We start from the raw sequence: 144179 nt of genomic DNA, 5'->3' as shown, positions 1-144179 counted from the left end.
CAAAGTATGTCTGACAAGTCTAAGAGATAAAGAAGGGGAATGTTCCAGGATGAGAAGGGCTGTACCTATCTTCCATTGTTTAGAAAAAAACACCCATTGAGTGCTCTGTATTAAGAATGTGAGCAAAAAAGATTTAAAGGAAGGTTATACATTATTTTAGCAATCTGAGGGAAAGCCATTGACTCCTAGTTTCCCATACCTAGGCATAAATACATGCATACATATTCTTTTCAACAGATCAAATGTCAGTGATATCTGCCACTTTGTGCAGCTATCACTGTGCACTGCAGCTGCTCCCCCTTTTCACTGCTTTTTGTTTTACTTGCCTTTTGCCTGATTAAGTATCTAAGTCATCTCAAATCTGTAGCTTGTTACATGCATCTACCATCTTTTCTGTGAAACAGATGTGTAGTAAGTCCAAGTTGAGATTTTAACCCTCTGATGGTCATTGGTGTTCCCTTCTTCCTTATCTATTCTTCTTCACACACTCCAGTCCTCCTTAGCCCCATTTTAATCATTTGCCTTAATCCCTCTGTGATGCCCTTGCCCTGGCCCAGCAATCAAGGATCCTCAACCCTCACCACTAACACCAGAGAGGGAGTCTCATATAGGAGAAAGGATAACAAATACACACAGTAAAGTGCAATTTCCCTTAAGAGCACACAGAAATCACAGTCAGTCTGGGGCTGGTTGCTCCCTTGCTCTCCAGGTCCCCAATAAGACTCCCCACTGGCACAGCTATAGGGTCCAGATCTCAACCTAGCTGGCAAGCTAACCTCTAGTACCCTCCTTTCTGTCCAACCAGTGCTTTGTGTCCCTGCCCAAGTAGCTGACACACACACACACACACACACACACACACACACACACACACACACACACACACACACACACACACACACACACACACACTTTGAGATAAGTATTTATACAACTTCACAGACACTCCTGAGAAAAGCTGACACAGATTATCCAGCTGTGTCCCTATACCCAGACTATTCGGTAGTAATTCCTGCCACAACCAAATAAAAATTATCAGCTACCCAAAGGCCCTTAAAAGGGTGTCCAATTATTACTGTGCAATATTATTATCCAATAGTAGTGTAACTTAAGCAATCAAGGCTTATTGGAAGGGCTCAGTACAGGATCTCTTATAAGCATGCAATGTACTCTAGAGCTTAAATTATCTCTACATAAACCAGCCACAGTTGAAAAGGGTTTAAAATGTAATAATAAATACTAAAAACACAAGACAATACTACTACACCACAGTGCTATTCAAGAGTTCAGAGATCACATAGAAACATAAAATAATTCAGTAGTACAGTTCTGACATAACAGAAAAACACTTAGTTTAATATTTTCTAATTTCCTAGCTATTGCTACAAGAAAACATACTTCTAACATAATACTTACATAAACAGAGCATAAGGCAGTGCTGAGTTGAATGTCCAAGATCAAAATGCTTAATAATTTTTGGTTCTCACTGTTTAAATTGAAACTGCAGTTCTGCTAAACATTACATCATCTTTTACACCTTCCTGGTTCCCAGGCCACACAGAAACTGCATTTACATTCTTTTACACTTAGAGCAATAAAGGACATTCCACATGTAAATTCTGGTCATTAACTTTAGCCTTAAAACAATAGGCAGGAAGTCTTCATCTAGCTGGACTGGAGCCGACTTGTAAAACATCAAAGGCAGTGATGAAATAATTTTAATTTCAAAGGACCAACAAGAAATGCTTGACGTAGCTTTCTTTACAGCAGATGGCAATGTTGCCATATTGTTTTAAGTTCAACAGTCACAGTATTTACAAATAATAGAATTATGCACCAAATTCTATTTGAATAGGCAGGCAGCCTTCACCATCTCTATCAGTCTTCACATTTCTACCCCTGGAGAACTCAAGCTAGTTTTTCAAGTGACCCTTGAGTATCACCACAGTATACCTACCCCATTCCCTGTCTTGAGAGACCATCTACATTGGCATTGCTACTCCCACTGCAGTGTTGCACTGACATATTATATGCTTGCAACCCCAGGCTCCATCTTAGCAACTTGGCATTTTGCTGACTGGCTCAGTTTAACCATATTAGAGGGTTGTGGTCTGTCATAACAGTGAATCTTCTTCCATACAGATAAGTCTGAAGTTTTTGCAATGCCCACACTATGGCTAGACATTCCTTTTCTGCAGTTGCATAGCATTCCTCCCTGGGTTGGAGCCTATGACTGAGATAAACCACCGGGTGCTCTTCCCCCTCTGAAGAAATCTGGCTAAGTACAGCCCCCACCCCATAGTTTGAAGCATCCACCAGCACAGCAAATTCTTTGCTGTAATCTGGACTGGCTAACACAGGGTGTCCTTCCAAAGCTTCTTTAAGCTTCTGGAATGCCTGCTCACATGATGGGGTCCACACTACCTTATCTGGCCTGTTCTTCCTTGTCAGTTCTGTGAGGGGAGCAGCTATGGTACTATAACTAGGGACAGACTTTCTGTAGTACCCTGCTGTCCCTAAGATTGCCCTCACCTGTTTTTTAGTAACAGGTGCAGGCCATGCCTGAATGGCTTCCACTTTGGCAGGTTCTGGCCTTATCTTACCACTCCCCACTCTATGTCCTAGGTAGGAGACCTCCGCCATACCCACCTGAAATTTGCTCGGCTTAATGGTCAACCCTGCCCTCTGTAGTCTGCCCAGCACCTCCCTGACATGCTGAAGGTGCTCTGGCCAGGAATGGCTGTAGATGGCAATATCATCCAGGTAAGAAAGGGCAAACCCTCCTGCTCCTGCTAGGATATTATCTACCAGCCTCTGGAAAGTTGCTGGGGCATTCTTCATCCCAAAGGGCATCTTTGTGCACTCATACAAGCCAACAGGAGTCACAAAGGTTGACTTCTCTCTAGCACTGGGAGTCAAGGGCACCTGCCAGTAACCCTTGGTAAGATCAATGGTTGTAACATACTTAGCCCCACCCAGCTGCTCCAGGGCATCATCTGTCCTAGGCATGAGGTAAGCATCAGACTCGTTGTGACTATTTAATTTCCTGTAGTTCACACAGAACCTGGTGTTGCCATCCTTCTTTGGCACCAGCACCACTGGGGAGGCCCAGGGACTGTTGGACTCTTGAATCACCCCTAGTTCCAACATCTTCTGTACCTCTTCCCTCAGAGTCTGTTTGACTCTTTCAGGCACCCTATAAGGGGCCTGCCTAATAGGTCTTTGGGGTCCTGTATTCACCTGGTGCTGCACCAGGTGGGTGCACCCTGGTTTCCCAGTGAACATGTCCCCAAATTCCTGCAACACTGCTCGGATTACTCGAACCTGGGTAGGAGATTGCTGCTGGGACATTGCTACCCCTTCCACTGAGATGTCAGCCCGAGCCTCACTGAAGAGGACAGTCCCCAGATCTCCCTCAGACTCCTCCTGCAATCCACTGCAAATGCTCAGCACAAGGGCCTCCCTATCATGGTAAGGTTTCATCATGTTAACATGGTAAATTTGTGCCCCTGCCATCTGCTTAGCAGTTCCACCATGTAGTTAACATTACTTACCTTTCTTACCACCTTGTAGGGTCCCTCCCAAACTGCTTGCAATTTGTTGTGTTTGACAGGAATGAGAACCATTACCTGCTACCCCACAGCATACTCTCTAGCTCGAGCATTCCTGTCATATGACACCTTTTTCTGTTGTTGGGCTTCTGCCAGGTTCTCATGGGCCAAGCCATTGAGTTCCCTGGGCCTCATCCTGAGGTTTAGGACATATGCCACAACAAACTCCTTGGGAGACACACACTCACCTTCCCACTCATCCCAAATTAAATCTAGAGGTCCCTGCACCCTATGCCCATACAGCAACTCAAAGGGTGAAAAACCTGTGAATTCCTGGGGAACCTTTCTATACGCAAACAACAGACGGGGCAAATATTTGTTCCACTCCCTGTTAAACTGATCTGCAAATGCCCGTAGCCTGGACTTGATTGTAGAGTTTAACTTCTCAACAAGAACATTAGTCTGGGGGTGGTAGGGGGTGATCTTCATGTGCTTCACCCCACAGGACTTCTACAGACAAGCCAGCAGGTCTGACATGAAATTGGCACCTCGGTTAGTCGGTATTTCTTTTGGGAAACTTACCCTGCTGAAAATCTCTAACAAAGCATTTGCCACCTTCTCTGCCTCAATGGATGACAAAGCCACTGCCTCAGGGTATCATGTAGCATAATCCACAACCACTAGGATATAATTATCCCTGTGGAACTTGGGGTACTCAGAGGACCCACAATATACATAGCTACCCTTTGAAATGTCTTCTTAAACACAGGCAAAGGCATCAAAGGAGCTCTCACCTTGTCTCCTGCCTTGCCTATCTTTTGGCAATGCTCACAGGTCCTGCAGTACCCTGTTATATCTCTGAAAATTCCAGGCCAGTAGAAGTTTTGCATAATACGCCTCTTTGTATGTTTTATGCCCATATGACCTGCAAAGGAAATATCATGGGCTATGTCTAGAAGTGCCAGATGGTAAGCTCTAGGCACTACCAACTGCTGTACTCTCTCACCTTCTAGCCCTCCCTCAGGGGTCCACTCTATGTATAGTAACCCTTTGTCACAGTATACAGATTCCCCCTTCACTTGAGAATCAGGTGCCTCCATAGCTACCTGCCTCAGGCCTTGCAATGTAGGGTCTGACAGCTGAGCCTGTCTCAACTCTCTCCTTGTAACCCTTCCCAGCTCCCCTTCCACAGGAAGTCTGGCATCCTCTGACAGTGGTGCATCACTGTCAGCCTGGGTACTACTACTCATCTCTACCTTTGCAGTTACCCTTTCCAAGGGAACATCAGTACCCACAAGCAACTGTGGCTCACTTTCAGTCTCACTGATACAGCATAGCTCACTCCCTGAAGTAATCACCTCACCAGTCCTGGCTGCAAGTATGCAGTCTGTCTGGGTCTCCCCCAGGCTACCAGACCAACATGCTTGTCTCCCAGCCTGACCGCGTGTAACTACATAAGCACATGGTACTGCCTCATCCAAATACTTCCCTCTCAGGACATCTGCAGGATGGTAGTTTAGTACCCCTGTTTTCTCAATAAAACCTACTATTGGCATTTTGTCTTTCCCACTTACTGGCTCCCTCACCTTTGGTTCCCTACCTTGCCTCTATGGACACCTGTATGCCACATGACCCCTCTGGTTGCATTCAAAACATTTAACCCTAGCTCCTGGATGTATACCTGGACTAGTGGCTTCCCCTGCTATTGGCAGATTCTGTTGGGGCAGTCTGTGCTGCCCACCATTGGTTCCTTTAGACACATGAGCAGTACTGGGGGTCCCCTTCCTGTGCAGGCCTGCCCTGCTTGCCAGGTATTGGTCTCCCTTCTTCCCCAACTCATCTGAAGTAGCACATTGTCCATCAGCTAACCAGATCCTCATGTCCTCAGGCAAAGTGCTAAGGGCTTGTTCCCACACCAAAAGGTCTGCCAGCCCTTCAAAAGTGGTGACCTTACATCCACTCATGCAGCTATAAGAATAAGTGCTCAGTTCAGCAACATATTTCTACACACTTTCATCTGTCTTGCATCTATGCACACAAAGCTTTTTCCTCTACATTTCAGGTGTTAGCTTAAAACATTCTAAAAGACATTTTTTACAGCAGTATAATCAAAACAGACAGTGTCAGGCTTTTTTGACAAAAAAAGTTACAGCTTTCCCATGGAGTAAGGGGGTCAGGAACCATGCCTAGAGCCTTTGGTCAACTCTATACTGTTTGCATACCCTCTCAAACATATGACTGAAACTATCAAAATTATCCCCCTCTTTAAATTGTGTAATAAATTTACTGACCTGTTGTGCTTCTGGGGTCCAGTTACTCACTTCCCCATTACCTCCATGACTCTGGAGAAGAGTCAGCATTTCCCTCTCATGCCTCCTCTGATGCTCCTTTTCTTTGGCTTCTATCTCCAAATGCCTGGCCTCCAACTCAAGTCTCTTTAGCTCCAGCTGTTTTTTTTAAATCCACTGCAGAAAGGTGTAGCTGTCCATTCTCCAAGGATATTGTATCTCCACTGCAGGTCTGATTGTCCTCCTGGATGCTGTTTTCTGATGCAGCTGTAATCAAGGCTGCAATCAGGTCTGCCTTAGTCAGGTTTCCATGCACCAGTCCCCTAGCCTGACACATCTCCACCAGCTGGCTCCTTGTCAGCTTTCCATATTCCTCTGCTGACATGCTGCCTGCTCACCCTGACTAACTAAGCTAACAAAAGAAATGAAACAATTGTGATCTGAACTCTGAGTATTCACTGCGTGGCTCTTTTAGAGTACAAAACACCTTCAGAGATCACTGTACATAAGCTACAGGACTCACTCTAACCACATCACTACGAGCCAATCAGTATTTGACAACCAATTAATATGTGATGTGGATATTCCACTAATGCCCACCAATTAGTATGTGTAGTGGATCCCTCCACTGCCACCAATTAATATGTGAGCTCGTGCCCTAGTTCAGCAATCAAGGAGCCTCAATTCTCACCACTAACACAACATATAACAGAAAGGATAACAAATACACACAGTAAAGTGCAATTTCCTTAAGAGCACACAGAGACCACAGTCAGTCTGGGGCTGGTTTCTCTTTCCTTCTCCAGATCCCCAGTAAGACTCCATACTGGCACAGCTATAGAGTTGAGATCTCAGCTGAGTGACCAAACCAAGGCCTCCAGTACCCTTTCTGTCTGCCCAGTGCTTCATGTCCCTGTCCCAGTAGCTGACACACACATTGCCTGAGGTTTGATTTGCACACACACACACAGCCACATGCACACACACACACACACACACACACACACACACACACACACACACACACACACACACACACACACACACACACACACACACCTGGGAAAGGCCAGCACAGGATTACTAGCTATGCCCACTTCTGCCCAGACTAAAAGTTAGTTATTACTACCATCAGTCACCCCTTATCAGCTACTTTAAGGCCCTTAACAAAGGATGTCCAATCTTACTGTGTAATGTTCCTATCAATACAAATGGTAGTTTGACCAAGAGTAAGACTATTATGAGTGGCCCACAGTGTTAACAAATAAATATGCAAGTACTCTCAGAACTTAAATATGTCACACAAATATCAGCCATAATGATAGGTTTAAATATATTTAATAATAAATAAGAAAAGAGCAAGAAAATACCCAGTAAATAATCACAGTTACATCAGAGTTTTAAATCACAGGAAATATTTAAAACAATATTACAGGACAGTGTCAAATAAAGAAAAACATCTAAAAATGTTCAGCTATATTCCTGTATATATCTAAAAGAAATATACTGTTGTCTAGTACACATACTCATAGCAAGTCAGATGTGTGGTGAATGGATTTTGTCAGGTCAAAGACAAATACAGAATGCTCTGTCTCTCTCAGAGAATTCCTAAATTAATATATCAAATATTACTGTTGGGTTAGCTTGCAGGATGACATCACTTCTTGTCATCTGACTTTATTTCCAAAGATAAACCTCCATTGCTAGAAACTGCCAGCTTTTAGCATCTATTTGTGAAAAATACATAGCCCTCAGATCTTTGCAGCTGCTGGAAGATGTAAAACAATAACGCACTTACAAGACAATACAGAAGGCTCCCTAGTTTTAGACATGCTGTCTCCTTGCAGCATTGAAACCATCTTTTATGGCACATGTAAGAATTGATTAGACTGTACTTTATTGGAATTAACTGGAAACAACTGAAATGAGACTGGAATAAAAGTCTTTATCTCTTAATTATCCAAACTTATGCTGAACAGTCCCAGTCTCTCCTTTATAGGCCAAGTCTTGTGTACTTTCCAGAATGGATTTTCCAAACACTGTTGTTCATTTAATAAGGCTTTATTAGATGTTAATAATATCTGAATACTGTCTTTGCTAAGCTGGCTGTAATCTGATCTGATGCGCTTGGTAAACTGACATTTCTGTATAAAATATATACATTCTTAAACTGATTGCATAAATACATTTATTACCAGATTTAAACTGATCTGATTTTATACAATGTAGCATTGACTTTTACATTCTGCAATATATGTGAATACTGTCTCTGTGTGTATTAAGATATTGTTTATGCATTGCAACACTTTAATACAAATCTCTTAACTAATGACTGCTTAACAAAACAATAACACGAAAAAATTAATTTGCCAAATCTGTAACTGTAAACCCTTTATTCTGCGAATTAACTTGACCGTCATTTCTGATATGCCCTACACAACATACCCTTTTTTCTTTTTAACTGACCATACACGATATGTCTTTCTGAGCACATTAGCTGTGTCATCTGAACCTGAATTTATTTTATTTTTAACCCATAAATCTGCATTTTTCTGTTGTAACCAATTCTTTAAAATCTGTACATTTGCACAAACTACTGCATGCAAATTCTTACGTATCATATGTGTGCACTACTGTACATTCTGTAGCATTTTTATTTTTCCATAAAATCTTGTTACTGAGGTTTGAAACAACATGTAACTATGATGATATGTTAATACCTAGTACAGAGTTGTTACACATTGAACTGTTAGGTGCTGTAATATTTGACCCATAAATCCTGACAAGACTGCATTTGTATCCTCTAATAAAGGTCTATTTGTAACTGACATTGACTTGTTTGTATTAATTAATACATTATTTCTGAATTTTCTTGTAAACACTGAACTATTGTCATTTTTTTTAACATTAAACAATGACAGATACATACTCTGGTTTGGTGCTGGACTGTCACACCCTTTATAGACAGTTATGGAATGCATTCTTTCTTTATTTTGCTCTGAAGCAGTAGCAATTTCTCTTTGCTGTTTTTTTTTATTTATGCTGGAATTTACTTTACCAAAATCTGCACTCTGATTCCTCTTATCCCCTCAAAGTGCAATGTTTGCACTTGCTTCTGAAAATAAGAAACTAGATGAAGTAATGTGAACTTGAGACATTGTCTGCATGTTATGTATATTGACTTTGTTGACATTTTATGTTTAATACTGCAACATAATTCTGTATTTTGAATTACATGTAAACAAAAATTTATTACATTCTAAACATTTGTATTTGAAACTGTACTACAACTTAACTCTGTATGCTGAATTTTATGTGCTGAAGCATTTTCACAAGAATTTGTGTTTAAGTCTGAAACCGTGCTGAAAGAAACTGACTCATTATGTGAATGCTTTCCTGTGGCCTGCTTCTGTGAGTTAATCCTTTTGCGTTTAGATATATTTAACATTCTTGAACTAATAACCTTTAACTTTAAAATAAAATTTCTGGAACTTAGCTTTTTAGACTGCTTCAGTCAGGTTTTAAATATAAACCAAAGATTTACTGATGTCCTAACTGTAGAAGCATTACTTTATGTGTTTATACAACAGGCATGCAAATGACTTTTACTGATGAATTTAAACTTTTTTGAGCTGTTAACTAAAAAGTGCATATAAAGTCTTACATAACTTTATGATCCTGGAAGAATGTGTGGTATTGTCTGTAGCTTTTTAACCTTTTTGTTGATTCTTGGCTGTGTGATGTCACACTGGAAACTTGAAAGTTTGTACGTAGCTGTTAACTGGCTAATGGCTTTTATGTTTGGATGGAACACCGCTGAAGTTTGTTGATTTAGTACTGGTCTGCTGAAGTTCTTTGAGGCTTTTTTTGAAGTAAACACTGGTGCTGTGCAATTTGTTTAACAGCTGCAATTACTGTATGTAGAGGTTGTCTGCCCCATCCATTTTCTGCATGAGCTTTACATCTGGAATATTAGTGTTGTCTTACTGAAAGGTCTGCTCTGTAATGAGAAACTGTAGTGCCATCATTTCTGGATTATTCTGTGTAGAGTTTACAGTCTTCAGTTATAGAAAACACTGGTGTGCTGCTGAAAAGTCTGTAATGAAAAAATTGCTGTCACTGTAAACTGCTAATGAAAGCTTGAAGTTAAGCTGGCTGCTGCACTAAAAACTGTACTTGAAAAGGTTACTTACTACAGCTGTGTATGCTGAAGTTCTGAATAAATGTTTTATATGTAGTGCTGGTAAGATTGCTTGGACTGGAAATGCTGCTGTTTCATAGTCCTTAGAACACATGTAGCTGAACAAAAGACTGTTATTCTGTAGATTTTTTGTAGAACACACATAGTCTGACTGCTGATGCAATGTTACTATGGGGTTTTGGAACTCACTTTAACTGTTTTACCCCATTCATAGTGGCTCGTGGATCAGAAGATTCAAGGTTCGACTCCTGGCTGATTCGCCATTGTAAGAACTGATTAGACTGTACTTTATTGGAATTGACTGGAAACAACTGAAGTGAGACTGGAATAAAAGTCTTTATGTGTTAATTTCCCAAACTCGTGCTGAACAGATGCCAGTCTCTCCTTTATGGGCCAAGTCTTGTGTACTTTCCAGAATAGATTCTACAAACACTGTAGTTCATTTAATAAGGCTTTATTAGATGTTCACAATATCCAGATATTGTCTTCATTAACAGTGCTGATAAACAATAACAGTCTGTAGAACTGCTGGAATGCTGGTTAGTAATAACAGTGCTGCTAAATATATCCAATGTTTCTGCATGTTATTCTGATTGTCCGGAATAATGTAAACTGAAACAGTCTTTATTTGACCTGTCTTCTGTACTCAGGCTTGAGTGTCTGTATTGTAGCTTAATCTTTTCTGTATATCAGGTTTCAAACTAACTGACTGACTTCCCTAACTGTATCTCAAGTATATTTTCAAAACCCTGTAATGCTTTACATGCCTCCTTAGCCTTAGTAACATTGGTTTTCAGGCCTGGTCTGACATGTGCTTAATCTAACATTCCATTAAGTAACATTCTGTAGCTGGCAAAATTGTATGTTTCACCTTGAGAAAAGAACATTCTGTATTTTTGTGTTTTCTGCACATTTTATGCTTATTTTTCCTTTCTAATGAACTGTTGTTCTCTAAAATGTCTGACACTATATATTTTACCTTTTAGTCTGCATAATGCCTAATAACTACTTTAAAATGGAGGTCCCTAATCTAACAGCGCAGTTTTAAAATAATTTATTTTCAAATATTTTTATGAAGTTTTGCAATTTAACCTTCTATGTTCCAGTTTCCACTGTTAAAAAATATTCATTTACACAGTTACAATAGTGTATATACATTTCTGTTCTTTTCCAGTAGGGTAAACTGTGGATACATCTTTAAGCTCAGTACTGTACAAACCCTTTCAACACATACTTCTGTACTAGTAATTTCATATACAGACATTTGTAACACAAACATATGAATCATGCTGATATTCACAAATGATATATGATTATTTACAAAATTCCAGCTAGCTGTGCTGGCAGTATGTTCTTTTGTCACAGAGCTATTACATTTTCCTGCATTTCATATCTGTACATTTCTCTGTCTTCTTGACTTTGAATCCTTACCACGCACTTCTGTTTTCATTTTCTTCTGCCTTCTTTTCTGCTACTCCACTTTTGCCATTTTTTACTTTCTCTGCATGTTTTATTTTCCATCTCACTACTATTCTTAAGATTGTCTCTGCATCCTCCTTTTGTATTTTCTCCATAATGTCTCCATTGGAAATATCTCCTTCATTTTCTGGCTCATGTATCACCATTTCTTTAAGTAAATCATCCCAAAACCCTCCTGACTGGAGGGTTTTAATTATACATCCATCATTTGCTGACTCATCTCCATCAAGCACCTTTCTTTGAAACATTTCCTCATAATCCTGTACACATTCTCTGGTCTCGATATTTACTTTCTCCTCCATTTCTTTCATTACATTATCTCCATCTCTTTCCATCTGCCTCACTGGTTCTCGGGGCCACCTCTATGCCTGGAATGAAAAGAGGATGTGCTTCTCCAAAATGGTTCCCACTCACAACCGGGAAAAGTAGAGGAAGTTCCTTGATACTCTGACCAGCTTTTCCCTAGAAGTATGAACAACAGCTGGACTAATCCAGTTAAAAAAGGCTAAATTAAAAAAAAAATAGAATGCATGTTGATGCAAAATGTGTTACTCTGTTAACTTTTTAAGTGATTTGGACTAGTCTTCTCCTATCTATTTTCAGTTTTGCAGAACTTCTCTGATTTCTGCCTTGTATATATGCCCTGTTCTTGAGCAAGTCACTTAACCAGACAGTACTTTGGGGCAACTGGAAATATGGGCTAGTCTCTTCAATGAACCCCTGGACTGCAAGCCTAGTAATTACCTATGAACCAGATTACTTATGGTGTAAAGTAAGGAATGTGATTGTATTAAATAGGAGCATCGTCATATGAGCTATGTTCTTTGGATGTGATCCTGGGCTTCCTTGTTCTGTTGAATGTTGACAGTGTGGTTATTATTTTTTGTAAATAAAATGGACAGCATAAAGTCTGTGTGTTTAATGTTAATACTATGATTTTGAATACATTTTTTTCGTTTAGGTATGATATGGAATGAGTTTGGGCTACAACAGCTTGTCTATCACTTAATGCAGATGAGTAAGGCAATGAGCTGTTAAACAGCTACTTCATGTAGTACATTATTGATTCCCTCAGCCTTCATTTGTCTTCTATGTGACTCTGCCAAGTTACTTTACCAGACAGCACTGCTAGGCTGATCTTGAAAAGGGACACTTAAGTCCAGTGGAATGTCCCAGAGTGTTAGCAAATGATGTGACTTCTGATTACCTGCACCCTTAACACAGAGACTAATTAGTACATCACCATATGCTATTTCAGTATGATTCTGTTGTAGTTTAATGGGTTAGCAGATGAATTTTCGCTAGAGTTTCAAGGGAAAGATAATTACTGTTTCTCATGCTGTCTGATTTCAACATGAGTGTTTGCTTTGTTTAGAAAATAGTTCTCACTGCATTTTTTCTGTAACATTTGAAATAAAAGTTTTCGGTGCAATCCAAATCTATGTGATAATTACAACATTAAAAAAGAAAATAGTATATACACTGAAAGGTTTGAACAGAGTTTATGGTAAAAATATATGTATATTTATATGAATATGATTATAGTCAATTTTACATGATACATGGGATCTTGATCAAAAGTCACCAAAACTACTAAATGAGTTTTAACATGATAACTCTTTGCTTTTTTGTGTTTGGTAAGTAGAGTTTCATCTGATCATGGTGAAGACTTTCATGCTTAGATCAGAATCCATTTGAGAATATTGACTGTTATATATATATCTACTATGAATGATCAAAGTTGCAGAACATTGAACCAGACATCATCGAGGATGAGATGATTGATGTTCTACAACATTGAACATTAAAGTAGAACAAATTAAAAAAGATAAAGTCTTCTTGTAGGTTTTTGCAGGCACCTCTACCCCACCCCACCCCCACTACTTAAGTATACTAACTCTGAGATCACAATACAGTGAAGAAAATGGTAAATTTCCCATTCCATGCTGTACAGTACCATTCACTTTACTGCAGTGTGATCTTGGTGTTGTTATATTTAACTAGAAGGGGGTGTGGGGGTGCAGGAGGGCTTGCCCCCCTGCAAAAATGGGAAATAAAAAGTTTTACGTTTTATTTATTTATTTATTTTTGAGTTTGATATTTCAGAACTTCAGTCCTCTGGTCCTCAATGATTAGAGGTTCGATGTTCTGCAATTTCGATACTCTGAAAGGGACCTATATATATATATATATATATATATATATATATATATATATATATATATATATATATATATATATATATATATATATATATATATATATATATATACATATATATATATATATATATATATATATATATATGTGTGTGTGTGTATGTGTGTGTATAAATTTGGCTCATATAGATCAAACTTCATTTGTTATGTCTCATAAAAAAAAAAAAAAAAAAAAAAAAACAGTTTCATCAAGCTGGCCACTTCAGCACTTGAATAATATACTCACAAACCCTTAAACACCACATGACCAAACTTCTAGCGAGTATGTATAAATCAAAAATATGAACTCACAAAACTTTATAAAAACCAAAAAGTGTGGAAACTAATTTAAGAACAAAAGTTCTACCATCATGCATATCTTATCATATTACTGAATAAGGCTCCCTTACAATAACAACTTCATGAAATCTACTGTGAATAAAGTCATCTGGCATTTAAAAGTAAGGCAATGAATTCCTTCTTGTAACAAGGGCACAGGGTTTCATTCCTTTCACATCCATTTGCCTTCTTTGTGAATCAGAAGAAGTCACTTAACTAGACAGTACTTTCTTTTGCCATCCCTGAACAGACTGTGTCCAGTGGCTTATCCAGTTAACAAATGTGAACTCAATAAATTACAACTAAAAATGGAATAGTGTTAATATTGCAAAATACTATTAGTAATACAAGGCTGCCTTCTGGTGGCTAATCAGAAACAATACAAGCTGTGATATGTATACATACAGATAATCAGAAATACTGCAAGATGCAATATCCATAGCCTCTATATATATATATATATATATATATATATATATATATATATATATATATATATATATATATTCAGGAGGACAACTTCTCTTTGTGATTTAGCTGCCACAAGAATCAGGAGCACATGCAAACATGCTATATTTTCACATTCAGAGTAACTGAAGAAATGAAAGTTCACCTATGGCACATTTGGGGTGCACATGGATAAACTCATACATAGACAGGGAAGGCATGCAGAATTCAGAAAAAGCAAATCTAAAGCCAGAAACTCAGCCAGACCAAAGCACTGTGAAAAAGCAAAGCATCTCACAGTGCCACTGCGACGAGTAGTTGTTTCATACACGTCTTGCTTCTGCCAAACCACAATAGATAGCATCTAGCAAGTGCAAGTTGTATGTTTGTGATGCTAAGTGAAAGAAATTATGGCCAACTCACTACTCTTTAAAACGGTGCAAACCTCCACCCCCCCTCCCCATACACACAAGCATAATAACAGTGCTGATGACGATGTTTGTGATAGAAAGTGAAAGAAATTATGGGCAGCGTGTTGTTGTTACAATGCAACCCCCCCCCACACACACATATATATATATATATATATATATATATATATATATATATATGCATAAGCAATAGCAGTATTACTTTTTCACTACTGATTCCAGCAAATAGCAATACATTGTGTGACAGTAGTACTGCCACACCAGATCAATGATTGCTATTTGCAGTCAATCAAACAACAGCAAAGAGTCACTATTATTCACCTCATTCAGGAGTAATGTATACCTGTCCCTGTCCCTGATTTCATAGAATGTCCTTGATTTTGTCTCATACATTTGCCTTATCCCTCATAAAATTTTTGATTTACTGGTAAATCATTCAGGATTACAGACAATCAATAATGCCTGAAATTAAATTTTTATATTTATTGTTCAGAAAATGCATGCTGATGCAAAAGGTGCTCTTCTTTTAGCTTTTTAAGTGAATTAGAGTTGTTGTATCTTTCAGCTTTTCCTGGTTAGGGGTCGCCACAGCAGAACTCCGGTCCACAAATGATTGGCAGTAGATTTTTACGTGCCTAGTTGCTGGCCCTGATGCACAACCTTCAATGAAGGTACGCCCATTCATGCATGTCTCCACACAAAAGAAGATCTAGCTGAGAATCGAACAGGACGACGTCTTACTGTGAGCTGACAATGCTACCGCAGCACCACCACCGCAGTTTTTAAGTGAATTAGAGTAATATTTGATTTTGAGCCTTTATTCCCCCATTATTTTTGGCTTTGCCAAGAATTCTTGAGCAAAGAAATTGAGAGTTATAGAATCTGGTGTCCTGCCATTATTTATATTTATAAAACTCCCTAAAAGAGAAACCATCCCTAAAGATCAGGAACATCTGCTTAGCTTAAAATCTAAAATAAGAAATGAAATCACTTGTTCTGGTGTGATGATCTCTAGCACTTATCTTGTTGGTTCACTGCTTACTGGCTTTATCCTAACAAGGAAATGTCATAACCGTGGATGCTTTTGTGGAGCATTCACACATCAGGGATGACAGGGGGCTAGCCATGGGTATTGTGGGTGCTTAATGCTATCTATGTGTCTCATGACCCAGGTCATGGCTGAAAAAGGGTATATGAAACTGCCCACCCATCTGGATAGTTAGTTAAAGTAATTAATGCATAATTAGAGCAAACTAATAATTCAGAGTATCAAAGATTGATTTAATTCTACTATGGTAAGTTCAGTGAGAAGGAGTAATTCAGAAACCTAATCTAGCACCTGCACCATCTTCCATTCTCCTACTGATAGTGTTTGTAAAAGAAGGGCAGTGGTGGTACAATGGTCTTTACTAAAGTAATGAAAGACATCAGATACGAAACTATGGGTAGCTTTTGCTTTGATATGACCCCACTGCTTCCTGAATGCTTCATAGGTGCAAAGTATGTCTGAAAAGTCTAAGAGATAAAGAAGGTGAATGTTCCAAGATGAGAAGGGCTGTACCTATCTTCCATTGTTTAGAAAAAACACCCATTGAGTGCTCTGTATTAAGAATGGGAGCAAAAAAGATTTAAAGGAAGGTTAAACATTATTTTAGCAATCTGAGTGAAAGCCATTGACTCATAGTTTCCCATACATAGGCATAAATACATGCATACATATTCTTTTAACAGATCAAATGTCAGTGATATCTGCCACTTTGAGCAGCTATCACCCTGCACTGCAGCTGCTCCCCCTTTTCACTGCTTTTTGTTTTACTTGCCTCTTGCCTGATTAAGTATCTAAGTCATCTCAAATCTGTAGCTTGTTACATGCATCTACCATCTTTTCTGTGAAACAGATGTTTAGTAAGTCCAAGTTGAGATTTTAACCCTCTGATGGTCATTGGTGTTCCCTTCTTCCTTATCTATTCTTCTTCACAAACTCCAGTCCTCCTTAGCCCCCTTTTTAATCATTTGCCTTAATCCCTCTGTGATGCCCGTGCCCTGGCCCAGCAATCAAGGAGCCTCAATCCTCAGCACTAACACCAGAGAGGGCATCTCATATAGGAGAAAGGATAACAAATACACACAGTAAAGTGCAATTTCCCTTAATAGCACACAGAAATCACAGTCAGTCTGGGGCAGGTTGGTCCCTTGCTCTCCAGGTTATCTCTATATAAACCAGCCACAGTTGAAAAGGGTTTAAAAATATTTAATAATAAATACTAAAAACACAAGACAATACTACTATACCACAGTGCTATTCAAGAGTTCAGAGATCACACAGAAACTTAAAATAATTCAGTACAGTTCTGACATAACAGAAAAACACTTAGTCTAATCTATTCTAATTTCCTAGCTATTGCTACCAGAAAACATACTTCTAAGATACTACTGACATGAAGAGAGCATAAGGCAGTGCTGAGTTGAATGTCCAATATCAAATTGCTTAATAATATCTGATTCTCACTGTTTAAATTGAAACTTTAATTCTGCTAAACATTACATAATCTTTTACACTTTCCTGGTTCCCAGGCCACACAAAAACTGCATTTACATTATTTTACACTTAGAGCAATAAAGGACATTCCACATGTAAATTCTGGTCATTAGCTTTAGCCTTAAAACAATAGGCAGGAAGCCTTCATCTTGCCGGACTGGAGCTGACTTGTAAAACATCAAAGGCAGTGATGAAATAATTTTAATTTCAAAGTACCAACAAGAAATGCTTAATTTAGCTTTCTTTACAGCAGATGGCAATGTTGCCACATTGTTTTAAGTTCAACATTCACAGTATTTACAAATAATAGAATTATGTACCAAATTCTATTTGACTAGGCTGGCAGCCTTCACCCATTTCTACCAGTCTTCACACCCTCCTTGTTTACAGAGCAAAATGTCATTGTTTACTTAGTCTTTTCTTTAAGTTCAGTAAACCTATTTTCTCCTCTCCCTTGACACTTATTATCCTATTCTAGTCTTGCAAGGACACTGCATGTGGGTTTTGACACCTGAAGCTGGCACTGCAGTTGCCCAAATTTGTTAACAATAGCTGGAGTCTGTCCTCTACAGTCTCTTTTTGGTCAGATGTGCCTGTAATAGGGTGTGGAGTTTGACAAAATATTTAAACTTTAGAGATATCAATTAGTTCAACATTAAGCTACTTCTTTTGACTTCTGCAGTTTTTAATTAATGTAATGGTAAATACATATCATTTACTTGTTTCATGTATAATTAATATCAGCAAAAAAGGGGGGTTGAATAGTTTATTTTGTGAAGACATTTGCTCCCTTATGGGGTAAGTGACAATCACATAGGCTATCATCCATGCAGTCATCAAAGCTTTTGATTATTATGACCTCAACATTCTTCTTTAACTGCTTTGATTATTATGGCCTTAACATTCCTCTTTAACTGTTTTGATTATTATGGCCTTAACATTCCTCTTTAACTGTTTTGATTATTATGGCCTTAACACTCCTCTGCAACTGATATGCATGTGTACAGATACAAAGGTCTGCTATTCCTTCCCTGTGGATGTACACACTCCTATATATGTCCTGTGATGGAACACCTGAATGCTGTGTGACATTATGGTTTACATTTTTAGGTTAGTGGTGAATACAAATGTTTGATGTTGGGATTTTAAATTGTGATCAAAAAGAGGCAAAAAGAAACAGAACCAAAGGAAGCTTATTTGGAATAGCTGAAGAAAGCTTATAGCTTAAGGTAATTTGTTAGAACTTGAAGGCATGGATGTGTTCTTAAGGAAACAAAAAGTGTGGTTTATAAGTGATTTCTGCTAATGTATGGAGTTTAGTATACCTAGTTTTCTGGTTGGCATAACAATGTCAGGCTGCTAAAGAAAATATTACTTTAACAAGGAATTTTGCTAACATTGTCTACTTATATGCAATTATTCTTTATTTTGTGAAAGTGATATGAACTGGCTAGTCTTATTATGACATATCATTCTCGGCATTACTTCTTCTTCTTGTCACATTTAACGTGCAGATATTTCATTGTTAGACATCACTTTTTTCTGTCAGATTTACTGTGCATCTAGGAGCTGCTGTACATCAGCAAACAATTGTTTCCATGGCTTTAGCAAGTAAACAGATACCCCATCAGTAGTTACTTTCTGTCAGATTTCATGTGCAGATGTTTGTGACTGGCAGAATCTGGGATTTTGAAACTGAAGGTTGTGTGTGTGCATGTCTACATATATGTATGCACATGTTCACATGGAACACTGAACAGTCCACAAGGAACTATACAACAAATAAAAATGAAGAAAGAAGCCCGGACCACCGCTATAATATGCTAAAACATTTATCGTACCAAATAACTGAGCTCTTTCGCCAGAATCAGTCTGGCTTCTTCAGAGTCATCTGATACAGCATCCAACAAAGTTTAAATACCATCACATATTATCTGCACCAATTAGCTGTAGTTACTTACATGACATTATTCAAGCAGTTTAACCCATACCCTTACAAAAAACAGTGAGAGTAAAACATCTATACATTACATATACTATAACTTCATAAACATTACAAAACTTTGAAATTCAAATATAATTATTTTACAACCTTGACAAAATGCTATAGAAAGCACCAATATAAAATATACCAACTTATATTAACTAGTCCTACTATTAATTAATTAATTTTATTAGCCCTCATTTTTAAAATTGGCATCAAGGTAGTACTGTCATTTAATCCTGGTGAATTGCATGCATTTAATCTTAGTTGCCATTGCAATTCCTTAGTTTCTACCTCAACATTAAAATCCCCCCATCATAATTACATATTCTATCTTCAACAAAAAAACACAAACTTTTTAAAATTAGCACAGTCTTTGGGCTATTATTGAGTGTACTTTCTGATGAGTCTATGCAAGAAAAGTCTTACGTATCATGTTACGTATCAACTATGAGTGACACTTTAAACGACTGTGATAATGAGACTGTAAAGTCTTTCAATAATGTTGTTGATTTTTACTATGACACTCTAAAAGATGATGACCAGTTGATGGAGGCTATGGTCTCTTTGAACTGAGGAAGGTTGAGTATGAGCGTGACAATGAACAGATGATTTGCAATGTTGTTACTAAGCATGGATTCACGATATATAACTACACTGAGATTAATTTATGTTATGTGCATTTTAAACTGTTGAGTAAAGGGACTATGTTTGTGCCACACTTTCAATTGGATATAGCCAACTTGCTTATTAATTTAAAATTGTTTACTAGACAACTGAATTTGAAGATGTTCCTTTTCATCTATGGGTCAAAACAAACAGATGGTCTGTAATAATTTGACTTTAAAAAGAAGAAGCACCTTCATTCCACCATCGCACCCTGAGGTATTGACTTTTGAGAGAAATGTGGAAGGTGATTTTAGAAGGATTCTTAAACAAAATAGGCAAAGTAGTGATAATCTTACACAAGAAGAGAGAATTTTTCTTAAGGATCTGGTTAGTAATAGTGGGTGTAGATTTATGAAACCAGATAAAGGTGGTGGAATGGTGATTATGGCTGCTAGTGACTACAGCCTTAAGATGAATGACATTCTTAATAGGGAAGAGACATATTACAGGGCATCTAAAAATGAGGTTAATAGGGCTTACCTTAAGACTGATTTATATTTGCAAGATGCACTTTATCAAGGAATGATAGATGAGAGTGAATACAACTACTTGACAGTAAAACATCCGACATTGCCTGTTATTTTTGGTATACCAAAAGTCCACAAGGACACCTGCAACCCACCAATTAGGCCAATTGTGTCAGCAGGAGGTTCTAAAACTGAACCGTTAGCAGCCTACATCGACAAATGGTCAAAGGTGGTAGTCGAGGAAGCTGAACAAATTGTAAGAGATTCTTGGCATTATTTACAAAGATTAGGTGTAACTAAAAATGAAAACAACTATGTTTTTTTTAACAGTAGATGTCATCAATTTGTTTACAGTTATTCCCCATGATGAAGGCTTAAACATGCTCCATGAAAGTTTGTTGAATAGTAAAAAGATCGATAAAACTAAAATAAATTTACTAGTTGAGCTTATGGAACTTGTGTTGAAAAATAATTTTCTAAGTTTTGAAGGGGAGCTATGCCAACAACTGACGGGGGTGGCAATGGAAGCAAGATGTGCTCAAGTGTTTTCAAATTTGGTGTTACTTTCTTGGGAGAATACATTCATATTTTCATCCAAATATAAAGAAAATATTCTTTTATATAATAGATTCTTGGATGATATACTCATTTTATGGAGAGGCGAGGAAACCAAAATTGATGAGTTTATTGAATATTTGAATGATACGACCAATTTCTTCAAATTTACTTATAGTTGGCATCAAAATGAGATAAATTTCCTTGACATTAACTTGAAAAAATCAATGGAGGGGTTGAGCAGCAACATCTACAGGAAGGAGACCTATTCCAATTCAATACTATATTTTGATAGCTGCCATCCTTACCATCAAAGAAAAGGTATAGTTAAGGGACAGATGGTGAGGACCTCTAGACTGGTAAGTGGCAATTCAGTCTTTGGTGAGGAACTATTTAAATTGATTGGCATGTTTTTGGATAGGGGCTACCCATTGAAATTGCTGCTTAATGTTAAAAGAGAAGTTTTGAGAAAAAGGGACAAAGTATATACCCCCATATTAAGGAACACAGTTTCTTTAACTCACGGTGAAGGGGACAATGAAAAGCGAAGTGATGTATTTGTTTTGAGTTATAACACACTTGCCTCCCCCCCCCAAATTGTTTCAAGTTTAAAAAATGGATGGAGATTTTGCTTTAACAATGCTAGTAAACAGCTTTTAGGTATGTAACCACAAATAGTGTATGGTAGGGGTAAAAACTTGAAAAATATACTTGAAAGTAAAGTGGATGAGAAAAAATATAATGTCTCCGTAATGACTAAGTGTGGGACATGCAGTTATTGTTGATTTAAAAATGATGGTACTTATTTATGTGTTAAAGACTATAAATTCTCAATTTCCTGTCCGGGCAGATGCAATTGTGATAGTACCAAATTGGTATATGTGGCAACATGCACAGCCTGCGATGGTTTCTATGTAGGCAAAACCATTTGCAGGCTGCGTGATAGAATCTCTGAGCATTTAAGATGTACTAAAAACAAAAAGGAACACAATGTACTTTATTTACACAGTAAAGACTGTGCTAATTTTAAAAAGTTTTTGTTTTTTTGTTGTAGATAGAATATGTAATTATGATAGAGGGGAGATTTTAATGTTGGGGTAGAAACTGAGGAATTGCAATGGCAACAAGATTAAATGCATGCAATTCACCAGGATTAAATGACAGTACTACCTTGATGCCAATTTTAAAAATGAGGGCTAATAAAATTAATTAATAGTAGGACTAGTTAATATAAGTTGGTATATTTTATATTGGTGCTTTCTATAGCATTTTTTCAAGGTTGTAAGATAATTATATTTATATTTCAAAGTTTTGTAATGTTTATGAAGTTATAGTATATGCAATGTATAGATTTTTTACTTTCACTGGTTTTTGTAAGGGTATGGGTTAAACTGCTTGAATGATGTCATGTAAGTAACTACAGCTGATTGGTGTAGATAATATGTGATGGTATTTAAACTTTGTTGGATGCTGTATCAGATGACACTGAAAAAGCCAGACTTTGATTCTGGCGAAAGTGCTCAGTTATTTGGTACAATAAAAGTTTTAGCATATTACAGCGGTGGTCCAGGCTTTTTTCTTCATGTTCACATGGAGGTCACAATTCCTTTGTGGTGAGAAAAGTATAGTAGATGAATGTACAAAAAAGGTTATATATTACATAAACATCAGAGGTGGTTCACACATACATTCTACTTCACATCCTTGTATATTAGTCACCCAGTTCTCTTTCTTTTAAAAGAAAGAATGGAAGCCCAGGATGCAAGCACTTTTGTTAAAGCAGTTGTAAAATGCCACAATGGAAAGCAATCATACCTCTCTACTGTACAGAGTTTCACAGAATGTCCAGGTTTTTGCCTCATGTTCTTGGTCCGTTTTTCATAAAAATGTGGTTTTCTGTCAAATCATTGGCAATTCATTAAGTACTGAAGTCAGAAAATAATAGCAGACATTTAAGTGGCAGACTTCATACCCTTCAGAAAATTCATGCTAACACAAAACTTGTTATTTTATCAACTTTCTAAGTTTGTAAGAGAACTATTTAAAATTTGTCCCTATGTTTGGGTGTTTGACCCTTGTTATTTATAGCTTTGACCAGATTTCTTGCTCTAAGAGTTTAAGAGGTATGAGGGCATTGCCTGCATTCATTTGTAATTTACATGAGTTTCTTCACCACATTATAGATACCTTACCATGTAGCTCTAGGCTAATTTATTTGTACCTGATATTTTTTTTTATTTTCTTGATTAAGTATAGTAACCTATGGAAGGATTCAACTACATTCATTCATACTACTAGGAGCTGCTGTGAATCAGCTGACAACTGTAAGCATGGATTTAACAAGTAAACATGTATTTTTATTTTTACCATTTGTTCACCAGGTAAGTGGACTGGTCTGTTGACCCTTTTCAGTCATGACCCAGGCTCAAAAAGCAGAAAATACATCACAGTCTTTCAGTAATCAATATTATATACCAAATGGGTATACAGTAAACTTCAGAACGTAGTAATATTGAATGCTTAAAGGGTAACATTAAAAGATGCATTAAGAGCACATTGAGAAACAAATATATTCAAAATGCAAGCTAAGATGTGCATAAAATACAGTGACATCACACATAAAATGCATAAACTCCTATATACACAAGAAATATTTGTGCATAAGATATCAAATTAAGCTGAGAAAAGTTTATTAAATGTATTCTAGCATTTATGACATGGGATGGTAAATTACCTAACCATTGTCATGGCAGCAGTTACAGATACATTTAATAAAAAGAATCTCTTTAAGTGCATATTTGAAGCTTTGAAAGGTTTCTGTATTTTTGATGTCTGTAGGCGGTGGTTCCAGATAGAAAGTCCTAGTTTAGAGAAGGTTGTCTCTCCTACAGCAGTTTTAAATGGAGGACGTACTACAATGAAACTGTTGTCCTATGTACTTCTGACTATATAAAGTTTGTCTTGTAAAGGTAGGTTTGCTCTTAAAAAGAGCCAGAGACTGTGTTTTAATACTTTCTAAATTAGAGTACTTACAAGAAAAGTGGCCATATGAGGCACCGAAAGCCATTTGGAATTTTTTAGCAAATTGCAATGGTGTGTCTGGAGATCTGCTAATGGAATGAATCTACAAATGTCATTATCAGCAGTCTATATTATATGCGTATTGTGGGCTGAATGCATAATGAGAAAAGGAAGGCCATATTCAAATTTGGGTATTAAAATTTATTTATTTATAAGTCCACTGGGCCTAGGAAGAGCCCATTTTCAGTGGAGGCTCGGGGAGAAAAGCTCCACAGTATTGCATACATAAACTCCATAGTAATACACACATAAGTAATAGAACAATGTTGATACATACAACAGTAAAAAATGCAATTGAAATCTAGGACAATGTCATTCCATTAATTACATAGAAAAACTATATGCAAGAGTAAAACTGTTAATGTGTAGGATCAAGTGTTATGGGCAGTAGTGTGACATAGGAGGAAAAGTAGTGGCAGAAGTGGCAATAACGTATTACAGTCAGCTATAGATGTGAAAGTTGAGTTCTAAGGTGAGCAGAGCTGACTTCAGGGTAAAAAACTGGTGATAAGTCAGAGTTAGTCGAGGTGACAGAAATGAGTCAGAAAGGTACAGAGGAGAAGAGGGGAGTGAAAAGGAAATCAAGTGCTGGGGTTATTTGGTGAGGTACAGGAGCATAGCCAGTGAGAGGAAAATGTAATTTGAGGGATTTTTTGAAGGAAGCAGGATTACAGATTGTCCTGAGTAAAGGAGGAAGATTATTCCATAACTTGGCGACAGATTGAGAGTACAGCATTTGGCCAGCTGAGAGTTTAGGTTTCTCAATGGATAATAACTTTTTGTTTTCAGACCTGAGATGGCGATTGGGTGGTATATGGTCAGTATGGATGTGAGGGAAGGGCAGCTTTCAGGTTGAAAGATTATCTTGTGGGCTGTAGTTAATTGTAGGTAAGTAAGGTGGTGGGGGGATTCTAGCCACTTTAGTTGATGCAGGGATAAGCGGTGGTGGGTAGAATATTTTGCATTTGTAGCAGATTTAGCGACTTTGTTGTAACAAGAGTCCAGCTTAGTTTTTAAGGAGGATTGTAGGTTGGTGAAGATGCGGGCTCCATATAGAAGGCTTGGAAGTAGGAAGGATGAGGCCAAGGCCTTTTTTGCAGAGAGACTGAGGAAATTGTTGTGCCTATATAAAGCACACAGCTTTTGATTTTTTTTAATGTTGTTATGTATGTGAAGGTCAAAGGTTATTTGTCATCAGTGATGACACCTAGCAATTTGGTACTAGGGTCAACTTCAGTGATAGTGTTATTATGGGAACTAACAGTAAATAGAGTCTTGTCAACAGGGCTAGATTTTGTGGGAGTAAATAATAATAGTTTTGTCTTATTGGGGTTAACGACGAGGTGATTCTGGGACATCCAGTGCTCAGTAGAGGTAAATGCTTCTTGGGTAAGATGCTGTAATTCAGTGACAGATTTTTGAGGAGCAGATGATGGCTGAGCCATCTACATATTGGATGACAGTACTGTGTGTTAGAGTATTATGAAAGTTATTGACAAATATACTGAAAAGGAAGGGACCCAGAATTGAGCCGTGAGGAACACCTGTGTTAGTAGTAATGAAAGGGGAGGAGGAGTGCTGCCATCTGGTAGATTGCTGCCTATTGCTGAGATAGTTGGTAAACCACTGTAGGGTGGAGGGAGATAGGTTAGGGCTAGAGAGTTTAGTAAGCAGTAGAGAGTGGGAAATGGTGTCAAATGCCTTTGATAAACCAAGAAAGAGTACAGAAACTAAGCAGCCAGCATTGTGAGCTCTGTTTACTGTGTCTAAGAAGGAAATGAGGGCTGTATTGGTGCTATGTCCAGGCCTGAAGCCATGTTGAGTGGGGGAAATCAATTGGTGTTTTACTAGATGACATATGAGCTGTGTATGGATGCAGTTCTCCAATATTATAGAGATGGGGGAAAGAATGGCGATGGGGTGGAAATTAGGGATGTCAGAGTTGTTACAACCTTTATGAAGAGGGATGAGAAATGCTTTCTTCCAGATATCTGGTATACAGGATTCTTGAATGGACCTGTTAAGGAGAATGCTGATTGGATAAGCAATGGAGGGGGCTGCTAGTTGTAGATATCCTGCAGGTAGATTATCTGGGGCATTTGTGCATGGTTTTAGTTTATAAAGAATTTTTTGAATGGTGGATGTGGGAATGGGTGATAGTGAAAAGGTGGATAGGGGATTTGAAGGGTTACGTGTTGGTGGTGCTCCTAATGGGTCTGTGCTGATGGGTGGGAAGGTAGTTGTAAGTTTGGTAATGGTGTCAATAAAGTATGCATTGAAGAGTGAAGCTTGTTCAGGGGGAGTTTTGTCTGGGTTTGGGCATGGAGCACTGTTTGTTCCTGGGTGGAGCAGGGAGTTATTTGCTCCCCAGAATTTTTTGTGATTTTGTTTATGCTGGTCTTGAATAGTTTGGATATATTAATTTTTGTTTTTAACAACTAAGTGTTTAGCCTGATTGCGAAGTTGTTTATATTCCATGAGATTGGCAGGAGTTTTGTTTTTTTCTGCCAGGTTTTCCAGGCTTTGTCCCTAGAGGACATGACTTGCTTTGTGGACTTTGCAAGCCAGCAGGCATGTTTTGCTTTGACTCTCTTTAAGTTGAGAGGGTCAAGACTATTTAGAGTCCTGAGGAAAGTGGAAGTAAAGAATTCCACAGCTTCATTAAGTGTAAGAAATGTCAGTGGCTCCAGTTTGTTTTCTGCAGGATGTCATTGAGGGTATTTTGGGAGACATGGGATAGATCTCTGGTATTTCTAAAATGGTGATTGTTAGGTATAAAGGTGGGCTTACGGGCTATGAAGGCTGGAGAGTGGTCACTAATACTGGCAGGGGGAGTGCCAAAGGAAGAGATTTTATCAGGATCAGAAACCAGGATCCAGTCCAAGGTGGAGCCTTTGTTTCTGTTATTGCCAGGTCTGGTAATATCAGAGATTAGTTGGGAGTAAATGTGAAGGTTGATATTTGCAGAGGGGTTTTTATTGGAGATGTCTAGCCAGTTGATATTAACATCGCCTAGAATGATAGTTTCATATTTTATGTTATTGCTTGTCCAGGCTAGAATGTCTTTAAGAATTAGAGGATTGTCAACTGGGGGGATGCATATGACCATGATGCAAGGATTTTTACAGTTATTGAGTTTGAGAAAGGTAACTAGTAGGTCTACGGAGGGAAAGGAGGGAATTGGTTTAGAATATGGAATAACAGTGTAGGTGCTTGGGAATAGTAAGGCGACACCTCCACCTTTTTCGTTGAGTCTGTTAGTTCTGAGGTAGAAGTAGTTTGGGGTAGAAATTCAGAATCTTTGATGTATGGTTTTAGCCATGTTTCTGTGATGGTAGTAAAATCTGGTTTATGTTGACTTAGCCATGCATGCAGCTGGGGAATTTTGTTCCTAATGCTTTGAATATTAATAGTGGTGAAGTTTAGGCATTTTGTGGAGTAGGGAGAATTATGAGAAGGGGGGCTGGGTTAGGATGTATATCACAGCAAAGTAATAGGTTACAGAGAGTAGAGAAATTGCTAGGGAGGGGGTTTTGGTGTTGCTGGAGTATTTATGTACATGGTAGCATGGAAGGTTATGTTGTGTGGAGAGCAGGGACTATTTCTTTTGTAGGATTATATCAGTTTGATACAGACTAGAACAGATTGTAGTATAACTGGGGAGGGTGTGAAAGTTGGGTGATATAGTGGGAGAAGGTCGGGGAGGTAGGTGGGTTGTATGAAATGAGGATAGTCTTAGTAGGATAGAGAGGTAGAAAGTAAATGTGAAGAGAAAGATTTTGAAAAAAGAGACATAGCTGTGTAGTATTAAATATGCGTGGTCAAGGTGAATGTTGAGCAAAAGTGTGAGTGGGGTGTATTGGTAATGTTGCAGGAGTTTAAGGCAGTGCAAGATGTATGAGGGTATAATGGTGTATTTGAATTCCTGAAAGGTGAGTTCAGTTATGTGTTGTGAGAGGTGGGTAAAATGGAAAGGTGTGGAGTCAGGAAGTGAGAAGAGGTAGCTAGAAAGAAGAGAGTGAGGGGTGAAGTTAGTGGTGGTAATGAGGATGGCTGTGAGTGGGATTGGTTTTTCAGAAGTGTGGGCACTGCTTGGAGTAGGAGGTGTGTGATTGGTAGTTGGGTGTGTAGGTGTGGCAAGGTTTGCTATAAAGGTAATTGATGTGGGGGTGGGTGGGAATGGGGGTGGGGTAGGGTAGAGGAGTGAACCTGAGCGTAGTGAGGGCAAACAAAGCGGGGCTTCCTGGCTGGAAGAGGCAGGAGTGCTGAAAGATAATCAGCCAGCAAGGTTTCAGCAATTGGGATACTTGTTATCAGGTAGGTGGGCTGTGTTCATCAGAGAGAAACACATTAAATATGATAGGATGGAGAGACTATATTCCCCTAATTATAAGGTTTACATGCATATGATTTTTCTTTGGATGTTTTATCAGCTTTCTTACAATTTACCACTTAATTATGAGGGATCGTATGTAGTTATCCCCTATTCTGTAATATGTAAGGGGAAGGCAGTATACAAGGACTAAGATTTGCTTATGCTGCCATCTAGTGGTGTAAGTGGGAAACAACAGGAATGGGTTCAGCTAAAGGCATATGATGCAAGGGGAAAGCAAAGAGCAAACACTACAGGGAAGGAGACGTCTTCGGGGGGGTCAGTCTGCAAGTGTGCTAGCCCTTAGTATTTAAAAAGCATAAATAGCACTAACAAAGTAGCTAAAAGCTGCAGGAAGTCACCTTCACTGAAGGCAAATGAGTGGCAGGTCTTTACAAACAGACAGTGGGACATCAGGAGAGTTTTGCAGTCCAAGTAGTAGGTATGTTGCTGTAAAGTGGGAGGGCAGCCCAAGTAGGAGCAATGCTCAATTCAAGCTGTAAAACAAAGACAAAAAGCTGAAGCAAAATGAAAGGATAGAGAAAAAATATATATTACTTCTACTGAAAGACTGGCAGACACATATATACACAGTGCGAGGGGGGGCAGGGCAAGTTATAATGGCGGTGATAGCCAGAAAGTGTCTAATGGTGATGATAGCCAGAAAGTAAAAGGATAATTGGTAGGAGACATAGTCTCAGTGGAGGCTCTACCATATAGCCATGTATAATATAATGGAAAGGGACCATGACTGGAGGCAGGGGAGTAGACACAAGGTGTCACAATTTAGAGGTTAGAAAGAAGTTGAAAGTAAGTCAGCAATATTAGAAAGGTCCAGAGGAGCTAAGTATGGGTAGTTACTTAAAGTTAAATAGGACAGGATGGGTAAAGTAACTGGTTTAAAAGGAGTTTCAAGGGCAGTGCAATGATAGGGACAGTAATAGCACTAGGCAGTAAGGGAATAACAAACAATATGAATCCAACTGCCAGAGGGAAGTAGAAGAAGCTAGCACTGTAAGACTAGTACAGGCAGTGAAGAATGCATAATACAGTAACCCTTAGCGACTACTGCACACAGAGAAATCCACTTAACATGAATACTACTATTAAGCCTAGTTCAAGTAGAGAGATACAGATAATATAGATATTTCCATGCATAGATCACTTTTAGCAATGGCCCTGCAAGCAGCAGGTGAAAGGAGGTGACCAATCTTGTAACACAGTTTTAATTAAGCAAGGACTATACCTCTTAACTCTCCAGATTTTCACAGAATGTCCAGATTTTTGACACATATTTTTGGTCAGTTCCTCATAGAATTTGTGGTTTTCTGGCAAATTACTGGGATAATCTGTGGACTGAAGTTACTAAAAAATGACATAAATGTGAGTTTCAGACTTGATATTCTTCAGAAAAATACATGCCAACACAAGTTATTCTAACAAGTAAGAGCAATAATTAAAATCTGCCCCTATTTTTGGGTCTTTGTTCCTCCATTATGTTAGGCTTTGTCCAGATTTATTGTGCTAAGAGGTTGAGATGTATGGCAAGGACATTATTAGTTACAAAATGTGTGTGTGGTAAAAGAAAGGGTAGGGTCAAGTATTAGGCTTAGGTATCTCTGTTCAGTGAAATTAGGTATTATGTTCCCATGTGTTAAGAGAATAGGAAGAATAGTGGGAAATTTCTTGGCTAAGACAAAGACCATGACACTGATTTTCTTAGGATTAGTTAATAGTTATTTAGTAGTAGACTAGGAACATAAATTGGAGCTCAGAGTGGTTAGTACTGGATTGTATTTATTAATTAATTATTAATTTAAGATTTGGTAATTTCAGGGGGAGGTCAACAAAGAGAGAGAGAGAATAGGACATATCACAAACCCTTGAGGTTCACCTGTATTACATTTACCAGCAGTGTAAGATGATACATTGCTATGGACTTGAAATGTTCTACCTTTTAGATAGCTGTGAAACCAGCAGTATTATCACCAAAGTTGAGTCATTTGAGCTTGTTGAGATGAAGAGTATGGTTGATTATTTGAAAAGGCATTGTCATGTCAATAAAGAGACCTGCAGTAATAAGTCTGTCATTCAGGTTGAAATAAACGGTAACAACAGCCATTACCAAGGCAATAAAAGTACTTAAGGCATTGTGAAAACCATGCTGTGCATCACATAATAGGCCATAGCTGTTAATGTGCTTAAGTAGTTGCTTGTATAGGTTTTTCAAATATTTTGGTAATAGAGCACAGTGTAGAAATGGCATATCATCTGTAGTTACTTTTCAAGTTTTTTACAAAGAAAACTGGAAAAAAAGCTGGCATTCCAAAGTTGACAAAAGGCCACATGTTAAGCACTTCCATCTAAAAGACTTCTTCAGACTGTGTGAAAAAATATATGAACAAGCTATTCATGTTCTTATTCATATGTATTATTTACTTTTAACTGATAAAATGTTATTGTTTGAAATGTTTCAAAAATGTTGGTTTATTTTTTTTAAAATAGTATATAGTCTTGGGATTCAATAAACTCACATGAAGCCTACACAGAGTTTGTGTTACCATGATGAGCAGCAGGGCATATTCATGCTGCTCATTGCACTCACACAAATACAAGTATGGGATCATGTACAAGCACAGAAAAAATATGCATTCAAGTTTGCTTACGAGCACACTTGCTCGGCAAAATTGTGAGGACAGCCACAATGACTACCAGGTGTAAAAATACTGCAATACCAGCATAAAGAGCAGTGTACTCAGTGCAATGTACAATAAAAAAAATTACTTGAATAATGAAATATTGGAGGAGAGGTGGGTTAAACAGGAAGGGCAAGTACAAGGAAACGTACACTGGGCAAGGAAAGTGTGCTGATTAAAATGGGCCCAAACATAAATGACAGGAATGAATAAAGAGTAAGAGGGCATGGTAAACATGTCAGTGTCCTCAAAATAGGATATGTCAATGTATGTAGACTTCCAGCACAAGTCAGTAACATAACATTAAGTACATAGCTAGATAGCACAGTACGCTCTGCTGTTTTACCTCCTGAACAAGTGTACTACAATATAAACAAACATTATAGTATATATGTCATGGTCACACAAGACTCCATGTCAATGGAGGTGAATGGTTGTGATATAAACATCAACGACATACTCACTGTACTGGACATTTAGCAAGGATTGCATATAAATTATGGGTATGTGTATACTCTGAAGATCTGCAAAATTACTTGCTTGAATAAGACTGACATGTCACCATAACTCTAAACCAATCAGGGGCACATAGCAACAGATGCAGACAGAAACAGGCACAACCATTCACAGTTTTATAATATTTACCACCATTAATCTGCTGCATTGACAGAATATGCAAATGTAACCTATTAGATGTTCTTCAGGAACAGATGTGTACAACTGTATTGATTGTCAATATTCCATAGGTGGAATTCACCTCCCCGTTACTAAAAATAACCAATTTTCTGATGGTTTAAGAAGGACATTGCTACAATTCCATTTGAAATCAGGGACAATTATGGCCAGTTGATAAGTTTGTATGCCACATATGCCACAATCACCACCTGTAAGAATCAAATTCATGCCATCACTGTTGTCACTGAGCTGTGTATTTACCAGGTGCAAACTGAAAGATGTATTACATGAGCATCTAGTAGAACAACTCAAAGGGAAGTTTGCACTGTCAAATCCTAATGGTTAGAGTATACATCCCAGAGAATAGTTCCATATGCCTTCCAGATGTGTGGGAGCTCACTGTACCAAATGTGATACACTTGACTAAAGCATCCCTGATGTAGGTATTGGCCATACAGATAACAACACATACAAACCACATTATTATGAGTGGATTCCCTATGGACAGCTGGGTATTGCATGCATCTGCCACATGTAATAGTAATGGATGTTGTCTGAAGCATCTGCAACTGATGTGTGAATTAAGAAGTGATCTGTTATAATGAATGGTGCTACAGTATGTGAGATTAATGGTAATGCCTCAACGATGCCCATGTGTACAGAAAATATAGCAGCGCAAGGTCAAGTGTCAACAATCAAGGGAGCTATCACTGTAATATTCTCACATAACAGACAATAAATGGAGCACCCTCTATAAGCACATGTCAAACCTCAACACATGTTTCACACGATCACTGTCCCCCTTGACATTACCAGTCAAAATGTTATACTGCCACAAAATCCTAACATACATCCATATGTGGTCATGGAGACTATCAAGTGGTAATACTGATGTGATATACTGGTACATCCATGATGCAATACAGTCAAATTATAACTGTACCAAGACTACAATAGCACTTCATAGGTTCAGAACAGAGTACTAGGCTAAAGGCCCAAGAGTCCATACAAGATTAGACAGATTTAACATGAGTGTAACAATTTTCAGTAGGTATGTAAACAAAGTCCACAGAGGTATGAGCCTATGCTATGTTATGTAATACCGACTGCCTCTGTCCATAAGGGATATGAGCATCACCCCAGGAGTAAATTTATGATTACACAGTTGTGCTTGAAGGTCAGGGAAGGGCTTTATTTTATGTGAATGGACAGTTTGTTCCAGAGAAGAGATAGTCTCTGAGAGATGCAGCTATCTCTCCAACATGATTTATTTATGTCAGAGCTAAATTAAGATCCTTGGAATGAGTGACCCTCATGCAGTTTGTTTTGCAAGTGTGTAACATTTCCAGCAGGGCCTGATCAGACACTGCCCTGTAGGCCAAACACAGAGCACCCCTTAGTAATCTGTAGGAGACAGAATACAGTAATAGGGAGTTCATTATTTCCATGTAGGACTTGATTTTTATAATCTGTATCTTCCTGGTGAGAAAACTCTGGGTTCGCTCCAGTTGCTGCAGATGTCTGGTGATATACATGCAAAACAGTGCATTGTACTCAATTACTGCTGTGATGAAGGCTGAGTACAATGGAATTATAACATCCTTTTATCTGGATGCCATGGCCTTACTCATGAGTTGTACCACTTAGAAATAATTTCTCACCACTATGAACACAGGGTTGTTGAAGTTTAGATTAATCTCAACATAAGTAACCATATCCCGTACCATTAGGTCTACTCTTAGGAGTTGTTGTATATGTTGCAATTAGGTGGGGTGTTTGCTTTAAAAAGGGAATAATTATGATTATTTTCACTTATTTTCTCTCCATGCCTCTGGCAACAATCATTTGTGTGTGTTAATCCTTTCTGCAGTATATTAGTATTGTTTGTGGATTCCATAATTGACCACAATTTGCAGTTAGCCATAAACTTGGTCAGACAAAGACCATCTACATTTGCACTGACTTCTGAGAAATAAATACTGAACAGGAAGGGGCCTAGTACAGAAACCTGTGGTGTGTCCCTTGCTAGAGGTGAATTAACCCACTTTGACAGTATGTGTCCTGTCAGTGTCCATTTGACTACCTACCTAGTGATGTAGGGATTTATGCCCAGTTGAGAGAGTTTCTCTATAATAACTGAGTGGGGAATTGTGTCAAATGCCTTGCCCAGGTCAAGTTAGACAGGATGCACAGTCTTTCTTTCATCCATGGTCTTGGTGACTTTCTCAAAGAAGTCAACAAGATTTAACAGACATGACTACAACATGGGAACTACAACATAGGCGGTAGTATACTTAACACTGAAAGTGTGATAAGAGACCTTGGGACACAGGTGGAAAGTAGTCTCTCCTTTGATAATCACATTGCCACAGTAGTCAGGAAATCCTTCTGCATGGCGCACCTCATCACAAAAGGTTTCTCATCCAGAAAAAAAAGGTCATTGTTCCCCTCTACTCATCACTCATTAGACCCATTATAGAGGACAATGCCCCTTTTGGTATGTACCTCACAAGACATCTACAACAACTGGAAAGGCCGCAGAAATACCTCACAAAGAGGATTGCTGGTCTCAAACAGATGCCCTACGCAGACCGTCTCAAAAAACTCCAACTTTACTCCGTAGCATATCGCCTACTCAGAGGTGATCTCTGCCTAACATACAAAGCTATGTCAAACCCAGAGCTGTTGGACATGCTCCACTTAAAGAAATCCCAATCCCTCTGAGCTACACGCTCTAGGGACCTAAACCTTGTCACCACAATAAACAGAACATGCCAGAGGGATAGATTCCTGTCCAAAAGACTTCCCATACTCTGGAATAAACTACCTATCTATATCAAACAAAGCTCCTCATTAGCACTCTTCAAGAAAAATCTTGATGATTGGATTGGAAATAGGAAATTCACCCTGGAGATCACTTCTGTGGCTCTGCTCGACAGTGGCACAGGAAAATAATTTTCTTGGATGGCAAAAGCCAGGGTACCTTTTTGGCTGGGCTTGTATAGGCCCTAGGGCTGATAGCCTAGTACCTACCTATGAACCTATAAACCTATGAACCTATGATCCTTAACAAATCTGAACTGGGTTTGTTTCAGAGTCGGGGAATTAACTATGTCCTTGTTAATAAGGTCCATGATGATTATTTCCATGGCCTTACTGATGAGGCTATTCAGGCTTATGTGTCTATAATTCCCTGGTTATGTTGAAGGTCCACCCTTGTGCATACGGATGACTGTTGTTGTCCACCATTCTGCTGGAACATAGTCTGTTTGGAGGCTGTCATTAAATAGGGATCCAAGTGGTTCTGCTAAGTCATATTTTCAGTTATTTTTAAGGCAAACTGGGCTGTTGTCAGGGCCCATTGATGCCATGTTTTTAGCCTTGGAGAGGTCAGAAATTACCTGCTCTCTTGAGATAATAGGCTGAGGAATGCTGACAGTCATACTTTCGGTGACGACCACTGGGGACAGGGGGTTGAAGTTTAATCCAAATATGTCAGCTAGTAGGTTGTCTACTTCCTATGGTTGAGCATGGGTGGTGCCATCCACAACAAGCTCTATGCATAGCTGGGCATTCCCATTAAGATTTTAGACATAGTTACAAAATGCTTTGTGACACCCCCTCCAAATAAAACATTGTGTAGGAATCACATGCAACACAGTGGAACTGTTAACATGGTCATACATCTCAACCTATTTCATGTCATTACTTCATTTGTATATTATATGCCTATATGTTTATCAGTGAAAAGGTGTGGGAGACAGCCTTTACACCATATATTGACATATTACCACTGTTGTGGATGCAGTTCATGCAGAACAGTTAATGAAACAAATGCTGACAGTCTCAAAGTGCTTCTGTGGAACATTTGAACAATCCTTGTGACTAGCAGTACAATTGTGCATACAATGAATTCCCCAAGGTGGAAGGTGAATCTGAGCATGTTATATGTTTCTGTATATAACAGCATTACAACATGTGGATGAACCTAGATGTATGTGCTTATGTAATCAGTATGACATAATATTGCTATATGCCAGATAACATTTCCAGATGCTAGGTATACACATGCACACCTGTGCCATACTGCAGCTGTCAGTGTGATAGTTGAATGAGAACTGTGTAGAATGTTGATATGCTTCACTACAAGAGCACATGCCTTAGGAAGGCAGTAACATACATAGCATCATCCCATGTCAACAGTCCTCAAGAGCCATATTACTATAACTGTTATGGAAGGAACATGTAATCACATGGCAGCAGTGGACATCAATACAATACCTCACATCACAGATTGGAATGCACTGTTGTAGGGCTACAATACATTCACACCTCAACTTAACACATGGATAACAACAACATTGATATGTGCAATCTTCAGAGGGCCATGTAAAATCCTATAACCATTATACCCATTTAAAACAATATCACTAAATCTATGAGAGGGAAGATAGAAATTGTATGTCTGTATGTGTTTATGTGTTTGAATTCATTACAGACTGCCTATGTCCACATGTAACATCTGCACCACCCATGGCAGAATTAGCAATCACACATCCAGTGGTCTGCAGATGGCTTGCACAGAGTAATGTAGTGGCTTCTTCACGATGTGTGTGCATGCATCATTGAGATGATGACATCCTCAGTGTTCTGCAGAAAGGATGATATGTGGACAAAAGAACAGGGGAAGTTAGATACATGGGGCTATGTAAAATGTTCTCCTGAGAGGGAGTCAAATGAAAAGAGATTCAAAACATCGTACGACTGTATTATATAACCAACCACACCAGCTGATTGAGGTCAGATTCAAACACAACACCTGTGTAGGTATACAAGCTGGATTCCATACAGTGTAACACTAGCACCATTATAGATGGATGACTTTAACAATTTCTGAGTGTACTTTATAGAGGATTACATCATCAATGTATGCTGAGAAGAAGATGTTGGGGGAGTGTGTGACATAGTTATTGACTCAACTTAAAAGGAAAAACACCACCAAAGTTAGATGTTTTATTAGAAAGAAGAAAACACATAAAAAGCATGCACTACTGCATGCTTCTGCGAATCTAATACACATAACACATAAGCAGCTACAATGGCTATACCAAAAAGCTATACAAAAAAAAAACAAAATCAAAATTAAAATTAAAACAATTAAACAATAATCATTAAAAATTCCTCCTTACAATACAACTACATCTATATATTATTCATCAAAAGTAGTATATATATATATATAGTTATATACCAATTTAAACCACTTAAACAAAAAAACACTTAAAACTTAGGAGCTAGCTATCTAGCTAGCAAAAATTAAAAAAAAAGAAAAAAAAAAAGCTCAAAACACAAATAACTCCACAGCCCCTAACTAAACCGTTAAAAAATCTTTCAAACATAGTGGATGAGCAATGGGATAGCAATATTAAACAGCAATGCTGGTGGTGTTAATATATTATAATATAATATAACCATCAGCAGAAACTGTGACTAAATGCATAAAAACTAAAATACATACAAACATCTTCTAATAAATATATATATATATATATGCTATATATATTATATATAGTATATATATATAGAATGAAGATAGAAATAAAACAAAAACAAAAACTTAGAATACTTAAATGCTTAAAAAAATAAGTATATTTATGTCCAACCAAAAAAAAGCTGAAACACAAATGTGTGGACATATTCCTGCATATACATAAATATAAATATGTATAGAGGTACATATGCATCACTGAAAGTAGTGGTGTTGCTATCATAACTTGTAAAAAAAATCATGGGTTAAATACACAACAAAAAGTGTATATAATGACTCTTGATGAAATGCCCTCAAAAGAGGGGCACAAAGCCTCACTGATCAACGTAAAGTTTGATATCATGTAGAGATGAATGTGAAAAAGACACCTCCTATAGATGGCCACTGATGCTAGAAAGTGCATGGAATCATGTAAATGTAGTGTTATCTCCTCATCTTCAATGCTGATCTGATACTAACATATGGGGAGGCCTGGGGATGATGTGGGATGATTCAAAGAATGACTCAAACTCAAGTTCTCTAATTTTAAAGTTGTCTCCTTGTCCTTTTTTAACATGTCAGGACATTTTTTTTTAGGACTTTAAAAAAAAAAGTAATGTCTGGAAATTCCAGGATATGTTTCATAGATCCTCCCTGAGACAAGCGTGGTCGGTCATACATAGAAGGCTTTTACATGACCTACATTTGGCCATGTAAATAATATTCATATCATACAGCTGGCCGTATGTTTAGGTTCAAATATTTCAGAGAGGTAGGTGTAAAAGATTGTGGGAGAAACCACATAGTTATTGACTCACATCCTCATGTAAAACTGTCTCCAGACTGATAGTTGAAAGAACACACACACACACACACACACACACACACACACACACACACACACACACACACACACACACACACACACACAAACACACACTCACTTTGATTACTGTGAGATTAGAACCCCTACCTGTTTAGTTGCACAAGCTAGAAAACACAGTACTTAACACAGCACCAACACAGATGTCTGAATTTAAATACTGTCAGAGTGTACGTTATAGGGGGTGACATCATAAGTGTATGGTGAGAAGATGCTGTGAGGATTGTGTAACAGAGATGTGGACTCACATCTTGGTGGAAAACTCTCCCCAGACTGATAGTTGAATGAGTGCAAACACACTCACGTTGACTGCTGTGAGATTAGAACCCCTACCTAAGTAGTTACACAAGCTAGAGAATATAGTACTTAACACTAGCACCATAGCACAAGTCTGACTTTAAGATTATCAGAGCACACTTTATAGAGGATTATATCATTATTGTATGGTGAAAAGATGATTTTGGGAGGTCTGTATGAAATTGCTGTGGAGTCATGTACAAGTGAAAAAGTATTTTCTGAATGATACTTGAGTGAGGGCAGCAGGACCTGGAGTTAAGCTCTTATGACTATGCGCACACAGACACACACGCTCACATTAACTAGTTACAAAAACTGGAGAACACAGTACTTAACACTCATACCATTGAAGATTTCTGATTTAATCATATTCACAGTGTTCTTTACAAAGGATGACATCATCATAGTGTCACAAGTAATGTATACTGTTATGAGACTTGTGTGCAAAGGCAGGACTTGAGATATGAATGTGTGATTGCAATTTGCAAAAATACATTTCAATACATTTTGGTGACCTATTTGAAGGAAGCTGTCATGAATGCATCTTGCAGAACTGAGCTATACATGTACATTTTACTCAAGATGTTGTTTAGTTAACGCACTCAGAGACACACACACACACACACACACACACACACACACACACACACACACACACACACACACACACACACACACACACTTTAGAAACACTAGTGGATGTATGTGTCTTCATATTCATTGGTTCATAAGTTCATAGGTGTTTACTAGGCTAACAACCACAAGGGCCTTTTTAAGCCTAGCCATGCATCCCAAATCTCTAAAAAGTTCTGATACTCTTGATTAAGTGTAAGCAGGTGCTTGGGCGATGAAATATTTTACAAGCAGATGCCTGGGAGATGAACCATTTACAGGTTGCTTGTGTCCATTAGAGGCATAGGTGCCGAACCAGGGATGAATTTCTTGTTCCCCATCCAATTGCCCAAGATACGCTTGAATTGGGTTATTGATGAACTCTGCTTCACATGGATGGGGACCCTGTTCCAGAGATGGGGTAGTCTCTGGGATACATGCCTCTCTCTCTACAGCAGGTCCTATTTATATCACAGGCAATGTTTAAGTCTTTAGAATGGGTAATTCTGGTGTTGTTTGTTTTGTGTATATGCAGGAAGTCCATCTGACAATGCCCTGTATTCCAGGTATAGATCTTCCCTCAAAAGCCTGTAGGAGGCACAATACAGGGATAGGGCCTTGAGGTGGTCTACACAGGACATTTTGTTTACACCCTGTATTCTTTTAGTGAGAAACCTCTGTGGACGTTCCAATTGTTAGATATGCCTAGTTAGATACATACCAAAGCTGCCACACCCAGCAATCTTTGGTTGTAGACCATGTGGTGTGTCAAGTGGGTTATTTAAACTCTTGCTTCTAAGGAAGTGTGTATCTGATGAAGTTAAACTATTGTGGATTAATGAAAAGTGCCTTATTATTTCTGAGCTTAATAAATACTGCTTTTTGGATCTAGTTGGACTCAACTGGTGTGTGATACAGGTCCACTCAACATACTGATTAGGCAGTTGGAATGAGAATATAAAGCAATGTCAGGAGTATCCAGTTTGCAACTCTGGGGACAGGGCTTGTTACTGCAAGCTAGTTGTCCTGTGTGCAACTAGGTATTGGTGAAATTTCAGTTGTGCTTTTACAGGTAAAATGTCGCTCAAGGTGTCTTTGTCTGTACAGGGCAGTGCTAAACACTTGAGGTGAAAACTAATATGTAGACCCTGAAAATTTAAGGATGAAGTATTTAGGCAGATATTCTGAAGTCAGCAACAAATCAAGCAGTACTTACTGAAAACAAAGAATTAGATTGTCAAGAATGATGAAAGTTCTGGTCTCACCACAGCTTCACTCTAATGAGATACAATGCTCTTTTGTTTCTTCTCTCACCAGAATCAAAACATTAGCACCAATCCCAAGATGAGAAGCAGGCCACAGCCTGTTTGGTGATCCACAGTCTTGTCCCAGATGATGCAGCCTTTTCCTGGTAGATGAACCAGAAACAGTCAGGAATCAATGGATTCTGCTCCTTCCCTCACCAGGAGTAGAATATGAGCACACATTTCACATTGTCACATATGAAGCAGTTATTAGGCTTTCTGGTGATCTGCAGTCTCCAGGAAATAATGTCCATGTGCTCCTCTCACCAGGAGTAAACAGAAGCACTAATCCCAAGATGACTACTGAGAGGCAGAATGTGGGCTGTCCAATAAGTGGTGGCCTTCCAGTAGATGTTTAAAGGTAAGATGAAAAAAAAAATGGGTTAATATCCTAAGCTCTGCAGTGTGCACTAAGCAGTTAGATATGAAAAAGGGGGTAACTTAAGTTTTAGCTGTCTAAGTGGAGAGCCACTACTAATTTTAAAAGAGCAAAATGGATTGAAAGGAGGTGGGAATTTTATATTCTGGTTCTATGGAATATAGTGGGATGGCCAGTAGATTTAAATAGTTGAAGGGGAGTGATTTCTCAAAATGATAATTTTGTGCTTACTCACAACAGCCAGTGAAAGGGGAGAGGAAAGGAGATATGTGGTCAAATTAACACAAGGGGCAGGCAACTAGAAAGCCAGTTGAGTTTAAGAACACAGTACCAGGGTACGAGGGTGGGAAAAATTTCTGTGTGACTTTACCAGAGATATAACTGTGGACTCTTTCTAAGTTTTAATATACAATTAAAAGCAGAATACAAGTAAAATACAGTGTAAAGAAAACAAATCACAGTATACAAAATAGAAGGCAATAAAGTTGTACAAAAAACAAGAAAGCAAAAGCAAACTAATATTTCCCTCACAGCAAGTTGTAGCAGAGTCTGGGTGAGCTGTTTAGATAAAGTGATGTCCACATTAATAGAATTTACTGACAATATCATTGTGATATAATCATGGATGAACAATGTCCAGTGTCAGTATGAACTCATACTACATTTAATAATGCAGTTATGCTCTGTATTTCTGTAGTCTCCTTGACAGTAGCCCAAGTACTGCTATATCATTTGCAAGTGTATTGCTGCAGTTCACACATAAATGTCAGAAAGTATGTATTCAGTCGAGAACACATCTGTGCCCTTCTCTTGTGTTTATGAATGTCTTTCCATGTAATGGAAAATAACAGCCCATTAACCACAGTAAGGCATGGGAAACACCTCTTTACTTACCGCATTGCTGAGAAACTGATTTGTGTGGATGATGGCACTTGATTCGCATTTCATGAATTAAACCAACCCCTTCAAATTTTACTCAAGATAACCCCAGCTCTCTTTATTCACACACTTGTGAAACATCTACCTATGCCCCTTCTACTCCTTTATTCTCTATGCAACCACTATCAACCTCTCTAGCACTTAAACTTCTAAACAAACTAAGCCCTTGCACCCTCTCCACAGACAATCTACCATCTGAATATCTACAACTTGGAGCCAAAGCTATTGTCTATGCTGTCAATATACTTACTAACCATTCCATCTCAGTCATATGTCCCCCAGCTCTGGAAAAAAATCCATCATTACTGCACTACATAAAGGCGGAAATACCTAGGATCTCTTCAACTATCAACCAATGTCTATACTCTCACCACAATCCAAACTCTTAGAAAAGTGCATACATGCTCAACTTCTAAAGCATCTCTCTGAAAATGACCTCCTTGCATCTACCCAACATGGAGTTTCTTGTGCACATAGGACTATTACAGCTCTACTCTCATTTAAAGATACTGTGAATATAACCCTGGATGCTGGCCTATTTACCTCAGTCATCCTATTAGACCTATTTAAGGCTTTCGACACAGTATCATACTCTAAACTGTTGCAACAAATAGAAAAACTAGGATGCTCCCCAAATTGCCTAACATGGTTCTCTATCTACCTAAAAAGCAGAAAACAGTCTGCCATTTGGCAAAATAAACAATCAGAATACCTGCTCAATAATACAGGAGTCCCCCAATTATTTATTTTAGGACCACTGCTTTTCAATATTTTCATTAATAACATTCACAAAGCATCCTAACAAAGTACACTCGTCCAATATACTGATGATTCCACTATCATCTCCTCTTCCAACAAGCTCTCCGATCTCCAAAAGATTACACAAAATACCTTAACATCCATTGACATCTGGCTAAATGATTCACAGCTATTGCTGAATCCCAAAATATTTAAGCTCCTGCTATTCTCAACAAAACCTCCAATTTCAGACTTCAAAATGTTGTCATAAAACAACACAGAAACTGAACTAGTGAAGACAGCAAAATTATTAGGAATAACAATTGATGACAAACTCACCTTCAAGCAGCATATTCTCAATTAAATAAAATAACAAAAAAAAAACATTTCAAGTTTGGGGAAACTTTACCATCATAAACTCTATATGGACAAGCCAACTAAAATAAAACTTGCAAACACTCTACTTATCCCTTCACTCCTCTATGGATGCCCCATTTTCACCAACCTTTACACATGCCTCTGGAATGACAAACCACTCACACCACTGTCAAGCCATTTCTGAATTGAATTGGCTTGAATTCCCTCACTACCTACATTACACCCAACCAACTCTTGCCCATAAACTAATACTCAAACCCAATAGCTACCCAGCACTCCATTCTATCCTACAATCATACACTCCAACATGTAATATTTGGTCTACTAACAAACACCAATTAAGAATAACCAAACCCAACAAGAGAGCAGAGCAAAGCCTATATTATCACAACATTGCTAAATTTTCAAACAGTCTCCCTTCCTACATCACTCAGCCAGACTCTTAAAAATCTTTCAAACCCATGCTAAAATGCCACTACCTCAATAATCCTGTCTGCTCCTGTTTAACTAAATCTAAACCACCATAAGCAATATAATATACTTATCCAGTCTCTACCATCTTCTTCCATTGTATAACTCCTCCGTATTTCAGTCTACACCTAGACAGTGACTATAATTTCTTAAAAAATATCTACATCAGATGTTTTTTATTTTATATTTCACAGTATTGTAGTGTTATAGTATTTCATGTTTTTCTATCTTTATTGTACTGGATGTTTTGTACTTTCATTGTTTGTCTTATAGCAGTAGCTAAGTAGCTATTGTAATTTTGTCAGTACCCATTTTCATTGTCTAGGTTATCTTTAAACACTTTCTTTTCTTTCTTTTTCTTTTGTCTGTTCCCATTAGGGGTCACCACAGCAGATCATCTACTTCCACTTCTTCCTGTCCTCTGCATCTTGCTCAATCACACCAACCACCTGCATGTCCTCTCTCACCACATCCATAAACCTTATCTTAGGCCTTCCTCTTTTCCTCTTACCTGGCAGCTTCATCCTTAGCATCCTTTTCCCAATATACCCAGCATCCCTCCTCAGCACATGTCCAAACCAATACAATCTTGCCTCTCTGGCTTTGTCTCCAAACCGTCCAACCTGGGCTGACCCTCTAATATACTTATTCCTAATACTGTCTAACCTCATCACACCCAGTGCAAATCTTAACATCTTTAACTCTGCCACATCCAGCTCTGACTCCTGCCTTTTTGTCAATGCCATTGTCTCCATCCCATATAACATAGCTGGTCTCACTACCCTCTTGTAGACCTTCCCTTTCACTCTTACTGGTACTCATCTGTCACAAATCATTCCTGACACTCTTCTCCACCCACTCCATCCTGCCTATACTCTCTTCTTCATCTCTCTTCCACACTCGCCATTACTCTGAACTGTTGATCCCAAGTATTTTAACTCATCTACCTTCATCAACTCTACTTCCTACATCCTCACCATTCCTCTATCCTCCCTCTCATTCACACACATATATTCTGCCTTAGTTCTGATGACCTTCATTCCTGTCTTCTCTAGAGCATATCTCCACCTCTCCAGGGTCTCCTCAACCTGTTCCCTACTCTCACTACATATCACAATGTCATCTGCAAACATCATAGTAAACGGGGACTCCTGTCTGATCTTGTCTGTCAACCTGTCCATCACCAGTGCAAATAAGAAAGGGCTCAGAGCTGATCCTTGATGTAATCCCACCTCCACTTTAAACACATCTGTCACTCCCACTGCAAATCTCACCACTGTCACACTACCCTTGTACATATCCTGTACTACTCTTACATGCTTCTCTGCCACTCCCGACTTCCTCATACAATACCACAACTCCTGTCTAGGCAACCTGTCATATGCTTTCTCTAAGTCCACAAAGACACAATGCAACTCCTTCTGACCCTCTCTGTACTTCTCCATCAACACTCTCAGAGCAAACATCGCATCTGTAGTGCACTTTCCTGGCATGAAACCATACTGCTGATCACTAATCATCACCTCCCTTCTTAACCTAGCTTCTACTACACTTTCCCATAACTTCACGCTGTGACTGATCAGTTTTATCCCTCTGTAGTTATTACAGCTCTGCACATTACCCTTATTCTTAAAAATCAGTACCAAAACACTTTTTCTCCAATCCTCAGGCATACTGTCACTTTCCAAGATTTCATTAAATAATCTGGTTAAAATTTCTACTGCCATTTCTCCTAAACACCTCCAAGCTTCCACAGGTATGTCATCTGGACCAACAGCCTTTCCATTCTTCATTCTCTTCATAGCTATCCTTACTTCTGCCTTGCTAATCCATTGTGCTTCCTGATTCACTATCCCTACATCATCCAGCCTTCTCTCTCTCTCTCTCTCTCTCTTTCTCTCATTCTCTTCATTCATCACCCCCTCAAAGTACTCTTTCCATCTGTTCAACACACTCGCCTCACTTGTGAGTATGTTTCCCTCATTATCCTTTGTCACCTTTACCTGCTGCACATGCTTCCTTGCTTGGTCCCTCTGTCTAGCCAATCAGTACAGGTCCTTTCCTCCCTCCTTAGTGCCCATCTTTTCATACAACTCTTCATACGCCTTATCCTTAGGCTTTGCCACCTCTCTTTGCCATGCACCTCATCTCCTTATACTGCTGTCTGCTTTCTTCATCTCTCTGACAATCCCACTTCTTCTTTGCCAACCTCTTTATCTGTATACTCTCCTGTACTTCTATATTCCACCACAATGTCTCCTTGTCCTCCTTCCTCCGTCCAGATGTCACACCAAGCATCTTTCTAGCAGTCTCCCTTACTAGCTCTGCTATAGTTACCCAGCTGTTTGGTAACTCTTCACTGTCACCCAATGCCCATCTTAACTCTTCTCTGAACTCCACCTCATAATCACCCTTTTTCAATTTCCACCATTTGATCCTTGGTGCTGCCCTCCCACTCGTCCTCCTCTTCTGATCACCAACGTCATTCTGCAGACCACCATTCTATGTTGCCTAACTACACTTTCCCTCTTCACCACTTTGCAGTCTCCAATCTCCTTCAAACTGGCCCCCCCTGCATAGGATATAAACCACCTGTGCACCTCCCCTCCACTTTTGTATGTCACCCTATGCTCCTCCCTCTTGTTAAAATATGTATTCACCACAGCCATGTCCATCATTTTTGCAAAATCCACTACCATCTGACCTTCTGCATTCCTTTCCTTAACAACATACCTATCCATCACTTCCTCATCCCCTCTGCTCCCTTCACCAACATGCCCATTGAAATCTGTTCCAATCACCACTCTCTCACCCTTGGGTACAATTATCACCACTTTATCCAACTCACTCCAAAATTTTTCTTTCTCATCCATCGCACACTCAACTTGCGGAGCATATGCACTAACAACATTCATCATTACGCCATCAATTTCCAGCTTCATAAACATTACTCTATCTGACACTCTTTTCACCTCCAAAACACTCTTGGCATACTGTTCCTTCAGGATAACCCCTACCCCATTTCTCCTCCCATCCACACCATGATAGAACAATTTGAACCCACCTCCAATACACCTGGCCTTATTTCCCTTCCACCTGGTCTCTTGCACACACAATATATCAACCTTCCTTCTGTCCATCATATCAGCTAGCTCTCTCCTTATACCAGTTATACTGCCAACATTCAAAGTTCCTACCCTCACTACCAGACTCCTAACCTTTCTCCTCTCTTCCTGCATTCGGGCATGCATTTCCCCTCTTCTTCTCCTTCTCCCCTTTCGGCCAAAAGTAGCCCAATTTCCGCCAGCACCCTGCTGGCTAACAGTACTGGTGGTGGTCATTGTTAACCTGGGCATAGACTGATCCGGTATATAAATCTGTATTGTTTTCCGCATATCTCATTTGGCAAATGTTTTACGCCAGATGTCCTTCCTGACGTAGCCTTCCCCATTTATCCAGGCTTGGGACCGGCACGAAGAAATGCACTGGCTTGTGCATCCCCAGTGGCTGGATTATTATTATAAAATTTTTGTGGAGCTTTTCTCCCTGGCCCTCCACTGAAAATGGGTCTCTGACCCAGTGGACTATTCTGGTCAAAAATGTTAATAAATAAATAAATAAATCAATAAATAAATAAATGTGAACTTGTACAGTAGGTTGCAAAATATGTTATGGGAGAAATTGCTGACAGATACTGTGATTTTCATGCTGTAGTCTATATTTGAAATGTTGTGGCCAAAGTTTTATTACATTAATAACTGTTGCCATTGTCTTCCCCATTTGTGCAACATTACATGTTAAGCAAACGCAGCTCTGGGCTTAAAGAAAAAAGTGTAAGATTTAATGTGGTTCTCCTTCCTTTATGCAAACAGGCTCAGTGGCGAGGTCTGGTCGTCATCACTCTGGACAATACTGAATGTGGAAAATACACCTGCTGCCTAGCTTTCTCTGTGGCACAGGGTGTAATAGCAGTGAGCTCCTGACCAGAGCACAGGTGAGCCAGGATGGCACTAGCTTAGTAAATATGATCAGGACTGAAAATGTGACTATCAATGACGGCACTAAACTATAGATCTTCCCCTAATTTTATCAGTGATGCCTACCTCAGTACAGTTGTACAACTAGTAGCTGTTTGCAATCTCACTGGAAATCACAACATCACATTAGATGAACATTTCAACCATCATCACCTAAACATGATGCAAAGTAAATCCTACAGCAGATTTTTAAACCTTGTATACTACAGGAGCACTTAGAAGCTATTGAATCAAGGTAACATGTTTGTATTACCTATCAGCAGTCATGTCAGTAAGCAGAAATCATGAGATGACCTGTACATCTATCAGCCTAATAGATACACACACATACAGAAGGGTGGGAGTGAAGGGGTGAATACAAGGTGAGATGAACATACACATAATGATGTTTGGTGTAATAGAACATTCATGGACATGTTTTTGGTCTGCTGTCATTATTAAGCTGCCATATTGTGTAGCATGAAGTGACTGATAGAAAGGTAAAGAAGGGTTAGAAGAGGGACAGCAAGCTTATGACAAACAGAACAAGGTTGGATAAATATGTGATAGCTGTGGTGATGGATGTCACTTCAAATACTCATTTTTGGCTAGTATTCAGTAAAGCTCATTGAGAACTCATAACAGTGGCAAATATTAAGATTGGGTGATTAAATATATCATGCACATATAACATCACAATAAGAAATGATGGAAGATGCATCTGGAATCGAACCCTTGATGCTATTGGCAAAAAAAAATCTTCTTTCAAGGGATTAATGTCAACACTCCACACAGGAAGTTGCATTTTGTCATATTTAGCAATCTAAACAAATGTCAGTGTGACTGTTTCAAAGTAGTGTCTTTTCTGTGTTTCTTTAACACAGTGAGTTTAAGCAGCATTGCATGGAGATAACTGGACTATTGTGGCCGATGGCAAAAACTCACCAGGTTTTGCCATAGGATGAATAGAGTCATTCACCGCCACTTGGCATTGGTGCAAAATGCCAAACTCTGTTCAAATGCAAAGGACAAACAGTGAAGTCTTTTTTATGGCCATTCTGGCCATGTGTGTAGTGTATGATTCTATTTTTTTGCAAAATTAAAGGTGCGAAAATGGGTGGTGAAATGGGGGTGGGGAAAACAAAAGAAAGAACAAAGAGGAAGTGCTAAAGGGATGCGTAGGAGGGAATTAAGAAAGAACCATAGATATCCACTTCTTCAACATTGTAACTTGAACTTGGATGAATTTAGTCTGTCACCGCAACATAGATAGATGACAACAATGCATAATATTGAATAGCCTATCAGACCAAATCATGTGTGTTGAGAAGGGGTCTACTTCAGTTCAGTAAATGTTTGATTGGACTGAATGGAGATCTCCGTACAGTGCGGAACGGGAAGATTTCCCTTTTCCACAATGTAGTGCGATCTCGGAGTTGGTATATTAAAGTAAGTGGGGTGTGGGGGGGCAACATTTAATTTTGTTTTTTGATGTTTTTTTTTTTTACTTCAGTGTTCAAACTATTACAAGTTCGAACATAAAGTCTGGGCCATATGTGGTTCAAACTTGTAATATGTTCGATCTACTGAAGTAGATCCATTGAGAAGACACATATGACAAGTGGAGAGCTATGTATGGGACAATTTCTTTTTCTGTGGGACAGATGCCCTTTTTTTGATTTTTGGAAAAGATGAATGTTAGGGAAAGGACATACAAATGTGAGGGTATGATAGGTAGGGTAGATGAAGAAGCAGGTGCAGACAAACAGAACAAACAAGACAGACACAGGGATGGTGATAGACACAAAATGTTGGTAGACACCATGACTGGGGACAGGTAGGGGACATCAGAATCACATGCCCATCAAGCTTGGGAACAGTGGAAAATCTAGCGCTCACCCTCAGAACTGTAATCATTGTTCCCTTCCACAGTTCCCTGTGAGACTGCTTGACATGGGAGTATCATTTGTATTTTAATGAGCAATCTCTGCAGGTAACTGATGCGGGCACCAAGGGCAGTTTTTGTGACATCACATACCATCCATGCCATATCCTGGTGGGTGTCATAATCACTGCCTCTACAAATATTCCCTTAGGGTACCAGTGCACCAGCAGCCAGGGCAGTAATACCTGATGTGGATAGGCCAGGTAGTGCAAGGGCTGCAGAGGTAGTGCTGTCAGGTTGCATCCCAGGGGTGCTGGGTGTTTGTGAAGTAGTCACTGGAGGGTTGACAGGCTGAGCTATAGCAGTTGGCCTACCTCACTGTGCTGAAAAACATTTGGTTTGTTGGCAGAAAGGTATGACATCAGAACTGTGTGTTTCCCTTAAATAAATGGAGATAAGGGGTGGGATGAGACAAAAAAAGAGATGATTAGATGCATTATATGTCATATTCATGCTTTATTACAATACATATATTTTTATTATTATATTAGCTATCCAGCTTTCCCAGTCCCAAAAATAATTGTAAATTGTTACAAGTAATCCTTGGAATATGCAGATATTCCATATATGCTTTTAAAGATACTACTGATTAACTTAACAACATTGCATTAAAGCCAATATTTCTGAAATTAAAATTTAAAAATTATATTTGTTGAATGTGAATGTATAGGTTACTTGTGGGAACTGAATCCACTTAATCTGAATACATTATTATACTTGACTAATGCAATTACCGACAGCAACAGAAGTAAGCATGCATGTTTGCTGTTAAAGTTAGTATCTGTATGCTTAATTTGCTACTGAGCTATAGAATCCCAGTATATTTAAAACAATCATTTTCATTTTTGCCGGATACATACCCCTTGCCTCTCTGAGTCTCGCCAATCTCTCAGCATGTGCCTCCCTGTTCACTGAGACTTCCTGTGCAGCTGTAAAATAAAGAATGAGAGAAAAAGAGACATGAAAGCATTATGCATACCAGTCTTACCTACTTACAACAGTCCATATCATTTTGGGTTGCTTTATTTGTATACTTACACAACTGTGGGATGTCAGCAGTTCTAAACTCATCCAGCCACTGATCAAGTTGTGACGTCTTGCACTGTTTTAGGTCACTGTAAGGGTACCAGCACTGCTCTCTAGTACATGGTATGTCAGCCACTCTGGAGACAGCCTTGGTGTGGCTGTTCCAAGCCTTAGCCTTAAACTGAGACATAGTATAGTCTCCCTGCAGCAGCCTATGGCTGTAGCACTTCACAAGGAGTGCAACAAATATTTTGACTCCTCCACACCCCACTTCTGTACCCTGAATTTAGCAGCATCCTTCTCAGCTCCTGCTATGTCTGCAAAGGTCTTCCAAATGTTTTGCAACTAATTTATGATATTGTGTTTTATGACCAGTGCACAAACAAGCACAACCATGCCAACTGCATTTGCAAGATGTTTAGGTGAAGAGAAACATTGACAAACAAGGAGGAAGGGAGTTTATGAAACAGCAATGATGATATAACATTTGTCATTGATTTATGTCCTGTATGCTGCTATACCTGCTCGCACTTTGTCCAATGGTCTACACTGAAATACTAAATGACTTGGCTTTTAAGCCATGACTTTGGAGGAATCAGTTGGATTACTTGACACTACTTTGTGGGTGCTTACAGATTGTTAAAAGTAATTTGTATGATGTGGAATTCAAACCTATGTAAAAAAAAGAGAAAGCATATATTTCTACGTAGGTGTTTTTTCCTCACTGCCACAAAGACATGTTTAGCAATTATGGTCATCACAGATGTACACTTTAAAGACTGACTGGTGCTATAGTTTCATTAAGACTGTGTGTGTGTGTGACATTACTAGGTCCTGGCTTATGCACTCACATTTGTGGTGCAGGACTAATGTCTGACAATATACTGGAAATGGTTAGAATTTCATTGCTTTAGTAATAGATTTGTGTTTTATGGGTGGCCACGGTGGTGCAGTGGTTAGCATTGCCGCCTCACAGCAAGAGGTTCTCTGGTTCGATCCTCGGCTCGGGTGCCTTCTGTGTGGAGTCTGCATGTCCTCCCTGTGGTTGCGTGGGTTTCCTCTGGGTGCTCCAGTTTCCTCCCACATCCCAAAGACATGCTGCAGGTGGATTGGACACTCTAAATTGGCCCTCGGTGTGCGTGTGAGTGTGCCTTCTGTGGAAGGTTGGGCACCAGGCTGGCAACTTGACAATGTAAAACTCCACTGCCATTCAATGTGCAGACAAGGTTATCTGCTGTGGCGACCCCTAACCGGGAAAAAGCCGCAAAAAGAAGTAATAGATTTGTGTTTTGTGGTACATACCTCACATAATATTCTGTTCCACACTAATACCTGTGCTATGGGAGAGTTTTAGATATGCTTCAGTAAACTATTGTGTCCATCACATGTATGCAACGGCATTTTTTTTGCATAATCATCATTGCCATGATAAACCAGTTACCGACATAATACATAAGATACCTACAAAAGCATGTCTATACTCAATCACCCTGCAGTACATGGCTATTAGTATGTAGTATTACCTTTGTAATTACATTTTTTTGAAAAAAATACAGTGGGACAAGCTAACTAAAAAGTGGATTGTGCTGGATTAGAACCCTGGTTCACCTCTGTTCTGACAATGAACTTATTGTGCACTTACGTTTGTGCCACAGGGAAAGCTAGGCAGCAGGTGTATTTTCTACACTCAGTACTGTCTAGAATGCTGAAGGCCATACCTTACCACTGAGTCTGTTTGCGCAAATGAAGGAGAACCAAATGAAATCTTACACTTTTTCCTTAAGTAGCGAACCATGTTTGCTCATAGGTTGCCAACACGCAAATATAAAAGCAATATCAAACATATTTTATTTGTGTAAATAATCATTATGACCATCCCAGAGCAAAAATAAGTGCTGTAGGACTCTAACCCTGCTTTACATATCCTCCCTCTTGTTTAGCTCAGTGTATTTACACCTTGTGTTACACAGACAATCAGTAACAGGTAGAATTTCTGCAATCATTACCATCCATGTTGCTGACCGCTGTGCAATGCTGCTGAGAGTGCTTGCAATTCATAAGGCAACTGACATTAAATTTTCATTTTTTAGGTAGTCAGCCATGTTTGTGCTAACCCATATGCCACACAAACAGTAAAGCCAACCCCCCCGAAAAGATAAAAAAAGTGAAACAAAGGTTAAACAATTAGATAGCCCTGGATTTGAGCCATCAAATTATTGCACTTACAAATTACAGTTATAGTGGGTTATCTCTCTTTGCCACAGACGCAGCTTTGCAACAATATCATGCGTATACATATAATTCACATTTCATATCCAGTATTAGCAGTTCATACACTTGGACATTTACAGTTGGTTGTACATGTGTGGCTAACATATTTAGTGCATGACAAAAACATTTATGAATATGTTTGTAGAAACGCAGCTCTGTCATCTGTTTGCATTCTAGTCATTCTTCCCTTAGCTCTGCTTTAATATCAGACATGCAGTCTATCGTGCATTTTCTATCATTTTGCTTTCAAGTTGTGATAAAAATACATAGTGAACAGCAGTTATCAACAAGTGCAGGAGACTTGTGCCAGTATTTACAAAAAAATATATATGTGGTGTTTTGCTTCATTTAAAAGCTCACTGAAATTATCACTTACAATCTTCCCATTCTTTTTCAATCAGACATTACGTAACTCATTTATGTCCTGCTGCATTTTAAACCTCATTCCTCCCTTGTATGTATTGTTCCCACAATTCTAATATTTCCTATGTAGTTTGCTACTACCCTTTTCTAAAGATCTCAATTCCAGTTGTTTTATCTCTTTTAGTATATTCACTGCTTCCAGTATAGTTGGCTTACATTTTTATTTATATTTTCCAGTAATTGCTTGTTTGGCAGCCACCATTATTAGACACAGCAAGGCCTTACCATGTCTAGACAGTTCCAATTCTGTATCATAGCTCAGAAAAATTATCTCCGTTGTCAGACCAATCTGCACACCCAGCATCTTCAACAGTGCATCTCACAGAGAATCCTTAAAGTCCGCCAGTTCACTGCACCCCCAGAAATATGTTCCAGGTTAGCTCTTTCTCTCCTGTCACACCTCCAACATTTGCTGTCTGCCTGAGGAAAAATCCTGTGGAGTCTACATGGGGTATAGAAGTATCTATGTAAATATTTCCAGGCAAAACTCTTCTAGATTTGATTGCATATTTGGGAGGCATACATGTATTCTCCCATTGTTTCTTTGTGAATTGCTCATCCAATCTCTCTTCCCAACCTTTCTAACCTCCTCTGACTGATTCTTATAGTTATCATGCAATATTTTATATGCTCTACTAATTCGTCTTTTTTAATAGCAGCTTCTATTCTAGATTCTACTAAAAATTCTTCCTTGCTGGTTTTTCATGTAGGACCCCCCTATTTCTCTCTCTATGTCTATACTCTGATATCAATCCCTGATAGGGAGGCAGTCTCTAACCTGCAGTCCAAATACATTCTTGGTATCTTCCCATTCTATCATTTTCCCTCTCCAGATATTTGCTTCTACTTCAACTGCTTTGTCAGTGGTTGAGGTGCCCACACCCAGACGTGGTAGGCCATGGGGTCATGGACCTGGACGTATTTGTGAGAGCTTATCCAGCAGACAACACAAACGTTCAGGTAACACTGCCACATCTGATCATGGGCATGGACATCCCAGTGCAACTCCTAGCAGAACAGTTCTCAAGGTTAGGGGCAACAGTGATGAACTGACACCTATATCATGTATGGCTCACACATGTCCAACATGCCAGGACTTAACGCTAACACAGAGCTTGGCTGTGTTCATGCAGACACTCGCACACACATTTCACATAGAGTATCCATACAGACACCCAAACATACCAGCTACATGAGGCATTAATGAGGGTTGCAGGTCATTCTGTCTCAGTAGCCCTTTGATATTACCTACATTTATGCCTGCCTGTGTTCCTTACTTACACATACAGTACTCACTACTTTGGTGTCAGCCTTGGATTCCTGCCCCTCCCAACCCCCACCCTGTGCAAATGATGATAACTGTGTCATCACTCTGTTTCTATCTATTTGATTCAGAGTTACATATGAATGTGTCTGATGTACAGGATGGATAGCTAAATGAGTGCTTAGGATATATATTGGTGATGTTATTCTGATTTTTTTCTGATTTATTACAGCATTTAGTGTTGTGATTCCTACCTTGAAATCGTTGATATGGCAGTCATGCTTATTGTTCCACTTGTGAGAATGTAGGGATAAGTAGAGTTTGGACTGATTGTTCTATACTGGGTATTTTAGTTGCATGAATCATGCTAACTGATAAACTGCATAAATATATATATTACATAAGTCATTTTGGTCACATATTGATGTCATTGCTGGACAACTCACACACATTCTACTTAGATACATTTTTAAGTAAAAGTTTACAGGTATTTGCTATTTATTCATGTCCTTACACATTTATTTTTCATTTACAGGTACAACACATACCTTGGCAGTCCTGGAGTTACAAATGTTGTCATTCAGGGCTGACTCTGTCTGATGCTAGCAGTACACAACCATTATATGGGTAAGTAAAGGTTGTGAGCATTGCCTGGCATCACTTTTACTGTATGTATGTGTATAGTATGAAAGTTGTATCCCTTAGGTTGTCAGCATGTGTGCAATCCATTGCCTATTGGTGAGGGCATATTGTGCATGCCTATGTCTACCAACATGCACAGCAGTTGGTGGTTCCCCCCTTTGACTCATCACCTGCATGTGGATGTGGTGGCCTTACCAGTAGTGGTGGAATGTTTGCTCCTATCCTCTGGTGTTTTTTGGAGCTGTTTTCACAGGATGATATTGTGTAGGATAGCACAGACTATGTTCATTTCTGCACAAGTACTGGGGTCATACTGCAGAGCACCCCCTGATGTATCTTTGCAATAGAACCATTACTTCAGTAGCCCAAACACATGCTGTATGATATTTTTTCTTTGAGTGTGTGTTTCGTTATAGCTTTCCTCTGTGTTTCTGTGTGTGTGTGTGTGTGTGTGTGTGTGTGTGTGTGTGCACATTTCTGATGGGCGTCATCAACCATGCTATGAGTGTATACCCTGCATCCCCCCAGAAAATGGGCTTGTACCGTATCACCCCTGGAAAACCTGTGGTAAGCTGTGAGTTGTATCAGACATGGGAGTCGTTATAATGGCCATGTTGCCAGCACACATGTACCGGATGATTCCCTTAGCATTACACATGACCTGACAGTTACTTGAGTGGAACCTCTTTCTGTTGATGTATACCCTTAAATACAACCAGCAACAAACCAAAGAGAAACACCCATAAAACGACAGCAGGAATCAGATCCACATTTAGTGTTATTACACTGACTTAGTGCCTCGGCCATAATAGCCTTCAAAGAGGACAAAATTACAAAAAACACATTCCCTTATATATACACATCATCAGCTGTCAATTAATAAAACAATCAATCAATTAAATAAACACTTTAATAAAATTTAAAGCAGACCTCCAATTTACTTCTCTATTCAAGCCTCTTGGTATTAAAGTGTCAAACTTCAGTATGAAAACAGTTTCTTTATACATTAAAGTGTTTTTAATTAGTCTTTCATCCCCCTTCCTGATAAACACTTCTTCAAAATTGTAGCTTGTAATAAACTAATGTCATTAGGATGTTTTTCCAAAAAATGAAATGCTGCAGGACTTTGTAGTCTCTGTTTCTTAATGTCTCTTATATGTTCCTGCAACCTAATTCTAAATTTTCTTTTGGTTTCACCAGTATAGAAAAGGTTGCTTTATACCCTTCCCTGTTAAGGTGGTTCTTTGATCTCAATGTGTGTGCAGTCTATGGCACCCAAGACTTCAGGAAAGTGTGCTGTGGGGTAGAAACCCTGCATAGTTCTAGCTGTGTCATCTGGGGTAGGGGGAAAAATGTCTAATCACTGTTGTGATGTAGCACTGCATTCAGGAATTGGTGAGGGATTCTGGATGCTGATGACTGTGACATCCCCAGCATGGCCCCTGTGAGTCTCTGAAAGGTTCCTGTAGCTAACATTGTAAGTACTACATATACAGGTATTGGTTCCTCTCAGTATGCCCTTGTTCTTAAGTGAGGACAAGAAAGGTTGCAGAGTTCCTGAAGTGTGTCTCTATCCACCCTGTAGCACTTTGCAATTTCCACCTCATGCAGACCATGAAAAGTTAAATGGGGTTAAAATACCCTTCTCCTCTTTGCCTGAGGTCTATCATCATCATCAGCTGCAGCATAGACTTGAGCCTGTTGCACATGCACATACGGAAGAGTAGCAGCAGCCCCTAACATTCTTTCCCTCCAGTGTAGTTTCCATGGCTGTACTCCAATAGGTTTTAGAATACAAGGCAAAAGGCTATAAGTGTACACGATTGCTTTATAGCTTGTTGAATGGCTCCTCCATTTTGGATTGTTTGATTAGCATACAATTCAGCTGCTTATGCAGTAATTAACATGTCACAATGTTTACCATGTTTGCAGAGCTCTACACATCAAATAGAATGGCCTATTGAATACAAATTAGCACACACAGTAGGGCTTATTGAATCCTGATATATATGTGGAATTTGTTAGTCATGTGACTTTTCTCTTTTTATTGCCAGGTTTTTCACAAAGACACCAAAAGCTAGAGGATGGTACAAATTTTATGGATGAGTCATTCAGGATGAGAGCAACAACATAACAGAAAAAGAAGTTATGTTCTTACCATAACATTCAATCTGTGTTGTAGATCTTCATTCATTCCTTACTGATGGGTTTTGTTTCCATCCTCAGAACTGACTTGGCCAATACACAAGCTTGCGCCAGGCAAAAAACTCTCAAGCTAAGTCATACCCATAGTGCCCCTCTCCTTCTTTTTTCAGATTGAATTTGCCTGCAAGGAATAGAGACAATGGAGGCCCTATCTGAGCAAATGCCCTATCAGGTAGTCAGGACCAAAAACGATCCTCAGGAGTCTTTGGGCAGGGGGTAGGAGGGTGGGATATAAGGAATGAATGGAGATCTATAACACAGATCAAACATTATGGTAAGAACATAACTTCTTTATTTGATGTTGTAAATCTTCATTCATTCCTTACTGATGGGATAGAGTCCCCAGCTACTTTATGTCCTGGAAGACCCTATGGAAGGATATTCCTGAGCACCATTGAATCAAAGGAAGCCCTCCCCCTGGAGACCATATCCAATTTGTAATGTGTGATAAAGGTATGGGGGATTGCCCAAGTAGCTGCTGCACAGATGTCATCCATAGAGGCTCTGAAATGAAATGCCAACCGAAGTGGGCACTGACCTGGTGGAGTGAGCCTTGACTCTAGTAGGTAATGTTAATTTGTTCTGTTGATAGACAAAGGCAATGCAATCTCTTAACCATTTTGACAAGGTGACTTTGGAAACAGTGTTGTCCAATTGTGGGCCAGAAAAGGATAGGAACAGCTTGTCTGACTTTCTGAAAGATTTAGTTCAGTCTAAGTAAAAATGTAGTTGTCTATGTACATCCAACAGGTGTAAACGGTATTCACCTTTGTTAGAAAATTTTGTGAACAAGACTGGTAAATCAATGGACTGGTATAGATTTGAATTTGAGATAACCCTGGACAAGAAGGAAGGGTTAGTTTGAGGTGATACTCTCTCATTATGGAAAATTAAATAAGGGCAATTAGCACACAAAACATGCAACTCTGATATTCTCTTGGCTGAGGTGATGGCTACCAGGAATAAGGTTTTTCAGGATAAAAACTTTATGTCACATGTGGCAGAAAATTTGAAGAGTGAACAAGTCAGAGTTTGTAAGACCAGAGTAAAATTCCAAGGCTCAGTAGGATTTTTAATAGATGGTCTGAGGTGCAGAACTCCCTTCATGAAGGTTTTGCAAGGACGGTGGGACATTAATGAAGAATCATTAAAACCATCATGAAAATTGGTGATAGCTGCTCAGTGAACTGTGAACTGAGCCTCCTGACCGGAGTAGAGTCGACAGGTATTCTAAGACCTTATGGACTGGGATTGAGAATGGGTCTTGTCCTTGTTCTTTAGCCCAGATTACAAACCTGAGCCATTTGCTATGATAAAGTTTTCTGGTGGAGGGTTTATGATAAGCCAGAAGTATGTTTCACACTGGGGAAGATAGGTTCATCTACCTGGCAATCAGCAGAAGTGGAGATACCAAGCGGTCAGCTTGAGACTTTGAATGTTGCGATGGACCAGCCCCTGTGGGTGAGAAAGGAGTCCCGGGGATGGATCCAGGGTCCACGGATGGAGAACCAAGTGAGGCCATAGAAAAGGGAACCAAACTTGATGGGGCCAATAGGATACAATGAGGATTACCTTGCTTCTCAACCATTATGCTTTCTTCAAGAACTGTGGAATAAGGGTAATGGGGGAAAGGCATACAGTAGACCCGGGGGTAATAATGTATCAGAGCATCTCTCAGGGAAAAGAAGCTGCTGCATTTGTGGTTCAAGGGAGAAGCAAAGAGATCAGAGCAAGGCCGGTCCCAATGACAAAAAATTTGTGTCACTACTACAGGATTGAGAGATGACTCATGAGGCATCAGAATGTTTCTGTTCAGTTTGTCTGCAATCAGATTGCAGTTCCAGGGAATGTGCATTGCTAAGAGAAAGCAGTTGGAAGCTATCACCCATTGCCACACTCTTAGAGCTTCCCAGCATAATGGATAGGATCTGACTCCTCCTTGCTTGTTGATGTACCCAGACTACTGGCATATTGTCTGATTGGATAGCAATTGTCCCCGACGGAAGGGTTGTTTGGAATGCTTGCAATGCTAGGAGCACCACCCTCAGTTTTAGGACATTGATATGCAGCCTGGCCTATAAGGGGGACCAAGTGCCTTGGATGGTCTTTCCCTGAGAATGCCTCCCACCCCATCAGGGAAGCATTCATGGTCACTGTAGCTTTGGGTTGAGGGGTGGAAGGGATGACACTACAACTCCTCCTCTGGCTTCATCCACCAATTCAGATCTTGTTTGCATTGGTTTGTTATGTGGATTGGGTAAGATATCGGGTGTGTTAAAAAAGACCATTGAGTTGCTAGGAGCCATTGAAGCAGCCTCATATGGAATCTTGCTAATGGAACCAGTGTAATTGCAGCCACTATAGAGCCCAGGAGTTGTAGGACTAGTCAAGCTGGGACAAGACTTTGAGAGAGTATTATTTGAAGTTGAGATCTCAATCTAAGTAGCCTGTAATGAGGTAAAGCAACTCGGCAGGATATTGTGTCGAATGTTACCCCAATGAACTCTAAGCTTTGAGTCAGTACCAGCTTTGACTTTTCTGTGTTTATTGAGATCCCTAGCTTTTCTGCTAGATTTTGTGTCTGATATGGCTTGAAGCAGTAGATTCCTGGTTGGAGCGGTAAGGAGCCAATCATCTAGATAAGGAAACACGTGGAATCCTTGTAGTCTCAGGTGAGCTATTACTACTGCCATGCATTTGGTGAACACTCTGGGGGCTGTGGAGAGACCAAAGGGCAGTACTCAAAATTGGTAATGACTGGCTCCCAGCTGGAAGCGGAGGTATCGTCTGCATCGTTTATCAATTTTTATATGGTAATGCACATCCTGAAGATCTATGGAGCACATTCAGTCATCCTTCTCCAGAAATGGAAGAATGGACTGAACCGTGATCATCTGGAATTTTGCTTGTTTGACAAACCTGTTCAGTACACTGAGAGCCAAAATTGGTCTACAGTCCCCTGTCTTTTTTGGCACTAAAAAGAATCTTGTGTAAAATCCGAATCCTATTTGGTTAGTCAGGACTGGTTGGATGACTCTTTTTCTTAGCAGTTGTAGGACTTCTAGTGCTGCTGCATCCCTCTGACTGGGTGGAAAGTCAGGGATTCACCTTAGGGGCCTGGGGTAAAGATTGAAGGGGATATGGTAACCTCTGGTCATTATCCTCTGCACCCAGGAGTCTAATGTTATCAATTGCCAGGATAAGTGGTGCAGAGAAAAACATCCCCCACTTGCTTCCAGAGGTAAGCAATTGGGCCTCTCTTCAGGAGAAGTGATGGGGTTGACCAGAGAAGGAATCTCTGGAGGCCTGGTTTTGTGGGAACCCTCTACCATGGGAGGGGCATCTTCCCGATGAGTCCCCCCCCCTGCTCTGAGGGAGACTGCTCACCAAGTGTGTCACAGAAAGGCCCTTAGGATTTTTTGAACCACACCTTTCTACCTCTCTGATTCCTGGTGTAGGATGGAAAAGTGTATGCCCACAACAGATAGGGTCTTTCTATCCTTCTCACATCTGGCTAACATGTCTTTAACTTTTGGGCCAAACAAGGAAGACTCATCAACAGGAGGATTGACAAAGGAAGATTTGAAGGGGTCCGCAAAGTCACATAAGCGCATCCAGGCGTGACATCTCATAACAACACCTGAACCAGCTGCTCTGGCTGCCCCCTTGGTTGTATGGGCGATCAACCACATGGAGGAGTTAGAAATGGACTCTTGGGTGGGCAAGCTAAGAGGTGACTTTATGCTGCACCTCTTCAGGCAATACCCCTGCCAAAGTACCTGAAAGGTCTGTAACCAGGTCCCTTTGGAGAAGTGTAAAATGTGCCAGGTAGTTCAGTGACTATAAAGCGAAGGTTTCTGAAGCATAAATCTACTTCCCTAGTTTGTCTATCATCTGAGACTCCCTGTTTGGAGGATAGACAGTCGAACTTTCTTCTGCAAGTTCTTTCTTAGTGGCTGCTGCCACAACCATGGAATCTAGTGCGAAACCTCTGGACCAGTGAAGACGGTCTTCTGGTGGAGAGAGGAATTTATTAGGCCTTCAGGGAATCAGCTCAATGGTGTCAGGGCCATACCTCTCAACCTGGAAACATCAAAAATCTAGACAAGGCCCATGAAAAATAGGTACAAATCTGTACGCTGATTAACGTCTACTTTGCATATATAATTATGTAACCCCACCCACTCCAATGGAATTGTGGGATACCAACTTTCAAATGCAAACTGAAGAACAGACAACTAAAATACGGCACCAGAGTCCCCCTGCAGCCATTCCAATGTTTCATTATCTGGCTATTTCACCCTATTTACCATAAACATTAATGTGCGCATACTGCTTTACTTCTACAATAATTATTTGGATTTTATTTTTACATTTTACAGCACAACAATGCACAAACACTAATAGACATTTGGCAAACAAAGCAATACTGCCTCACAATGAAAATAGACTTAGCATTAAAACTTATCTGCCCTTGAAACTCACATTCATTGAAACAGCTATGAAACCCACATCACATCCAAAGAAAATGCATCTGGCCAGTGGTGGATAAAGATTACCTTTGACCTGTTTTCAAATCATTGGCCCCTTGCACACAAAACAAGAAACATACATGGGTTCTTTTCTTTGATACACCTTCCTGACTTTATTAAATTATATTCCTTGTATAATACAGCACACTTGTTAGACAGATCACATTTTAAATTTATTGTTTGAACATTTTTCCAATAGGCTGTACTGTAGGCAATTAAACAAAATGCATGAACCAATAATGACAAAACTGCCCAGTTCAGAACATTTCCATCATAAAAGTGTACTTCCACACCCACACTATAAATAGAATGACAGTAGTGTAAGCCATAGGCATCTTGCACAGCTTATTGCACTTATTTTCAATTTCATTTTTTTGGGGGGGTGGACAAAAGGTCAAAACCAAGGGACACATTTTATTGCTTGTATAATTTTGTAAAGTTGCTAAAATAAAATGTGTTATCACCATGCATTTCACTGGCAAGTCTTAAATTCAGGACCCTATGCACTACAGTCAGAGCAACATACCATTATGCCAAATCAGCAGCTTCCTGAAAAATAGGAAGACTGAAACTTAATGGCTATCATTTAGTGAATTCATTTCTCACTTCTCACCATAGCTCTCAACCTCTTAGCACAAAAAACCTGGACAAAGCTCACAAGTGGTGGTGGCTAGGGACTTACCAGGGACACATTTTAAACATTGCTTGTATAATTTTGTAAAGTTGCTAGAATAAAATGTTGTGTTACCACCATGCATTTCACTAGCAAGTCTTAAACCCAGGACCCTATGCACTACATTGAGTTAGGAAAGACTCCTGGTCAAACATGTTGATACTCCAGAAGGAGAGTCAGGTCTCACGAGAAATGGACTATATTGTTGCCCAAAAAAGGGGTGAGTTGTAGGAGAATATTTGCTCCTGGGCAAAATTTCAGTTCTCAGCACCAAGGACAAAGGAGCCATGAGAGAAATCACTGTAGGTGTTGAAATTGTGTCTGGTACTGAAGTAACTATCGGTACCAAAGCAGGTATCATTGTTGTTGGTTCCATGGAAGGCATTAATGACTTCAGCACCATAGAGAGAGCTATAGGCTCTGGTGCCAGAATAGTCAGAGCAGACATTTTCTGTAATTTTGGTGTCAGTTCAGGTAATGTCTGAAGATTTTGGTTCCTTGGAACTTGGAGAAGTTGGAACTGAATGGCTTCTCTTTTTTCTTTCTTTTCTGGGAGGTATTGAGACCTCCGCCTCAGAAAGGGCCTCCAAAAAGGGAGTTTTTAGTAATCCCTTTAGGATTAATTTATTTTTCCATTCTGCCAAAGTGTGTGAGCTAAAATTTTTACAAATGTCACATGGCGATTGTAAGTAATTGTAATTGGAGGTGAGGAACTCTGAGGCAGTAGACACACAAAAGATGTCCATCAGAGTTGGGCATCTTTTGCCCCCATTTGTCACATTGCTTGAACCCGGTCATTCCTTTCTTGTCAGACATTGTATAAAGTAGTGTCACAATCCTGAATAAACCAGACAGACGTTCTATGTGAAAATATAGTCACAATTTTGATTAAACAACAAGTTACTCTAAGGTAAACACGCACACATAGAAAGAAATAATTTATCCTTTTTTTGAAGAAGAAGAAGAAAGGCAGAAGGGGGAGGGAAATATCAAAAATGGTAAAAGCCACAAGGGTAAGGGAGGGGCCTGTACCAACAATGGTACTAAGAATACCAAAAGGTAAGAAAAAGGGAAAGAAAACTCACACAAAAACTACAAGAGTAAAGAGGACTATTAATCGCTAAAAGGGAAAGAAATTAGAAGACTAGAAAAGTATCCGGAAAAGCTATATTGAAAAATGTTTACTACTTAGCTTAGAGCTTGCTTGGCATGTCTTGAGAAGTACATGGTAAACAAGATCTGAAGAAATAAGGAGAGGGACACTACGGGTATGACTTAGCGCGAGAGCTTTTTGGCTGGCGCGAGCTTGTGTATTGGCCGAGACGGTCCCGGGGACAGAACCAAAACCCATCAATAAGGAATGAATGAAGATTTACAATATTTACAACATCAGATGGTAATGTTACATATTTTGATAGGTCACTGCATATTCTTGTGACCAGCATGGGGACTTGTTTCTTATGGCAAAGTAGCTATAATCTCTTAAGAATTTGTGATATAAAAGTTTGTCCCTGTATTTGCTCCCCAGTTTTGTAACCAGAATGCAGTTGTTAAAGCTGCAAATAAAAAAAAAAAACTGAACTGCAAAGCTGTTTTACTGAAACGTTTTCTCAAGACAATTGACTATAAAGGAAAGAGCTGAAAACGTGTGTGTGCATGTGTGTGTGTGTGTGTGTGTGTGTGTGTGTGTGTGTGTGTGTGTGTATGGGGGGTGAGACAATGTCTCCTTCTACTCCATGCAGCATTGTTTGTTTGTTTTCATTTCCCATGTAGACTTGCTGGTTTCATGACACTGTGTTGCATGTAGATGGTATCTGTTTTTTTTTTTTTTCATGGACAAAATCCAGAGAGTAGGGATTTGAAAATAGCTTGTTCTGCCTTTTGATCACTGAAGTTGATGCAGTAGTTTTCATCCTTTTGATATTATTGTTCTTCATTATTTTTTATTTTCATTTTCCATTTGTTTACCAGGTTAATGTACCAAGCCAAGGACCCTTTTCAGGCATGGTCTAGACCAGTAAGGCAGTTGCAGAGTACTAGAAATTGTAACAGAGCAGTTAAAACAGTTAATACTTTTTCCAAAAAGCAAACACCTTTTTAACATCCATATGTCAAACAAACTTGTAGAGAAAGTTGCCCAACCTTGAGGCGCTCCTGCATTTGGAAAGAACCCTGCATTTGGATGGCATAAATATATGTGCAATCACGTAAACCTGGTTTAAATGCTCAGGTAGCACTCCCTCAACCTGGATTTTGTGTCTACTATGTCTTTAGTACCAATGGCAAACTGTAGCGATACATCCATATTTGTCAGAGATTATATCACCTCTAGACAGATTCCTAGAGACCTACAAATTGAACTTATCAAATTCCAAATCACACTAAATAAAATCAACTATCAGTTTATTGCCCATTGCAGGACACCTTCCATGGCCTAAAAATCAATATCAGGTTTCTAGTCATCATGGATGAAATCTCCATAAATAAGAACTCCAATCATTCTAGGAGACTTTAGCTACTCATCAATTGACTGGAATACCTACACCACTAATGCAGGATATGCTCAGAAGATTTTAGACTTAATAAATGAAAACTCAGTGGACCAGATTGTTACTAGACTTTAATAGAGGAAAAATATTCCTGACCTGATACTTATAAATGTAGCATCATCGTGCACACCTCCCCTAGTAACTCCCTCTCTGATTAAGTCAGACCATAAGCTAATAATTTTCTCTCAAATTAAATAAACCCCCCTGAAACCAATATATCAGAATTCAAAGACTTCCAGTGCACAGATCTCCTCAAATTCCATAATGAAGTCTTGAAATTTACGTATAAACAGCATTGCTATATGGTCAGTCCTGGTAGTATGGCATACAGCACTGGTGATGCCGGTCCATAAAGGTGACCCCACTACTGACCACAGGAAATATTAGCCCAGCAGCCTAATGAGTCTTATTTGTAAGGTCATGAAACACATTATAAAAGACTTGATTGACAATGACATTAAAAATCTCATCAGGTTAGAGCCGCAGCAATTTGGTTTTGTAAAAGGGAGAGTCTGTCTAATAAACCTGGTTAACTTCTTTGAAAAGGTAACACAAGATGTTGATAATAGTCACACTTTGCACACAGCTTACCTTGATATTGCCAATGTGTTTAGCAGTATTCCCCATGATAACATAATTAATAAACTAAAAGGGTTAAAATAAATCCCTATGTGTTAAGATGGATAACAATTTAGCTAAAAGATATGACAGACTAAATAGATTCTATGTATCCAAAATCTTTAGAAAGGAGAATTACTCAAACTCCTTCCTACACTTTTCAAGTTGCCACCCTTTTACATAGAAAAAGATCAGTTATAAAGGGCCAGCTGTTTCGAGTGGCCCATATGACTACAAGAGGGGATGACTTTTTGACTGAGTGTGAATTTTTAAAGAGCATGTTTGTAAAGAGGGGTTGCCCTCATAAATTATTAGAGCTCATCAATGAAGTCCAGGTTAAGGGAGAAACCGGATGCTATAGGCCGATTTTGAACATAGAGACCACTGTTGATACTTTTGTGCCTGTACAAAGTGTAATACCAAACCCTTACAATTTTATTTTTATGTTCAGCATGGATGCTTTAAGCATAAGGTCTATTATAATTAAGAACTGGAGCCTAATAACCAATGACATATTCCTTAGGGAGAAATTTACCGTAGCCCCTATGATTGTTTATAGGAAAGGGGCTAACCTTAAACAAATTTTGGAAGGGAATATTAGACCATTAACCACCAGGAAATATATGTTTAAGTGTAATATGTGCCGATTTTGTAAATACATGGACACTGGATCTACTTTTGTTGTAGGTGAGAAGAAATTTAGCATGAGGTATAAAATTGATTGCCAAACTAAACAGGTTATTTATTTGGCTAAGTGCACACATTGTCCCGTATTCTACATCGGTAAGACTGATATGAGGTTGTGGGAACATGTCTATGAACATCAGTATTGTATAAGTAAAAACAAATATTCCATACTCAAGTTTGAGTCTAATGTAACTAACAAACAATGACTTCATTATTTTTGATTTCCTAGACTTTATAAATCTTTTTATACAACCTATAATTCTATAACTATTATTAACCAATTGGTTGATATGATTAGAAAAACTCATAGCTGAATCTACCCATACACCCAGGTTCTTAAATCAGTCTACAGTTTCAATTACTGTGTGCTGTATTAAATACTCACCTTTCAATTTATGCCTATCAAATCTCATATACTTAGTTTTTGATGTCTTTATCAGCATATTATTCTCCTGTGCCCAAATGGTCAGCTTAGTCAAGTTATTTTGCAGGCATGCCTTATCTGTAACACATGTAATCAGTTTTCTTAATTTCAGGTTGTCTGCATATAGACTGTAGAACACCTCAGATGAAAATGTTAGGTCTGAAAGATACAATCTAAACAAGTAAGGGCCTAGGACAGAACCCTATGGGACACCTTGACTGTAACCAAGGATTTTGCCTGTCCAGTTGCTGTACGATACTTGCCATGTCCTATTTGTAAGCCATGCAGCTATCCATCTTATCAAGAGTACATTGTACTAATTTATTGATCTGTGTTATGAGTATGACCCTGTCAAATGCTGAAGTTAAATCTATATAAATTACATTACAGCACAATTTTTCATTCATAGCTGTTATTATATTGTTATAGAACATCATGCTACAGGTGGCAATATATTGGTTTTCAACATATGCATGCTGATATATGGTTTCAAGTCCCAGCCTATCCAGTTCTGACAGTAACTTATCCAATATTACCTTCTCCATTATTTTTCCATAACATGAAAGTAGACTTAAGGGTCTATATGACTCTGGATTTGTCCTACTCCCCTTTCCCTTAAAGACAGGTTTAATAAGTGCATGTCTCCAATCTTGAGGAATCTCCCCATACTTATATGACCTAGTGAATAATATATATAATGGTACTGTAAGTTCTTGCTGAAGTGTTCTCAGGTCATTATTACTAATTTCGTCTCCTTCCTGTGTTTTGTTTGGATCCAGTTTGTGCAGTTGTTCTTCAATATAGTTTAATTTGATTTCAGTATCTGGAGTTACCTGGATGTCACTAGGACAACTTACCATCCCTTTTGTGGAGCCTAACTGTTTTGCATAAGATTTTGTAAATATATCTATAATCTGTTGTGTCTGAGAATAAATTTTAGAATCTGCACACAGTTTATCAATTTATGTCTTACTCCTTCCACATCTTATGTATCTATAAAAAGGTTTCCTATTATGCTCAATATCTTTATATAAATTTTCTTTAATTTTTTCTTGATCTTGTCTCACTCTATGCTTAATCTGTCTGTCCAGCTTGTTTATTTCAGTTTTCAAAGTTGTAGCTCAACCTCTCTTCCATTTCTTATATTTTTGTCTCTCACCTTAATCAGATATCTTGTTATTGTGGAAATATATCCCCTTGATGTTGTATGCCTAGATCCTGATATTAAATATTTTTTTGATTTTTTGCACTCATACAATTTCTCTTTTAAAACTTTCCACATCCCATCTGCAGTTTTTCGACTGAACACCTCACTCCAGTTAGTTTTGCATAGTGACTGTTTTGCTTCCATATAATTTGTAATTAACCTTCTGTGGCTTGACTTAGATTTCAGTTTGGCAGAATTATCTAGCAACAAATTAACCTATATAACCTCATGATCACTGCACATCAGTGGTGGTAAAACTTGACTTGAAGTTACAGTAATTTGTTTGGGAACACAAACGTCTAGTATGTTCAGTCCCCTGGTAGGTTTTTTTACAATCTGTAGCAATTGTTGTTCCTGAATATATGCTGTGAATAATTTCCTTACTAACACTGTAGAATCAATATTATTCCAGTCTGTTTCTGGTAAATTTAGGCCCCCAACTAATATTATTCTTCCCTCCTGTGTTTCATGCAAGTAATATATGAATTCCTCAAGGTCATCTGCACTTGACTTTGGTGGTCTATGCACTCCAACAATTGTTATATGTTCCAGGGTTGTCTTTATTGCCACACTTACACAGTCTATAGTGTTGGAGTTATCACTGAAAATGCCTACATCAGATGTTTTTTTCTCTTTCTCTAAACACAGACACACACACACACACACACACACACACACACACACACACACACACACACATATATATATATATATATATATATATATATATATATATATATATATATATATTGGATTAACTTAAAAGTTAGATGATTTTTCTGAGCAAAATCAGCCACCTTCATATTACCTTCATATTACTTTTCCATGCCTGTTGGGTATTGACATCATTTCAACTGTACTAAGTACAGATTTTTGACTGACCTCAACATCAAAAAATTTATTTCATTTTACTCCTTAAAACAGTTGATGTCTTTAATAACACAATTATGCTCAATTTCTTTGAAATGAAGTAATTTGCAGTTGCAGACAAATTGAGCATTTAATGTAGTAACTGATGAAGGCCAGAGCTGTAGCTAGATTTAATTGTTCTTTGAGCAATACTCCAAACAGATGTCCCTAAGGAAAAAAAAAACTTCAGTCTAATTATAATATCTTTAAATCTCCTCTGTCCTTTTTTCCTCTATGCACTCTCTTAGCTTTAAATATGGTACCACTTTCATTAACACAGTGTAACAAAGACCTGTCATATACATAATAGCTCTTTTCAAGTTGTACCAGTAATTCACTTTCATTAAAAGTCAGTGTATGCACAGGTTAAAGCTGCATTGTCCAAGGCCAAGAATACAGCTTCCATGGGAGCCGACAATATCCATGGATGTGTTCTGCATGAACTACAAAGTGAACTGGCACCACATCTGTGTGTCCTGTTCAATCACAGCCTCACCTCAGGCTTTGTCCCAACCAAATGGTGCACTGCTACAGTCATCCCTTTCCATAAAGGGGAAGCAAATACAGACCCTGGGAATTATTGCCCCATTAGCCTGATGAGTCTGATATATAAGGCTATGGAGCACATCATCATGGACCTAATTAACAAGGATACAGGGAATCTCCACACTCTAGATCCCACTCAATTTGGTTTTGTGAAAGGTAGAGCATGCCTGCTCAACCTGGTTGACTTTTTAAGCCAGTCACCAGAGCTGTGGATGAGAGCAAGGCAGTTCATACAGCCTACCTCGATCTGGCCAAGGCCTTTGATACCATTCCCCACTCAGGAATTATTGATAAACTCACCAAACTAGGCAACAACCTCTATATCACTAGGTGGGTTGCAAACTGGCTCACAGATAGAACCCAGAGTGTGAAAGCAGCACACTCCAAGTCAGACTGCTGACCAGTCATGAGTGGTGTCCCACAGGGATCAGTCCTGGGTCTTCTCCTGTTTGGCATCTACTTCTCAGAAGTCCAGGCCAACATGGAGGGAATCTGGCTGACCAAGTTCACAGATGACTGTAAGTTGGGAGCCATTATTAACCCCCCAAGTGATGTAGACATCCTACAGTAAGGCCTCACTGAGCCCAATGACTGGTGTTGAAACCATGGCCTTAAGGTTAATGCCAAAAAATACATTATCATCCCCTTTGGAAAAACTCAGTTTCCACTAATTGCCACATCGATGGGAGCCCACTGTACACTGAAGGTGTTATAAGAGTTCTGGGGACAAAGGTTGATAGCAACCTCTCCTTCAACCACCACATTGTCACTGTGGTCAGAAAGTCCAAGTATGTGGCACATCTCATTACCAAGGGTTTTGCATCCAGGAAGAAAAAGATCATCATCTCTCTCTCTACTCTTCCCTCATTAGGCCAGTCATTGAGTATAATGCTCCATTTGGTATGTACCTCACTAGACACATGCAACAACTGAAATGGCCACAAAAGTACCTCACGAAGGGGATCCTAGGCCTTAAACACATGTTCTACATGGACAGACTCAAAAAACTCCAGCTATTCTCTGTATCATATCGTCTACGAAGAGGCAATCTCTGCTTGACTTACAAAGCCATGTCTGACCCAGCTCTGTTAGAAATGCTACATCTAAGGAAATCTCAATCTCTCTGCAACATACGCTCCAGAGACCTCAACCTCATTACCACAATCAACAGAACATACTGGAGGGACAGGTTCATAACCCAGAGACTGCCCATGCTTTGGAATAGACTTTCCATACATGTCAAGTAGAATGCCTCTTCAAGAGAAATCTTGATGAGTGGATGGGAAATAGAAAGTTCATTCCGAGGATCACTCCAGTGGCTCTACTTGATAGAGGCACTGGGAACTAACGTTGGGTGGCATGATGCCATGGCACTTCTATGGGCTAGGCTTGTAAAGGCTCCAGGGCCATTAGCCTAGTACACACCTATGAACCTATGAACATAGAAAACAACTATTATGTACCCATGCATACATACATAATAGCTTTACAAATATCTTCACATGCTAATTGTCATTTCAGTATTTAGGCAGCTGCATACATGCGACTGTGATTATTTAAGTGTATTGCAAGAAAGTTTGCACTTCCAGGCAGTGACCGACTGGCATATATTGAAAGCCATCAGTCATACCTTCTGTTTTTTCTTGCTTGTGTCCAGTGCAGCTGCCTCCTTTACTTGACCCTCGCTACAAATCTAATGACTGAGATGGGGTGGGTGGATCAGAGCATCACCTTTGTAAATAATTAAAACATCAACACTTTTTTTTTCTATGCATATCTGACTGTATCCCTGCTGGCAATTAGCAGCCCTTCCTGCTAGCACTGAGCACATTTGTCCCCCTGCCATACAGGGAATTCCTAACTTGAAGACAAGAGCTAACCAGAGATCCAACATCTTGGCAACCATGGAGGTTTCTTGTAGCCTTGCTCACATCACAAGATGAGAACAATGAGAGTGTTTCTATTTTGGTCTATAACCCCCCTGAGCACCCTTCTCACTGTGGCTGTCTACTATGCACCCCCCATGCATGTGAGTGCTTCCACCCACATGCTATTGAGGATTATTGTCACGGCTTCATAAGTCAAGCCCATAGCCCCAGTTAATGGCCACAACTTCATCACCTGCATAAGACGACAAAGCCAATCAGACCACCATTCCCACCCTTATGGTAGGCAAGCAGGTGCTACTCCTTCCTGCATTCTCTGATGTGGCTCTTTCTACACCCAAACAACTTGCCAGATTAGTTTCTTCTGGTTCATAGCTAGAGCTTTATTCCTCTATTGCAACAGAGCTGGGTTAAAACATCAAAGATGAACATTGTAAGGCAGTTAAATGAAAACAGAAATGCATGTAGGGTAATTTAGTGCTGGTTATCATCATCATCATCACTGTCATCATCACTTTATAATCTGCTAGTTCTAGTGTGGGTTATAGTGCAGTAAGCAGGGCAGGACAGATCAGACTATCTTATCCCCACCAATAGTCTGCAGCTCATGCTGCAGGATTCCCAGATATTCCCAGACAAGCTAGGAGATCTCATCCATCTAATGTGTTCTGGATCTGCTCCAAGGCCCCCTCCTACTGGGTTTTGCCAGGTGCACCTCTTGTGGGAGAACCCAAGGGGTGACCTAACGTGACACCTAAACTACCCCAACTGAGTCCTTTCAAGATGGGGGAGCAATGAGTGTTTGTGTTACTGCTGTTCATGTTACTTTGGAGCTGTTCTTACCTTAAATATACAACCGAGTATAAACTATTCTGACATACGAAAACCATGGTTTCCAAACTTTCCATTTTTATAAGTCTGTAAGGTAACTTGATTGTATAAAGCCTGGAACCACACAATATGTTATCATGCACAAAATTAATCAGAAGATACATATTTTCTTCAAAGTGACAAATTCAATAACAAAAACTACAGTTAATGTCACATGCTTTTTTTCTGTTTTATATATACATTTTAAAGCATTATTTATGTATACATTTAGGGCATTTTTATATTTGTGTTGGATATTAGCACGTAACTAAAAGGAAATGCAGAGTCTTAAAATCAGTTACAAGCATTAATTCCAAATGGTGCCTATGTCATACCAGTGTTATTCATTTCATAGAAACAATGGGGAGTAATGGGGAACTATACACTTCTATGCCGTGAAAGCAATGGTACACCATTTTAAACAAGGGTATATATATCAATGCAGGCCTTGGAGTTCAGCAAAGAGGGTGTCCTGTGGCATGATGAAAATTCCTTTGCAAGATCGATAATTCACTAGATATGTTGCTACACAAGAAGAAAAAAAAGCAGAAAAAAAGAAATAGAATTGTTTGTCAGAAAAGTACACATAGCATGATGTATTATAAAAATAGAACTGTCAGGGAGAGAAGTACATATACAATGATGTTTTGTAATCATTACTGACACAGTTAAATGAAAAAACAAATAAAAAAGCTAAATAATTGTACATTAGTATAATGAGCTTTGCAATGTACTGTATTGTATTTGACACAAGAAAACAAAATGGGTTTAAATTTAAAATACTTCTTTAATACCTGTGAATAAAAAAGTTATTTTTGTGCATGCAGTATATTGCTTTTCTGATGTGACAGTGCTTCATTCTATTTAGATCATAGTCATGATACCCTTTTATTTTATTTTATTGTATGTATGTATGAATTTAAGCAGTTGTTAACTAGGTACACATGTTGGTCCATAAACCCTATTAAGCCATGACTCAGGTCACAACCAAAAAAGTAAATAAAATATATGGACAATTTAGTGTACCAACATATATTAGGGAGGTGGGAGGAAATCAAAGTACTCAGAGAAAACACACAGAGACATGGGGAGAACATGCATCTTCACACAAATAGCAGAAAATACATCTATCAAGCAAATAAATGACAGGAAATCAGTTAAAATACAAAATAACATTTATTTAACATACACTAAGCACTTTCACCCTCTATTCTCATCTTTACACAGACAGGATTGAACCATGGACTGTAAAGCTATAAGGCAAAAATCTTTCAACAATGATACCACTGCAATGTTGCTACCCAGTGTGTAGCCATGGCTCTCTCGTAAAAGGGTTAACTGTGATGAATAAATCTGTGAGGTTTATGAAAATAAATAAGCCTCAGCAGCATGACCTGTGTTCTTGCAAAGGTGAGAGTGGTAAGAATCCCTTCCCCATCACCACCAAGCTCTCATACATGTAAATGCAAATTTGAAGTTTTGGAAATATGAACTGAATGCTTAAGATTCCCTGCCTTTCACTGACGTATCGTCATTAAACCATCATAGTTCTTTTGATTACTTCATTTATGTGTACTCTTAATTCCCATGAAAAAATATTATTTTGCAATTAGTTTCACTGATGACCCAGATATTAAAATTATGTAATTTAAAAATCAGAAAACAAATAAATGTAAGATATGCATGTAAGACAATAATCTGGACATTAAGATAAAACAGATGCATACCTGATTATGCAAGTACCTGTAGTAGCAGCCAAGTTGTTATCCATTTTCTATCCAAGTAGATACAGGTAGGCCCCTCAGCAGGACAATCCATGCTTCTTTAAGTCTATCTTACATACTGCTCATTGATTGGGGAGGGGGTAGTAGCAATGAATGAGTGGTGCTGGTCATCCATCCTTGGGGAGGGAATTCTTTGTTCCATCTAGCTGATCATTGGAGGCATGCACAGCAATGAAATATCTAGGATGACAGAAGGGGACTTAATAAGCCCATGTTGCTTATGATAGCCCTAACAGCATGGGGAAAAACATACCAGTATGACCTCTGGTATCACAAATGCTCATTTCAGCCTCCAGAGACTGGATTAGTAACTTAATAAAAATTACTATTATTGCTGGGAAGTCAATCACCCTTTCAGTCATTTGTCACCCTCTAAATACAGGTAAATGAATAGGATTGAAGCTCATCATGGATGCTTGAGGGTTATCAGGCACAGTGGAAAAAAGACACAGAAAAAGAATCTGTATCAAGTGGTATGATTTTCAGTAAGTTTTATAATATAAAAATTATTGCAACAGGTATGATTAATAAATGCCAACTGCCAGTAATGCAAAAAGGCCATTACTATACAATCTTTACTTTATTTATTTAAAAATGACACATAGAACATGTTGATCTGTATCATCAAAATTTGTTTCAGTTAATATCAGAAGAATAAAACTTAACATACATAGTACCAACTATAATGTTAAGTCTTAACAAGGAATTTTATAAATAACAATAAAAGGTTAACATAAGATAATCTCTTAATATTAATTTAGCCATCCATTATAATTGTGCAAATGATTGAAAACCATTCCAAAAATCAGACACTAATATATAATCATAGGCTCCTAGGCTGACACTAGGTGACTGATCTTGGTAGACAATATAGGTATCCTAGCCACAGCAGTTACCACTCATGCTGCCCTATCTATAAGGGACTGTGGATTGTGCTCAGCTTGGCCAAGTATATGCATTCCTACCATCCTTCTTTTTGCTGCATACATAAAAAAGCCCTTGTTCTCCTTCCTGACCTTCTCAGCCACGTCCCCGTAAGATGACATAATTGCTACCCTCACCTCACCTCCCTTGCTTTGCTCCTGCTTGTCTCCTAGTACTGGGTCTCCTCCACCTCCCTACCTCTTTCTTTCCCACTTACAAATCATAATGTTCCTATATTCAAACTATGTACTAATTATAAAAAGTTAGCAATTATAATTAAAATGCCATCATGTGTAACTAAAGTAAAGAGGTTCTTTAATGATAAGAATGACATTAGCAAGTAATTGTTGGGATATGTTACAGTCATATATTTACTGTAAAATATTGCCTAGACATAAACTAAAAGAATGTGAAAGTGTATTATTTAAAACTCAAGACAATTTTGACTGGGCTAAATCAAAAGTACAAAGTGGTAAAACTAGATATATGGAAATGGAGAATATTTTTAAACAAATCTCAAACCATAATGTATCAGCAGCCTTGCAAAACAGGAGTTTTTTGTCTTTACTTCATGATCTGTGGATGTGTGTTGGTAAACAGTCTAACAGAAATTCTTTGCTTCAGGCCACTAGCTGTGATTACCCACCACCTTCCCATTCCTTTCCTTCAACTCCATGTGTGAGCTCTTTTTTGTCTTAATTAGTAGTATCAGCTTCCTGTGTAGCCACAATCACCTTCCCTTCCTTTCTTCCTGTTTTTTTTTTTATTTTTTTTTACTATTAAACAAGAAGGATAGGCTAGCAACACCATGGCAGAACAGGCTGTAACTGATGAAGCAATAGCAAGGCAAAGACAGGATACAGGGGAAGATGATGAAGGAGCAGAACCCAAACTGAGGGAGTGTTGGGTGGGTGGATTATATTACACCATTGTCAAAGTGTCAGCATCTGATCCTCAACTATGAGCCATGACACAGATAACAAAGAATAGTATCTTGCCTGCAACATTCAAGCTATGCATAGCAGTGCACGGTCTGGCCACAATGTGTATGAGACATCAAGAAACACGTATTAGAGGAAAGAACCATCGTTATCACTTGCTCAGGTGGGGGAGACCGTGACAGTTGACTGGAATATTATAGTGTGGGGTAAGATCATGGGAAGTGAATGTGGCAGTCACATACTCTGGAATATTACTGGGAGTTAGGGATTATAACCTGCAATGATGGGATTGGGATGCCACACTGTGACCATTAGTGGCATGTACAGTGTGATGTCCCCATGCTGGGCCAGTAATCAATGAGCCTGAATCCTCACCACTGAGACTGGAGAGGGACATTCAGTTGGAATACAAATGGATTCACTCAGTATTTCTAGATGCAGACCTCTCTGTATTAAGTACAATTTCCCTTAAGAGCATACAAGGAACACACTCAGCCTGGGGTCCGGATTCGCTATATCTGTCTCTCCCCAGGTCCCCAGTAAGGCTATCCACTGGTACAGCTGTAGGGTTAGGTCCTCAGCCAAGTGTCCAAACCAAGTCCTGCAGCACCTTCTCTATGAAACCAGTGCTTTGTGTCCCTGCCCCAAATAGCTGACAGACACACTCTTTGAGATTTAATTTTAACACACACACACACACACACACACACACACACACACACACACACACACACACACACACACACACTCACACACACACACACATACCTGGGAAAGGCTGGCACTGATTACCTGCTGTACCAACTTTGGTAGATTCATTGCCATCAGTCAATTACTATAAGGCTCTTAAAAGGGTATCTAGTTATACTGGATGAAATTAATATTAATACAAATGGTAATGCTGACCAAACAACCAGGCTTTCAGGAGTGGCCAGAGTTATCACCAAATAAATATGTGCAAATTCTCTCAAAGCTTAAATATTTTCTAAAAAGGACCAGCCACAATGAACAGTTTAAATAATATTTAATAATAAATAATGAAAGAACATGAAAATACTAAATATTTATTTACAGTAAACACCAGAGTTTCAGACACATGGAATATTAAAAATAACACCGACGGAAAGTTTTACACAGTTATAGAAAAAAAGAGTATTTAGCAAGTTTCACTATATGTTGTTCGAACTCCAGTCGCCCACAAGCGCTTCTCCAGTCCGCTAATGATTGGCAGTAGATTTTCACGAAAGCTCTTGCCAGCTTTCAACACTCAACAAAGGCAAGATTTATTCTTTCATGTCACCAACCACCCAAACCGTGTGAGGAGGACATGCAGACTCCACAGAAGGCACTCCTCCGCCGCTCCAAGGAATTGAGCAACGGAGAACCTCTTGCTGTGAAACAACAATGCTACCACTGCACATCCTGCCTTACTAAAAGAATTACTGTTACTACTTACTGAATAGAGGAAAGCAAGATGGGTGAGTAGTCCTTGTTGTCATATCCAAGAGAAAATACAGAATGCTGCTGAGACTTCAGTCTCTCTGATATTAAAACATTATTTCTATGCAGAATGACAGCACATACATCTGGTCATATGACTTTGTTTCCTGCACTATCCCCCATCACTAGAAGCTACCAGGGTTTAGCACCTATGTGCTATAATACACACAGATAGAGCTTTGTTCAGATGTGGAGCAGCTGTTGGAAGTCATAAAACCATAAAACCATTTTACTCCTCCTACAGGAGATACCAACTATTCTCTATCCCAGACACTGCATCTCTGGCTCCATTCAAAACTGTGGGATAACATCTTTATGGCTTAACCCATAAGTAATTTAATTTAAGATATATTTTGCAAAGTCAGGTGGATTAAGACTGACTCTTAACTATGTTACAACATATGCATTTAAACATACATGTACGTCACTTTTCTTCTAGCAGATACATTTTAACACAAGCAAATCTCACAAATACATTTTCAGCACAAGCATCTGTATAAATCAGTTTGATATACAAATGACATATAATTATTTACAAAATTCCAGCTAGCTGCGCTGGCATATGTTACAAATTTACTGCCCTATTTTTCCTGACATGCCTGGCAGTACCTCCTATCATCACACACAGTGCCAGTTAACCATTTCAGGGTTGGACCAGTCTTATGCTAGTGATGGCATTGGTGTGTGGAACATTGTGTCATCACCTTGAGAAGTCATTCTATATTTATATCTGAAGGACTATTTCCAGTCATGACCAGAGGTGCTAGGCCATGTGCCACCAAATGGCACTGATGTTGATGTGCATGCAGTGCTCCATGTCCTCTGACACTGGACTGCCTATTCAACTGTGGCATGCATAACAGGATCCATGGTAAACATTGCACAGTGCAGGAAGGATACTAATGAAGCTGAATAGCACTAATGTCTGTGAAAAGCCTTCTCTGTGCACTACATTATGCATACCTAGTAGTGCAAACCATACATATATTTTTTAGCATTGGTAATGTGATGTGTGTACTTATTCAACAGACCAGGAAATGCCATTAACACCATGGTGCGGTGCCACTTTGCACAACATATGATTCAGAAACATGTTTTCATGTAGACAGGTGTACAATATTACTCTTCAAGCAGATCTACTGAGTGACCATGGCTTTTTCACCAGTGGCAACTGCAGAGTGGCATGGTGTGGCAGGGAGAGCAAAATTTTCCGATTCTTTCTGTGGAGAGACTTTAAGAAGTACCTGCTGGTATGAGGGCATCCTTAAGAACTGATGCTTGATTCTGCCTGGTGTGAGTGTTGTCTGCAACCATAGGCATCACCTGTACATGGGAACAGTGTATACTTTGTTATGAAGACCTGAGGTAGTGCCACTCTGACCTGTTTTGCAAGTGAGAAGCAGAGGGTTCATGGGATGTACAATATGACATTTAATGCCAATTATATCTCACTGTGTTATGTGTTGTCCTCCTATATTTAATTGTAGTTCTGAGAAATGCTATTTAACTACCTGTCTGCCACAGATCACAGGAGTCCCTCTCCATACAGTGGGGTGTCTTATTTTTTTTCAGATTGTGTCTCCCATGTCTAGGTGTGGCAGAGTAGGTGGCAGAGCCTGTACCTCAAGGGCAGCCAGTTGCTATGGCTGTGACTATGCCACAGGGGCACTCTGACTCTGCCTTACAGGAGTGTGGTAAAGGCTCTTCTGCTAAAGCTAAAAGGAGGATTCAGTGGTGCTGTCTGTTTCACTTCTCAGGAGGGAAGTGAAGAGTCATCTTCTGAAGCCTGAAATAGGGTCTCACCTATGGTTTTACCATGACAGATGTGGAGGCTGGTGGCCATTGAGCTACTCCGACAGATAAATATCTGCAATGGCAACATGGAGTGCATTCTGGAGAAGCTTGATAAGTCACTCAACTAGCAGGATCCTGCCATTGGGCCACCAGAGAATCACCTGGATCATAATATCAGGAATTATTGACTTCTGGGCCAGTCTGGAAACCAACCATGGTTGTACAAACCTTATCCCTGTCATGGCATTATCCTTTTCTTCTGTGTCATTTTCCATACTTTGTTCATTATACAATCTTCCATATTATCACTTGCCTCCATCTGTCTGTTTGTATCCATCTACTAACCTCCTCTTTTTTATAGGTTTGCAATCCCTGTCAGTGTCCGTGTTCTGTGTACCTGTCCACAGCTGCTATCAGCCCTTTTATCTCTATCACACCCAAGGCTGTCCCTCATTACTTTGCCTTCTACCTTTCTCTTTTAATCAAAAGACTGCTCCTTTTCTCACCCACTATTCTTTATTGCTCACCCTTGTGCTTTTCCTTCTGAATGTCTTACGCTATACCTCTCAACTGCCCAGATTTTCGCAGAATATCTAGATTTTTACCTCATATCTTTGGCTTGTTTTTCACAAAATTATGGTTTTCTGGCAAATTACTGGTAAATCATTGAGGACTGAAGTCAGAAAATAATGGGAGACATTTGAGTTTCAGACTTCACATTCTTCATAAAATCCATTCTAATGCCAAACCTGTTAGCCTATCAACTTTTTAAGTTTGTAAGAGTGCTATTTCAAAATGTCCATATTTTTGGGCCTTTGTCACCCTATTATTTGTGGCTTTGTCCAGATTTCTCAGTGTAAGTGGTTGAGAGGCATGTTTTACTCCATTTTCCTACTTTCCTATCTATCCTCTCACCTCTCCATTTATAAGATAAACATATTAATCAGTATGCTGTGCACACCCACACTGTTGTTTTTGTACAGCACTGTTCTGTGCTATGCTGCCTTATCAATGTCTAAATGCCACAGTCTAGTGGTGCTCACAGCCATGGCATTGAATGCTGCCATACATACTGCCTCAGGTAGAGAAGGATGATGTAATGCATGTTCACTGCTCATAGGAACACTATCCTGCTTTAGTGCTCCTCTACCTTTTAAAACTACTCATATAAATTAAAGGTAAGTCACAACAAAACAAAGCATAGATTCAACTGAAATGTGTAGCTTTTGTAGACTACTACAGCAGAATCCTGCTGTTAGCTGTATTTAAGATTTAATTGCAAAAATAGGTATGTATATGCTAAGTGTATATGAAGACAGGAGAAATGCATGATACTATCAGCCACCACTTTTAAGTATGCATGGAAGTCCAGCTCTTCAGATGTTTGGAAATTGTCCCATCAGTTGCATTTGTTAGCTGAAATTCAGTGAATTTTACTATGTGACATAGCCAATTAGTGTGGCTTGGCACAAGGCTATTGGCTGCACAGTGTATTGCTGAGGTGCACCTCCCCAAATCCCCCATCCTAAAAAATGGGAAATAGACTAAGTCAGAGATGAGCTGCTTCACTGTTAGATTTTAGCAGTAACACTGATAGCGAAGTTTCAGATGTGTAACGCTATGTCATGTATAACACTGATAGTGTAGTCTCAGATGTGTAACACTATGCCATATATAACACTGGTAGTGTAACACTATGTCATGTATAACACTGGTAGGTAACACTATGCCATATATAACACTGGTAGTGTCTCAGATGTGTAATACTATATCATGGATAACACTGCTGGTGTAGTCTCAGTTGTGTAACACTATGTCATGTATAACACTGGTAGTGAAGTCTGAGATATGTAATGCTATGTCATGTATAACACTGGTAGTGTAGTCTCAGATGTGTAACACTATGTCATGTATAACACTGGTAGTGACGTCTCAGATGTGTAACACTATGTCATGTATAACACTGGTAGTGTAGTCTCAGATGTGTAACACTATGTCATGTATAACACTGGTAGTGTAGTCTCAGATGTGTAACACTATGTCATGTATAACACTGGTAGTGTAGTCTCAGATGTTGGACTGTGTTTATTTTATTTACTGGGATGCAATGAATGATTAGTGAGAATTTTAATGGCCGTTTGCAATAAGTGTTGTTCAGTCTGAATGGAAGGTCCTTATAGCCAGCAGAATTTCATTTTTATTGCAGTGCAGCAAATTTCTTGTACATTTGCTATCAGTAATTTCTATGAGCTAGCTTCTATGTCCTTACATCACAGATTGTCACGCTTCTGTAATGCAGTCTTCTGTTCCATCTATAGGATGATAAATTTACAGGAACAGGAAGCTTTACTCATCAATCCATAACTGTATGTAATAAAATAAAAACATGATCTTATAAACTATGATGTCTATGCTACGAAATACTGGCATAATATTTTACAGTATTTATTTTATGTTATTTATTTTAATGGAGTTAATAGACAGGTCTGTTGAAATGACAGTCCAGTTTTTAGGGATTACGTTCCATTACCTATTTATTTGCCTGAGGGTTGGGAGTTATATATTATTTAACTTATGATTCAAGGGGAATCTGTACAAGATCAGTGCTGAAATTTTTGAACTCTCAAACAATGGCAGTAAAAAAAGGAAAAAAAGCCATAATAGACCACATATCAAAGTCCACTTTTCTTGTCTCCTCTTAATTGAAGTTAAAGTATATGCTTAGTTGGGTAATGGCTCCCACTTCACAGAGGAGAGGGAAATATAATACGTGTTTAGTATTATACACAGAAAAGACATGAATATTCTGGCAGTCAGTCCCTCCACATATTGTTGACTGTGCCTCTCAAACAAACCCTGGTGAAAGATAAATTTCATACAACCTCACAGCCTATTATGTTGGTTTGATTAAGAAGGTGGTTATCAATGTGTGCCATACTTCAGCAGTATCCTGGGGATTGTTTGTCAGCATCAGTTTTTATTCCTCCATGTGTTAGCTGCCATTGTCTTCGACATGTTCACTAAAGGTATTCAGACATTTGTCTTTAGCTCTGCAGTTTAGAATATTAACTCCCCTATTTGCATGGAAATTATTGCTGCCTACTTTTCAATCAATTTTGCCACTAGCTGTCACCCTTATAACATGATAAAAATATTACCAAATCACAGTTTCTAAAATGATCCAGAATTTGTTCCAGACAGAAGGATTATGAGAGCTTATGTATGGATATGGTGCTCTGATAAATACATAGGGGATATCCACAAGATAGTATGCACATAGCAAAACATTTGCAGATAAAAGTCATATTAAAGATCTTCTGATCTACAAAGAGAAAATTCAGATATGATGCCATGCCTCTCAACCTTTTAGCACATGAAATCCAAACAAAGCCTAAAATAGTGGAGGACAAAGGCCTAAAATTAGGGCTAGATTGTAAACATTGCTCTTGTAAACTTAGAATGTTGCTAAAATAACAGGATTTGTGTCAGCATGTAATTTATGCAAGGATATGAAGTCTGAAACTCAAATGTATGGCATTAGTTAGTGACTTTAGTCTTCATAGAATTAGTTGTCAGAAGACAACAAATTTTATGAGGAATAGCCCAAATATATGAGGCAAACATCTGGACATTCTGTGAAAATCTGGACAGTTGAGAGGTACGAATGTTACCTCCCTTCTTACAAGCCTTGGCAGTAATACATAGAAGCTACAGTAGTTAGTGGGCAAACAATGGTGCCTATTGAAACAGGACATGAATTTAAGTTATTTTATCTGAAAAATGTAAATGTATTGTTAGAAAAGGCATGACTTGGGCCAACAGTTTAGTTCATTCAAGAAGCACTTTACAAAACGTTGTATACAGAAAACAATTGGTACCAGCCCAGAATGATGCACATCTTTTGGCAATTGCTCTTTATGTAAATATATCTCAAAGAAATAAAAAGTACTATTAATTTAGCGTGAACGTGTGGTATACTTGGCAATGTGCTCTTGTAGTGTTTTCTACACAAGGAAAAGAAACATTGAATGTGATAACATTTTAATGCATTATTATATCATAAAGGTACTCGTATTATTTGAACTCACTGTGAAGCACACCGGGTCACATTCTTTGTTCTTGGGTATAGATAAAACATGTTTTCATTCATCCAACAAGTCATGCTGGCAAAAATACTAATCACAAGTGAACAAAAATGGATTACTGACTTTGAGACATTATTTACACTTGGTTTAAATGAGCATTTATTAAGTGTTGATATCTGTAAATCTTACTGAGCAGTCCTTTTGCATGGTTAACGAAAGTTCAGTTGTAGTGGTGCTGATTTTTCAAAAAGGTTCCTTTGTAGTTAGTACTCTTATTAATGTTTCTGGACTACTCAGTATGTTGAATATTGTCTGAATGTGATGTCATAGCATTATTATTTGATACATAATGGCATCCATTTGATTCCAGCTATTTATTACTTGACTATATATGGTCTTATTTAGTTATATTTGTGTTAACTATTGACATGATTTACTGCCTGCTATGTCTACCTTTGGCCACTGGATGTTATAGGATACAATGCATTTTGCATAATCAGTAATGGGATTAATATATTACAATTTCTAGTATATTACAATTTCTAGTAACTAGTAATATAACTAGTTACTTGTTCAAATTGGTAACTAAGTAATAGCAATATATTAATTTTTTAGTAACTAATAAATGTGAGTTACTTAAGCAATAACCCATGCCTGGGTGTGGGTAATGCTGGATTTACTCACGGTTGGTGTGGTTTGGTCACGATGGCAAAGCCCAAGTGGCTAAACAAATCAAACCGTGGGTAAATCCAGCATTACCCACACCCGGAAGTGGGTTATTGCTATTATACAATGACATTATTTAAGGAAAAAAAAATACTTACTTTTCTTAAAGAATGGCATTGTATAATGCCTCCTTGCTGCCCTTCCACAGCTGTCCAGTATTCTGAGGCAGTTCTGATGTACTGCGCATGCGTATGGTTACACAGTACATCAGAGCTGTGTGTGGAAGCAACGGAGAAAGGAAGATCTCCGTTGCTTTTATAAACGTGTCTCGCTATGTTAAAAGAGTTTAACATAGCGAGATAGCTTTAAAAAAAGCAAAGGAGATCTTCCTTTCTCTGCTGCTTTTTTTAAAGCTGTCTCGCTATGTTAAACTATGTTCTGAAACTTCGATCACCATAAGGTCGAACCCTTATGTTTGAATTGTCAGAACTTTGATAACGCTAAAAAAAAAAAATAAAAACAAAAATAATGAATAAAGTCTTGCAAGGAGGGAGGAAAGCCCCCCTGCATCCCCCACGTGAGGGGCTGTGCTCCCAACACCCTCCACTATTTAAATATACCAACTCAGAGATCGCACTACAGTGGGATAAAGGGAATATATTTAAAGAGCGGGTGGTGTGGGGAGTGCAACAGTTAGGTAGGTTTTAGGTTTTTAATTATTTTTTTTTTTACGTTCGAATTCTTGAAACTTCGAACATCTGAGTTCAATGTTCTCAGGTTCGAAGTTTCAAGGATTTGACAATGTAACAGGCACCCCAAATACACAGACCCTGAAAATTTTAAGGATGGAGTATTTAGGCAGATATTCTGAAGTTAGAAACAAATCAAGCAGTACTTATTAAAAATAAAGAATTAGCTTGTCAAGAATGATGAAAAAAGGGGCGTCTCATGAATGGCTACTCCTGGCTACTAGTAGTGCTGGTCTCACCACAGCTTCACTCTGCTGGGATACAATGCTCCTTTGCTTCTTCTCTCACCAGAAGAAAAACATTAGCAACAATTCCAAGATAAGGGAAAGGCCACAGCCTGTTTGGTGATCCACAGTATTGACCTAGATGATGCAAGGGTCTGTAGGCTAGTTGTAGCCTTTTCCTGATAGATGCCTTGAATAGCAACTAGACCAATCAGGAATGTTAAGCACAGACACTCACTGTCTAATCAGAAACAGTCAGGAATCAATGCACTCTGCTCCTTCTCTCATCAGGACCAGAATATAAGTAAAAATTCTAAGCTGTCACCTATGAAGCAGTCTCCAAGAAATAATGTCCCTGTGCTCCTTCTCTTACCAGTAGAAAACAGAAGCACTAATCCCAAGATGACTACTGAGATGTAGAATGTGGGCTCTCCAAAAACTGGTGGTCTTGTAATACATGTTTAAAGGTAAGATGAAAAAATGGGTTATCATTATAAACACGGCAGCATGCATTAAGTAGTTAGATATGAAAAGAGGGAGGGGTAACTAAAGTTTCATCTGTCTAAGTGGAGAGCCACTAATTTTAAAAGAGCAAGATAGATTGAAAGGGGGTGGACACTTTTGTTTTCTGGCTGTATAGACTACAGTGGGAAAACCAATAAATGTAAATTTATGATGTGTGGTGATATATGGTGTGAATGACCTGAGATGTACCTCCCTGGACTACATGAAAAGAGACATGGAAGAGCTCTCCAATCTTGTAGCCCAGGCAGGTATGACCCTAGCCCTGAGTAGCATTCTGCCATCACCCAGAATGATGCCACAGTATAAGGACAAAATTATTGACTTCAACAATTGGCTAAGCTTCTGGTGCCATTCTAAAGGGATCCAGTATCTGTCTGCCTGGGATGACATGGTCAACAAACCATGATGCTTTGCCGGAGATGGCCTGCACCTGTCACCCTTGGGATTCTGGATACTGGTTAAGGTTCTTGCCACCCCTATAGTGCCTTTTTTAGGCAAGGTTCAAATGACAAATTCACCACCATAACAGGAACAGGCAAGCAAAAACTGAGGATGATGCTACTCAATGCTAGAAGTCTAAATCTCAAAATGCACTCACTCGAGACACTCCTTAAAATGGAGAACATCGCTATCTGTGCAGTGACTGAGACCTGGTTCAAGGCTCCAAAGAGCACCCCTGCACTACCAGGCTATAACTCATACCACACTTTTCAGCCATGTAACCTTGACCGGAACACCAAAGGTGGAGGTGTGTCCATATTCATTAAGGATATCCACACCTCCAGGCTAGTTGCTCAGCATAATGCAGCCGAGGTTATCCAAGTGCAGCTAACTCTGGACAAAACTGCAATCCAAATTGTAGCTTGCTACAGATCACCCACCATGCCCCAGGATTCTCACTCCTCTTTTCTTGATGTACTGGAAAATATTAGGGTTCAACCAAACACCCTAATAATGGGCGATTTCAACTACCCCACCATTAACTGGGAAAGCTACTCATATACCAACTCTTTCGCTCAACGCTTTCTGGAATTCATAAACTCCAATGCCCTGGATCAACTTATCCACACCCCCACCAGGGGCAACAATATCCTAGATATAGTCATTACCAACATGAGTTACCGGTGTTCCACACCTGAAGTCAACGCATCACTGGTCAGATCCGACCATAAGCTAATTACACTAGCTATCCACATCCTGCCCCCACCCCCCATTAAGGAAACCATGGTAAAAAATTTCTCCAAAGCCAACTTCATACTTCTTAAGACAGAGGTGGTAAACTTCATGACACCCATGCAGATGGACAATACAGTTACAACTACTGAATTCTACACAATTCCACTTTATAAGCACTTACATGAGTGCATGGATCATGCTATCCCAAACAGAACCAAGATGCTATCCTCCAAAAAAAGGAAGCCAATCTGGTGGTCCCCTGCCATAAACAAACTGTACAACAGAAGGAAGAAACTGTTGCAAAAGAGAGGAAAATCCCATGAGTGGAGGAGCTCCCTGGTCGGCCTCAGTAAGAAGCTGCAATCCCTGATAAAATCCTCCAAAGCTAGTTATGAAAACAAAATCGTCACTGATTCTAAAGACAACCACAAAGCATTCTATAGCTTTGTCAAGAATCTCAATGGCAACACTCAGATCTGCTCGGAGTTACAGCACAATGGCACTAAATATACAGACCCAAGTGATATTGCCAACATCCTGGCAGATAGGTTCAGTGCTAACTTTACCCCCTCTCACCCCCTAAAGAGCCCATCTCTATACTGGAAGAATGCAAAGTTCCTGTAATCATGGCTGCACAGGTAAAAACCACACTCTCCAAAGCCAAGAACACAGCACCCATGGGACCAGACAACATCCCAGGCTGCGTTCTACATGAACTACAGAATGAACTGGCACCCCACCTAAGTACCATGTTCAATCATATCCTCACCTCAGGCTTTGTGCCTGCTGAATGGTGCACAGTGACGGTTATCCCACTCCACAAGGAGGGAGCCACCACGGACTCCGGGAACTACCGCCCCATTAGCCTGATGAGCCTGGTCTGCAAGGCCATGGAATGTATCATCATGGAACTTATAAACAAAGACATTGGTAATCTCCAAACTCTGGACCCCACCCAGTTCAGGTTTGTAAAAGGCAGATCATGTCTCCTAAACCTGATAGACTTCTTTGAAGCAGTCACCAAAGCCGTAGACAAGGGTAAGGTGATTCACACAGCCTATCTAGATCTTGCCAAGGCTTTCAACACCATCCCCCACTCTGGAATTATAGATAAACTCACTAAACTAGGTATAAATCCCTATGTCACAAGATGGGTTGCCAACTGGCTCACTGAGAGAATCCACGCTGTGAAAGTAGCAGACTCCAAATCCGACTTCAGACCAGTGACAAGTAGAGTACCACAGGGTTCAGTCCTGGGTCCTCTCCTGTTTGGTATCTACTGCTCTGAAGTACAGGCTAACACAGAAGGTCTTTGGCTAATGAAGTTCGCAGATAACTGCAAACTAGGAGCCATAATTGAAACTCCTAACGATGTGCACATCCTACAAAAGGGCCTCACTGAGACAGATGCCTGGTGTCAAAGCCATGGCCTCAAGCTCAATGCCAAAAAGTGCATTGTCATCCCCTTTGGTAAAAACTCTGTACCCATGAACTACAACATAGGCAGTAGTATACTTAACACTGAAAGTGCGATAAGAGACCTTGCGACACAGGTGGACAGTAGTCACATCGCCACAGTAGTCAGGAAATCCTTCTACATGGCACACCTCATAACAAAAGGTTTCTCATCCAGACAAAAAGTGGTCATTGTTTTCCCCTCTACTCATTACTCATTAGACCCATTATAGAGTACAATGCCCCTTTTGGTATGTACCTCACAAGACATCTACAACAACTGGAAAGGCCGCAGAAATACCTCACAAAGAGGATTACCAGCCTCAAACAGATGCCCTACACAGACCGTCTCAAAAAACTCCAGCTATACTCCGTCGCATATCGCCTACTCAGAGGTGATCTCTGCCTAACATACAAAGCTATGTCAAACCCAGAGCTGTTGGACATGCTCCACTTAAATAAATCCCAATCCCTCCGAGCTACATGCTCTAGGGACCTAAACCTTGTCACCACAATAAACAGAACATGCCGGAGAGATAGATTCCTGTCCCAGAGACTTCCCATACTCTGGAATAAACTACCTATCTATATCAAACAAAGCTCCTCATTAGCACTCTTCAAGAAAAATCTTGATGATTGGATGGAAAATAGGAAATTCACCCCGGGGATCACCTCTGTGGCTCTGCTCGACAGTGGCACAAGAAAATAATTTTCTTGGGTGGCAAAAGCCAGGGTACCTTTTTGGTTGGGCTTGTATAGGCCCCAGGGCTGATAGCCTAGTACCAGCCTATGAACCTATGAACCTATAAATAGTTGAAGGGGACTGATTCACAAAATGATAATTTTGTGCTTAGAACAACCAGTGAAAGGGAAGAGGGAAGGAGGTATGTGCTCAAATTAACATAAGAGGCAGGCAACTAGAAAGACAGTTGTGTTTAAGAACACAACAGCAACAAGTGCGAGGGTTGGAAAAAATTCTGTGTGACTCACAAGAGACACAGCTGTGGTCTCTTTCCAAGTTTTAATATGAAATTAAATGCAGAATACAAGTAAAACACAGCATAAACAAAACAAATCACAGTATGCAAAATAGAAGAAGGCAATAAAGTAATACAAAATACAAACTGTGTCAGAGTCTTGGTGAGCTTTTCCAGTAAAGCCCAGACAATATCCCAGGATGCCTTCTGAATAGCATGAAACATGACCTATCAGGGCCTCTGGAATTCCTATTTAACTATAGCCTCCAAACAGGCTTCGTGCCTCATTAATGGAGAACAGCTGCAGTCATCCCTTTGCACAAATGTGGGCCATCTACAGACCCTGGAAACTACAGACCCATAAGTCTCACTAGTCTTATATGTAAATCCATGGAAAGAATTATCATGGAAATGATCAATAGTGGTATAGTAAACCTCCAGTCAGTGGACCCAACTCAGTTTGGTTTCGTCAAGACAGATCATGCCTATTCAACCTTTGGGAAAGTCACCAAAGCAATGGATGAGAGCAAAATGGTTCACACTGCCTACCTTGACTTGGCCAAGGCATTTGACACAATACCCCACTCTGGATTGTTGACAAACTCAAGAGGTTAGGCACAAACTCGTATGTCACCCGATAGATAGCCAACTGGCTCACAGACAGGAGTCAGGAAGCTAGAATTGGGGAGAACACCTCTACAAAGAGGCCAGTCACAAGTGGAGTCCCTCAGGGATCAGTCCCTGGACTGCTCCTTTTTGACATTTACTTCTCTGAAGTTAAGGCCAGTGTCACTGGTCTCTGGCTGACTAAATTTGCAGATTATTGCAAATTAGGAACTGTCATTGAATCCCACACTGACACAAATGTTGTCCAGGAGGGGTGACACAGACAAACAACTAGTCTCAGAGCCATGGACTAAAACTAAATGCCAAGAAATGCATAATAGTATTCTTCGGGAAGTTATCCACCCCTAGTAACTATCATATTGACACACACCCCTCAGAGTTGACCCAGTAATCAGGGACTTAGGAACACACATAGATAGTAATCTAACCTTTGACCATCACGCATCTACAGTAGTGTGTTGCACAATGTATACACAAAGGTAAGGCATCTAAGCCAAGGAAGTCATTGTTCCACTGCATTTGGCATTCATCAGATCTATCATTGAGTACACCCCCCCCCCCCTTTGGTATGTATCTAACCAGGCATATCCAACAATTGGAATGTTCACAGAGGTTCTTCACTAAAAGAATATGGGGCTTATGTAAAATGTCCTATGCAGACTGCCTCAAGGCTCTATCCCTGTATTGCGTCTCCTACAAGCTTTTGAGGAGAGATCTATGCCTTACATACAGGGTATTGTCAGACCCCACTCTGATGGACCTCTTGCATATCCACAAAACAAACAGCACCAGAATTGCCCATTCTAGAGACATAAACCTTGCCTGTGGTATAAATAGAACTTGCTGGAGAGACGGGTATGTATCCCAGAGATTACCCCATCTCTGGAACAGGCTCCCCATTCTTGGGAAGCAAAGGTCTTCCCTAACCCAAGTCACATGCAACTTGGACAATTGGATGGGGAACAGGAAATTCATCCTTGGTTTGGCACCTATGTCTCTAATTGACATATGTAGCCTGTAAATGGTTCATCTCATAAGCTCTTACTTAACACTTATCAAGGGTATCAGAACTTGTCAGAGATTTGGGATGCATGGCTAGGCTTAAAAAGGCCCTTGTGGTCATTAGCCTAGTAAACACCTATGGACCTATAGATCTTGTGCTGCTGGCTGTGTATGGTTTGGTTTAATTATAAAGACTAGTCTTCTTCTTCTGGCTGCTCCCATTAGGGGTCACCATGGTTGATTACCAGTCTGCAGAACAAGTGACAGTAGAGTTTTATGGTGTCAAGTTGCCAGCCTGGCACCCAAGCTTCCTTAGAAGGCACATGCACATGCACAGCTAGGGCCATTTTAGAATGTACAATCCATTGCAGCATGTCTTGGGAATGTGAGAGGAAACCAGAGCACCCAGAGGAAACCCACGTGAACAGAGGGAGGACATGCAGACTCTGCAGAGAAGGCACCCCAGCTAAGAATCAAACCAGAGAAACTCTTGCTATGAGGTGACAATGCTAACTGCTGCTGCACCATTGTGCCACCTGGCTATAAAGACTAGTCTGCTGGAGTTTTTCAACTATTAAATGCTATTCATCATCATTGTAATATTATGTATGCAACTTTAATAGTACACTTATTTGCATGTGTGTGTGAGTAAATCTCAGTATTATAATTGATAAACTATTCTTTGTAAAAGTAACAGTCCTTTAGTTAGCAACTAGTAATAGGCTAGGCTTAAAAAGGCCCTTGTGGTTATTAGCCTAGTAAACAATGTGAGAGGAAACCAGAGCACCCAGAGGAAGCCCACATGAACAGAGGGAGGACATGCAGACTCTGCAGAGAAGGCACCCCAGCTAAGAATCAAACCAGAAAAACTCTTGCTGTGAGGTGACAATGCTAACTGCTGCTACACCATTGTGCCACCCAGCTATAAAGACTGGTCTGCTGGAGTTTTTCGACTATTAAATGCTATTCATCATCACTGTAATATTATGTATGCAACTTTAATAGTACACTTATTTGCATGTGCGTGTGAGTAAATCTCAGTATTATAATTGATAAACTATTCTTTGTAAAAGTAACAATCCTTTAGTTGGTAACTAGCAATAGGCTAGGCTTAAAAAGGCCCTTGTGGTCATTAGCCTAGTAATAGTAATATATTACTTTTTTAGAAAAGTAATACGTAATAGTAATATATTACTGTCACTGAAAACTAATTAGTAATAGTTGCTTATTACTTTTCTAGAAACTAGCACAACACTGTGCATAATATACTGTATATGTGTGGCCTTGGATTATCACCATAACAAATGTCAGTTACCTTTTTTGCCACAGCTCCTTGCTGCCACATCAACTATTGAAGTTTTCAAGAAGGTCCATTCTCCGGACCTCACTAAGTATATATGCAAAGCACTTCTGTATGTAGGGTTTGAATTCATTTCACATAGAGGTATCAACTAGGCATTCCCAAAGGACTCTGACTATATGTTTGGGTTATCTGGGTCTGTCCAACTACTGCCCTCATTTTCTTACCCAAATCACAACCAAATAATGATCAGTTGACAATGCAGAACCTCTCTTGACCCAAGTGTCCCAAACCTATGGCCTCTTGTCTGATGACACAGCTATAAAGTCAATCATTGACTTCTGACCTAAGGTTTTATGATTACTTGTGCACTTGTGAGCACCCCTGTGTTCAAAAATAATGTTTGCTATGACCAATCCATGACCAACACAAAGTCCAAGAACAGTTTACATTCACATCAGGTAAGCTGTTCATAATAATCACATCCCCAGCACTTTCCATCATTCCCCCTTAAGCATTAGAACCTCCCTACAGAGCTACAGATTCCATGTGTGATTCCCTGTTAAGCACAGCCCCTGCAGTCTGTAAGGAGGCTGAATACTCTGAATAGGTGTCTATGCAAAAACAACCTGCAGAGTAGTACTGGGAACTAGGAGACACCAGGACACCAGGAGAGAGAACAGGGTGAGAAGAAGTGGGGATGAAAGGCAAAGGATAGGAGTGTGTAGAGGTAGTCAGTGTAGCAGTATTCAGAAGAGAGAAGAAAGAATAGGGAAGAGGATGCCGGGAAAGATGTGCCAAGGAGAAGGAGACAAGGTGGAAGGACAAGGCCAGATGATGGGATTGAGTGATGAGTGGAAGTCAGAGTCAAAGAAGGGTGCTAGGAAGGGAGGAGCAGCCTGTCAAATGGAATGAGAGGGAGAGAGGGGGACAGAAAACTGGAACCTGCTGTGAGGATAAAATGGAAAAAGTATCAACATCAGGAGGTAGAGAGGAAGGAGACATATTAAAAAGCAGTTTGGGAGAACTCAGGACAAAAAGCTGGGAGGGAATTATGAATGGATAACAGTGGATAGATCTATTGGAAGAAAACTAAAGGGATGGAAAATGCATCAGGTCCAACACAGGAAGGCAACAAGCATGTACAATCTGGATGACTGATGGTAATGCATTTAAAGGGCAAAGGCTTAATGCATAAATGGCAGTGATATGGGAAAGGAAATGAGGATAACGAAGGCCAACGTGAGGGCAGGTAAGAGGGTTTGGTTGTGGGAGACTTAATCACATCTCCCAGTCTTTGGTCATTAAAATTCATATTATTGCCCTCTAAAACTCATAGCTGTGGGACAAATAAGTGATCATTTCATTATTTTGCATAAAACAAGGTCACTGAGTACTATATCTCATATCATCAATATTACTCTTTGCATAGGTTTAGTTCAGTTATTTAACAATGTGTGATTGATTAAACAAGGTCTAATATTATAAGGAATGTCAGTGAATCTAGGAGGACCAAGCCTAAATCCAAAGGCAAAATTCATAACATTATGTGCACATCATAACAACTGAAAGATAAGGACTTAGTCTTCAATGGCATCAACAGTCTTGGCAAGAGAAACAGAAGACAGCAGGTTGCAGTGAAATGAGTCTTAGAGTTTGGATTTAGTGCAGAATGCAGGGAGTAAGTTACCAAGATGTTTACCAAGAAGGTGGGTGGATATTTGTTGTGGTTCATGTGGACATCAACAGCCTATCACAGGAGGCAGGTGAGGGGATCACAAGTAGGGCCAATGAGATGGTACATAGATGCAGGATTGATGATCAGAAGTAAGATTTACAGAAATACTGCCCTTGACAACAGCCAGTACATGAGGTAAGAAAAAGATTGTGAATGAAAATTACTGGCTGTGGCAGATGATAAGGGAAAAGGATGTATGACTAGAAGGAAGATGAGGAAAACTGACAGAGACACCAGTTCAATGTAGGGAGAGGGTCCATCTAGTCTAAAAAAGATAATGATATTCAGAAGAGAGTAGGAAAAGAACATGTTAAGTCATGTGCCTAAAAGAAAGATGGAGGAGGAGGAATGGGGTTTCAAGGAAACAGAAGTAGGAATAGGTAGTTAGGCTTAATGTGAGACAAACACAGAGTAGCGTAGAAAGAAAAAAGACTCAGTACATTGCTGTTTTTTATTGTTATGCAATGCAATGTGTCTGGGAAGGAAGATGGCAGAGTTGATGCAGTGATGCAGAAAGGGTGGGAGGACACTGCTACACATAAATATAGGCCAGTGTCAACAGGGGTTAGGAACTGAAGGTAACAATTGGAAAGATAGGGAGAACATAGAGATTACACAACAGGTAAGCATCAACTGCAAAGTGAGAGAGAAATGGAAGGAAGATAATAGCAGAGGGTGTACTCTGGCCATAATTAGGAGTAAGCACCTTAGTAATTAAGGCAGGGTAAAGGGGGTACGGTTAGAGTAATACAAATCAGTGGAGGAGGATCAGAGGTTGAGCAGAGTGAATAAAGCAATGGGACAAGACAGAAATTGTTTTACACTCTGATAAAGGGAATGAATTCTTGGACAATCTGCTAGTAAACTATTGTACCCAAAAGTATATAATTCTGGATGTTGTCATAAGCAATGTAGTGGGGATTACACATATCCAAGTGAAGATGCTGTTGGACAACAGTGATCACAGCATTGCTGTGTTTATTGAGGGGGAATGTAAAAATAAAAGGCAGTGATTATGGCACATGATTTTAGAGAAGTTTATTAAGGTGAGTTGTAGGAGAGGGTCAAAGTGGAGTTGTGGTCTTGGGAAAAATTCAGGGGGTAAACAATTTATGAGAATGATTCAGGGGCAGAGTACACAGGACTGTGAGAAATGGTTTAATGAGAAGCTTATAGGAAAACAGATGAGCTGGACAGAGTGTCTGCAATGTAATGTAAAGCTAAGGAATAAGACAAAAGATAGGGCCTCCAGGACATGGATTTTAAATAAAATAAATAAAAAAATTAAGTTGCAGAGGTACAGGAGGCACAATATGAAGGAAGCAAGAGGATGTCTAATAAAGAAACCAATGCAGTAAAGGTTTAAGTTAAAAGAGAATTTGCAGATAGTCAAGAAGGGAATCAAAGCTGGTAAAGTAGGTTGTAGAGAGGAAGGTCTGATCAAAATAGGTAGGAAATTATGGAAAACAGGAAAGAGGCAAAAATATTGAATGAATGTCTTGCTTCAGGTGGGGAAGGTGCCATGTTGGGAGTATGGCATGACAAAGAAGGAAGACCAACGGTTAGACATGGGAATAGAGAGGGAAGGAGTTCAGATGGAACTGGTTTCCTAAAAGAGGCTAAAGCAGATGAAGCTGATGAACTGCCTCAGAAGACCAGTGTGGTTGTAGATTCCTTGCTGGAGATCTTCAAACGATCAACGGTCACTGCAAAAGTGTTTGAAGACTGAAAGATGGTGACAGTGCTGCACCAATGTGAGAGGAGCTGACAGAGAAATCTGTAAGACCATAGTTGTGTCAGTTTAATAGCAATGGCAGAGAAAATCATGAATAAATTCCTAAGGAAAATAGCAACAGTACTCAAGAGAACATGCAGCATATATTCATGGCCAGAATGTGCAATTAGCAGAATGCAATCCAGTTTTATTATAGGTCTATAGGAGAACTGACAAGGATGTACAGCTGGCTTAGTGTAGTTGGACTTTTCCAAGGTGTTTGAATTGAGACTGCATCAAGGAAATGTGCAGGATCTGCGGTAGGACCATGAATGAGGAACTGGACTGTTGCATGGTTGAAGGATAGGAAAGTAATGAGTACAGTACTGCTGGAGCTGGAAGTGGACCTAGTACTCCTTTGTATGTGTGTGCCTGTGTGCCTGTGTGCCTGTGTGTGTGTGTGTGTGTGTGTGTGTGTGTGTGTGTGTGTGTGTGTGTGTGTGTGTGTGTGTGTGTGTGTGTGTGTGTGTTTGTGTGTGTGTGTGCCTGTGTGTGTGTGTGCATGTGTAAATGTGTGTGTGTATGTGTGTCTGTCTGTGTGTGTGTAAATATGTGTGTGTGTGTGTGTGTGTGTGTGTCTGTGTGCGCGCGTCTGTGTGTGTGTGTGTGTGTGTGTGTGTGTGTGTGTGTGTGTGTGTGTGTGTGTGTGTGTGTGTTTCAGTCACATCTAAAGAAACAGACAACAGGATCAGCCTTTTCAGTGATGACAAAAAACTAGATGAGCAGCAGAGGATGAGGAAATAGACTAAGGAAGGAAAGAAGAAAGTGAAAAGGCTGACCAAATAGGCAGAAAGATTGCAGTTGAAATTAATTGCAAAAAGAGTGTAAAGTTCTGCGTTTGGGCCAGAATGACCCTGATTTGAAGTATTGGCTTGGGATTAAAACTGAAGATAGCTGAGAAGGAAAATGGTCTGTAGGTATTAAGTCAAACAGGCAGGACTACCAAGAGCAGAGGGACAGAGCCATGGCATCATCAAACAAAATGCAGGGGTGTATCCTCAATGGAAGATTCCAGATGCAGTGAGATGGTGTGCCTCCCCACCACACACACTCTAGTGGGTCCTGGCTATAAAACACCTTGAGCACCCATGCAGGTCTGAAGTCTATACATGAAAATGGACAGCACACTAGTAAACAAATTTCTACACAGAAATGGTGTGCTGGATAAAGAGGAGGGTTGCTACATTAGATAATATAGTTCAGGTCTCCACAGACACAGGATGAGAAGATGGAAATGATGTTGTTGCAAATGATTATTTGGAGACGTGAACAGGAAGGAGGGAGGAGGAGGACTAGAGCACAAAACTGAGTGATTGTAGTAACCAACTACCCTATGGATCCCTGCAAGTATTTCTTCACAAAGGGTTTTTTGGACTCATGAAATGATATACTAAAATAATATACTACAGACAAAATTTTCAGAGGCATTAAACAGGGCATGTATCAGGTAGACAGAGGGGAAGGAGGCCAGGAGGGATGGTGTGGAGGTAGAATGTTATAGATGCTTATTTAAATGGCACAGTAAATAGGCTGATTATCTCCTTCCCCCATTAAGCAAATGTAATGTAGTTCCATAAGCATCACCTACAAATCATGATTTTTTAAGCTACTTAGGTATGTGAGTTTTCTGCGTTACCTACAGAAAGTGAAAAACTAACCTCACTACATATACCTTTTTAATAAAATTCAGATAAGCTAAAATGTTGTTATGCAAGTATAAAATTTCATTGGCAAATAATGTAAAAGGACATGAATTCCCTGTTTCTCTGACATGTTTAAACTGACTTACAAATTTACATATATAGTTCTTCATTTTCTTTGGAAAACAACCTTTCATACCATTAGCCATGTTAAGTCTGCATCTTCTGTTATGTACTTAGGACTATAGTTGGAGCTCTCAGTCACTGCTTTGGTGAAGTAAGTGATATAACTTCACCTCTGTGTTTCAGTGATCACTTTCACCCACAGTGTTGATAAGTTACACAGAAAGCCATTGGAACAGTTCCATGGAACCTTTAGATCTGCTGTTATTAGTCTTCACATAATCCTTGACTGTGGGGCTCGGTTCCAAGCCTCAGAACTGACCCAGACATCTATTTCATCTTGCGCCTTACAAACTCTCAAGCTATGCTTTTACCCATAATGCTCCTCTCAAAATTACCTCAGATCTCATTTGCTGCTTTGTGTGTCAGATGCATTCAACCACTCTCGAGGCTTGGCTAGGCTAAGATTTAAGTAAGTTTTTCCTTAAAGTTTTCTCTTGATAAGTTCTTTTTCCTCTTCTAGTATATCTCTTCTTTACCCGCTGCTCTCATTGGTTGACTCCCTCATATGTGAGTGATGCTCTTTTTCACTTTTTTCTCTACCGTTGGTAGTTCTTTCATAGTACCATTGTTGGTACTCCTCTTTTACCTTTTTTAAGGTATTCTTGTTTACCACAGTTGATATTTTCTCTCTCTCTCTCTCTCTCTCTCTATATATATATATATATATATATATTAGTTCTTGTCATCTCTGTGTGTGTGAGTGACTGTTTAAAACCTCTCCTCACTATAGCTGAAAAGGCTGACTCTCCAGCCAAATCTTCTAAAGGAACCTCAGGTTTTAAGCAGTGCCTTAAATGTCAGTGCAAAATGTTCAATTTGGATGGACATACATTGTGCATATATTGTTCAGGCAAAGTTCATTTGCAAGAGAGTTGCTCTGTCTGTCATGGCTTCTCTGCCAGGACTCTTATAGAACATAAGAATAAGCTCATTCTGAAACGTCTTCTGAAGAGTGACTTTGAAGAGGCCATTTCAGTGTCAAAAAGAGAAGCCAGTTCATCTTCTTCATCTTCTCCCTCCTCTAGAAAATGTCTTCTTCGGTTCCAAGCATTTCAGAACCTTTTAAGAAGGCTTCAAAGCATTCTTCAGTACCAATGAGTTCATCGGCACCAAAAGTAGAACAGGACTCAACACCAACAAAAATTTTGGAGCCGACATTGGTTTTCTTGGCACCCAAAGAACAACCACAATTAATCTCAGTACCAAGATCCAGGTACTCTTCTTTAATTGATCCTTTTAAGGATAGACCTCCCAGCCCCTTCACTGATGTCAGATGCCCTAGGTCTCCATCGATGGCATTGGTTTGGTCCATTAACAGTGTCTCCGAGGCTGACATCATGAGACTGGTGGATCAGCTCCTAATGGTGTGGGGTTGTCCTTGGTTCCTAGCCAAGCTAGCATCAGAAACAGACTTACTATGACACCACCTGTTCCTCCTCCAACTCCTATTGAGACATTGGAGTCCTCAGTTCTGACACTCCTGGCATTGACTGTCTCAGTTCTGCTAGCAACTTTGTCTTCACTACCTGGAGCTGCCTTGAGTTCCTCCAGCATTTCAGCACCAGAGGACTCCCAGGGTCGAGACTCCTTGGTTGGGTCTGAGGTGCATGGATTGGCTTCTTTAACTTTGGAGCCATCCATGACCCTTGGTGCTTCTGCCTTTAAAGGATTGACTCAGGCTTTAGTTTCAGGGGTCACCTCCTCAGTGCTGGGTGAGACCTTGGTTCTGAAGGAGTCTATTTCGGTTCCCGGATCCCATCCCTCTACGGGGGGGGGGTCAGCCTTCCAGATCATGGTGAAGGCCTTGCCCATTGGGGACTCACAGTCTCTGCCATCCCTGTCAGGACAGATCTCAATATCCCCTCATCTGGAACTCCAATTGGTCTCATCCCCTAGACAGAGGGCAGGAATGCCCCAGGAAAGACCCACCTTGGTGGTTTTCTCTTCAGATACTTCCCCAGACATCCTCCTGAGCAAGTACCTGTGAAGAGAAAATGCAAGAGGAAGCACTTAGACTCCTCATACGAGTCTTTCACTGAAGATACCGACTTTGATGAAGGGGAAGGTTCCCCCAGGTCATCCCCTGATGATGTTTCTTTCAGGAACATCCTGGAAATCCTAAAATAGAGGGGTGGCTGGTCTTCTCTACAGCCTTCTTCTGAGGAGTCGGTATACCTGGAGGCTTTTCGAGCCCAACCCTCTACTTCTTGGATCTCTCTACCAATTGATGATCTCATCAAATTGATTGCTTAGCAGGTGTGGAAGTTGCACAACTCCATTGAGCCAATCCCCAACAGACCTGATTGAATCCTTTCAGCCCCTAAAGATGAACAACACTGGTCAAAAGGTATACGCATTGATGCCATGGTGATAGCTTCAGCCACAAAGAAGGAACTTGCTGAGGAAAGTCCGACTATCCATCCTCCTAACAAGGAGTCTAGGACTATGGATAGGTTTGGGAAGAGCATTTGCACTTAAGCGATGGCACATTTCATGAGGTTGCAGAGGAATCTGATCAAAGAGCTCTTGGATACTGTCACAGAAGCAGTAGCTGAAGAGGTATGGGACAAAGTTGCCTCTCAGCTCGCAACCCTTGAAGTGATTTCTAACTCATCCATGAGGCTGATTGCCTATGCAGCTGAAAGGATGACATAAGCAGCGGGTTCAGGCATAGCCATTAGAAGGCATTCCTGGATGTGCTTGTGCGATTTTGCAGAGCCATTTAAAGCGTCATTCGTCAATCCTCTGTTTGATGGATCATCCCTTTTTGGCCCTAAAGTTAAAGACACTCTTGCAGATGTGAAAAAGATGGGCAGACTCTTTCTGCCATAGGCGTATGTTTCTCCACTCCTCAGAGGCCTTACTCTAGGAACCAGAGAAGTGGGAAAGTATGGTTTAAAAAATCCCAGGGCCTTTCCAGGATACACGTAGCAAAAACTTTCCCTGGGGCAGAGGGGGAATTAATGGAAGATGCTGTCCTAGAGGGGTCCAGAGATTCTTTCTCTGGTACTTCCTACTTCCTACCAGCACCCCTGAAGGGAGGCCCAACTGCCCTCCTCTGGAGGCAGTTGGGGGATGACTTTTCCTGTACCAGCCTGCCTGAGAACTAATAATTTCCGACAAATGGGTGCAGGGTATAATATCCAGAGGGTACAAAATCCAACTAGCCATACATCCAAAAACCCAAAAAAGACTCCCAGATGTTCCACCCAATGACAGGGAAGCAGCAGTCATAGAAATTCAAAAACTGCTCGACAAAAAAGTCATCCAAAAAGTCCCATCAGACCAAATAGGATCTGGGTTTTAGATTCTTTTTAGTGCCCAAAAGAACAGGGGACCGGAAACCCATCTTGGATCTCAGCCAGTTCAGCAAGGCAGTTCTGCAAACCAAGTTCTGGATGGTCTTGGTACAGTTAATACTTCCATTCTTGGAAAAAGATGATTGGATGTTCTCTGTACACCTCTAGGAAGTGTATTACCACATAAAAATGGGCAAACGCTCCAGGAGATTCCTGTGCTTCTGGCTGGGAGCCAGTCATTTCCAGTTCAGAGCACTGCCCTTTGGACTAACCTCAGCCCTGAGGGTGTTCACCAAATGCATGGCATTGGTTGCAGCTCATCTTAGACTGCAAGCATTTTGAGTTTTAACATACTTTGATGACATGCTCCTCACTGCTACCACCAGGCATCAGTTAGAATGAGCAAGAGATTACACTCTGCATCTTTGCGCCTCTCTAGGCATCACAATAAGTTATGAAAAGTCAAATTTGCAGCCTTCTTTACAATTAGATTTCATTGGAGCTCCATTAGACACTGTTACAGGAATTGCTTCACTTCCACTAGAAAGACTACAAAGGATCAGATCTCAGGTCGGACAAATTATCCAAAGCAAAAGGATTCCAGTCAGATTAGTCCTACAAGCATTAGGCTCAATGGCAGCCTCAGTTACCCTTGTTCCCTTAGCAAGATATCACATGCAAATCTTACAGTGATTACTTGCCTCCCAGTGGTCTCTGATTCATCAGCCAATGTCTTACCTAATCATGATTGCCAATCACTGCAAACAAGATCTTTCATAGTGGCTCCATTCCAAACAGATTCTCTTGGGGTGACCATTCATTCCTCCACAATCCTGAGCCACAGTGACCACAGATGCTTCCCATATGGGGTGGGGGGGCATTATCTGGGAAGAACAGGCCAATGCATGTGATCCCAACTAGAGGCCAACTTGCACATCAATGTTCTGGAGATGACGGCAGTGTTGTTAGCATTGCAAGCATTCCAGGATGTCCTCCTCTGGGAACAGTAGCAATTCAAATGGACAACATGTCAGTAGTTTGGTACATCAACAAGCAAGGGGGGAACCAAATTTTAGCCATTGTGTTGAGAAGCCCTCAAAGTCTGGCAATGGGTGACTTCTTCAACCACTTTCTCACAGCAACGCACATTCCAGGGAGCTCTAACATGATTGTGGACAAGTTGAGCAGAACCATTCTCATGCCTCACGAGTGGTGTCTCAATCCTATTGTGGTGAAACAGACTTTTTATCACTGGGGTGAACAGTAGTGAGATCTTTTTGCATCCCCTCTGAACAACAAGTGCAGCAGTTACTTTGCCCTAATTGCTCACATCTGGGGGAGTCACCCACAGATGGTCTTCTCCACAATTGGCCCCTGGTCTTTCCTATGCCTTTCTCCTGACTCCCTTGATTTCCCAGTTTCTAAAGAAAGCCAAGAGGTCGGCGAACTCAATAATCCTCATTGCCCCTTTTGGCCTTGACAAGTTGGCTTCCCTTCCTTTGGCCTCATCTTCTTCAGAAACCATGGATACTGGACCAAGCTCCACACCTGCTGTCCCATCCACAGGGCATGGTTCATCTGAACCTCCAACATCTCAAGCTCACAGTATGGCTTCTCCAGTTCCCATGATTGCCAGGCATCCTTCCCTTTCCTCTTCTGCCCGTCAAATCATTGTGGCCCATCACAAGCCTTCAACTAGGAAACTGTATCAAAGTAAATGGGAAAAGTTTGCAAGTTGGGCTGTTATGAACAAACTGGACCCTTATATGACCCCAGTTCATAAGGTTTTGGATTTTTAGCTAACCTCTATCAATCTGGTTCCTCTGCCTCAACAACTAAAGTCCAACTAGAGGCGATCTTGAACTTCCATATGAGTTTTGATGGGTCATCCCTTATGTCACATAAACTTTGTAAAGCCTTCTTAAAGGGAGCCCTAATGTTAAGACCACCTTTTAAAGAACCCATTCCTCATGGGATCTAACACAAGTTCTTCAGTCTCTTACTTTGACTCCCTTTGAACCATCAGCTACTTGTGACTTAAAGTTTCTGACTTGGACAACTTTATTTTTAGTGGCTATCACATCTGCCAGAAGAGTATCTGAACTCCAGGCTTTGTCCTACAAACCACTCTGTATCATATTTCACAAAGACAGGGTCTCCCTTAGGACTAATCCATCCTTTTTACTGAAAGAGGTCTCAGAATCTACCATCAATCAGACTCTTCAGCTACCAGTCTTTTTCCCTAATGTTTCTAATAAAGGGGAGTACTCCCTTCACTTATTAGACATCCACAGACAGTTATGTTTTTATCTTCACAAAACAAAAGACTTTAGAAAATCTGACCAGCTGTTTGTTTCCTTTTCCTCTCTTTCTTTAGGTAATTCAGTTTCAAAGGTTACCTTGGCAAAATGGCTTAGAGACTGTATTATATTTATTTGTCAGTCAAAAGGGCTCCATCCTTCATGCCCAGTTAAGGCCCATTCAATTAGAGCTGTGGCAACTTCTGCAGTTTTTCACACCAGAGCCTCTTTAGATGACATTTGTGCAGCAGCCACTTGGGCTTCTTCTTATACCTTTATCACTCATTACAAGCTGGATCAAGTCTCTGGGGGAAGGGCATCATTCGGTTCAGTGGTGTTCAGGAATATTCTTCAGTGAGACCTCCCAAGATTTTAGGGTTGCCACATTTCCTTGTGACTAAAACCGGAGTAAGGCCATGCCTCCTGCATCACCCATAACTCCGCCCATTCTAACCCTCTCCTGCCCACGTTCAGCCCACTTTGAGATGTCACAGTGACATCAATTGATGGGGAACGCCCCCCTTTTTCATTTCCGATGCTTGGTTTCAAACAATTTACTATGCTTTTCTATAAAAAAGCATAGCAAATCAGCCATTTTTACAAACTCCGATGGTTTGTTTCCATTTTGAAACAGACTGCTGGAGTTTCTACAGGGTTTTCCAGACTACCAGAGAATAAATTTGATTTCCGGATAGTCCAGAAAAAAAATGGAGAGGTGGCAACCCTGCAAGACTTAAGTAGCTGGGGAGTCTGTCCCACAGTCTAGGATTACGTGAAGATTGACAACATCAGATAAAGAAGTTATGTCTTACCTTAATATTCCATTTGTGTTGTCAATCTTCACTAATCCTTGACATTCCCCTATTCTGTCCCCAAGCCTGAGACTCTTAGTGGATCGAACTCTCCCAGGACTGGCTTCATATTATGGACACATATTTGGTCTCTTATTCCTGTTTGCTATTTCTCTGCCACTAATTTAGGCAAACTCAGTCTGAGGTAATTTTGAGAGGAACATTATGGGTAAAAGCCTAACTCAAGAGTTTGGAAGGCGCAAGCTGAAATAGATGTCTGAGTTGGTTCCGAGGCTTGGAGCCGAACCCCGCAGTCTAGGATTAGTGACGATCGACCACACAGATGGAACATTATGGTAAGGCATAACTTCTTTTTTATATAGCCTTTTCAGTTAGGAGGCTAAACATTAGACATTCTTAAAGGAATCCATAAACCCTAATTAATAAACATTACAGTTTCTCATTAAGATAACTACAGTTTGACCATCCCTGTTTCCCATACTAGGATGGCTACCCATATTTGGCCTGTTTTTTTCTCTCAGTATTAAAGATAAATACTAGAGATCAACAGAAATCCTCACCTCTAACAAAAAAAAAAAAAAAAAGAAAGAAAGAAAAAGGAAAAAATCAGGCACATACAACTTCAGATACATTTTACCTTACTTCACTTGTACGTAAGCACCAACTCCAACCCAGCAGCAAGTGTTTAAATTAAAATAATTTTCAAATATTAAAAAAAATAATTTTCAGGGTAGCAACATGTACTTTTAATGGGAGCAGTATACTGTGCAGATCTGAGAACTCTGAATTATGGAATTCCAAGACGAAATATGTGAGCAGGCATGGAGATCGTCCTTACCTGCAAGCTGCAGTGACTCAGAGGCAGGAGTAACTAATAACGGAGTGCAGGAGGCAAAGACCCCTTCTTTTGTGTATGAGAGGAATACATCTGGAGACTCTCACAGAAAATGGCAGTTGAAAAATTAATTTTGACACCATTTACATGTTCATGTGCTGTTTGGGGTACTGAGAATTAATGACCATATCCACGTTTGATGAAGTGCATCTTAAATAATGTATGTAAGGAAAATGCACCGGATATATTTTTCTCCTGTTTCATGAGAACCAGAGGATGTTACCCATATAATATTGTTTTATAAGATATACAAAACAACTAATACTTACTTTAGGGTCATAATTCATAACATTGTAGCAAGATTTTCCTTCAAAGACAGACAGGCTTATATCTGAAACAAGAAGCAAAAAGGAACATCCCATAGTTAGAGGTATGCATTTGGTGCTGGTAAATGAAAAAAAAAAAGAGTGAAGGAATATCAGCAGTAAAAAGGCATCCTTGTTTTTTGTTTTAATGGGCATATAATATCTAATAAAACTGTAATATTTTAACTGTATGCTTGGTACTTTGACTATTTGAACTTTACAACAGAGAGAGAGAGAAAACTGCAGCAATCACTTCAGATTACACTTGTGCCTTTTTTACATCATTGTTATGACAAATAAATGAAACATTTTTATAGTTTAGCAAAGAACTGTTAATATCTACACATGCAAATAGACAGTGATGGTCTACATTATAAGAGTTACTCTGTAAAACTCTGCCCACGTGTTCGGAGTGACACATTTCTTTACGTAAAATATAAACTACCTATATAAAGTTAACAGAAAAAGCAGAACTTGGGTAGTAACCCTTATCAAAGTGTTCAAAATATGTGAATTGTGTATAGATATATACATGTCTCTGTATGGAAAACCAACAAAACAAAGATGAATGGTAAGGAACAGATAAGCATTGACACTGGAAATGAGGTTGCTGTATTTTCTAGACATGCATCACTGCTTAAATGCAACCTTGACATATAGTAGCTGGGGGTTATAGCATTTCTGAAAGGTACTTTCTGGGAAGGTAATACTTTCCAAATGAGAAAGAGCATTGACTTAAGTGTTGTTTCTGTCACAAAAATGTGAATCAAGACTGCTCTGAAACACTATGACATTACTGTGGTATGTCAACCATGTCTTGATAATATTCTCCAACTTGTCATTTTACTGATTCTTCTAAAAGTATTACATAAAATCTGTGCAGATGACAGCTGCTAATGTGCAAGCTGGTATATGAAACAGTTTTACACTGACTTGAGAGAGTACTTGCTTTTAAGTGATGCCCCTTGTATTAGTATTATGAATACCCCAGGGACAGCCAGAGATTTACACATTAACCCTGTCCATAATGTACCAGGGTGCCAATCCAGGGGCAAACTTGCATTTTTCCATCCACTCATCCAGATTATGCTCAAATAGAGTAAGAGACATACTTTAGTTGACATGGAGAGGAAGACAATTCCATGGAAGTGGTATTCTCTCTGTTAGACATATCTATCCCTCCAACATGTTTCATTTAAGTTGTAGAAGAGAATGAGATCTCCTGAGTGGGTGTTTCTGCCACTACTGGACTTGCATATGTGTACTAGATCTGAAAGGATTGGGTCAGTAGAGGCGGAGTGAGGCAGAGATTGCCTCTCAGTAGCCTGTAAGATAACAAAAAAGAGGGACAGGGCTTTGAGACAATCAGTGTAGCTTTTGTGATATAGAATCTTGATTTTCTTATTGAGAAAGCATTGTGATCACTTGAGTTCTGTCAGGTGTTTGGACAGGTACATAACAAAGGGAGCATTATACTCAATGACTGGCCTGATGAGTGCATAGTACAATGGAATGATCATCTCCCTGGACCTGGATGCCATAACCTTACTCATAAGCAGCACTATGAAAAAAGACTTCCTTCCAACAGTAGATAAATGGCATTTTCCTCATGAGGTCTCAGGTCCCTCAGTAGTGGGTCAGTTTTCAGGGTGTCCTGTCAATGCAATAGTTGTGGGGTTGAAGGATACAATTATACATTTTTGGTGTTATGTTTAGGCCATGGCTTTGACACTTGCTATTTGTTTAGGAAAAGCCTTCATGAAGGATCTTGGTATCTTCTGGAGAGTTTATGATAGCACCAAGTTTAAATACTTGGTCAGCCATAAGCCCTTAACATTATCTTTGACATCCAAGAAGAAGAAGATGCCAAAGAGGAATTGCCCAAGGATGAAACCCTGAGGTACACCACTAGTGATAGGTCTTTTGGAGGACACAGATCCACCCACCCTAATTGCCTGGGTTCTATTTGTGAGCCAGTTTGCTATCCAATGAGTTACATAGAGATTTACACTTAGCTGGATGAGTTTATCAATGATGCCTGAGTGGGGGATGGTGCTGAATGCTTTGTCAAGGTCTAGATATGCAGGGTATTGATTTTCCTCATACAATGCTTTGGTAGCCTTTTGGAAGAAGTCAACCAGATTAAATATGTAGGAACTGCCCTTGACAAAACTGAATTGGATCAAGTCAAGCATTTATGGGATGCCTATATCTTTATTTATTAATTAATTCTATAATGACGCTTTCTAGATTAGACTTTAGGTCTATAGTTGTCTATAGTGTCCAGGTCAGTAGATGTCCCACCTTTGGGCAGGGGAATGACTGTTGCAGTCCTCTGCTCATTAGGTACAAACCCTGAATGGAGGCTGATATTAAAGACACACCATAGGGTGTTTGAAAGGTTCTGTTTTAGGCTGACTAGAAGGCATCCTTGTATATTATCAGGCCCCATAGAAACAGTGTGTTGGGCTTGGATAGTGCTTTGAGGACAATGGGGACATAAAGTGGTCCTGTAGTTAGCTATGATAGAATACAAGGTTTTGTTAACTGTAAGTTGAACATAGAGGACTTTCAGGTTACCATCATGCATAACATGTCTGAAGACAAAATTTTGTTTTACGAATATAGAGACGCCCCCAACCTTTAGTACCTACATCTAGTGTGGTAGGCATTGAAACCTTGCACAAATAGTGTGATTTTAATATTCTTGAAGCAAGTCTCCATGACAATGCGTATGTTGATGTATTCTAGGGTCATATCATGAGTGCCTATAAAGAGTATATTCTTTTTGTTAAGGCTCCTAGCATTGAGCAGCAATACCTTCACATTATCTAAATTTTGTTTAGTTATGTGGGAAGCTTTTGAAGACTGACTTTTCCTAAAAAGGCATTATGGGGTGGACAACATGGACAGTGCAGTGAATCCCTAACAAAGGAGTTTGGACTAGCCATATATATATGTATGTGTGTGTGTGTATTTATATATATATATATATATATATATATATATATATATATATATATATATATATATATATATACATATATATAGATATGGTTAACTATTGAAATCCCAAAAATGCATTCATCAACCGGTCACAGTATCGACCCAAAATGTCGAATCCATAATGTTGAACAAGTAGCCAAGTCGAAACTGCATAAATTGACACCTGTAGTTTGATGTATTCGACATAGCAGGAGGTGATGTCAGTCACCCAACCTATGCAGCTAAATGTACCATTACACTCTACAGTCAACGGTACATGTATGTTACTATTTTGCAGTGGGGTAAGCCCTCCTGCACCCCATGCAAATTATATATATCAGCTCCAAGATCATGCTACAGTGAGGAAATGGCTTAATTCCCTGTTCCTCACTGAACCGCAATTTCCACTCACAATTTCTAAGATAATCGAAGTATACTACCCATTCACTGTTGTGTATTTGATGTATTCTGGTTTGGCATTGTGCCCCTTGGAAAAGTGCCTTTCGAACACATGCTGTTTGAGCAAAACCACTCTACAATTTCAATAGTATATATATATATATATATATATATATATATATATATATATATATATATATATATATATATATATATATCGATTCTCGGCTGGGGTGCTTTCTGTGCGGAGTCTGCATATCCACCCTGTGGTCGTGTGGGTTTCCTCCGGGTGCTCCAGTTTCCTCCCACATCCCAAAGACATGCTGTAGGTGGATTGGACACTCTAAATTGGCCCTAGGTGTGAGTGTGTGCATGTGTGTGCCTTCTGTGGAAGGTTGGGTGCCAGGCTGGCAACTCAACACTGTAAAACTCCACTGTCAGTCATGAGCGGACAGATGTTGTGGCGACCCCTAACCGGGAAAAGCTGAAAGAAGAAGAAGAAGATATACAGTATATAGTATCCCCTTTGTATGACACCAGAAGCCAAGCCAATTGTTGAAGTCAACCATCTTTTGTTATGCCTTAAGAAAATACACATGAATATAGGGATAACATGCAAAATCCACATAATTTGTTTAGCATTCTACAACAGAATTCCACCCAAAAACTTCTCATTAGCCCAATCATTATTGTCCTTTAAATTTCTTTTTATTACCCCCCATTTTATGTGTGATCCTGAAACTGCGGTATCTCTTTACCTTTACGATCCAAATTGCTTCTGACATTGTTTTTCCAGTTACATCCAAGTGAAATAATTATTCTATCCATCTCTGCCCCCTCAACTGAACACACACACACACACACACACACACACACACACACACACACACACACACACACACACACACACACACACACACACACACACACACACATGTTTTACTTGTCTGGTATCATTTTGCTCCTTTTTGCAATGGTTTCAAGTGTTTCTGAGCCATATTATTGATCTGGTACCATTATGTCACAATTTGTGGTGTTCTGAAGTTACCTCACATCAATGTATCTGTTTTTTTTGTTTGTTTGTTATAGTTATCTTGTATTTTTTTTTTGTTTGTTTTGTCTTTGTTTTTTTTTTTTTTATTTATTTTTTTTATTTACTGTTTTTTTTTTATGCTGGCTGAGGCATACTATTTCACTCCACAGATATTTTTATAATGACATTCATTTAGTTACTAATCATACATCCCACATCAGCAAGAGAAGCAAAAGAAAGTACATTATCAATGTCAGTCTTAAAATTAAATCTAGTCTTATTATCTTCTGTGACAGTAACTGGAACATCACATCAAAAGTGTTGGCTAATCCAGCCTCAGCTTTGTGTGGAAAACCCCAATAAGCACTCAGCAGACAGACTGACTGCAATAAGTTTATATGCTCAAAAGACCCAATGCAGTGATTCAGAGAATTGCCCAGCTACACAAATCAGTATGGCTGCCCTTGTAAATTAGCATGTCCAAAATGCTTTGGTCTCTCATTATATTAAATGGGAGAGACAATGTTGCAGGTAAGGTTAGCGAAGATCAGTGGGGATGTAGTGGTGAGGATGGTGTGAATATGTGCAATTATGTGTGTAGCAGTGTGTGTGTGTGTGCACCTGCATATCTGCAGAGGTATGACAAGTCTGAGATGACTTTTCTCCAGATTTACGAAGCCCTTTATAGCATGCAGGATTAGTTTAAGAGCAATTTTCGGCAATATGGCCGACGTGCGATCCAGGAACGAGCTCCCGGGAAGTGCACGTGAGCTCTTAGGCTAATCCTGCACGGACCGAGCTCCTGTATGCAAATGACCCTCATTTGCTGGAGAAATCCATGCAAATGAGGTGATATTGCAATCCAGGAAACTTGCAATAGTCCATGCAAGACAAGTGCAATCTGCAGAAATGTACTCGGTTACTAACTGAGTACATTTCTGCAAATTCCAAAACGAAGCTATGACAGCTCCAAATAAAGGCTGCATATTATTGAGGAAGCACGCCAATGGCCAAGTAGAAGGCTACTGGCACTGCAAACTGTTTAAAAAATAAAATAAAATAACTTCAATTTGTAGCGGCGCGCAAACGGGATGGGGGGGGGGAATAAACTGAAAATGAGCATTCTAACAAAAATCAGCATTCTGCCATGCAAGTCAATGGCAGGCAAAAGACAACTTGGCCAGTGAGTAGTGGTTGCTAATGGGGGAGGCTCAGTATGGGACATGCAACTATGCATTAGTAGGCAATCCTATGCAAATGAGGGAAAGGTTAGTGAATCCCAGATTTTCCCAGGGTGTGAGGCAGGTCCCAAGAGTGTAAGAGTATAAATAGCTGGGTGCAAGACTAGGATATAGGTGACATCATGGGGGGGTGTCAGGCATACTGTAAGTGGACTGGAGCCCTGTGGCTCATGACTGCTCCTAGCTTAGCACAGCAAAGTTAGTGATGTGTCCAAACTGCCTAGCACTCCTTACAAAGTGCAAGCGGGTGTGCGTGCCATGCACCAGGTCTTACAGGAAGAAAAAGGAAGTTAAAGCAGGAAATAGCAGCCCTGTGCACATTTTAGCACTCCGTTTGTGCAGCATGCACACAGGCTTAAACTGGGAAGCAATGGGAAGGGAAAACAGCAGTAGGAAGGTAATCAAGGAGAACTAGCTTAGCTGACAGGTGAAATGTATCAGAAACAGCCAATTACACAGGCAGCAGCCCAATCCAGCCCAGCAGACCACTATAAACTATACAAACACCTGTCCCCCTTATTTTTCCCAAAACCTCTGCACCACCAGTGTATACAGATGAGGAAATGTTACAAAATGAAGGCAAGAGAAAAAGTGTTAGGGGCTACTTTTGCTATCATAAACCAGCATGTGCAAGAGGCTGAGGGTGGTGAGGATGTGAATGCTGCTGAGCAACCCACAGTGAGTAGACGGAGAAGAGTGTACAGACCCAGTGTAACCTACCAAGGGCTACATGAGCTGGAAATAGTGGAGCTCTATAGGGTGGACAGGAACCTCCTACAGCAAATTGTTGAGCTGTGTCGGCCACGCCTCACACACAAAACTAACAGAGGGGAACCCATTCCAGTGGATACCAAGGTATGTGTAGGCTTAAGAATACTAGCCACAGGTACCTTCCAAAGGCCAACTGGGGATATGATGGGGATTTCACAAGCATCATCATCCAGGGTATTCCACCAGTTCCTGGATGCCATGTCAGCAAATGTTGATGAGCACGCATATTTCCCCATCACCCGTGAGGCATTGGCCAGCAATATGCATCTCTTCCACCAAATAGCAGAATACCCTGAGGTAGTGGGTGCAATAGACTGCACGCATATATGCATTAAAGCACCACCAGATGAGCGGGGTAGGGTCTACATTAACTGCAAGGGCTTCCCCTCCATCAACTGCCAGGTCATGTGTGATGCCCAGGGCATAATAATGAATGTGTGTGCTGGTTGCCCTAAAAGCTACCATGATTCCCGCATCTGGCATCTGACACAGCTGTACCAGACATTTGCCACTGGGGACATTCCACACGGTCACCTAGTGGGGGATGCTGGATATGCATTGGAGCCATGGCTGATGACACCCATCAGAAATGCACACACACCCGAACAAGAACTCCATAATGAGACACACGCACAAACACAAATCATAATAGAGCGTGTGTTTGGGATGCTTAAGTCATGGTTCCGGTGCCTGGAAACATTTGGTGGAGCCTTGCAGTACTCACCAACTACATGTACCCAAATTGTCCTTGTATGTGCCATGTTACACAATATGATCCTGCGGAAACAGCTGCAGCAGGAACAGCATAGGGTAGGGCCACACAGCCCCCCCACCAGTGCCAAGGCCTGCACAGGCACAGAGTGACTCGGAGAAGGAACAACCTGAGCCTACCCCAGTAGGCAGAAGGAGGCGTGCCCAGTATGCCCTGGCCTTGGCAAAGAGGCAACTCATAGCACATGCACTGACACAGTAGGGACCCAGGGAATGACACCTCTCTCCAACACGCACATACAGTAAAAGGGATGCCAAACATGACACTACCTGTGCTCAACCATGTATAGGGAGTGTACTATGTGCATCCGACATAGGCAGCCCTGCAGCACCGTCCTCAGTACTGGGACACCCACAAGGTGTGTGACTCACATGCCAGTTGGGGGGGCACATACCCAACAACAGTCACAGCCAGCAGGATAGGTGTAGACAAACACAGACAAATGCTGTACTATGGCATCTGAATGAGTCCTATGGGTAACCCCTCCCCCAGGCCTACACAGACAGACTACAGCAGGCCAGGCAGTTGGATGTAAGTTGTAAAATCTAGGAAGTCAAAAACTAGTATGTAGGTAGTGAAAGCTAAGATCTGTAGTACACTGGTATGACTCTAGCCAGCACGACAGGTAAGTCCATAGACTGAAATGGTGTACCCGACATACCAGTACAGTCCTAGCAAATGAGTAAACATATCAGGTGTGCCCCACCACCCCACCATCCTATGTACACTTATAGCAACAGTCAGGTGTGCCCCCCCCACCCCTTTGTAGAAATGTAGAAACAGTCAGGTGCCCTCCCCGCTATGCCGAAATGTAGCAACAGTCAATGCCAAATGACCGATGTATACCCTGCAGACACAGCATGCTACCTGTCGGTGTACAACACAAAGGTCCGCACCGCAGTACAAACTACCTGGACTTGATCCACACATGCAATATAGATGGCCATACCGGGCATGCTCACACACTTAGACGAATGAAGGCAATGTCAGTCAACAACATACTGAAAGGTCATACTGGGCCCTACATGAATAGGTTATGGCCCATGCACACACTGTCCTCCCCATAGCAGTATCATGACAAGTCTGCTGAGGTCATCCAATGTGAAATACACCTCTGGGAGAGCTTTAGCTCAGTAATCCCCATGGTGCATCCCATAACTGTGTACTGTTGTAATGATAAACTAGTTACGTAGTAGTTCTAACCCCAGACTTGGCAACTGTGTGAATGTGTGTTTGTGTACATGTCTCTCTGTCTCTGACTGTGTAGAGAGAAATGCTTTTTAGGCTACTCACACTCCGTACAATTCATATACTCACCTTTGGCAAGGCTGATGATGTCACTCACCTAGAAATACACCTCTGGGAATATCATAGCCCAGTAATCTCCTTAGCACATCCTGTAACTGCGCACTGCTGTAGTGTGATAAAGTAGTTAGGTGTAGGTGTTCTAACCCCAGACTTGGCAAGTGTGTGTGTTGGTGTGTGAATCTGTGTGTGTCTGACTAAGTAGAGAGCAATGCTTTTTAGGCTACTCACACTCCGTACAACTTATATACTCAACTTTGGCAAGGCTGCTGATGTCACTCACCTGGAAATACAACTCTGGAAAAGTAATAGCCTAGTAATCCCTCTAGCGCATCCTGTAACTGCATGCAACACTGTTGTGTGATAAAGTAGTTAGGTAGGTGTTCTAACCCCAGACTTGGCAAGTGTTGGTGTGTGAATCTGTGTGTGTGTCTGAGTAGAGAGCAATACTTTTTAGGGTACTCACACTCCTTAGAATTCATATACTCAACTTTGGCAAGGCTGCTGATGTCACCCACCTAGAAATACACCTCTGGGAAGACTGCAGCACAGTAATCTCCATAGTATGTCATGTAACTGCGTACTGCTGTAGGGTAATAAAGTAGTTAAGTAGGCGTTCTAACCCCCAACTGGGTAATTGTGTGTGTGTCTGTCTCTGACTTCATAGAGTGCAATGCTTTTTAGGGTACTCACCCTCCTTACAATTAATATACTAAACTTTGGCAAGGCTGCTGATGTCACCCACCTAGAAATACACCTCTGGGAAGGTTGTAGCTCAGTAATCTCTGTAGCATGTTCTGTACCTGCGTACTGCTGTAGTGTGATCTAGAGCTGTGGTAGGGTTCCATCTCCACCCATGGCAGTTCTGGATGTTTTGTGTGTGTTCCAATGTCTGTGCATGGAGGAATGCATTATAGGCTACTCGCTCACAATACATTTCAAATGCCTTACTTTGGTAATCCTGCTGATGTCATTCATTGTGAAATACATCTTTGGGGAAGGACTTCTCTAATAATCCCTGTGGTGTGACTTATAACAGCTCCATGCTGTAGTGTGATATAGACCTTGGTCAGGGGTTCTATACCCATACGTCAGCTGTGTATGTTTTGTGTGTGTGTGTCACTGTCTCTGTAGGGAGCAATGCATTTTAGGCTATTCATTCACAGTACAGCTGAAATGGCCTTCTTTGGTAATCCTGCTGATGTCATACAATGTGAAATACATCTTTGGGGAAAAAGTACTCCAGTAATGTCTGTAGCGCATACTATAACTGCGTAGTGCTGTAGTGTAATAAACTCGTTAGGTAGGGGTTCAACTCCCAGACATAACAGCTGTGTGTGTGTATGTGTGTGTGTGTGTATGTAAGTCGTATCCTGTGTAGAGGTGGCTGTGAGTCTGTGACCCCTGTGGGCAATGTGGAGGGGTTTTGCTTATTTCTTTTATGGTGGCCCTACTATATATCACAATGTCAACCATGCAGGGATAACAGATGTAAATTAGCTGAGAGGCAGGGGTGCAAAGCCATACCCATACATATGACATCAAGGCCAGCCACTTGTTTGGCTGTGGGGGGGATGTCTATTTGTACAAGACATATAGTGTGTGGGGCCTCACAACCCCATTAACGGTGCATGTGGACATATGTGTATTTGTTAATCTGCCATTGCTATCTACAAATGTATGGCCATCTATACCTATACCTATATAGATCTACACATCTGCTAATATATATATATATATATATATATATATATATATATATATATATATATATATATAACTATGTCTGTATACGCCTACATAGATATATATCTACGTACACATATGTAAAGTGCTGTGTATATGTAGACATATAGGTGTATACACATATATATGCATGTATATATGTGCATATATATTGATATATATGTATATCATTTTAGAAATTTATATATATATATATATATATATATATATATATATATATATATATCTACATATCTAGATATGTTGTATCTGTTTAGTTATTAATATAGGTACACACATACATCTAGATGTGGGTATACATTCTCTGTACTGTTGCATGACTGGAATAGATGATATGTTTTTGCAAACATCATATCGCTTTGTATCCGTCATGGCTTAGTGGTGAATCACTTTGTCTATGGTGTGCAGGGTCCTCAGTTTGAGCCCTGTGAGAGCTGTTTATTTTGTTGCTGGGCAGAACACAGCCCATTGGATACACAATGGTTAAGGCACTTTAAAGCAGTTGTAAGCAGGTTTGCGTGAGTTTGTGCGGAGCTAAGCAATGCCTACACAGGTTAAGCAATTCAGCAGCTAACTGAGTATAAGAAACTGTAACGAGACTTCCCGCGCAAACCCACGTACAACTGCTTTAAAGTGCCTTAATCACTCTGTATCCATCGGCCCTCGTTCTGCCTAGCAACAAAATAAACAACCTCTGCTAGTCTGAAACCCAGGACCATGCACACCATAGCCCAAGTGATTTACCTCTAAGCCATCTCAGATACACATAACCCTATTGTATTCACAAACATATCATCCAGCCCAGTCATATAACAGTACAGAGAATGTATTCCAACATGTAGATGTATGTGTGTGTGAAAACATATTCATGTCTAAACAGATGCAACATATTGATATATGTAAAAAAAAAAAAAAAAAATATATATATATATATATATATATATATATATATATATATATATATGCCTTCGTTGAAGGTTGTACATCAGGGCTGGTAATCCAGTATGTAAAAATCCACTACCAATCATTAGCGGACCGGAGTTCCGCTGTGGCGACCCCAAACCGGGGAAAAGCCGAAAGACACAAATATATATATATATATATATATATATATATATATGCATATATATATATCTATATATATATATATATATATATATATATATATATATATACATATATGTAAACAGATATATATAAATATAGCTATATAGGTATATACGGACATACATCTGTAGCTAAAGTGGGAACATAGCAGAAACATATATGTCCACATGCTCCATTAATGGGGTTGACAGGCACAAACAACATACATCATGCATGAATAGGTACCCCCCCACAGCCAAACACGTCTGCCCTGCAATACACTACCAACTGTTGCAGATCCCATAACCAAGACCTTATATGGCAAGGGCACAAGATGTTAACAGTACTCCATCCCACCTGTCTGATGTCAGGCTGGTATCAGTAACATATCATGCAGTACAGTCAGGCCCATAATGACTCCCATATTGCAGTCATCTGTTACCTTTGTTAGCCAGAGTCCTATACTGTTAGCCTGTACTTCAGAGATTTAGATGCCAAACAACAGTGGTCCCAGGACTGAACCCTGAGGTACTCCACTAGTCACTTGTCTGGGGATGGAGTTGGAGTCAGTTACACCTACAGTTTGGGTTCTGTCAGTAAGCCATGTGGCAATGCAGCGAGTGGCATAGGGATGTATGGCCGGATTAGTATGTTAAGCTATGTTTCCATACTGGGGGATGATGTTGAAGGGCTTGGTGAGGTCCACATAGGCTTTGTGGGCTGCCTTAGCATCTTCAACAGCTATGCAGACTGAGTCAAAGCAGTCAATCAGTTTCAGGAGACAAGACTGGGCCTCCATGAGCCCAATCTGTGTGGGGTCCAGTGTTTGAGGGTTGCCAATGTCTGTGCTCAAAACATCCCTGATAATGCATTCCATGGCCATGCAGATCAGGCACGTCAGACTGATGTGACGGTAGTTCCAGGGATCACTGGTGGATCCCCCTTGTGGAGTGCGATAACTGCAGCTATGCGCCACTCAGTGGGCACCAGGCCTGATGCAAGGCTATGATTACACATGACAGTTAGGTGAGTTGCCATTCCATTTTGTAGTTCATGTAGTACACAGCCCAGGATGTCATCTGGTCCCATGGATGCTGTATTCTTAGTTGTGGGTAGTGCATTTTCTGCCTGTGTAGCCATGATTACTGGACAATGGAACCCTTTACGTATTGACATGGGCCCCTTTGGGGGTGTGAGGGGGGTGAATGTGGCACTAAAGCAATCTGCCAGAATATTGGCATATTCCGTGGAAGCAGTCTATGTAATGCCATTCTGTTGCAGCTCAGAGCACTTCTGAGCATTGCCAGTTAGAATTCAGACATAACTATAGAATGCTGTGTGGTTGTCTGTGGAATTTATGGTGATTTTAGTTACATAATCAGCTTTGGAGGATTCCATGAGGGATCTCAACGTCTTACTGGGGCTGGTAAGGGAGTTGTTTGCATCCTTGGAATATCCTTTTTTCTTCAACAGTGTCTACCATCTGTTGTATACTCTGTTAATGGCAGGAGACCACCAGACTGGCTTGATTATTTGGGAGGTGAGCATCGTGGTTCTATGTGGGATGTCAGGAATCATGCACAAGTGGCTGTGCTCATACAGTGCCTTAGTGCAGGATTCATCAGTTGAATTGTCAGCTCCTGTCTCCATGGGTGTCACAAACATTGTCACTTCTGCCTTGAGTAGCATGAAGTTGGCCTTTGAGAGGTCTTTTATGTTTTACGGACAAATGTATATACATTACTTTCACATGTTCAGTTTGATTAGGTTATGGTGGGATTCTTTTGGTGGAACCGCAGTCCCATGTACTGTTGTGATGGCTTAGTGGTTAATTACTGCGACTATAGTGTACAGGGTCCTGGGTTCATGACCTGCAAAAGCAGGTTATTTTTGTTCTTGCCAGAAGAGCGGTGAATGCATACAGCCTGATTAGGGCAATTTAGGTTAGTCACACTCAGTACAATTCAAATACCCTACTTTGGCAATCCTGCTGATGTCAATCACTGTGAAGTACACTTATGGGGAAAGAATACTCCAGCAATCTGTGTGGTGCATGCAATAACAGCATAATGCTGTAGTGTGATACGGAACTCTGGTAGGGGTTCTATTCCACACATGTGAGTTGTGGATGCCTTTGTATCTGTTCCTGTGCCTGTGTAGAGAGCACTGCATGTTCTGCTAGTCACAGTCACTACAATTCATTCGCTCTACTTTGGCAGTTCTGCTGATGTCTGAAACAATTAGGCTGGTTAGAGCTTCTGAATCAGATTCACTTTAAACAACTCATCATTGCCCACAAAACCCTTTTCCAACCTACCAATAATCTGAAACAATTAGGCTGGTTAGAACTTCTGAATCAGATTCACTTTAAACAACTCACCATTGCGCACAAAACCCTTTTCCAACCTGCCAATACCCCAATATTTGCTAGTCTCATTACCCAATATAAGAACTTTTCAACTTTATGCTCATCTAATAAACCACTTGTATCAACATGTAAATCTAATAACATGGCAGGAGATGCTCTTTTCTCAAATGCAGTTGGAAAGTATTGGAACCAACTCCCCCATGAACTTACATCACTGTCTTCATTTACACTTTTTAAACACAATCTGAAACTCTATCTTAAACCCCATTGGTTATGTCCCTGTACAAATCTAGACTAATCTCATACTACATCCCAAATACCCTCTCTTAAGACCTAATTCCTGCTCTATCTGTGTCTTTTTAGATCAAGGCCTATAATTGGCAAAAACATATCTTATCCTAATAATGATAATTTAAAACACCTAGTTAAATTCTTCTGCATATAATTCTAAAGCATCCTACCTAAGGCAGGCAACAAATATTGTTTAAACTGTGAGCATTTCTGAACTGTTGAAACTTGAAGTATGCATTTGTTTAACAATTACTTTCTAGTTACTAATGAAATCTTGTACATAAAGTCTAAAATATCTTATCTAATGCTTGTAACATGTTTTTTGTATAAACTGTGAAGATTCCTGAACTGTTGTAAAATTTGTAGTATTTAACTGTATAACAACTAGTACCTGTATGTTAGTAGTCTAGTAATCTCTTGGAGCTTATCTGCCCGGGACTCTACTGAAAACGGACATAAATCCAGTTAGACTATCCCGGTCAACAAATGTAAAATAAAAATAAAAAAATAAAAATAAATAAAAATAAATGTCACTCACTGTGAAATAAACCTTTGGGGAAAGAATACTCCAGTAATCTCATGGCACATTCTGTAATGTCATAGTGCTTTAGTGTAACAACTAGTTAGGTAGGGGTTCTAATCCCAGATGTGACATGTGTATGTGTTGATGTTTGTCATTCATGCCCTGTGTGGAGGTGGTTGTGAGTATGTAACAACTGGACCCAGTGTTGAGTGTGTTTTTAATATTTCCTATATGGTGCCCCTAGCATAACTCACAATATCCACCATGCAGGGATAACAGATGTGATATCAGTATGTAGTCAGTCACGGGTTCAATACCCTGGACTGGTAGGTGTGTGACACAAACATGCTTACCATTTACTCTCCCAACCCACCCTGACTTATCTTTGCCTCTGTCTCACTCCCTCTCTGGTGGATGTGGAGACTTACACCTGCTTTACTTAGGCAGTGGTATGTGTATTGTCAGTGATGCTCATGATCAGCTGATGGCCTCTGCACAGATTACAGCCCTCCTCTAGCTGATTGCATGTGGAACAGCTGTGGTAACATTCCCACAGCCAATTGCATGGAAACACACTCCAATATCTAGGAACATCTTGTTGGTGTTGAGCCTTTTCATTCACTGTGAGCAGGAACTAGATCTGTTGTTTGACAAACAGCATCACAGATGGATTGGGGACTTACCTCTGACAACATACACTGTGGAAACAGGCCAGCACACAGGAGGGGGATGTGCCTGTCTGGACTACAGACTGTAAGTGATGCTATACTGTATTTGGGGTACTATTGGTTTAACAGGGTGTGTGTGGATATGACTGTCCTACACGGTTTAATACTTGTCATGTCAGTGCTATGTTTATGAGGAATCCCCATCTGTAGGGTCATCTGCAGACTGGGCAGTGTGTAGTGCCTTGTGTTCCTTGTGTTACCCACAGAGCATCTATCTCTCAACTGCAGAAGTAGTGTAAGGACTGCAGTCAGTAGACGGTGACAGCCAGGAGAGTTACTGATGTCATATCCCTCATAGGACATATGTTGCATCAAACCCTGTTACGACAGGTGATGTATGAGGTCATCACAGCGACATGTCAATATTGGGCCTGTGTTGGTGCCTCCAGCCACAACCCTGTCAACCTTTGTACGTATGTTATGCAGTAGGGGTGCATATGTTCTGTACACCATATTCAGTGACAGCATATCTGATAAGCCAGTGGAATATCAGACTGCTACATATGTTATGTATAGTAGGGGTTCTGTTTGAGGACATAGCCTGGGCATTCTGTGGTTGTGTGTACAGTACTGAGGTATGTGTAAGTCTGGTAACTGTTGACATTGTGTGTATAATGCATATGTACCTTGGCCTGTGTAGAGACTGTGGTAGATGTCATTGTTCTTGGTCCTGTTCTATCTGATGTTACATGCTGCTCCACTGTATGTCACCCTATCAGCTTACATGTTTGTAGGGGTGGACACAAACATGTCCCAAACCACAGACAGCCATTGGACCACATTGTGTAGTGGCCCAGTATATGTAGGGTTGTTGTGTGAGTGGCCCATATGAGGATGGTGTACATCAGATAGTCCATATACTGTAATAGTACGTTAGCTTACCATATGTGGCTGTGGCTGTGTTCACATTGGTTGTGGTTATGCACTTTCATACAGGTGTCTGTTACTCCGTGATGTGACATGCCTGTAGAACCTGCTATCTATGCAGGTACATGTGTATTCCCACATAGGAGATGTAGTCCAGTGTTGGGTCAGTCTGCCTGTAGCCTGTACTGTGCTTTGTTACATGCCTAGCAGCTTACTGTACTTATCCAGTGAGATGTCATGCCCAGATACTTGCCAGATGTACTGCTGCCTGGCTACCATAACAGCCATGTCTGTCAGACAAAGCAGTGGGATTCTGTTCAGATGTATGCCACTAACTAGTGGATAGTATGTTGCCATGGCACCTCTGTACCCGCAGTTATTATGTGTCAGGACAGACAGCGGTGTATGAATGCATAACCTATGGGGGCAAATGTATACCAGTATGTATGTGTTATACCCATCTACATGGCTGTTAACTTCCACATTGACAGGCCTGGTCCACATATCTTCCATGAAGGGGTTCTGTGTGTACACCTGGACTGACCTGAGTGTATCAGTCTGTCCACATATATTGGCCATATCACAGCTGTAGTCCACAGGGGCGTTACTGCGCTAGCAGTGGTACTGTACTATGATGACCTTAGGATGTCTTTAAGTAACAAATGGCTCACATGTTAACAGCAGATGTGGCCTTACACGTGCACCATTTCTGTGAAGACAATCCTTATTACAGTAGCAATAGTCTACAAATATACCTGCACTACATACGTGACATCCCCTTGCACTGAGAGGTTGGGACTATTGGGGCTGAGGTAGGGATCCACTCCATGTGCAGGACATATAGTGAACATGTATGTATAAATAAGTATACATATACATATCTTGCTTACTGTATGACAACAGTTGTACACATATGTGCCTGTGTTCCAGCCTCTGTCCTCCACCGACATACCAGGCTTTGCACATATGACATGCTGTCAGGGGTTGCTATGTAGTGGGCTGTATGTCATGCTGTCATCACTCCACTGCTGTTGTGTCCCCCACACATACTGGAGGGGTTGGGGCTATATATGTGTAGGTTTCACCTACACAATACATGTGTGCCTTAATGCATTCCAGAGGCCAGTGTATGTAACAGTGGTATATGGCCAGTATTAGTGAGTGTAGGGGGGTGCACCATGACTAACCTAGGCTGTTACAACATGTGTGGGTATCTGGGATAGGCTACTTTAAGGTATCTGGATGTACTTTACCATACAATCCACCTTGGGTAAATGCAGGCCTACTGCCACCTGCCATAAGGGATGTTCTGTTTGTCAGTGTGATTGTGATGGTGTCAGGTATGCCTTGTTATGTAACAGATACATCCCATTGTGTCAACTGGGGTCTATCTCCCGTAGAGATTGTGTACAGAGTGTAGATAGAGGCTGCTGACCTATACGTCTGCATTACGTACTGTTGATTGTCTGGTATGCTGTAGCCTAGTCTGTCATTACTAATGTACTACTTGTAGGCCTCGGCAGTGTATGTCAACTTTTCCAGACTACTGTCTTAGTATAACTGTTTTACAGTTGCATTACACTGTTCATATGGATGTCAGTATCTAAACAGCTACATGACATGCATATACAACTGTCATGATACACAAATAAAGCTTTCATATTCATTTATGCACACCTGTGTGTGGTGTTATACCGTTTGATATGTCTGTGGGTATAGGTTGCAGGCTATGAATGTCATTCATATGGGTGGCTCATACAGTTTCCAGTTGGTAAGGTGGTGACTGTGGGAATACTGGCTACTCCATACTGTGTGCACATACTACATATGTATATTCCTGTACAAATCCCTGCGTATGTATGTGTAGGTACATATATATATATATATATATATATATATATATATATATATATATATATATATATATATATATATATATATATATATATATATATATATATATATACTGGTATCTGCATATATGTGTCTGTGTATATGTATCCTAGGGATGGTCATGTCGTGTCTGGTCCTGGTTATGGGACAACACTTGGCACTGTATTACGGGGGGGGGTCATGCTTGGCTGGGGAGGTATACCAATTTGTACTAGATGTATATTGTGTGGGGCCTCTCAACCCCATTAACGTTGCATGAGGACATATATGTTTTGTTATTTTCCTATTATCTACAGATGTATGTCCGTATATACCTATATATATATATATATATATATATATATATATATATATATATATATATATATATGTGTGTGTGTGTGTATATATATATATATATATATATATATATATATATATATATATAAAAAAATATATATATATATATATATATATATATATATATATATATATATATATATATATATATATATATATATATATATATATATATATATATATATATATATATATATATATATATATATATATATATATATATATATATATATACACCTCTGCTGACATAATTATATAACCTGCCATACATATTTAGACATGTAGACATGGACATATATATCTATAGATGTAGGCATGTGCATGTTTATATGTTCATACATATTTATATGTATGTATATATGTATATATATATATATATATATATATATATATATATATATATATATATATATATATATATATATATATATACACATATATCAATATGTTGTAACCATTTAGACATTAATATATTTACTCACACACATACATCTACATGTTGGAATACATTTTCTGTACTGTTGAATGACTGGGCTGGATGATATGTTTGTGAATACATCAAGGATGTTTATATCTGAGATGGCTTAGTGGTAATTCACTTTAGCTATGATGTACAGGGTCCTGGGTTTGATCCTAGCAGAGGCTGCTTATTTTATTGCTAGGCAGAACAAGGGCCATTGGATATAGTGTGATTAAGGCACGTCTGAGCAATTGTAAGCGGGTTTGCATGATGGTAAGCACTGCCAACCTCCACTTATGTTTTCTTACAGTCAGTTAGCTTCAGATTTCTCAGCCTGTCTAGGCATATCTTACCCTCACGCAAACCCGCTTACAGCTGCTTAACAGTGCTTACTGCCGCTTACCCCTGTGCGAATTCCTTTAAAAGAAAAGAAAAATGGGTTGATAAGAAAGTGGTGAAAAATAGGGCACAAAGAGGGAAAGACAGTAGGGAAAATAGCTAGGCATGTGCAGGAAGGGATATAGGAAAAGTCCATAGCTGCCCATTTCTTATACAGCAACAGCTGTGCATATACACTATATTTGCAGGTACTTTTGGACCCTCAAACCCCTAGGAGAGAGGTGAGGACAACTAATAATGATTGTGATGCCAATTAGACCAGATTACATGTGTCCAGTGGACACGTGCAAAATGGACAGCTATGTATGGGGCAAGATTTTTTTGTGGGAACAGATTGCCCTTTTTTTTTTCAGGTGAGAGTGGGATGTTGGGGAGGGGTAGTAGCTATATTTGGGGAGGGAGGTTGGGTAGGTTAACAGACAAGACACACAAGATGCATACATGTGGGGGTAAACACCTTGGACAGGGAGGGGTGTTTGGAAGTCGCAAGCCCATGAGCCCCCCAATAGAAACAGTGGGACTGAGGTCCCCACCCATCGGCAGTCACCACTGCACCTTCACGGCCCCGAAGGTGGCTGTGCTGGGGGCTGTGTAGGAGTGGCAGGCTCACCCTCTAATACCGCCACTCGGCCCTCAAGCTGCCGTAGCCACTCTCGATACTCCAGATTGAGCTCCCTATGCACCACAGTCTGGACCTTTTGACGGGTGACAGGGTCCCCTCTGCGCCCACTCCGAGGGGGGGGCAAGCCCCATCCCCTGCAGTGGTTCCTCCCAAAGGTGGTGCAGGGCCCATGGAGGAGGAGGTCCCAAGCTGGACCCCAGATGTGCCATGGCCAGCTGAGGTGGGAAAGGTGGGTCTGCTGGGACCGGCCTTCCCATATGAGCTGTGTTGTCACAGGTTTATGGCAGATATGGGTTAGTAACAGTCAACAGCATTCAGGATTAGTTATAACAGCATGCATAAGTATTCCCATTAACTCGACACACCAGATTTAACACAGTTGCAGAGCAAGCAGAACACATGCATATATGGAACAACAGTGGCCATTACAGAAGCATGCAGGTTTCATTGATGGCAACAGGCCACCAATATGGGTGTGTTTTAACATGGCACATGCATAGAAACAAATGTGTATATTTATTAACCATTATGACATATGTCCCAAGAACGTTTGGAGTGTACACATACCAGTTGAGGAGTGTCATTGGGTTATTATGCACATATGGTAGGGGTGAGATAGATGATTCAATTAACAACTAATATATCCTTGTAGTATTCATAACATTCTTAGTCACTGCAGTGATCTTTCCCTTACATGTTTTATTACACTACACAATGGCCTTATATTGTACACTGTTATGTTTATAGATTATTATATACGTGACCTGTGTCTTAAATACAGGTGTGACAGGCTGCAGGTGTTAATGCAACATATGTTGAGAATTGCTGTCATACACATTGGGTGAGGTGCTAGAATGACAAGTTTGCTTTCATATTCATTCTCTGACTATGTACATGTTTGACTATCAGTTATATGAGATTGACAGCTGCCTACATTTCTTGGATCATCACACTGAACTTTCAGGGGAACAGGGTACCAAGCTGGTGATATGGGCCATTTATCTGGACATGCTGGACATATTGGAACAGTTGTGGGGTATGCATATGCATACAACTTACAATTTGAACATTCTAGAGAATTCTGTACTGCTGTTGGGTGCAAGTATGCATACAGCTTTCTATCTGAACATTGTATCAAAATCTGCACAGTTGTGGGGTATGATTATGCATACAAATTAGTAGCACTCCCAGGATTCAAACCCCTGCTGTGTGTGACAAAATATTACTGAAACATCACAGTACACTGTACTATCAGGGAACTGATGTACAACTTTCGACTGTTTTCTATCTGAGTTTCCATAACCTGTACGATATGTCTGACCTCTTGCCACTTCCAACATTGTTATGCAAAAGTTCATAGCCATTTTATCTGCAGAGCACAGTGTGGGTGACACTGCTTAAGATACAACAGTACTATTTATAGTATGGAACTGATCGCAAACATATGAGAGAAGTGTGAACAGAAGCACTCCAGGGATTATACCTTTATTCACAGAGTATTAACACATTTATTTCTTCTGGTACAACACTTTCTATGGCTCTTATTATCTTTGTTATGACAGTACATGCAGACTGATTACTAACCTGCCTCGTGATGCAGCCTTTGCAGCCTAGCATCATGGGCTTGCTGGTTCGCAGCCCGCTCATCTACAGCTGTCAGAGAAATGCATTCATATTTAGCCATACCTATCCATAGTATACACAAGCTAGGCAATTATTTACTACTTGGTAGAATGTGTACTTAGTACTGGGGCATTGGTCATCTGCTGACACTCCTGGATCCACTGTTCCAGGACATCCCCCCTCCATCACTTCAGGTCAGCATGGCGGTGCCTGACCTGCTCACCAGTCCGGGGGATACCTGTGGCACTGGTGAGGTCATGGGTGAGACTGTCCCAAGCCTCCGTTTTGTACTGCAAGCCCTGGTACTGGCCCTGTAGTAGTCTCTGATCATGGTGTTTTACCAGGAGCCATACCATGAATTTTGACTCCTGGATGCCCCACTGCTGCGCTCTGAATCAAGTGCCTTCACCCACACCAGCCATTCTGCCTGCAGTGGGAAGCTACAACCAGTTATGAGACGTATTCCCACCTGTGGGGTTTTAATACGACCATTTTCCTGCACTTTGCCATGATTGGCCAGTTTTGAAAAGGCTAAGTTATGGGCACACCTGCTTACATAAAGTTGACATTATTGAAAGAGGTATACCACTAGGCAGATTGAATTGGCTCCCCTACACATTGCTTACACTTACTGACATGAGCTGTGCTGCGGTTAGCACTGCTTCATAGTTGATTATCACTATATTTGCCATTTGGCAATGATTTATTCTTCATTACAGGTTATATATGTGTCTGGTATCCAGAGTGATTAAGGCACTTTAAAGCAGTTGTGAGCGGGTTTGCACGAGTTTGCACGACGGTAAGCACTGCTAAACTCCGGTTACAGTTTTTTACACTCAGTTAGCTTCTACTTTGCTTGATCTGTGTAGGCAATGCTTACCCCTGCACAAATGCACTTAAACACGCTTACTACTGCTTATTTTTGTTTAAACCTGCTTACTAGTGCCTTATTCATTATGACACTGACACTTCACATGTGCATTTAATGCAGTACTCCAGTTCACATTTAAATGTTATTATGTAGGTTATATGGAAAAAAGATGTAAAAATATGTTCATATACAGAATACACATGGAAAATTATATGTGCTGCAGTGGGACTTGAACCGGGAATGCCTGTTGGTTAGGTAGATGCTCTAACCACTACACTATTGCTGTGCTGCTTCATTTGCATATATATTCCTTGTTATCCTCTTCAGCCTTTTCAGCTGCTTTAACCGTAGCTAAGCGATGGGCAAACCCGCGCACCTATGGTTAGCTGTACTCGGGGTTTTAAAAAACATAAATAAAAGGGTTTCTTCATTTTATTTGATTGTACTGTTGCTGTTGAACACATGGGGACTGTTGGTGGGGATATGCGAACACTTATGAGTGGTCTTGCTCATTTATTTACACATTCTTCTGTTCTACTTTGCAGGGGCGTGTTTATTCTGAGAGCTCTGCTCTCAGACACACCCCCTGCACTCACCCACGCTCCATGTAGCATTTGGAGTTCAGGCAGTGCACCTTCATTAATATGCATGGCATGCTGCTGTGCTCCTCTTAAACTGCCGCTTCCGTGCAGGACTAAATTAGTCCTGCACAGAAGTTTAGTAAATCCAGGGGTTTGTGTGTGCGTGCATGTGTGTGTGTGTGTGTGTGTGTGTGTGTGTGTGTGTGTGTGTGTGTGTGTGTGTGTGTGTGTGTGTGTGTGTGTTTTTGCCTTGTGGGACACATTAGGTGGTTAGGTTGGAGATCGATAGTGTAAGTGTGTATTTTTGCGCCTGTATGAGGGTGAATGGGTGAGTGTGTCCATGAATGCATTATAGTGGGAGGGTGTCATGTTGACTGAATACCTTCGTGTGCATGTGGATGTCTATGAGTGTGTATATGTGTGTGTGTGTGTGTGTGTGTGTGTGTGTGTGTGTGTGTGTGTGTGTGTGTGTGTGTGTGTGTGTGTGTTGGGGGGGGGGCAACTGAGTAGGCTTCTTTGCCGATGCAGTGCATGGACTGCCAGTAGTAATTACCACAGAACAGTGCTGTGCAGTACTGGCTGTAATTGCACACAGATCAGAGGCAGGCAAATTAGATGATAATGTAGATGGTATTGTGGCTACACATATCTCTGAATCCCATTTTACATGACCATGTAAACTACACTTTATGGTGGTACTCGTTTATGCAAGAGTAAGGGATTCTTTCTGAATCATAGACTGACTGATGCTGTGTGTTCTGATGCTTGTAATAAAACATCATAAGGAAGATACATTATGTTTTCTGACTCTTGTAATAAAACATTCATAAGGCAGCCACATTGTGTTTTCTGACATTTGCTATAAAGTAGGCACACCGCTGTTCTGATAAACCATGCACAAGGCAGACACACTATTTTTGACACTTGTAATAAGGCATGCATAAGTAAGGCATAAGCTTGTAATGAAATTGCACACAAGGCAGGCACTGTGTATATTCTGCTGTTTGTAATGAAGTATGCATAAGGCAGGAAAATTGTGCATTTGGATTCTTGCAGTAAAGCATCCATAAGGCAGACATGAGGCATATTTTTGATATTTGTAATAAAGCATGCATAAGGTAGGCATGCTGTATATTCTGACATTTACAGTAAGAGAAAGCATAAGACAAACACTGTGTATTCTAATGCTTGTAATATGCATGCATAAGGCAGGCACATTGTGCATACAGTTTTTTTTTTGATAAAGCATGCATAAGGCAGGTACCCTGTGTGTCTGTCTGTCTCTTTCGGCTTTTCCCGGTTAGGGGTCTCCACAGCGGAACTCTGGTCCACTAATGATTGGCAGTAGAGTTTTACGTGCTGGCTTGCCGGGCCTAACGCACAACCTTCAACGAAGGAACGCCTGTTCACGTATGTCGCCACACAGAAGACGCTCTAACTGTGAATCAAACGGGCAATGTCTAACTGTGAGGCGACAATGCTACCACAGCACCACCACTGCAGTCAAGGCAGGTACCCTGTGTGTGCTGATGCTAATAAAAATTATACATAAGGCAGGCATACTGTGTGTTCTGATGCGTGTAATAAAACATGCACAATGCAAGCACACTATTTTCTAATGTTTATAATAAAGCATTCGTTTAACAGGTAAGTTGTGTATTCTGATGCTTGCAATAAATCATGCATAAGCAAGGGAAAATTATAATAGGGGCAATTTGAGCAGCTGCCTAGTGACCACTCCTCCATGGAGGTGTATAGCTACCCAGCCAGCACACAGCACTGTGGTCATCTATCTAAAATTATTTAATGTTCCTTTGTTAAATTCAGCACTCCAGCTTAGTTAGCTTGCATGCAAATGTAACAACAGTCACTGATATTTTAAGGATTTTATTTTATATTAAAATAAATAAGCACTTTTGAACACCACAGCAAGCACTGACCAGGAAAATGTTCTAATGTACATCACTAAGGCAGCCGGTCTTCGTTTATATGCAGTATGAGGTAATATATGTACTGCACATGTATTAGCACATTCAGCCAGTGGACTGCAAATAAGTTCTTGGCAGTCTCAATCAAATGTTAAGTAGTTACTACACATTAGCCTAATCCCTGCACCAGGAATTAAGACGGTGGTTTAGTAGGTAGTGGAGTCATGCAAATGGAGAGGTAACTTTTTTTTTTCTTAATGTAGATCTCAGCTTTTTCTGATATTGCCAAATGTCTGTGATATCACCTCATATTTTTGTTCTATTCCTGTAAAATTTGTTTTCCTTGTTTAACAATGACAACCGCTGGCTGCTGCAATCACTAAATAATGACAGACTTTTGACCTTAAGAACTTTTATCCTTCATAAAATGAACGTTATTGCAAAACGTTATTTTAGCAACTTTCTAAATATATAAGGGTAATGCTTAAATACGTCACTGATTCTGCTTATGGGCATAAGTATTAAATAAAGAGAGACTGAAACTATATCTTTAGTTTTATGTATATCCCTATAATAATACATCATTTAATTATTCAACTGGACCTGCTTACATACTTAAATCTCATATATATATATATATATATATATATATATATATATATATATATATATATATACACACACACACACACACACACACACACACACACACACACACACACATTTAAGATTTACGGAGTCATACATTTGTTTACCATTCATTATATCTAGGCTTTTTAACATGATTAAAATACTAACTCTTGACTCTGTTTGTGCAACTTAGTAGCTAATGGATCACAGTGATGCTCTTAATGCAAACACAGCATACACCCTATGGCAGGAGCAGGGCTGTTAATCGTGCAAGAGGTAAGAACTGCAAAGTTGTGCATGTGTGTGATTGTGAGTGTATGTATGTAGGGGGCATGATTACAGGTGTCTGAATGTGTGTGCATGTGTATGTGTGTGTGTGTGTGTGTGTGTGTGTGTGTGTGTGTGTGTGTGTGTGTGTTTAATCATCTGGGTGTATATGTGAGTGTGAAAGCATGTTGGCATGCATGTCTGTGTATGCGTCTGTGCATGCTTGCATGTAGGTACCTGTGCAACTGTGTTGAATAGGTTTATAGGAGAACACTAGCTAAGTTACCCATAAAAGCACAGTGTTTGATTCAGAGAAATGATAACAAGCCACTGATGAATTGTTGGTCCATGTGACTTTATCATGCTTCTGAATCACAGTATAAAGATATTGTGTATCATGTTTCTGAATCACAGTATAAAGATATTGTGCAATGGGGACTGCTGCACTGTCCACATAGTACTGGTGGTGATATGTCCTTCAAAAAAGAACTGACACTGACTAACCTGTCCTAGTGTAGTAGCTGGCCATGCATGATAACATTACTTACCAGTGTCCTATTGCGCAGACATAATGGTCTTCAAGTTTCCTGTTCCTGTGTGGTGCTGTGAAAAAAGCAAGGTTTGGGGGAGGCAGGTCGTCTATCCAAAATGAAATTGTTTTAGGTTTTGTTATGTTTTGCATTGCTAACTCATTTTAATTAACTTAAGTGCTGGGTTCATAAGCATTGTTTTATTTTTAAATAAGAAATAAAGTGTTTAAACATGACTAAAAGCATTAATTTATGCTTAGGTGACTTTGCCCCACATGCCCACCAGTGACAGTGATGCTGTGACATGATAAGTGGCTGAATCTGTTTATGCATGCATACTACATGGCAAAGACCTGGTATTCATGTACAACCTCATGCGTGCATACAGTGACCATGTGAAATTTTTGGGACATGAGCAAGTCCCGAAATATGGAGACTGAATGGCTGAAACAACAGACTTACATATACTAAGTCTGAGATGCTATTTCTTGGAATATTCCATTTTCCCTGAGGTATGGTGATGTCAGGGGGTGTGGGGGGGTACAAGGAGGGCTTGACCCCCTCTGCAAAAAAGTTAGAGCAGTTTTCAAGATTTCCTCTTCTGTGGTTTTGGCCCTTTTTTTTCAGCTTGCCGGCTCTTGGCATTTCGAGTGCTGACATTTTAACAGGGAACTTGTTCATACTGCAGAGGCATGAGCAGAGTCAGCTACTAGGATGTCAGCAAACACTCACTGCTGTCACTTGTACTAGAACATTACAACATGACTTCATATTGTAGCAGAGAAGCAGGAGGGAGAGAGAGAGTGAAGAGAATACATTATAAGAATATGGCAACTTTTTTGGTTGTGCATTACAAACTAGGCAAATAAGCTGATAGGAGGATAGTCAGTGGAAGGCATTACACAGTCCTAAAAATGAATTTTGATGGGCCAACAAGTTGAAAGCAATCCAGAGCCCAATGTACACTTAACCTGTCATTGTGCATATGACAGACACAGTGAGTGTTTGATGCTTATAGTTAAAGCAAGCATAAGGTAGGCTTATTGTATTTTAACAGTTGCAATATAGCATGCCCAAGTCAAGGACACTGTGTACTGACATGTAATAAAGGTATGGCAGGCACACCATGTATTCTTACACTTGCAGTAACACATGCATGAGGCAAGAAAATTGCATAGGTCTCTGTGTGGAATAATTGAAATATTAAGTATTTCAGTGTAACACATCAGAGAAGAAAGGAAATAATAGTAGTCATATTAATACTGATGTTCTTGTATGTATTTCAGTCAGATGAAGTGATTATTTTACAGAAAACCTTACTGTTTTATTTTTCTGCTACCTCTCCTTCCAGAGCTGAGAAGATGAGAAAAAAACAAGTCAGAGATCTTTCCTGCTGCTCTTGAAATGCAGGAGTCAATCATGTCCTATTTCTGCACCACACTCTGTCCCTCCTTTCAGTAAGCACTTATTAAAGTTTATGTACAAAGAACAAATAGCTCTAAAGAGCTTGAGTTAGTAAAAAAAAAAAAAAGAAGTTATGTACTCACCATAACGTTCCATCTGAGTAGGTAAACTTAATTTGTCAGCAACCTGTGGGTATCGGATCCATATCGGATCCGAGCCGGCAGCTTCAAACAGCTAAGATCCGAGCTCCAAGCTCCTCCCCCTTGCCCATAATCCCCTGCTATCCCTTCCTGACCTCAGATCGAGTTTGCTTAGTAACACAGAGCATTACAACACAAAGGATCACCTGCACATCCTAACCTAGAGTTATCCGTAAACGAAGGGCAAGGAATCCTTTTAGTATGCACTATAGGTTAGGGGGATGGAGGGAGGGATGGTTGCTGACAAATGAAGTTTACCTATTCAGATGGAACGTTATGGTGAGTACATAACTTCTTTATCTGAAGTAGTTAACTTCATTTGTCCATCAACCTGTGGGACAGAGTCCCCAGCTACCCAATCCTTGGGAGGTCCTCATGGAAGGATATTCCGGAGCACTGCAGAGCCGAAGGATTCTCTCCCTCTGGAAATTATATCCAACTTGTAATGGTTAATGAACATATGAGATGATGCCCAAGTGGCTGCTGAGCAAATGTCATCCAATGACACTCTGGACCAAAAGGCAGCAGAGGTAGAAATCGATCGAGTAAAGTGGGCGTGGACTCCTTCGGGTTTAGGTCGGCCAGATCACTTATATGCAAGAAGTATACATTGGGAGATCCATCTGGACAATGTAACTTTTGATACTGGTTTTCCCAAAGAGGGTTTAGCAAAGGATACAAAGAGTTGCTCAGATTTCCTGTGGTCAGCGGTCCTGTGCAAGTAGAACCTCAATTGCCTGTGTACGTCCAGAGAATGTAACTTGTATTCACCCTTGTTTTGATAATTTGGAAAGAATACTGGTAAATTAATAGACTGACTGATATTGGGCTCCGAAGCAACTTTGGGCAAAAAGGAGGGATTGGTCCTGAGAAACTCTGTCTTTATGGAAAACCAAGTATGGTGGTTTGGAGCAAAGGGCTTGAAGCGCCAAAACCCTTCTGGCCGAAGTGATGGCAATAAGAAAAGCTGTCTTCCAAGATAAGTATTTTAGATCCACTGAAGCTGCAGGCTCAAAGGGAGGAGCTGTCAGAGACTGGAGAACAAGAGTTAAATCCCATGGAGGAACTGCATCTTTAACAGGAGGCCTCAAGATGAAAGTGCCTTTTAAGAAGGTCTTGCATAATTTGGAAGAGGCCAAGGGACCGAGATCACTTCCCACATGATAGTGGGAGATTGCGGCTAACTGGACTTTGACCGTAGAGGAGCTAGCACCCTGGTCAAATAAGATTGACAAAAATTCTAGCACTGCTGGTAATGGAGCTGTAAAGGGGTCTAAGTTTTGTGCTCTGCCCAAATTAAAAAGCGTTTCCATTTGCTATTATAAACCTTTCTCGTAGAAGGCTTGTGAGCAACTACTAGAACAGCCTTAACAGAGGACAAGATACCGGGAGTCCTAGCTATTACTGGAACTGGATCAACCAGGCTGTAAGCTTGAGGTTGTCCAGGTTCAGGGATGTTAATCCTAGAGGGATCTAGAATCCATGGAGGATTCACTAGATGAGACCATAGACATGTGAACCACGCTTGACGAGGCCAGAATGGGGCTATGAGGATCACTCTGCTCCCCAACCGACGGGTTTTCTGCAAGAATTTTAGCATTAGGGGAAGAGGTGGATAAGCATAAAGTAGACTGGATGGCCAAACATGCACCAGAGCGTCTCTGGGGGATTCCCCCGGTGGGGGAATTAGAGCTAAGTAGTCGCTGCACTTTGCGTTCGAAGGAGATGTGAAGAGATCGCAGCAAGGTTGACCCCACTTGAGGAAGATTTGCTTCGCTACTCTCGGGTTCAGAGACCACTCATACGGTGAAAGGATGGTTCGACTCAGCCTGTCTGCCAAGATGTTCGACCGGCCTGGAATTTTCGTCGCTATGAGAAAGTGGTTGGTGGAGATCGCCCATTCCCAAACTCTCATGGCCTCTCAACAAAGTGGGTAGGATCTGGTTCCCCCTTGCTTATTGATATACCAGACTACTGACATGTTGTCTGTCTGAATTGCAATTGTCTCCAAGGGAAGAAGGGCTTGGAGTGCTTGCAACGCCAAAAGCACCGCTCTCATCTCTAGGACATTGATATGCAACAAGGTCTCTGAATGGGTCCACGTGCCTTGGACGGTTCTGCCCATACAGTGCCCCCCCACCCAAGGCGAGAAGCATCCATGGTCACCGTGGTTAGAGGAGGGGACATAGAGAAGGGGCACCCTTTCTGGAGGTCCGGGGACTGGAGCCACCAGAATAGGGCTTTCCTGCAAACCCTGCTGAGGGGGATGGGTGAACTCAGTGGATGTTGCAGGATGGACCATTGAACCTGCAAGGTCCATTGTAGTACCCTCATGTTCAAGCGAGCTAAGGGTAGCAGGTTGATTGTTGCCACCATGGAACCTAGAACCCCCAGGACCAATTCTGCTGGAGGAGCCGGGGAGTGTAGAAGGGCCAGCATGTGGAGCTTTAGTGTTCGAAGCTGGCCTGGAGTTAAGAAGACTTGCAGAAGGTTTGTGTTTAATCTGGCCCCAATGAAGTCCAAGATCTGGGTTGGTTGAAGAGAAGATTTTTTGATACTGATTGTGATTCCCAGTCGGGAGACCAAGTAGAGGAAGTAATCTCTGGCTGAACACAGTAGATGCTTGGTGGGGGCGGTCAGGAGCCAGTCGACCAGGTACGGAAAGACCTGTATTCCCTGGAGTCTGAGGTGGGCCGCTACAACTGCCAAGACTTTGGTGAACACCCTGGGGGCTGTGGTGAGACCAAAGGGAAGGACCCTGAACTGGTAGTGGCTGGCTCCTAGCTGGAAGTGGAGAAACCTTCTGGATCACCTGTCCATCAAAATGTGGTAGTACGCATCCTTGAGATCTATAGAGCACATCCAGTCATTCTCCTGCAGGAGTGGGAGAATGGATTGAATGGTAACCATCCGGAACTTTTCTTTGGCCACTGACAGGTTTAGAAAGGACAGGTCGAGGATTGGTATTAAGTCCCCCGTCTTTTTTGGCACCAAGAAGAACCTGGAGTAAAAGCCTGATCCAGATTGGTCTGGGGGGACGTGCTGGATTGCTCTTTTTTCTAGCAGCTGGAGTATTTCTGCAGCTGCTGCCTCCCTTTGATTGGGTGGAACATCGGGGAGGCTCCGGGGTTTGGGAGGGAGATTGAGAAAGGGGATCTTGTAACCTCTGGATATAATTAGAAGCACCCAGCGATCTGTTGTAATGGACTCCCAAACTGCTAGGTGCCTCGAGAAATGCCCCCCGACTGCCTCCAGAGTGGAGCAGTTGGGTAACCCTTCAGGGTTGCTGCACGGGCCGATCTGAAAAGGGTTCTCTCGACCTGAAATTCTTTGGTCCCCCTCTGCCTCTGGGCCGGTGTCCACCCTGTCTTCCTCTGCCTCTGAAGGACGAGGGGTCTGAAGCAAAATGGGACTGTTGAGACTTCTGGAACCACATCTTCTTCTGTCCCTTTTGGTTCCTAGAGAAGGATCTCTGGGGAGCAGAGAAGTGGACTCTGATGGCAGACAACGTCTTCCCATCTTTCTCGCTCTGGACCAGCATGTCACGTACGGTCTTGCCAAATAGCGAAGAACCATCAAACAGGGCATTAGTGAAGGACGCCTTGAAGGGTTCTGCAAAATCGCAATGGCGGAGCCAAGCATGCCATCGTAAGACAATGCCCGCTCCGCTAGCTCTAGTGGCTCCTTCTGTAGCATGGGAGAGGAGCCGCATACAGGTGTTCGCAATGGATTTGAGAGTGGCCACTCAGGTTGAGAATACTTTCTTATCCTCGGCCGACATGGACTCTGGGGGCGACTCGGCATATTCTTTGATGAGATCCCGCTGGAGTCATATCACGTGTGCCATATAATTCAGCGACCTTACTGAGAAGGTGGCTGAAGCGAACATCCGCTTCCCCAGGCAGTCCATCGTCCAAGACTCCTTGTCTGGAGGATGGATCGAGTAACTCTCCTGGGCTAGTTCCTTTCTGGTGGCAGCCACCACCAACATGGCATCTACAGGAGCACCCTTGCTCCAACACGTCCTATCAGAAGGGGGGCTGAGAATTTTATCTGGTCTCTTTGGAATGGGCTCCACAGTGCCCAGCTCCTTCCATGCCCTGGTAGTAATCAGGTCTACCAGGGGATCAGCAGGACGGGACACCCAAGAGGTAGATGGGCCTGCATCAAACGCCTCCAGAAACACAGACTCATCAGAGGAAGGTTTTTGGGCTGACCACCCCCCTCTAATTCGAAGCATTTCCATGATGTCTCCGAAGGAGACGTCTTCGGGAGGTGACCTTGGGGAACCTTCCCCTTCCTCTAAGTCTGTGTCTTCTGTCAAGGACTCAGGTGAGTCCAAGTGCCTCCTCTTGCACTTACGTTTGTGAGGAACCTCCTCGGGGGGGCTGTCCAAAGAAGCCTCACCAACCACATCCTGTTCCTCCAAGGGAACTATCTGGGACGTAGGCGCAGGCTGTCCCTGGGGCCGGGTGATGGAAGGTAGGCCCGTCTGAGAGGGAGTGCAGGGTAGAACCGTAGCAGGAGCCTGGGGCCTCGAATCCCTCGACAATACCCTCTCCACGACATCGAACGCCAAAGGAGAACTGCTCTCTCTGGGATCTGAGAGCAGTCCCCTCAGATCCGATGTGTGGATCGGAGCCGGCGCCGAAGTAATCGGATCTGAAGGGCCAGTATGCTCTGACCGAGACAGAGCCGAAGACACACTGACACCACTGAATCTGAAGCTCAGCTCTCAGCTCCAAGAGCTCGGATCCGAAAATGGACCAGTCAAACTCGAGGGTGCCGTTGGCACCAAAGTACGAGGTACTATCAGTGCCAACACTCCCCCGGCTCCCATGCTACCCAGCTCTGAAGACTCCGAACCCTGGAAGTGGGTTGGAGAAGGAGCAATAGGGGTGAAAATGGGGGTTGAGCTCCCCCCCGGAGGGGGGGGGAGGCAGGAGCACTCCCATCTGCAGCTGGGCCTGGAGGAACCTACGCATCATCTGGTCCATGTCTGCATCGGACAAGTTTCGGGTTGACCTAGAGGAGGCCACCGAGGTGGGCCGGGAGTGCCACCTCAATGACCTCAAAGGCGGCCGGGTTTCCTCCTCCTCTGGCTCCGGGGAAAAATGGGGTGAATGGAGCTGGGAAGGAGAAGGCCCGGAGGCCCTGGGAGAAGCTGCTTGCTTGGCCGGCGGGGCCGAGGAGGAAGACTCAGCCCGCCGCTTGTGGTGCTTCTCTTTTCTCCTCTCCCTCCTAGCTTCCCTCTCCTCCTGGCCTGAGGTGGGAGAGTGAGTCCCGGCCAGGGGAGCAGGGATGGAAGGTGGCACTGCCGCGGCCACGACAGGTGCCATGGAGGGAGAGGAGGATGAAGTCGAGTCTGGGGGCAACAGTCCCGCCAGAATCAACTTCAACCTCCTGTCCCTCAAAGCCCTGGGGTTGAAGGCTGCACAAATGGTGCAGCCTGAGGAGAGGTGGTCAACCCCAAGGCAGATAACACACTGAGTGTGGCCATCCGCTGGGGACAGCTTATGGCCACACTCAGTGCATTTAGAAAAGAAGGCTTTAGGGGCCTCAGACATGACTAGGGACAAAATTACACTAGGCCCAAAGACAGACACACCTTCACACACATGGGGGGAGGTAATTTAACTAAAATTAACTACAAAAACAGTTAACAACTGGAAACTAACTAAGGAGCAACACACACACAAATTTTTACTGCTATAATAGAAAAAGAAAAGGATTTTTCTCACAAAAACGATCTACTCCCACACCTGGAACTCGTTCAGAGCTGCTGACTGAACCGCGGCAAATTAGATCTGAGGTCAGGAAGGGATAGCAGGGGATTATGAGCAAGGGGGAGGAGCTTGGAGCTCAGATCTTAGCTCTTTGAAACTGCCGGCTCGGATCCGATATGGATCTGATACCCACAGGTTGATGGACAAATTAAGTTAACTACTTCAGATAAAAAGTTCAGAGTGTACCAGACTGCTACACTTTTTTCCTTTTAAACTGTAACAAACTGGCTACAGTTTATATCAGGCAAGCTCAGAGCACTACAGTGCTCAGATTTAACTTAAAGAAAGAAAGAAAGAAAAAGAAAGAAAAAGAAATGAAAAGAAACGTTTTCTTTTAACTGTAGAGTTAGACCACACAAAGAGTGCTATAGTTCGGCTTTGGCAGCAGATGCAATACTGTCATTTAAAACCTGTATGCATTATTACTTAAGACAGATCTTGGGATTGCCCAGTCGAGCCCTCTAACACTTTATGTGTGAGGCAGCTGCCCCTTTGCCCTACCCTAGCTATGCTATTGTACAGGAGCATATATGAGTGTGTATTGCTTTACTGAAATGTGAAGGCATTGAAACACGGTGATTTACGCCTGCATTTTGAAAATCTACTGATCAAAAAGCCCAAAACATTGAAACAAAAAATATTTCAAAATTAAAACAAATAGTTTTGTGATCATTTAACCAAAACCTTACCATTAAATTCGGACACACTTTGAATAGTGGTAGTGTTACAGAACAAATTTTTCTAAATAAAATGTAGGGTTGGCATTAGGAAGAGGTTTAAGATTAACATGCATTAGAAAAGATAAGCCTTCTTCAATGCATGGCTTGCTAAGTTGAAATAAACAGATGTTTTCTCATTACATATAGTTGAGGTTTACAAATGTTCCCCTCAGAAGCTGGCACTCTACCATGTTTGTGCAGCGTTTCTTAAATTAACTCTTGAAATGCCATATTCTTTGGTAAAAGTATATTTAATTTAAGTGCAAATAAAGAGAAGATTATACATTTTTGGGAACTGCTAACCTATATATGTAATATTTTACCTGAACTTAAGGTATGAAGCTCACTTTATTAATTTTTACCAGCCCTGGCCTGACCCTACCCCTAACTAAAAGTTTCTGCATTAAAATCCCAAATCTACACTTACCTTTCACCCCCCCAACACGCACTTGATTTTCCTTCTTTCAACATCTCATTTAAAAAAAAGTGTTTTTATGATTTATCTAAGTATTTTACCTTGTTGAGGAACTGATAATTCAAAAAATGTGAACACACGCATGCATACACAAGTACATATATATATATATATATATATATATATATATATATATATATATATATATAAATATATATATATATATATATAAAACATTTATTTATAAATGTATATCAGTTTCATTTTATGTGTCCCTCTTTTCAAGGTATTAATGTTCGCACATGCAATTTTATTTGCAATTATTATGAAATGCTCTATTCCCAGTTTCTACAAAGGTCACTCTACATTCCTTTGTTCTTCATACACATAAGACATAGCAAAGAAAACACAAACAGCATGACAGTGCAGCCACATATTACTATCCAGCCAGAAGTAACACATACATAAGTCACCTCATATATTTTGCTTTACAACACACTTGGTGTCAGGTAATACTTATCATAATGTTGAAAAGGAGTGCAGAAAATATGCACCAATTTTACCTGGAAAAGGATCCATATTTAAGACAATCTAATGATAGGAGACATCATATTATTACATATGCTTGAAAACAAACTGCCTGTTTTTTATCACCTAGGTCTGCTTCTCTTTGATACTCAGAGCTCCGTTTCCTATAAGTGGGTTATTTATAACCTTAGTTTTGCAGATGAACCACAGCTGGTTCTGCATTTACATAAAAACGCCACACAGAAATGTGCCATTAAACAGCTTCCAAAACATATTTTTCAGCTCATTGCCTTCCTATTTCACATGCCAAGTATTTCTTCAAAATTAATCTAATAACCTGCTGCAAAGGATCTGAAAAAATGTAGCACTTTTAACCCAAAAAGCCGTTTCCTTGTTTCAAATTGTACCTTCATATATGCGATCTTGAAACTCTCATTCTTAAAGAAACACTGCACTTGATTTAAAATCTTTACTGCGATAAATGTGGGTCTTACCTGACCTTATTGCCATCGTTCTTTGTTGTTACCAGTAGTAGAAGTTATCACCATAATTCAAATGTATCACAGCATTGAATAGTCCTTAGAATGCATTACAAAAAGCTGGTACAGGAGTTCACTTCTGTTAATCGAAACTGAACAGGCACTTCAGCGATCAAAATGACAGCTTTTTAAAATGCAATGCCCTCAATACTAACATAGATACTGTATAGTGCAACAGCCTCTGACTCCAAAGCCTGTGTGTGTGTGTGTGTGTGTGTGTGTGTGTGTGTGTGTGTGTGTGTGTGTGTGTGTGTGTGTGTGTGTGTGTGTGTGTGTGAGAAAAACATTTTTAAAGGAGTAAGTTTTGAACCAGATGTTTCGGCATACTAAAACCTGATTAACAGCTTTGATTAAATGTTAGAACTTTAGAGATAAATGCTGCTTGTATTTGAAGTTTATGGTTAAATTTACATGAATAATATCAGTATGCTGCAGGTAATGCATGCATATTACTCATAGGTTGCTGTTACATTTAGCAAGGCATATATTCCTCATTATGTAGTATTTTGTTCATAGGTCAGTTGTGATTGCCCAGTAACTATGCAATTTATGCATGTTCAAGAGACTTGACTGCCCTACTGAGCCACAGCCAGAGGGATGATATTAAACAATAATACCACTGTGTTGTGATCAAGAATAGACAAGAAAAAAAAACATTGTAGTGAACAACTGCTCTCTGGGTTTGTGAAAATACATCTTTACAGAGAGATTATGCACATATAGAATGAGCTACCCCAAGAGGTGATGGAGAGAGAATCCTTGGAGACACTGAATCCAGCAGGAAACAGGTGAAGACAGAGGAAATAGAAGAATGGAGAGACGATAGAAAAGTAAATTCACTCAAAGCACATACCACGCAGGCTAATTGTTTGCTTCAGTGATCAAACAGAACTTGACTATAGGTTCATAGCTTCATAGGTAGGTACTAGGCTATCTGCCTGAAGGCATTTATAAGCCTAGCCAGAATGTATTGGCTTTCACTGCCCCCTTAGATTAGTTCCCTGTGCCTCTGTCCAGCAGATCCACTGAAGTGATCTCCGAGGTAAACTTTCTGTTTCCCATCCACTCGTCAAGGTTTCTTTTGAAGAGTGTTAGTGAGGAGCTCTGCCTGATGTAGACTGGGATCTTGTTCCAAAGCATGGGAAGTCTCTGGGACAGGAATCTATCCCTCCAGCACGTCCTATTTATTGTTGAGGTGAGATTTAGGTTTAGAATAAGAAAACAATAATAATGATAATGATGATGATGATAGAAGCTCATTATGACACCCCCTGGTTGTGTGTTACCATGTAATACTGTCACAGCTGGTTGGTACAGTGTTTGTACATCTAGTTTGACTCACTCAAGGTGTGATGTTGTTCTAGTAGTAGTACATGGTAAATACATGAATTATATTTCAATGTACATTCTAGCAGTAGTACATCATAAAGATGTGAATTATATTTCACTGTACTCACAACTGCTGTGATTTGGTTGAGAAGGAAAAGCCTGAGTCAAGAAAGACACAGATGGAGTGGGTTATAAGTGATATACTCATACCTGCTGGTGTGCAGTCCGGGATACATAACCTGATGTGGTGCCCTGTCTCACATGTTGTATTCTGTTATATCTGCTATCGAGGTTTAAGTGGCCAGAATAGAGTTTTTCCTCGGATAGGTTACTTATGTTGGCATGGGGTATGTGATTTCATCATTGCTGATGCTGTTACTGGACTACTTGATTTTCAACCCTCAGGATTTTTTCCTTCAAAAAGAAAATCCTTGGATGCCTACATTGCCCTAACATCTCCAGAGTAATTGCGCTTAATTACTGTTGTTTTGAATTTACATCCTTAGCTGACTTCTTAAAACTGAAGATGAGTTCTGAGATACTTGTGTTATATAGTACATATTAGTTTTTGTTTTGTTTTCTTCTTGTTTTACGGTTCTGTTTGCTACACATTTCATGTTAGAACAGCTGTGGATGGGGCCTGTTAATGAAGCTTTGTTCCTGCTCTGTGATCCAGGTACTGCATTATAATTCTATTCTATGTAGCCCCTTTTCCTGCTGATATTTCTGGTGGCAGGCATCATTACTTTTCTGGACCTACAATGGCACTTAATGGTTTTATTCTGCATGTTGATTTAACCTGCTAGACCTTGTTTAAATATTAACACCACTGCAGCCTTAGAACCTGTTAATCAATTTACATCTTCGTGCTTTAACAATCTGTTATTGTAGTAGTTTGATTATTAACATATTAGAAGTTCTACTATCCAAAGCATATCTGAATGTTAGATCTTTCAGTCTGCAATTTGTTAATATTATTCATGTGCATGCTTTATGCATGGGTTCCTTGATTGGAGGGATTAATGTTTGAGTAAAACAGGCAGTATTTTTCTTGCATGCTGGTTTTGCTAACAGATGGTGCTGAGCTTTCCTTACCATCTGAGTCCTGTAGAGTACATTCATATTTTTCAAATCCTTATCAAATAGTACCAAGCTATCCTTTTTAAGGGACCTTCTAGTCATTATTCATCTATACAACCTTTGATGCAGGTCTAGAATTGCACTGTGTCATGGGGTTGAGGTGGGGGAGTTAAAGGCTCAGGTTTATCATATTTGCTGAACTGAGGTTGCTGTTTAGGTCAGGGTGAGCTGGTGCTGCAAGATGAGGAAATATGACCTTGATAGGTGTGGCTAGGGGTGGGGGCGGGCTTTGTCTGGTTGAAGTATATGTGGCATCAAACCAAAAGGTCTGGACTTTTGGATAGGACCTGCTTGGTTCCACAGCTCTGTCTAGGGTTATAGCTAGATTGAGCCAAAATAAGCCTGGTATCATTTCATACATCCTTTGGGGGCGGCCACGGTGGTGCAGTGGTTTCCGGTCTCCGCTTCCTCCCACATCCCAAAGACATGCTGCAGGTGGATTGGACCCACTGCCAATCAATGTGTGGACAAGATGATCAAAAGCCAAAAGAAGAAGAAGAAGATCATTTCATACATCCTTTAGTGGTTGACCTGGAATTTATCATGGGAAACTTGTTGGACAACAACTGTGGACCACATCCTGTGGAACACATCCTGATGTGACGGTTCCTCTGGGTCTCCATATAGTTAACAGCCCTAGACAAAGCAGTACTTTGCCTCACGTCTTGTATTATTGTATGTGTTAATAGGTCCAAAATTTTTAGTATGGCCTTAAGGCAAAAGTGAACTGCAGATTCCTAAAAGTTTGTAGTCTGTTCAGCTACTCATGGCCAGGTAATATGTTTAATCATTCATGAATATATCTGGGATGATGTGAATCACTGAACTCACCATATAACCACTCTGTATTTTAGAACATTTTCATTTCACTCAGGTGACTGCCTCTGCCACCCACATACAAGTACACTCACTGGACTTAATCTTCCATCTGGGTGCTGTAACCATGGACATGGTTCATAGGTTTATAGCTTCATAAGTAGGTACTCTGCT

At 40.3% G+C, this 144179-nt stretch overlaps 1 long non-coding RNA gene across 1 annotated transcript; it reads right to left on the bottom strand.

The window, feature by feature from the left end:
- Positions 1 to 71427: 71427 nt before the first annotated feature.
- On the bottom strand, positions 71428 to 140918 carry LOC122801645. The gene is made up of 3 exons (XR_006364773.1): positions 140676 to 140918; positions 104836 to 104897; positions 71428 to 72718 (listed from the first exon to the last, which is right to left on the bottom strand). It is a non-coding gene; the product is annotated as an uncharacterized LOC122801645 (long non-coding RNA).
- Positions 140919 to 144179: the final 3261 nt, after the last annotated feature.

This window comes from Protopterus annectens, chromosome 5.part0, assembly GCF_019279795.1.
Source record: "Protopterus annectens isolate FY-2018-M chromosome 5.part0, PAN1.0, whole genome shotgun sequence".
Lineage (NCBI taxonomy): Eukaryota > Metazoa > Chordata > Ceratodontiformes > Protopteridae > Protopterus > Protopterus annectens.
This window is presented reverse-complemented; position numbering and strand designations above follow the sequence as displayed.